This window comes from Erythrolamprus reginae, chromosome 6 (genome assembly GCF_031021105.1).
Source record: "Erythrolamprus reginae isolate rEryReg1 chromosome 6, rEryReg1.hap1, whole genome shotgun sequence".
In the NCBI taxonomy this organism is placed as follows: Eukaryota; Metazoa; Chordata; class Lepidosauria; order Squamata; family Dipsadidae; genus Erythrolamprus; species Erythrolamprus reginae.
In genome coordinates this window covers 67,892,468-68,016,624 of record NC_091955.1, presented here as the reverse complement: position 1 = coordinate 68,016,624, position 124,157 = coordinate 67,892,468, and the positions used below count along the sequence as shown (strand labels likewise).

Genomic DNA, 124,157 nt, shown 5'->3' with positions numbered 1-124,157 from the left:
CAGTACACTGATTACGGTACGGTACCTGTCAGTATGGCACCCACACACACAAACAACGGCACTTATATGGTACAACAGTATACTCCCGCTATTGCAGCTTCCGGCCACCAGAGGAACTACAGTCTACGCATTGTAGTGGAGACTGTAATGGTGGTGAGACAGCAGCAGACTGGGTCTGCTGTACTGGACGGTACATAAGCGATGGAAGGGGCCAGCAGGGGACGCCACATTATTACGGTACCACTATGAACAGCTTTGAATGGCACCGTATGTTTTTCCACCGTACCGTATATAAACTTGACTGCGCCTTATTTTCGGGGGGGTGCCTTATATTAGCAAATTCTGCAAAACCTCTTACATGACTTACTTTCGGGGTACGTCTTATTTTCGGGGAAACAGGGTAGTTAACCAGACTAGGAAATCAATTCCATAGGAAGATTAAAACAATTTTATTGACTATTATAACAGAATCTTGTAAATCTGATTGTGCTGTCTTCTTGTATAAGAATCAGGCCTGAGCTGCATCTGAATGTTATTGCAGCCCATTTACCTAACAGTACCTGCATATTTCCATCAAGGTCATCTTGAGCTTCTTCCTTATGCTCTACAGCACCCCTTTGAAATATTCTCTGAAGCAGTTTTAATCAGTGGAACAGTCACTTTGATTCACTAGGCAACAGTGCCTTCATTCACAAGCCAAAGAAAGCCGATCAGCTCTGCCTCAAGTGTTCACTGAGGTGGCCCAGTGTACTCCTGCAAACATCCATGTCACAATCTTCAAGTGATTTTGCTAGCTGAAGTAATGCAACAAATGATTTCCCTAAAGAAAGATGTATTAATAGTCAAGACCTAGATTTTTTTTTTTCTTAGACTTTGGGGGGAGAAATTTTTGAGCTTATCTTTTGAGAGCAAAAATAAAACAACGAGTCGAAGATTTCAATTTTATATATAGCTTGTTAGAATTCCAAGATTATCTTAAACTAGTTTTTTTGGAAAGGTAACCCTACTCTGTCTGATGGTAGAATCGGCCCTGTTAATCAGACAATAATCTTGGAAATAGTAACAATTCTAAATTCCCATGTTAATGCAAGATTCATTGGGCACATTTAATACAAGTTAATGAAAACTTCCTGAACCGGTTTTATTGCTGGTGATTTCACTGACATATTCAAGTGGAAATCCTTCAAGAGAAGGATTTAGGGGTAGTGGTTTCAAAATGGCGTGAACAGTGCAGTCAGGCGGTATGGAAAGTAAGTAGGATGCTTGGCTGCATAGCTAGAGGGTATAACAAGCAGGAAGAGGAAGATTATGATCCCACTATATAGAGTGCTGGTGAGACCACATTTGGAATTCTGTGTTCAGATCTGGAGACCTCACCTACAAAAAGATATTGACAAAATTGAACGGGTCCAAAGACGGGTTGCAAGAATGGAGGAAGGTCTTAAACATAAGATGTATCAGGAAAGACTCAATGAACTCAATCTGTATAGTCTGGAGGACAGAAGGAAAAGGGGGGACATGATCAAAACGTTTAAATATATTAAAGGGTTTAAATAAGGTCCAGGAGGGAAGTGTTTTTAATAGGAAAGTGAACACAAGAACAAGGGGACACAATCTGAAGTTAGTTGGGGGGAAAGATCAAAAGCAACGTGAGGAAAATATTATGTTACTGAAATAGTAGATCCTTGGAACAAACTTCCAGCAGACATGGTTGGTAAATCCACAGTAAATGAATTTAAACATACCTGGGATAAACATATATGCATCCTAAGATAAAATACAGAAAATAGTATAAGGGGCAGACTAGATGGATCATGAGGGTCTTTTTTCTGCAGTCAGTCTTCTATGTTTCTATGTTTCCTTGGGAACAATACCAAAGTGGTTTGTCATTACCATCTTTCAGGATTTTTTTTTAAAAAAAATTGAATTCCCAGAATATCCTATAGCCTCAGGATTTTCTGGTCCTCTTTCATCTATCTCTTCTTAGATATTCAGGGATTAGCTTGTATCAGCTACATGTCATATCAGTGCAAAAATCAAAATACAATTATATATTAATTTGCATGTTTCCATATTTTTCCATATTCTCCAATTTAATTATCTAATAAAACTATGCACAAAAGTGTATATAATCCACATGTACAGTGGGGGGGAAAATATTTAGTCAGCCACCAATTGTGCAAGTTAAAAAGACGAGAAAGGCCTGTAAGTGACATCATTGGTAGACCTCAACAATGAGAGACAAAATGAGAAAACAAATCCAGAAAATCACATTTGTCTTATTTGGAAAGAATTTATTTGCAAATTAAGGCATCTCTCATCTTTTTAAGTGGGAGAACTTGCACAATTGGTGGCTGACTAAATACTCCCCCCCTCACACACACACACACTGTAAATGTATTATGGAGAAGGACTTGCAAAAAATTTGCCTAAAAAGAACATACGTAGAAAATGTTTACGTATGTTTGTAAAGTATATTTAAATTATCAATTGATAGGATAAAATACTTAAAAATATGAAATGACACAAAACCAATAATTTTAGCCATAGTTTTCCTTTTATTTATATTCATTTGTTAACTCCCGATTTTTGGCTTGAGAAAAAAAGAAATGATCGTGAACATGCCAGATATACTGTGACCTAGAGGTGGGAGCTCTTGCATCACAATTTGGAGGTTGTGAGTTCGATCCTAGGTAGAGGCATATGTAGAGTCTCCTGCTTGGGCAGGGGGTTGGACTAGCTGATCTGCAAGGTCCCTTCCAACTCTTTTAATCTGTTAACCAAATGTCCACTTATGTGGGGTAAATGACAAATACAAGAAAATGTTGGTGGGTTGTAGAGCCTAGCCTCTGTCCTGCAGAGGCCATTCTTTTGCATGAATGAACATGCCAGTACCACTCTATCACGTATCATTCTCCTCTACCCACACCATCCTCGTTTGTTCCTGGAAGATGTGAGCCCGTACCACCTTTACCAGGTCCTCTGCACTGCTCCAGGATTGAGGATCTAAGCATACCCACGAACAGGGCAAAGTATGGAGGACCCATTCATCTCTTTGACATTTCTTCAGCACTTCAGATTCTCGCTGCCCTGGTTTCCCTAATAGGCTCCTAGAAAGAACACAGGAGAGAAATGCAGCATTAATCACGTAACTTTTTAGACACTGTTGACATTTTTGTTGATGGAGGCTTAGTAAAGCATATTTTAAGTCTAATGTTCTAATCCCAAGAATTGATGGTGCGATGGAATGTCTAATAGATCCAGGAAAGTTAAGGATAAAACAGTGCTATGAAAGAGATTCTTTAGGCCAGGAGAAGGGGGAGAAAGGAAAAGGACATTCAGAGCAATTCCACCTTAATTACACTAGGTAACCGTTTGAATGGGAGAATTGCTTTGACAGGCTTTCAGGATTATGTTGCATTACTCTAATAGCAATACAAAAAATCTTTCCAGAAATCCTAGTAATTCTTCTTTCCTAAGTTTGCAATCCTTATACCGCTTGACAGATGGGCCGCTATTCAAATTCTTTGGCTGCTGTTAGCACCAATTTATATTAATACAATATTACAAATTATAATGTTGTTGTTCAACAGTAATAACTGAGAGCAAGCTTTCTGCTTTGACAAGTCAAGGCCTGAAAAAGCCAGAGGATATATATTTTACTAGTATTAGCGAAACCTGGGTCATTCATGATATATTTGCGGAGATGCTTGGTTAAATAAAATATATGCCCCCCCAAGCAAAAGTATTTAAATTTTGGAAAATTGCTAGTAAATGTTGCCAATTATTAAGCAAGATGGAGCAGTAGACTAATTTAAAATAAAAAAATATGTTTTATTTCTTATATAGAGATTAGAAAATGATTAACAATGAATTAAAGGGGAGGGATAAAATGGCAGGAGCGAGCACCCAGTGGACTGTATTAAAAAAGGCCATCTTAAAAGCCACAAGACTTTATGTAAAGCAAGTAACTAAAGGTAAAAGGAAGAAGAAACCGCTATGGTTTAGCAATGATGTAAGGGCTATAGTCAATGAAAAAAAGGCTACCTATAGGAGGTATAAAGAGTCTGGAAGTATAGCTGATAGAGAGGTGTATAAAATGAGACAGAAGGAGGCGAAACAGATAATATATGCTGCTAAAGCCTCAAAAGAGGAAGAAATAGCAAAATCTGTAAAGAAGGGGGGATAAAACCTTCTTCAGATATATTAGTGATAGGAAGAAGAAAAACTGCAGCATCACAAAGCTTAGTACCGGGAATAATACATGCATTGATGGGAATAAGGAGATCGCTGACCATTTCAATAGCTACTTCTGTTCAGTTTTCTCAAAAGACACCTTACAAAATAATACTATAGAGGGATATAGCATTGCTTCCAGCTGTACGGATTCAGCTCCAGTGATCTTAGAAGCCGATGTCTTAGAAGAACTTGAAAGATTAAAGATAAATAAGGCAATGGGTCCAGATGGCATCCACCCCATAGTTCTTAAAGAACTCCGATCTGTCATTGCTACCCCCCTGACTGATTTGTTTAACCAATCCCTGTTAACAGGAGATGTTCCTGAGGATTGGGAGAATGGCCAGTGTTGTGCCTATCCACAAGAAGGGCAGTAGGAGAAGAAGCTGGTAACTACAGGCCAGCTTAGCTTGACATCAGTTGTAGTTAAAATGATGGGGAGACTCTACTCAAAAAGAGGATAAATCAGCATCTAAAAAACAATAACTCATTGGACCCAAATCAGCATGGCTTTACTGAAGGCAAATCGTGTCAGACTAATCTCATTGAGTTCTTTGACTATGTCACAAAGGTGTTGGATCAAGGTGGGTGCCGTGGATATTGCCTATCTGGACTTCAGCAAAGCCTTTGATACGGTTCCACATAAAGAGCTGATAGATAAATTAGTGAAGATTGGACTTAATACCTGGATAGTTCAGTGGATTTCAAGCTGGCTGAAGCATAGACATCAGAGAGTTATTGTTAATGGCGAGTATTCTGAGCAGAGACAGGTTACAAGCGGTGTGCCCACAAGGGTCTGTTCTGGGTCCTATTCTTTTTAATATGTTTGTGAGTGACATAGGGGAAGGTTTGGTAGGGAAGGTTTGCCTATTTGCCGATGACTCTAAAGTGTGCAATAGGGTTGATATTCCTGGAGGGGCCTGTAATATGGTAAATGATTTAGCGTTACTAGATAAATGGTCAAAGCAATGGAAACTGCAGTTTAATGTTTCCAAATGTAAAATAATGCACTTGGGGAAAAGGAATCCTAAATCTGAGTATTGCATTGGCAGTTCTGTGTTAGCAAAAACTTCAGAAGAGAAGGATTTAGGGGGTAGTGATTTCTGACAGTCTCAAAATGGGGTGAGCAGTGTGGTCGGGCGGTAGGAAAGGCAAGTAGGATGCTTGGCTGCATAGCTAGAGGTATAACAAGCAGGAAGAGGGAGATTGTGATCCCCTTATATAGAGCGCTGGTGAGACCACATTTGGAGTACTGTGTTCAGTTCTGGAGACCTCACCTACAAAAAGATATTGACAAAATTGAACGGGTCCAAAGACCGGGCTACAAGAATGGTGGAAGGTCCTTAAGTATAAAACGTATCAGGAAAGACTTAATGAACTCAATCTGTATAGTCTGGAAGACAGAAGGAAAAGGGGGGACATGATCGAAACATTTAAATATGTTAAAGGGTTAAATAGGGTTCAGGAGGGAAGTGTTTTTAACAGGAAAGTGAACACAAGAACAAGGGGACACAATCTGAAGTTAGTTGGGGGAAAGATCAAAGGGCAACATGAGAAAATATAGTATTTTACTGAAAGAGTAGTAGATCCTTGGAACAAACTTCCAGCAGACGTAGTTGGTAAATCCACAGTAACCGAATTTAAACATGCCTGGGATAAACATATATCCATTGTAAGATAAAATACAGGAAATAGTAAAAGGGCAGACTAGATGGACCATGAGGTCTTTTTCTGCCGTCAGTCTTCTATGTTTCTATGTAACATAGAGATTAAAACCTTTCCAAATACAGAAAGAATGACAGGGAGAACTGGCAACAGGTGAGGGATATTCATAAAAAGTAAATATCAATTCATTCAGATTTTTAGCTAAGCCAACTGTTTCTTCGGGCTCTTCCATGAAACTCTAAATAAACTATAGCAAATGCATATTGTTGAAGTAGCAATTTCTGGACAAAACAGGCAAGGAGTCATATATCATCCAAGGAAATTTAGCTGCTCTCATTCATTGGCTAGATTCATTCCTCATGCTAACTTATCAATTGCTTAACCACAATTTCTTCATTAAGCTACATTTCTGGATTTACACTTATATTAAACCCAAACCTCAAGCCAAGTGTTTTTGTACATACAGTGCAATATTTTGTGCTGAACCCAGAAATCCGAACGCCTCTTTCCTTGCCAGAAATATTTGGTTCATAGCCATTAGGATCCACCTTCCTGCCATCACAACACATATTGAAAATTCAACCTGTTGGCAGTAAGGCTGCCTGAACATCTGAAAGTCTGTTGCTTGGTGAATTAGTCCAGACACTGTTTCTACATTTTTGTACATTTCATGCATATTATACTATTTTCACTCATGCATAAAATGCCATAATACCATTTGCTATTTAAAGGACCTTTCCACATTAGACCATGAAATTGAAGGTTTGCTATGCTACAGACTATAAATGCTAGGCTATGAAAGGTAGTCAAATATTGCTAGTACAGTGATACCTTGTCTTACAAACTTAATTGGTTCCGGGACGAGGTTCTTAAGGTGAAAAGTTTGTAAGACGAAACGATGTTTCCCATAGGAATCAATGGAAAAGCGATTAATGCATGCAAGCCCAAAATTCACCCCTTTTTGCCAGCCGAAGTGCCCGTTTTTGCGCTGCTGGGATTCCCCTGATCGCAGCATCACAAAAACACAGAGGTCCGGAGGTGGAGTTTTGAGGACTTTGGTGTTTTTGCGATGCTGCGATTTCACTGATACTCCCTTCACTGGGAAACCCCACCTATGGACTTCCGTTGCCAGCAAAGCACCCATTTTTGCACTGCTGGGATTCCCCTGCAGCATCACAAAAACACGGAAGTCCGGAGGTGGGGTTTCCCATGGAGGTGAGCCTCAGAGGAATCCCAGCAGTGAAAAAACAGATGCTTCGCTGGCAACGAAAGTCTGGAGGCGGGGCATCCCAGCGGCGGCGGTGGGTTTGTAAGGTGAAAATAGTTTGTAAGAAGAGGCAAAAAAATCTTAAACCCCGGGTTTGTATCTTGAAAAGTTTGTATGACGAGGCGTTTGTAAGACAAGGTATCACTGTATTTTTTTTCCCTTCTATTTAATTATGTCCAATTCCTGGAGACTGCCCTGTAGTTTTCTTGCAAGGATTTTCAGAATTGTTTTGCCATTGCTTCCTTCCTAGGGCTTAGGTAGGTAACTAGAGACAGATCTAGAACTCACCTTTTGCTGATTTCTAGCCTGATGCCCTAACCTGTCCATCACTGAATATCCCGATAACTGTTTCTTTTCTGATCGCTTCCAAATGTACTGGCTGCAGACCATGAACTATCGCTTTGAATGCGTAGAGTTGAAAATTGGCATGGTTATCAGTATGCTATACTGTGTTTTTCATTCATCATATTTATTGAGAACTTCTTCAACTGCAACGAATACAACCACTATCCAAATAAGCGCTATAAATTAGTCAAGATGGGATTTGGAAGGGGTGGAGAGAATATTGATCTAAAACTAATAGATCTTTAGTGATGTACAACATATTGATTGATATGGGTATTATATTTATTTATTTAGGTGGCAGAATGAATTGGCACGCAGATTTCTTTCCTAGCATCCCTCTAATATTCATCCTTTGTTCCAAGATCTTCTTAATGGATCTTAGGGTATTAGTAAAAATAAAGTAGATCTATCAAGGTTAAATTCTGCCCATCCATCTTTTGACTCTTGTTTGATAGCAGTTTCTTTTCCAATCCTTATCTTTGCCTTATATTTGGAAAGGTGGTAGCTCTTTCCACCCACATTCCAATTCTGAGAAGAGCTTTTATTCATACCTGATTCCTTTGATCTTTTTCTCAGTGACTTTAACATGGATAATGATGGGGTATATTTCATTTTTAATTAGGTCCTTTACCAGCTGGACCTCCAGTTCCAGCAGACAGTGTCGGTTCTGTGAAGAAATCCAACAGATTTAGTTATTCAGATAGAAAAGAAATAACACATTTAGAATTAGTTATATTAAATCAAATCCCATAGTATGAACATTTGTTGCTTTTCCAATAGTAATTCTATTAAAAGATGGCATTTACAACCAACTTACAAGGCAGAAAAAAGAACTGAAGGGCAGAGCCAGATGGTGTAATAGACAGAGTATTGTCTATTATATGTCTACATTGGATTTGGACTCTTTCAGGGGCAAAGTACTGTATCTTCTGAGTTATCTGAAGACTAAATATTCCCACAGACAGATAGATAGATAGATAGATAGATAGATAGATAGATAGATAGATAGATAGATAGATAGATAGATAGATAGATAGATTCATTCATTCATTCATTCATTCATTCATTCATTGGATTTGTATGCCGCCCCTCTCCGTGAACTCGGGGCGGCTAACAACAGTGGTAAAAACAACATGTGACAATCCAATACTAAAAACAGCTAAAAACCCTTGTTATAAAACCAATCATACATACAAACATACCATGCATATATTGTAGAAACCTAGGGGGAAAGAATATCTCAGTTCCCCCATGCCTGATGGCAGAGATGGGTTTTAAGGAGCTTACGAAAGGCAAGGAGGATGGGAATCAATTTCCGGTCACAATTCTAAGTGTTGGTTATGACCTCTAAAGCCCTTCATGGCACCGGACCATATTATCTCTGGGACCGCCTTCTGGTGCAAGAGGGCCGGGCCGCCACAGAGAAGGCTCTTCCCCTGGGTCCCGTCAAACGGCATTGTTTAGTTGACGGGACCCGGAGAAGGCCCACTCTCTGGAACCTAACTGGTCGCTGGGATTCGTGTGGCAGAAGGCGGTCCCAGAGATAATATGGTCCGGTGCCATGAAGGGCTTTATAGGTCATAACCAACACTTTGAATTGTGACCGGAAACTTATCGGCAACCAATGCAGACTGCGGAGTGTTGGAGTAACATGGGCATATTTGGGAAAGCCCATGATTGCTCTCGCAGCTGCATTCTGCACGATCTGAAGTTTCCGAACACTTTTCAAAGGTAGCCCCATGTAGAGAGCATTATATATGTCCCATGAGCTCGGCAAAGGTCAGAAAATGAAAGAAAAAAATTAACAAGGTGAAACCATGATCCGAGCAGTGCTCGTTTTCTCACAAAAAATCAGTAACCAGGCACAACTTGCTGGGAATTCAATGAACTTCTGCAAAGAGGTTGCCCACATTCTTATGCTTTTTATGTAATTCCATGTCTCAGCTTCTCAATAGGAGGATTTTAAGCAGGATAAATGTTCTCAATTGTCATCCAGAAGGCTGGGGTAGTTTCATCCTAATAAATTTGGGCTTGCTCTCAGGACCATAAGATCCCTGCCACAAATAGTTACCCATCCTTTTATTCATTAACTTTCCTTCCGTTTTATTGACTGAACGCTATAAGGTTTTCGAAGACTGGACCGCATTTTTCTCCTATTCACACAGGGTGGGGGGGGGAAATCCTCTTGATTTTCTCTATTCTGATAAGCTTATACAGTACTAATCTTCCTGAACTGGCATCGCTCTGATGGCTGTTGGATTACGTGCACTGTCGTCAGATCCTAAAAGCATACTCCGAGAAGGCTGCTTTATACCTTCCGTTGTATATTTTGCTGAGGTTGCATTTTTAATCTAGAAGAGAAGAGCCTATGGGCCATCAGTCTCTTCATGGCATTAAATTTGCAACATAGATGTTATGCCTGCAGCTCTACAGATACTTTTTTTTTAATAGCACTTAGCACAAGCAGTATTATAGAGAAAGGGGCCCTTTTATTTAATTTATACAGTCTCAAAATGGGTGAACAGTGCAGTCAGGCGGTAGGGAAAGCAAGTAGGATGCTTGGCTGCATAGCTAGAGGTATAACAAGCAGGAAGAGGGAGATTATGATCCCGCTATATAGAGCGCTGGTGAGACCACATTTGGAATACTGTGTTCAGTTCTGGAGACCTCACCTACAAAAAGATATTGACAAAATTGAAGGGGTCCAAAGACGGGCTACAAGAATGGTGGAAGGTCTGAAGCATAAAACGTATCAGGAAAGACTTAATGAACTCAATCTGCATAGTCTGGAGGACAGAAGGAAAAGGGGGGACATGATCGAAACATTTAAATATGTTAAAGGGTTAAATAACGTCCAGGAGGGAAGTGTTTTTAATAGGAAAATGAACACAAGAACAAGGGGACACAATCTGAAGTTAGTTGGGGGAAAGATCAAAAGCAACATGAGAAAATATTATTTTACTGAAAGAGTAGTAGATCCTTGGAACAAACTTCCAGCAGACATGGTAGATAAATCCACAGTAACTGAATTTAAACATGCCTGGGATAAACATATATCCATCATAAGATAAAATACAGAAAATAGTATAAGGACAGACTAGATGGACCATGAGGTCTTTTTCTGCCGTCAGACATCTATGTTTCTATGTTTCTATGTATACAGTTCCCACACTAAAGCAAGCCCATACAACACATCACGCCTGAGATCCCATTGCTACACAGGTTCTAATGCACAAAGGCATGGGTGCAGGGCCAAGTCATTCTCTCTTAACCCAACCTAGCGGCGGGTCAATTCCCACAGAGTCGGTCTTCTCCAGGTCCTGTCAGCTAAGCAATGCCAGCTGGCGGGGTCTAGCGGAAGAGCCTTCTCTGTGGCAGCCCCAGCCCTCTGCAATCAACTTCCTCCAGAGATTTGTTCCACCCCCACCCTCCTGGCCTTTCGCAAAGTCCTAAAAACAGACCTTTTTCAGCTATTCAGCATTAACAACTCGCTCTGGCCGATATGATATGAATGTAGGACTGTGGTTAGAATGAATGTGAATGCCTGTTTTTTATAACTCTGGGGTTTTAGTACTAGTTTTACGTTTGAGTTTCATTTTTATGTATCTTGTATTTTATTCCTATTTTTTAAGCCACCCTGAGTCTATGAAGAAGGGCAGCGTAGAAATACAAACATAGAAACATAGAAGACTGACGGCAGAAAAAGACCTCATGGTCCATCTAGTCTGCCCTAATGCTGTTTCCTGTATTTTATCTTAGGATGGATATATGTTTATCCCAGGCATGTTTAAATTCAGTTACTGTGGCTTTACCAACAACTTTGTTCCAAGCATCTGCTACTCTTTCAGTAAAATAATATTTTCTCATGTTGCTTTCGATCTTTCCCCCAACTAACTTCAGATTGTGCCCCCTTGTTCTTGTGTTCACTTTCCTATTAAAAACACTTCCCTCCTGAAACTTATTTAACCCTTTAACATATTTGAATTTTTCAATTGTGTCCCCACCCTTTCCCTTCTGTCCTCCAGACTATACAGATTGAGTTCATTAAGTCTTTCCTGATAAGTTTTATGCTTAAGACCTTCCACCGTTTTTTGTAGCATTGGCATATTCAGGTTTCTTCCCGTGTAAGTTTCAGAGATCCCTGGTGACGTTTCGAAGAGGTCCCACTCGTCATCTTCAGTCTGGTGCTTTTGGCCTTGTGCGCCAGCCTGAAGATGACGAGTGAGACCTCGTCGAAACATCGCCAGGAATCTCTGAAACTTACACGCGAAGAAACCCGAATATGCCAAGACCTTCGCCCACCTCACAGATTTGTTGTTGTGGATGGGAGGAGTATACACTACTTTGAGTTCCTGAATAAAAGGATGGATATAAATCTAACAAATAAATGCAATCAATTCACCCCCACCTCTCAGTAGTTGGGACAGCTGGGCTCCCTTCTCTTACCTTTTATTTAAAAAAAAGTCTTTTTATTGTTTTCATAATTACATATATCACATGTTGTTTGTTCGGTTTACAGATCTTGTTCAACTTTTTAACCTGTTACAATCGTTTTTGCTTAGGTTAAGTCTTATAAATAATACTATCTTAATACTATGCAATAAAAGACAGAATGAAAGCATTCGAGTGGTATTTGTTATTTTTTACAATTTGTACTGCTATTTTGTATCATACTATACAAATATTTTCTTTTGAATCCATTCGTGTCAATTACACCACATACGTTTAGATTCGTTAATTCTATTTCCCTTAAGTAGGTTTGTCATCTCGTCCATTTCTGCACATGTATATATCTTGTCTATTATTAGGTTTACTTTGGGAGTCTGTTCATGCTTCCATGATTGCACTATCGCAATTCTTGTAGCTGTGTTTATATGCGTCAATAAGAAAAGTGTTTGGAGTATGATCTTTTCCAAATTCCAAGGAGCATGCCCTTCGGCGAATAATCTATTTCTTCCTTAGTAATTTCCTTGAGCCATTTGTGAGTTGTTTCCCAATTTTTTTGAACTTTAGAGCAGGACCACCACATGTGAAAAAAGGCGCCTTTTTCTTTTTTACATTTCCAGCATATGTTTTGTAGTGTTGGGTTAATCTTGGCTAGTCTCGCCGGGGGTAAATACCATCTGCAGAAATTCTTGTAGTAATTTTCTTTGTATGCTGATGATAGAGTAATTTTAGTTATTGCATTCCTTCTCTTACCTTTTTAATACCTTCTTGAATCATGTGGATTATCCCACAGTCCTTCTGAGCCTGAGATAGCCTCTCAGCATTAACAACATTCTTGGAAGAAGCACAGAATCCTCTTTGGTTTGCAAGGTTATCTTTGAAGAGAGGCGACAACAAAAGATGGATAGTAAAACATATGGAGGGGGGGTAATAGCACTAAGAAGCATGGGCTGAATGCCACAAAAAGCTTCCAAGTTGTAAGTTAAGACAGTCACCCTCAATCCTCCTATGCATCTTTAATCAGAATAAACCCCACTGAATTTAATGGTATTTACTTCCCATTAAGTATTCAGAAGATTAAAACCTAATCCTGCAGTCTGGAGGGGAGTCTGCTGAATACTGGGTCTAAGTAAGGATTGGAGATGGTGGGGGGAATGGGAATAGCCCAAAATATTTTTTATTGTCTTGAAACAAAAGCCAAAATGGCATCATCCCACACAAGGTCAACTGGATATATCATAAAATATACAGCGCAGATGATGGGATAACATCCCATCATTCAACATACAAAGCATGCCTGTAAGAAAATGTGGGGATTCAGAAGAAATAGTGAAGGGGATGGCACCATTACTGTTACCTTTACTGTGGCTGCAAAGAAATAAATGGCAGATTAGTTTATTCACTGCTGTATTTTTTCTTCCAAAGGAGTGACTCCCTCTATTCTCCCACATTGTTATCAGGGAAGGAAAAACGTTTGTGTTGAGAGAGAGACAGAGAGACAACGAAAAAGATATCATCAATAGAAGAAAGTTCTTAGAAAGACCAGAATTAATAGAAGACAAGGTTGTCTAGACCAGTGTTTCCCAACCTTGGCAACTTGAAGGTATCTGGACTTCAACTCCCAGAATTCCCCAGCCAGCATTCGCTGGCTGGGGAATTCTGGGAGTTGAAGTCCAAATATCTTCAAGTTGCCAAGGTTGGGAAACACTGGCCTAGATAAAGAATTTCTACTACATTGTAATTTCTAATGTTTTTTGTATGAAGATCTATGAAAGAGAAAGCCATTTTTCTCCAAGACCTATGCAAGGATTCTGCTCTCGGGAGGAGTTTCCTGTATGTCCCATTGTGCACACAGTCTGAATATTATCTCAATGTTCCCCAGGCCATGGATGGATTTCAACCTGCCGTGCATATGATTGCAGCATTAGCAGATGATCTTAGGAAAACAACACCTTTTTGCTGCAATCTCACAGGGCATTCAAATGGGCTGATGTGGTTGCTTATTGAAGAGCCACCTGCATTGAACTCAGAAGTTCACATCCCGGAATGACTCTGAGTTAGAAATCCTGATCTAGGAGACTCCACATGTTAGCTTACCTGCTGGGATGAAGCAGAAGTCCTGGCTTGAAGAAGGGAGGCCCAGAAGGTTCCTCAGGAGCAGAGGGGCTAAGCATCCAGGGGAAATCATGACGGGGCGATGGGTCTGAACCACTACAGGGCGAACCAGACTGTATGGTTTTTCAACTCCAGCTGTAGGTAGAAAGCAATGAAGGATGGTTCTTCGTGATTGTTAAACAATCATGAAGAATCAGAATTTTATGATACAGTGGTACCTCGTCTTACGAATGCCTCTTCTAACGAACTTTTCAAGATACGAACCCGGTGTTTAAGATTCTTTTGCCTCTTCTTCCAAACTATTTTCACCTTACGAACCCAAGCCGCTGCTGCTGGAATGAAAGGGTTTCTTTTTTTCCCCTTTTTTGAAGAAAGAAAAGGGAGGGGCTGCTTGGAGGGGGAAAGACTTTGCATTAACAAAAGTAGAACAGCGTGCTTGCAGGCACTGAAAGGGTGTCTTTTGAAGAAAGAAAAGGGAGGGGCGGCTTGGAGGGGGAAAGACTTTGCATTAACAAAAGTAGAACAGCGTGCTTGCAGGCACTGAAAGGGTGTCTTTTGAAGAAAGAAAAGGGAGGGGCTGCTTGGAGGGGGAAAGACTTTGCATTAACAAAAGTAGAACAGCGTGCTTGCAGGCACTGAAAGGGTGTCTTTTGAAGAAAGAAAAGGGAGGGGCAGCTTGGAGGGGGAAAGACTTTGCATTAACAAAAGTAGAACAGCGTACTTGCAGGCACTGAAAGGGTGTCTTTTGAAGAAAGAAAAGGGAGGGGCGGCTTGGAGGAGGAAAGACTTTGCAGAGAACAGCCACAGGCACTGAAAGAGTGTCTTTTGAAGAAAGAAAAGAGAGGGGCGCCCCCCCTTGCCTTCCCTCCTTCCCACTCACCCTTTAGCCTAGCCTTGCTTCTTCCACCCGCCCCCTTTAGCTACTCCTCCCTGCCCTCTGTTCGCCTCCCTTCTAAAGTTTGGGATTTTCCTGAAGGATTTGCACTCATTATTTGCTTTTACATTGATTCCTATGGGAAACATTGTTTTGTCTTACGAACTTTTCACCTTACGAACCTCCTCCTGGAACTAATTATGTTCGTATCATGAGGTACCACTGTATATGGAAAAAATTGTATACATGGTTAAATAAAAGGGGAAAGATAAGATTTAAATGATTTGGAATTATATTGAAGTACAGTGATCCCCCGTTTATTGCGTCCCCAACCATTGCGAACAGGGTACTTCGCTATTTTTCAACCCGGAAGTCAAAAATACCATCTACGCATGCGTGCCGGGCACGCATGCGTAGATGGCAGCGGCTTCCCTGGGTCTTCCCCCTCTTGCTGGCGTCAGCGAGGAGTTTCCCCACCGCCCACGCAAACTCCTCGCTGCCGCCCGCCCTTCGCCCGCCCACGCCGTTCATTCTCGCCGCTTTTGAGCTAAATCCGGGAGCGAATTCGCTCCCGGATTTAGCTCAAAACCGCCGATAGCAAGCGGCAAGGAATAGCTTGTGTCGGCGCTTTCGAGCTGTCAGCTCGAAAGCGCCGAGACAAGCCGTTCCTTGCCGCTTGGTATCGCCGGTTTTGAGCTCAAAACCGCCGGTTTTCAGCTCAAAACCGCCGATAGCAAGCGGCAAGGAACGCCTTGTCTCGGCGCTTTCGAGCTGTCAGCTCGAAAGCGCCGAGACAAGCCGTTCCTTGCCGCTTGGTATCGCCGGTTTTGAGCTCAAAACCGCCGGTTTTCAGCTCAAAACCGCCGATAGCAAGCGGCAAGGAACGCCTTGTCTCGGCGCTTTCGAGCTGTCAGCTCGAAAGCGCCGAGACAAGCCGTTCCTTGCCGCTTGGTATCGCCGGTTTTGAGCTCAAAACCGCCGGTTTTCAGCTCAAAACCGCCGATAGCAAGCGGCAAGGAACGCCTTGTCTCGGCGCTTTCGAGCTGTCAGCTCGAAAGCGCCGAGACAAGCCGTTCCTTGCCGCTTGGTATCGCCGGTTTTGAGCTCAAAACCGCCGGTTTTCAGCTCAAAACCGCCGATAGCAAGCGGCAAGGAACGGCTTGTCTCGGCGCTTTCGAGCTGACAGCTCGAAAGCGCCGAGACAAGGCGTTCCTTGCCGCTTGCTATCGGCGGTTTTGAGCTGAGTCCGGAAGCGAATTCGCTTCCGGACTCAGCTCAAAACCGGCGATACCAAGCGCCCCCCGGACCCCCAACCCAGGCTTGGGGGGCTGCTAGGAAGCCCTCCATGCCGGCGGCAAACAGCCGCCCCGCCCCCAATCTTCGGCTCCTCGCTAGCGCTGTGGGAGTAAAAACACCGTCTGCACATGCGCAGACGGTGTTTTTACTTCCGCATCGCTACTTCGCGAAAACCCGCTCGTTGCGGGGGCTCCTGGAACGGAACCCTCGCAACGAGCGGGGGATCACTGTATTAGAATTAGTTATATCTTATCATTTTTATAGGTGTAAAGTATATAAAAACAAAAGTTCTTCTTTTCATTCTATATCAATTTTAAATGTTATCAGTGAAATTTCTTTTTTCTGTATTAGATAGACTTCAAAAATAAGTGGGGTAATGACAACCCCAAATATATGTTAAATGTAAGAATGTCGTGTTTGTCTTTTTATGAAAAAATTAATAAAGTTTAATTTTTTTAAAAAAGAAAGCAATGAAGGGAGGGAGAGACTTCGCTGGTTTTCTATATCATCTATGCCACCAGGCATGGGGAAATTAATATACCCTCAGCTATTATAATTTATGTATGGTTTGTTTGAGTTGCATGACTATTTTTATAGGGGTTTTTTAAAATTGTTTTTTAACTATTGGATTTGTATATTGTGTATTGTCCTGTTGTGAACCGCTCCAAGTTCTCAGAGAGGGGTGGCATGCAAATCTAATAAATTATTATTATTATTATTATTATTATTATTATTATTATTATTATTATTATTATTATTATTATTATTATATGCAAGCTTACTTGCAGGACCGCCACCTGCCACATGAGTCCCAGCAACCAGTTAGATCCCACAGAATCGGTCTTCTCCAGGTTCCGTCAACTAGACAATGTCACTCAGCCAGGCCTAGGGGAAGAGCCTTCTCTGTGAGGTCTCCAGCCCTCTGGAATCAGCTCCCAGCATAGATCCGTACCCACCTTTCACAAGAGTCTAAAGATTCATTTATGCCTCCAGATTTGGGGCCATTAGACTCTAGCCCCCTGGCTGACGAAATGTATGTTTGTTGTGTGAGCGGGAATGATTGATTCTTAATGATATTGGGGTTTTAGATTAATTAGTTAAATTAATTGGATTGGATGTTTACACTCTTTTTATATATGTTGTAAGCCGCCCTGAGTCTTCAGATAGGGGTGGCATATAAATTCAATAAATCCAATAAATAAATAAATTACATACATACATACATACATACATACATACATTCATACATACATACATACATACATACATACATACATACATACATACATAAGCAAGCAAGCTTAGCCAGAGAACTGTGAGTGAAACCAGATAAGGATGATTCCTATGTTTCTAATGCAGGTAGTTCTTGCCTTACAACTATTTGTTTAGTGACTTTTCAAAGTTGCAAAGGCACTGAAAAAAGTGAGTTATGACCAGTTTTCACATTTACGGCCATTACAGCATTCCCATGGTCATGTGTTCAAAATTCAGATGCAATACAATATAAATACAAATCTAATGTTAAATTAAATTTTTTTTTAAAAAAAATACATTGTTATAAAAAACCTATCTACTACACAATCATACACACTCAGGCCGACTGAACATAAACATAATAGAGGTCAGTGAAAAAGGAGGGGGGGAGATTAATCCCCCCATGCCTGGTGGCAAAGGTGAGTCTTCAACATTTTACAGAAGGCGAGGAGGGTAGGGGCAGTTCAAATCTCCAGGGGGAGTTGATTCCAGAGGGCCGGGGCTGTCACAGAGAAGGCTCTTCTCCTGGGTCCCACCAGACGGCATTGTTTTGTCGACGGGACGTGGAGAAAGCCAATTATGTGGGACCTAATTGGCCACTGGGATTTGTATGGCAGAAGGCGGTCTCGTAGGTACTCTGGTCCAATGCCATGTAGGCACCAGAGTGTAGAAGCTCATTTTTGGCTTCCAGAGAACCTCTGGGAGGGGTGTGAGAGGGCGTTTTTACCCTCCCCTGTCTCCAGCGAAGCCTTTGTAGCCTAGGAAGGGCAAAACACGAGCATAATGGGCCACCAGAAGTTGGGAAACAGGCCTTTTTCAGCCTCCGAAGGGCCTCTGGGGGGCAGGGAACACTATTTTGCCCTCCCCAGGCATTGAATTATAGTTGTGGGACTCACGTATGCACGATAGCTTGCGCCCATGGTCTTTTGGCACCCGAGGAAAAAAAGGTTCGTCATCACTGGTCTAAATGTTACAAATTAAACCAGCCATGTTTCCAGATATTTTTTTAAAAATAAGCAACACCCTGTTCAACATACATGAAGGAATTTGTGGTACCATGAAGCAAAAATCTGCACTCTGGTAACCTCTTGATACACAGTGGTACCTCGACATACGAGTTTAATTCGTTCTAGACCCGAGCTCGTAAGTCGATCAACTCGCATCTCGAACAAATGCCTTTAGACTTTGTTTTTCGCGCTGAGATAACTGGAAGCAAGGAGATTCTTGCACCACCTAGTGAAAGCTCGGCTCATATCCCGAATTTGAGCTCGGGTGTCGAACAGAAATTTTGCTCGCGTTGCGGCTCATAACTTGGAATACTCGCATGTGGAGCAGCTCGTATCTAGAGGTACCACTGTACTGAAATACATGTCTATTGTGCCCAGGCAGCAGGTCAAGAGTAACAAGATTGTCAGAACAGTATATTTCAGGAGTCTCCAGCCTTGGCAACTTTAAGCCTGGTGGACTTCAACTCCCAGAATTCCCTAGCCAATTGCCATTGGCTGGGGAATTCTGGGAGTCGAAGTCCATCAGGCTTAAATTTTCCAAGGTTGGAGATCCCTGGTATATTTGGAAGGCACCAGATTGGAGGAGCCTCTGAATATTTGCATGCATATAAAGACAATGTAATTTTTCCCCTCTGAGGAGTAGTGTATTGCAGGCAAGATCCTAAACCCTCAATTACATATAGTAATCTATGTTTCCATTATCATCTCCCCATGCATGCACGCTCACAGACAAAGGTACTATGCACACTGGATTTACAACATATTCTTATTTTGGATCTTCATCAGAGGCTCTTCTCCCCAGTCATTTGTGGTACAGTGGTCCCTCGATTTGCGCGTTCTCGATTAGCGCGAAACGCTGCAACGCGGTTTTTCAAAAAATATTAATTAAAAAAATAAAATATTAAAAAATAAAAAATAAGTCCACGCTAGTTCTCTCTCTCTTTCTCTCCCTGTTGCCGGCGTGGTATATGAGAGAGAAAGAGAGAGGCAGAGGTCGGGCGCATTACCGGGAGGTGGAGGCAGCGTGGGGACGCTGGGTGCCGGGGACACCGAGGAGGGGGTGGACGTGGCCTCTCAGCTGCAGAGGCGGAGGCAACGGCGGAGTCCGGCGCTGGGGCCATGCGGGGCCGCTCATCCAGGGGGGCGTGGACTGGCAAGTCGCCCTCCTTTCTCTTTCTTTCTCTCTCTTATACCACACCGGTAACAGGGAGAGAAAGAGAGAGAGCGCCCAACACCTGATCCGCTCCGCAGCGCGGCAGCAGCGAGGAGCCGAAGATGGGGTTTCCCCTTTGCCTTTACCCCATCTTCGGCTCCTCGCTGCTTCCGCGCTGCGGAGCAGATCAGCTGTTGGGCGGCTGAAGGAACCTTCCCTTGGTCTTCCCCGCCGCCCACACGCAAACTCCACCATCTGCGCATGTGCGGCCATGAAAAAAATGGCGCACATGCGCAGATGGTGGTTTTTACTTCCGCATCCAGTATAACGCGGAAATCGGTTAGCGCGGGAGGTCTTGGAACGTAACCCCCGCGCTAACCGAGAGATCACTGTATTATTAGGAGAAATAATTCTTTATCAACTGAGCTATAATGGCTCTGAAAACATTTTCCCAGGAAGATTCACCTGCCGCCACATCCAATGTCTTTCTGGTACCTGCTGATTTTGCTTTCTATTACCTCTTTAACTTATTTTAAGGTGTTTGATTCAGTGCATTATTTGTATGCCGATTTTAGAAGACTCCCTCGTTTTACATTTATTTCTCTATGTTAATTATTTACCAGGCTTTTAATATTTTATTGTAAACTGTCCTGGTGGCATGATTCAAAGGCAGGCTAAGAATCTTAATAAAGCATCGATTTCTAACTTCTTGTGAATATGCAAAGGTTTAATGTCCCAAAATACAGACTTCACCTCCTGGTAGGAAGAACTGTCCTCAGAAGCTTTTAATCTAAAATAGAAGTACAGTGTTCCCTCGATTTTCGCGGGGGATGCGTTCCGAGACTGCCCGCAAAAATCAAATTTCCGCGAAGTAGAGATGCAGAAGTAAATACACTATTTTTGGCTATGAACAGTATCACAAGCCATCCCTTAACACTTTAAACCCCTAAACTGCAATTTCTCATTCCTTTAGCAACCGTTTAGATTATTACTCACCATGTTTATTTATTAAACTTTATTAAAAAAAATATTTATTAAAGGCGGACGAAAGTTTGGCGATGACGTATGACATCATCGGGCGGGAAAAACTGTGGTATAGGGGAAAAAAACGCCAAGTATTTTTTAATTAATATTTTTGAAAAACCGTGGTATAGCCGTTTCGCGAAGTTCGAACCCGTGAAAATCGAGGGACCACTGTACCAGTGTTCCCTCTAATTTTTTGGGGGGGTGGGCGGAAAAGTATAGTGTCTGAGCGGCAGTCCCTTTGGGACTGGGCGGCACTCTTTCTCTCTCACTCTTTCCCTCTCGGCTTCTGGGCAGGTTTGAAAAACTGAGTTGATGATGATTTTTAAGTGAGCCATTGCTCACTGCTCAGCTTAGAGGGAACTATGCACTGTACAGCTTAAAGCTTCTTTTAGTTATCTGTGGGACAGAGACACAAGAGAAATCACACTTCACCTGGGCAAGAATCCAGCCAAAGGTTTTCATCCTGTTTCTTGAATTTCATTAGACGAAGCTGTTTCAAGGTCCGTTTCTTCAGCTAAAAGGACCAAAAGAAAGAGAGAGGAAAGGGAAAAGAGGAAACACAAGGAAAGCATATTATTCAGGTACCCGCAAAAATTACATCCACATATTTATTATTGGAAGCTAAGCAGGCTGCAGCTTGCTGAGAAAGGTAGGGCATATTACTTAGTTTTAGAGGAATCTAAAGAAAAAAATGTAAATCTCTAAGGAAGATGGGCAGTTAAGAAATACAAAACAAACAAAACGGGGGGGGGGGGAATAATTTTTTCAGCTCCAGAAAGAAAATATACCGCAGAAATAGCTACCACTAATGTACTACCACACAGACTTCTTACCACCTGATAATAAAGTATTTTTACTTTACCAATATGGTATGAAATCAGATTATTCATCCGATTCTTGTTATTAATATTTTTATTGAATTATAAGATAAAATAAGATACAAAATATGAAAGCAAATAGGAAAACAGACTAACAGGAATAATAGATTATTAATCCAATTCTAACTATTGGCCCCTGCACTCAAATGATTATGAAAATGAATTTATTTCTATGGGATAGACAAAGTAACAATTCTGACTTAAATTCAACTGGGACTTCATATGTCATGATGTAATAGATATAATGAAGGACTTAAAATAAAGAAAAATGGGTTCAAATCACCCACAGTTAAATAGTTTCTTTGATGACCTTGTGCCATTCAATCTTTACCTCATTTTAGCCCATCTCACAGAATAGAATAAATTTGGATAATCACATTTATGCTAGGTGGAGATCCTTAGAAGAAAGAACAGATTCAATAATTACAGCTAACAACAATAAGGCTCTGTACTCTAATACCATGGTGTAATGATAAGAAAAAGTCCTTCTGAACTTGTATAAAATACTCTTCTCTCATTGTTCAGTATTTAAGCTACATTTATCTGGGTTAGTGGAAAGAAGAGCAATATTTGCAGTCACCTTTCACTGTTGGTGGTACAGAATATAGATGAGTAAAATTAACCTTCTCCACCTTGATGGCCTCCAGATATGTTGGGTGGCAATTCCAATCAACGATGAACCATTAGTTATTTCTAGGTAACCCATCCATTGCCCCCAGTCTCCCACTTCCAGCTCACCTTATTCCTGCAGCTTTTCTGCCACATTGCTACCTGTATCTTCAAGAGCTGGTAAGCCCTGAAAGAATGACATCAGTTGAAAATCAGACCCTTGGCAGCCTAAAATAAAACAGAACAAATGCCAAGTACTCTCTAGAGGTATCCCAAGACATACCAATGCCAAAAAGCTGTCATTTCTATAATCATTTGGTGACTAAAAGCCATAACTGTAGCTCTCTGTTTTATATAACACTGGAACAGGAGGTTTGTTACTAACTCCAACTCCCATTTCTCATAATGATGTGCTAGTTCCTATTATACCGCCTGGGGAAATGCCTCTTAATAAAGACTGAGCTATCTTGTGTCTTCCATGTAATAGTATTCCACAACAGGGTACCTTAAATTTTCATTTTCAAAACATAAGCATTAACCTACATAGGAGACAGGAAAATTGTTTTCTCGGCCCTCCCCTCCCCTCTTAAAATGCTGCCATGCACGTCCCAGAGTTGGAAATCTGGTCTTTTGCCAGCCTTTCTCCTTTGTCCTTTAGATCACAATGGAAACCACTGAGAATAAAGACTGCTTCCATTTGCATAGATCTGCCCTTCAGGTGAAAAGCTGCATTTTATGTTTTCCATAATGCACTGTGACACTACACTAAGATAAAGAGTCAAAATCCCAAATGGTATTGGAGTAAGGCAGTTAGCAACAAAAGGCCCCTGACAGCAATTCCATCCTGTGTTTTACACTATAGAAGGATGAAATCTGATGGCAAATCACCATTTTTATCTCTGCCTTGACAGAAGAGGAAGCATGACAGGGCTACTCTGATTTCTTCTCACCACTTGACTACCGTGGTAGGGAAATCACTACATTAACCCCGAAGTAAATATGAAGTCAGATAGATCAGCTGCCTGTTTCAGGTACGCTCACTCTAATGCAGTGTTTTTCAACCAGTGTGCCAAGACATGATCAGGTGTGCCGCGAAGCTCAGAGAGAGAAAGAAAGCAAGGGAGAGAGAAAGCAAGAGAGAGACAGAAAGCAAGAGAGAGAGAAAGAAAGAAAGAAAGCAAGAGAGAGAAAGCAAGAGAGAGAGAGAAAGAAAGAGAGAAAGAAAGAAAGCAAGAGAGAGAAAGAGTGACCGAGAGAGAAAGAGAACAAGAGAGAGAGAGAGAGAAAGCAAGAGAGAGAGGGAAAGAGAGGGAGGGAAGGAGAGAGAGAGAAAGACATAGAGGGAGGGAGGGAGAGAGAAAGAGAGCAAAAAAGAGAGGAAGGAAGAGAAAGAAAGGGATGGAGAGAGAGGAGGAAAGAAGAAGGAAGGGCGAGAGAGAAATAAAGCAAAATGGAGGAAGAGAGAGAGATTTTTTTTGTCCAAACTTTTTTAGCCCCCCCCCCCCCCCCGCTCAATATGCCCCAGGGTTTCGTAAATGTAAAAAATGTGCCGCGGCTCAAAAAAGGTTGAAAATCACTGCTCTAATGAACCGTGTTTTCCTCTTACAGTGGTAGGCAGAATGAAGTAGTTACACAATTTAATTTAACCTGGACTCCACCCAAATGCATGAATGGACAAACTTCCTTTCTGTTTGTTTAAAAATTATAAATCTGCCTATTTTGTGGTATACAACTCTGAGAAACAAACAAAAATGATAAAAGGGGGGGGGGGGTCAAGAAAAGCCAGGATCCCAAGCAAAATTCTTTTAATTCATCTCTTCAATTCTCAGGCTACAACTTTAAGGTCTCAGTACTTTGAGGAGTGGGGGGAAGAGATCCAGATACCCACACAGAAGGCTGAGAGGATGAGGGCTTCCAGATCTCAAGGGGAAGAATGTTCCACAGGACAGGGGACCGCCACAAAAGAGACATACTCCCAGGTTCCACTAGATGGCAACATTTAAGGGAAGGTCCTGGAGCAATGCCTACTCTAGCCAATCTAGTGGAATGGGTGATTTATTTATTTTATTTTATTTATTTATTTTATTTGTCATACAAATATAGTATTGTATTGTAGTATGTTTAACATAATATAAGTATAAAGTAGAGATAGAAAAGATAAAAACACATTAGGACAGGAACGGTGGCACAAACCCATGCAAGACTTTAAAGACGATAACCAGCAGCTTGAAATTGCACCCAAAGCGAAATAAGAGAAAACCAGTACAGCTTGCCCAACAATGTTATAAGGTGTGTAAAACCAAAGGCACACAGTACAGTGCGAGTTGTTGTTTTGGACCAACTGTAACTCCAGGAGAGTCTTCAAGGCCAGCCTCATATAGTGTATTACAGATGGGAAGTAACCAAGGCATGAATAACCATAAATTCTTAGAGCTCCCATTGGGCATTCACATTACTGAGAATTCAGAGAATGAAGTTTACACATCGAGACAATAGCCAGGAGGATCTATATTTTGCTGGTGAAGCACATACGATTCTTCAGCCAGCCCCAGGAAACTTCAGATTATAGACCAAATCAATTCACTGTTAAATTAATTATGCATAAAATAATGTGTAATTAAAACAATAATTCTAAAGAAAGGAAATATTTATTTTTTTCAAAAGGTTTTGTGTGTGTGTGTGCTAAACTTTGCTAAACTCAACTCTAAAACCTGTTGTCAATGCACAGGGTTTTTTTTAAAAAAAAACTTTTTAATAGTAGTAATTGATTATGAAATCAATGGTTTCTTTAACAAAATGTTTCCCCAATCTGATAATATAATTAGTTACTCTATAATTTTATGTCCATGATTTCCATCAGCAGGTTGTGTACAACACAATATGTAATACAACATACTGGGTGGTATTAGATTGCGGTGGCAAATTTATTTATTTTTTAAAATATATTAATTTATATTTATTTCCATTATCATTATCCAACTGTCATTTCTTTCTCCTGAGAGATATTGGAGGAAAGTTCAGAGATTTTGACCATGAATATTCCTATGGATATTTCTGACTCATTTGAACATGGACCTGGCAAATAAAAATCTCTTCACTGAGCACCCTACTTAATCCAGATCGCCAGTTCCATCTCTGTCCACATGCATTTATTCACATATATCAAGCCAGTTATCTCTAGAATTCTGATAGCAAGAGCACAATACCGAATAAAACTCAGATAACCCAGGAAACCCCTAGTGCATCTAAAATTATTCTAAAATAGGAACCTATTACCATCTATGGTGGACCTGTATTTATGCAATAAAATATTGGACAGATACTAAAAAAAATAATAGACCAAGTCATATTGATACCGATCACACCTAAACCAGAACTATTCCTATTAGACAAACAATTAAAAATGAAGACAAATATCTTATTACACAAATACTAACTGCAGCCAGAATAACATACACCCAACAATGGAAACAAGATAACATACCTACAACTACAAATATCATTGCTAAAATTCTGAAATGCGCTGAACTCTCTAAAATGACGATGGCGCTGCGAAACAAAAAAGAATCAGATTTCTATAAGGCCTGGGAGAAATGGTACCAATGGATATCTAGAATACGAAGCAATCCAAAAGGTGTCTGAGTTCAAATCTACTGATACATCCATACAATCCCTAGAAAAAACTAACTCTATCCCAACTCTAATTCTCACATACTTTACTATTCTTTTTTCCTATTCTCACCGCTTAATAAGAATATCAAGTCATTAAATTCAATGTCTGCTGTCGAAGCAGAAAACCCCTTTCCTACCCCACCCATCCTTAGATCTGTTAAGTTATATATAATAAATAATAATAAATATGGTCACTGGAATGTAAACTAAGAACGAAATATGAATAGAACTATTGTAATAATATTAGTTAATATATAGTAACGATATGTAAACTAAGGAATATAACGGACCTCTGTAATTCTCTGTAAATTTTACCTTTAAACTCATTATACTTGTACTCTCCTTTAATTTATTTATTTATTTATTACTTAGATTTGTATGCCGCCCCTCTCCGAAGACTCCCCCCTTTTGATTTTGTACTCCCCCTTCCCTTTTATAAAACTAATAAATTATATTTAAAAAAACAGATTCTAATAATACTATCTAAATAGTACAAATTACTTTAAAATGCTTTTAAAAATAACATTTTGCAGAACTGATGATATATCCAGCAGCCTAGAGTTTAACAACATTTAGTAGGCAAAATGTACCTTAAGAGCATAATTCATTCATTCATTCTCCAAATTTTTGAATTTCACAAATCAAAAATCTGGACAGGACCTTTTGTAAATTAAGCAGGGCTATCAGAATCCTGCTTTCCTACAAACCTTGTCTTTACAACAGCAGAATATCACAGTGGTGCTTTGCTTTGTGGATTACCACAATTTTTCAATTACAATAAGCACAAAAATGGTGATCTATAAAGAATATAAAGCTGGCTTACGAATCTATTAAAATATTACCTGCTCTGATTTCACATCATGCACCCATTTAATTCTTTCTCTACATAACTGAAGATATTAGAGCTAGAATTTGCACTCATAGCTCATCTTCTATGATGGAGCTACAATCTCTGGTGAAGAAAATGGAGTGGTCTATTTCCCCCGCCCCCCCTTTTGAAACACAAAATAATAATTGAAATACATGAATGTGGGGCACATGTCCCAAGATGATTTACCTGTTGTAGTTGGGTATTGTGCCCTTGTCCAAGTCTCGAAGTGTGAAGGGATCCACACGAGCACAGTACCATTCCAACTGCCCCTTATACAAGGTGTCGGTAACATGAAGGATCTCTCGACACTTCACACATAGAGAATAAGGGTTTGAAAGCTCCAGGAGGCTCAGGTTAGTACGCACATAAAATGAGTCGCCAATGATTTTTTTTCTGGAATCAAATGCTTCTTTGAGAGGCTGGTAACCTAACAAAGAGAAGAGAATACAAGAAAGGAAAGAGTTTTTAAGGGTTTATGTAAACCATCATCCTGCCAGGAAATTAGATGCTCTTTAGAGATGAAAAATAAATAATTTTATTTATTTTTATTTATTTATTTTGTCCAATGCACAATGAGGGTTTTAGTGGGTATATATCTATATACACATAGTAAAATACATGGTGAAGGTTATAGAGGAGATACTCATAGTAAAATATATCTAAGAAATAATAGAAAAAAGGTATAGTAATAGAAAATATCAATGGAAGAATAGAAGAAGAGATATAGGAATAGAAGAAAGGTATAGGAGATATAGGAGAGCATGGGGGAATTGACATCCTCTTCCCCCTAGGCCTTTACAATTCTATGCATGGTATGTATGTATGTTTGGTTTTTATATTAATGGATTTTTAATCATTTTTAATATCAGATTACTATTGTACACTGTTTTATTGTTGCTGTTAGCTGCCCCAAGTCTCCGGAGAGGGGCGGCATACAAATCCAATCAATCAACCAACCAACCAACCAATAAATAAATAAATAAAACAGGGGACGGAAGGCACTCTAGTGCACGTGTTCATTTTTATATATTTTAATATAGTCAACACAGATGCAGAATATATTCAAATTTGGTGTCCAAATGAATTAAGGATAAACAAACACACCACGACACCATCTGCTTAGCTACTTACCTCTGAGGTCGTGTGAGAATAGAAGAGCAGATGGGTCCTTCCATTGCAACAAGCTTAAGTGAGCAACCTCCAGTGTGCAGTTCTCCAAAGAGAACCCCTCTCCATTCATCTGTGGCTCCCTAAGCTAAGAGAGAGGGTGGGGAAGGAGGGAGGAGATCCATTAGCTTCAGAATAACACTTCTGGGCTTAAAATAAATGATTTGCCTTCTTTATAATTGTAAGCTGTTCAAGAAATGAAGAGAATGGAATAGAATTCTTTATTGGCCAAGTGTGATTGGACACACAAGGAATTTGCCTTGGTGCATATGCTCTTAGAGTACATAAAAGAAAAAGATACATTTGTCAAGAATCATGAGGTGCAACACTTAATGATTGTCACAGGGGTCAAATAAGCAATGAAGAAACAATCAATATTAATAAAAATCTTAGGATGCAAGCAACAAGTTACAGTCATAGAAATGATGAGAAAAACCTAGTAGGAATAGAAGTGCAGACTTAGTAAAAAATTTGACTGTGTTGAGGGAATTATTTGTTTAGTAGAGTGATGGTGTTTGGGGAAAAACTGTTCTTTGTGTCTAGTTGCCTTGGTGTGCAGTGCTCTGTAGTGACGTTTTGAGGGTAGGAGTTGAAACAATTTGTGTCCAGGATGCGAGGGGTCAGTAAATATTTTCACCGTCCTCTTTTTGACTCGTGCAGTATACAGGTCCTCAATGGGAGGCAGGTTGGCAGCAATTGTTTTTTGTTTTTTTGCAGTTCTGATTATCCTCTGAAGTCTGTGTCGGTCTTGTTGGGTTGCAGAACCAAACCAGACAGTTATAGAGGTGCAGATGACATGGCAGTCTCTTTTTTTTTGTATTGATGAATACAAGCTAGATAGATGGTTTCCTTAATATATCTTTGAAACAAGCTGTTGCTGGGTTCTTAGATCTTCCTTTAAAGAAGAAATGGAAGTCTTGTAAGCTCTTAAAACAAACAACTCCTCCAAAGTTTTCTCAGGCTAAAAGCTACAAGCTTTTGTTTACTGTTGGATGCACGCTCCGTGCTTGGTTATTTCTGCCCAATGTCATTATATGAGAAAATTATATGCAGGAGAAACTTGTGTATGCAGCATGCATTAACAGCAGTTTTATTTATGGCCAAAAGGCCTAAAATGTTCTAAAAAACGTTTTTAAAACATTTTGGCTGTAAATAAAATTGATGAACAGCAGTGACTAAGTCAGACACGTGGAATAATCTAACATTATAAACAATTCCACTTTTATTATTCTCTTATTGTGATGGAATATTTAACAGACCTTGGAAATAGAGGAGGAGGAAGAAGAAATACCATTATAGGAGAAAGATTAAAGATTTTTTTTAAAAAAATAGCAGATCTAGGGGAAGGGAAAATGTAAGAAACAGACCCAGAGTAACCCCATCTTAATTATAATGGGTATTAATTGAGCTGAAGAATTGCTTTGGCAGGCTTTCAAGATTCTGCTACATTATCCTACTAGAAGTAAAGTTTGTTCCAGAAATTCAAGTAATTATCTTTTTCTGAATTTGTCTCTCTCAAAGGGCTTGCACCATCAGGGCATTCTTTCAGAACAACAATCCAAAACCTTGCTCAACAGAAGGTACTCAAATGTGATAGAATTGATTTGCTATATTTCTAAACGAATGAAATAATATGCATTACCATCCTGAGGGAGAGAGGAGACAATTTAGTTCAAAATCAAAAATAACTAACTGCGCTAGCAATTCCTCAAGCTAGTATAACATACGCTGAAAATCAATCAGTTACTGAGAGATATAACATTTAATCAGCTACTCAATGAGAAGGCCAATCAGTAGGAAACATAAGCAACTCCATCATGTTTGGTATAGTCCAATGACCAGAATCAAAAGATAGAACTTGGAAAGGGACTTAACAGAAGTTTCTTTTCCAGTATTCTATTTTCACTTTGGGGATAGAAATATATAACATTCCCTGCCAGTCAGCTCTCAATAGAAAAGATGTTGGTGGTCAACAAAATGGGGGTTACATCAGTAATATAAGCAATGAATTCCACACTTGTAATATTGTAAGATAATGTATAAAATGTATTAATATAAAAGTAATGTATATAAAAATTTTAAAAAGCTATTGTGATTTGTAGAAAGAAAAAAATGTAATAAGGACATAAGAAAGAACGAAAGAAAGAAAGAAAAAGAGAGAGAGAGAGAAAGAGAGAAAGAGAAAGGAAGAAAGGAAGAAAGGAAGAAAGGAAGAAAGGAAGAAAGGAAGAAAGGAAGAAAGGAAGAAAGAAAGAAAGAAAGGAAGAAAGGAAGAAAGCTATGAAAGATATAAGTCTGAAGTTACCGTATATACTCGAGTATAAGCCGAGTTTTTCAGCCCCAAAAATGGGCTGAAAAACCCGACCTCGGCTTATACTCGGGTCACCACAAGAGGGCGCCGGGTGACCACAAGAGGGCGCACCGCGGGAGCCCGGCAGCTGCCCTACCCTTCCCACAGCCGCGGAGCCCCCTTTTACTTCCTGCTTGGAGCTCGTGTCGGCGCCTTGCAGCTACCTTTCCTTCTCCGTTCCAGCAAAGTTGCCAGCCAACTGCTCCGACGAGAGAGGAACAGACGATGCGAAGGTGGGGGGGGGGATTCCTGCTTCATGAGTCCCCCCCCCCCACCTTCGCATCGTCTGTTCCTCTCTCGCGCCGTCGGAGCAGTTGGCTGGCAACTTTGCTGGAACGGAGAAGGGAAGGTACCTTCCCTTCCCACAGCCGCGTCACTCGGAGCCCCCTTTTACTTCCTGCTTGGAGCTCCTGCAGCTACGGTACTTCTCCGTTCCAGCAAAGTTGCCAGCCAACTGCTCCGACGAGAGAGGAACAGACGATGCGAAGGTGGGGGGGGGACTCATGAAGCAGGAATCCCCCCCCACCTTCGCATCGTCTGTTCCTCTCTCGCGCCGTCGGAGCAGTTGGCTGGCAACTTTGCTGGAACGGAGAAGGGAAGGTACCTTCCCTTCCCACAGCCGCGTCACTCGGAGCCCCCTTTTACTTCCTGCTTGGAGCTCCTGCAGCTACGGTACTTCTCCGTTCCAGCAAAGTTGCCAGCCAACTGCTCCGACGAGAGAGGAACAGACGATGCGAAGGTGGGGGGGGGGACTCATGAAGCAGGAATCCCCCCCCCCCCACCTTCGCATCGTCTGTTCCTCTCTCGCGCCGTCGGAGCAGTTGGCTGGCAACTTTGCTGGAACGGAGAAGGGAAGGTACCTTCCCTTCCCACAGCCGCGTCACTCGGAGCCCCCTTTTACTTCCTGCTTGGAGCTCCTGCAGCTACGGTACTTCTCCGTTCCAGCAAAGTTGCCAGCCAACTGCTCCGACGAGAGAGGAACAGACGATGCGAAGGTGGGGGGGGGACTCATGAAGCAGGAATCCCCCCCCCACCTTCGCATCGTCTGTTCCTCTCTCGCACCTGGTGGCAAGCTTCCGCCGCTTCCAAGCCGCATTCGCCTTCCTCCGCCGCGGCAGAAGGCGAGAGATGCCTCTTCGTGCGCTCGATCTCCGGGGGTTGGGGGCGAGCTCGGCTGGGGGGGGGTTGGTTTCTACGTGGGGGTCCGGCTCCCGCCGCTGACGCGCCCCTCTGACGCGCCAGACCTCTTGTCTGCCCGGCCCGAGGCACGAAATCGCTGCTTATGCCAGGCGGCATTGCTTGTGTTCCAGGCGAGCCGCCTGGCATAAGCAGCGATTTCGTGCCTCGGGCCGGGCAGACAAGAGGTCTGGCGCTCCCACGGGGAAAAGACGGCGGCTTAAGCCCTTCCCTGTGCTCCGGAAGCCGCTGACGCGCCCCTCTGACGGCATTGAAAAGGCGCGATGCCGGAGAAGCGAGCGATCCATCCGGGAGTCCAGGACAGTTTTGCGCGAAAACGGCAGCAGGGAAAAATCAGCCGGGCTAACGGCCACGGCTCAAAAAAGGTTGGGAAACACTGAGATAGAGAGAAAGTGAGAAAGAGAGAGTGAGAGAAAGAGGGGGAGAGAAAGAGAAAGAGGGATAGAAAGAGAGAGAGAGTGAGAGATGCTCAGTGAGCCTTTCTTTGAAGTTGCCTTTCTTTCTTTCTTTCTCTTTTTCTTTCTCTCTTTTACCTTCCCTTCCTCTATTTCTTCTTCTCTTTCTCCTTCCCACCTTCTTCCCTCCCTCCCTTCACTCATTCCTCTCTTACTCTCCCCTTTCATAGGTTTCCTTGCTTCCTTCCTCTGTTCCTGTCCCTTCCCCCTTTCTTGCTTTCTTGCTTGCTCTTTTTCTTTCTCTCTTTTACCTTCCCTTCCTCTATTTCTTCTTTTCTTTCTCCTTCCCACCTTCTTCCCTCCCTCCCTTCACTCATTCCTCTCTTACTCTCCCCTTTCATAGGTTTCCTTGCTTCCTTCCTCTGTTCCTGTCCCTTCCCCCTTTCTTTCTTTCTTTCTTTCTTTCTCTCTTTTACCTTCCCCTCCTCTATTTCTTCTTTTCTTTCTCCTTCCCACCTTCTTCCCTCCCTCCCTTCACTCATTCCTCTCTTACTCTCCCCTTTCATAGGTTTCCTTGCTTCCTTCCTCTGTTCCTGTCCCTTCCACCTTTCTTTCTTTCTTTCTTTCTTTCTTTCTTTCTTTCTTGCTTGCTCTTTTTCTTTCTCTCTTTTACCTTCCCTTCCTCTATATCTTCTTTTCTTTCTCCTTCCCACCTTCTTCCCTCCCTCCCTTCACTCATTCCTCTCTTACTCTCCCCTTTCATAGGTTTCCTTGCTTCCTTCCTCTGTTCCTGTCCCTTCCCCCTTTCTTGCTTTCTTGCTTTCTTGCTTGCTCTTTTTCTTTCTCTCTTTTACCTTCCCTTCCTCTATTTCTTCTTTTCTTTCTCCTTCCCACCTTCTTCCCTCCCTCCCTTCACTCATTCCTCTCTTACTCTCCCCTTTCATAGGTTTCCTTGCTTCCTTCCTCTGTTCCTGTCCCTTCCCCCTTTCTTTCTTTCTTTCTTTCTTTCTTGCTCTTTTTCTTTCTCTCTTTTACCTTCCCTTCCTCTATTTCTTCTTTTCTTTCTCCTTCCCACCCTCTTCCCTCCCTCCCTTCACTCATTCCTCTCTTACTCTCCCCTTTCATAAGTTTCCTTGCTTCCTTCCTCTGTTCCTGTCCCTTCCCTCTTTCCTTCCTTCCTTCCCACCCTCCGTCCATTCATTCACCCATTCATCTCTTGATCGCTTAAAGCTAGTTTACTGGTTTTCTTTAAAATAAATATTCTAAAACATGTCTCAATTAATGTAATTTTATTGGTTTCTATTTTTATAAGTTACCAGTAGCCACTGCATTTTCTAACCTCGGCTTATACTCGGGTCAATAAGTTTTCACAGTTTTTGTGGCAAAAATTGGTGCCTCGGCTTATACTCGGGTCGGCTTATACTCGAGTATATACGGTATATATTCTGGTGGAAAAGGAAGCATGAACCCCACATGAAAAAATATTAGATAGATTAATCTTCCAAGAGAATGAATGGAAAGTAGATGTAAGTCAAAAGCATATAGAAGATGCTTGAAGCAGAGAATTGTTACTGAGGACCACAAAACTAGGTAAAGATACATTAGTGGGGAGTTTAAAATGGACACCTGGTGGAATGATAAACTGAAAGAGTTTGTGGACAAGAAGGAAAAAAATCCATATAAGAAAATGATTGCTGCAGCTAAAATGAGAATAATAGTATTTATGTCAAATAATGTAATAAATGAAAAGGAATCATTATGAATAAAAAACAGAGAAATTTTGGTGGAGATTTTTTAAAAAATTCTGGAATTGGGCAGAAAATCAAGACAAGGAGACTCACTGGTGAATGAAGTTAAAAATAAAAGTGATAAAATGATCTGAGATTAACTGAAAATGTTAACAGAAAGGGAATTTACTTTTGTTTGTTTGTTTGTCAAACAATTCTTTGGATCTAATATAATTTGTGTGTTAGTGGGCACAGTGATATGCTTATGCACAGGTTAGAAAGAGTATTTTAAAGTTGTCTATGGGGATGGCAGATGAAATGTGGAACTGAAATAAACGCTTCAAATATTAATGTCCTCCCTTTCTTTTCCAACTCTTCCTTCATAGAAATCAGCCATAATTTTGCAAAACTGAGTTCTATTCGTACTTCTAGGAGCCGACATCCCTCTCGGAGTCCTGACTTCTCAGCCTCTGAGCCAGGTTTCACCCACTGGATATAAATCCCAGTTCTGTTTCCTCCAAGGATGGAAATATCTCCAGTCAGCCCCCTACTCTGGGGTCCTGGAACACCAAGGGAACCTCTGTTGGGCAAATGCACCATAACCGATCTAAAAGGGAAAGTAAACAATGAGGGGGATTTAGATTCTGATCTCTGCATAAATGGAGAGATATACATGACTTCTGTTTTACAAGAACAATAGAGGCCCATACAGTAAAATGTTCTGGTTTACATCATGCATCAATCATGTAACCATGAAAGGCTGGATTTTCTACAACTACAGCAGAGTTTTCATCTGAAGAGCTGTGCAATAACTAAATTCACAGCACTGCTAGGTCCTAGGGAGGCAAGATATTTTTATTGTGCAGCCTACGGACACATGAATCCCACACTTAATTTTTTGTCTTGACACAATAGTACCCCCCCCCCATAGATCTACCTAATCTCAGCTACAGCAACACCTTGGCAACAGCCTCCATTTCTTGCGCAATACTGTTGGCAGATTTTAAGCTGGAAATTTTCCAGCTTTTATCAACCTGATATCAGGGTGTAATGGACCACTATTCCCATCACCCCCAGCTACCAGGCCTACTGGACAATATGAGAGTTGCAGTGCTCATGTTAGACTGCATTTGGAAGATGCCAGATTAATAAAAAGTTATATTTTACCTGTCAACAAGGCTTGCTTTGTTTTGTTGCAATTCTCTGGATCTAATTTGCGTGTAAATGGGGTGGGGTGCATTGTCTTTCTTTTTTAATGTGAACTGCCATGGAGAAGTATAGTGCAGAGCAGTAAGAAAATAACTGAAAATATGAAAGATGATTGCAAATCTGGATTCCATTTGCTAAAAAGAAATGACTATATGCTAATATTAGGATGAGCCATTCTCATGATGTAGCAGGCTTTTTTATACTTTGTTTTATGTTTGGTATGAATGTGCTGTTTGGTTTTTTTAAATAATGATAGGGTTTTATATGTTTTTTAATATTAGATTTGTTCCACTACTATATTGTTTTTATTACTGTTGTGAGCTGCCCCGAGTCTTCGGAGAGGGGCGGCATACAAATCTAATTAATAATAATAATAATAATAATAATAATAATAATAATAATAACAACTTTCCTAGTTGGTGCCTGCTGGTCTGAACTGGCAAAGAAGGAAAAGGTGGAAGCATAATAAATAGTGCTTATAGCAGTGATGGCGAACCAGTGGCACGGGTGACACACAGAGCCATATCTGCTGTTGCCCTATCTCAGCTACAACGTGCAGTGTGTGCCGGCTAGCTGATTTTTTGGCTTGCACAGAGGCTCTGGGAGGGCGTTTTTGGCTTCCAGAGAGCCTCCGAGAGGATGACAGAGGCATTTTTACCCTTCCCCAGCTCCAGGGAAGTCTTTGGAAGCTGGGGAAGGTGAAACACAAACCTACGGGGCCCATCAGAAGTTGGGAAACTGGCTGTTTCCAGCCTCTAGAGGGCCTCCGGAGGGTGGGGAAGGCTGTTTTGATCCTCCCCAGGCATTGAATTATGGCTGTGGGCACTTGTGCATGTGTGATAGTGCGCACCCACACTCTTTCATTACCCGAGGGAAAAAAGGTTTGCCATCACTGGCCTATAGGTTGCAGCATCAGGGGGCTGACATTTGAGCTTTGATGGTAGAGGACAATCTTATTATCTACGACACTTGTGTCAATAAAGCAGTCTCTAGAAACCAAGGAGGAAGCCAATCAGACCTTCTGGCAAAGTTTTGTTGATCAGAATCATCTGACAGGCATGCTTCTGATTTTGCTCTGGTGTGTGCGCTGGTGGAAGACAAAGGGGACCTGGCAGAAGAAACTGTAGTGGTGATGCTTCCTGATGGGGAGAAAGATGGAGAGCAAGTTTGAATTATTTATTCTTATCTTGCAGGTAGAGAGCTGGGGAGGTTCAAGGGAGGAGGAAACAGTGATATAAATATGGGGGGGGACTCCCAAATGAAAGGGCTTTTTCCTTTGTAAGGATACTGTGCCATTGGATGGGTGGAACTTAGTAAAGGGCCCACACACCTACAAGCTTGGGTCACGAGCCAAGTCAGGGGAGTAAATATGGCCTCTTTACAGAACTCCCATAACACACTAAAATCAGGACTGTGAATGTCCATTCATGGAATCAACAGAGAAGCTTGAATATATTTTAGACATTGAATGATTGGGCTTGGCATACAGTGGTACCTCTACTTACAAACTTAATTCATTCTGTGACCAGGTTCTTAAGTAGAAGAGTTTGTGAGAAGAAGCAATTTTTCCCACAGGAATTAATGCAAAAGCAAATAACGTGTGCAATTGGGGAAACCACAGAGAGGGTGGAGGCCCTGTTTCCTCCCAGGAGATTCCTAGAGAGGCTCCATGGAGGCTTCTCCCTGCCATTTGCTGCCCTGTTTCGTCACAGGAGATTCCTAGAGCTCCCCCATTGAGGCTTCTCCCTGCCTTTTCCGGCCCTGTTTCTTCCCAGTAGGTTCCTAGAGAGGGCACCCAGAGGCTTCTCCCTGCCTTTTCCGGCCCTGTTTCTTCCCAGGAGATTCCTAGAGAGGCCACCCAGAGGCTTCTCTCTGCCTTTTCCGGCCCTGTTTCTTCCCAGGAGATTCCTAGCGAGGCCACACAGAGGTTTCTCTCTGCCTTTTCCAGCCCTGTTTCATCCCAGGAGATTCCTTGAGAGGCCCCACGGAGGCTTCTCCCTGCCTTTTCCGGCCCTGTTTCTTCCCAGGAGGTTCCTAGAGAGGGCACACAGAGGCTTCTCTCTGCCTTTTCCGGCCCTGTTTCTTCCCAGGAGATTCCTAGCGAGGCCACACAGAGGCTTCTCCCTGCCTTTTCCGGCCCTGTTTCATCCCAGGAGATTCCTAGAGAGGCCACACAGAGGCTTCTCTCTGCCTTTTGCGGTCACAGTTTTGGAGGGTGGGTTTTGTAAGTGGAGAAGAGGTAAAAAAAAATCTTGAACACCCGGTTCTTATCTAGAAAAGTTCGTAAGTAGAGGCGTTCCTAGGTAGAGGTACCACTGTACTTAACATCTACCGGTAAATGCAAAAATTCAGACAGGATCGGGCTAAATGCCAATGTCCCTGTTAGATGCCTTGGTAGTGAATGCCACAAAACTATCTGATCTCAGGATATACAGTGAGACAAGGCTCTAGAGATTCACAACCTGTCACCAAGAACCAATAACAGCCAGAAGCTGAAACATTCATCTTTCCCAGTTTCTCCCCTTCTGAATCTGAATCACATTCATTGTCTAACCACTCCCCCTCCCCAATAAATTAAGTACACCAAACAGGAATAACTTGAGAGTCAAACGTGCATGCAGGACACCAGTGAGCCCCTGGATAATTAACCTAGAGCTTGCAACTGAAGCATGGGGCAAGTGCGTCCCCTGGTGGATGGATATCCATGTGAGTGATTTTGTAAGAGGCAAGTCTCTTCTCTGCCTGCCCCAAGAATCCCTCTTGTAGCTTTCAAGATGAAAATGTTTGATTGGAAATAACGACTAGCAATACCTGTTAAGTCTTCTATGCTCCCAAAGGACCCATAAGACCAACTGAAGACAGGGAAAAAAAATACAGAACACAATAAGGAAAAGCATTACAAAAATCAAAATCAAATCTCTTATATTAATATTCTTTCATTTCTTCAAATCATTCAGAGGACATATAAAATAGTGGGAAGTTCCTTTCCAGTGTTCATTAATTCTCCACCATGTTATCATATTATCTATATTGATATTTTTTTTTGTAATCTGAACAGGGTTAACTTCATTACCACTTTGTCTGTCTCATTAATCCGAGAGTTTAAGATCTTATTTGGAACACCAAAACAGAACAGTTTAAATCTCTGGGGAGCAGGTTAGAATTTAAGGTGCGCATGTCTCTTGTCTGACCTATTGCTGTACTCTGCCATAATAATAATAATAATAATAATAATAATAATAATAATAATAATAACAACAACAACAACAACGATGATAATAATAATAATAATAATAATAATAATAATAATAATAATATTTATTAGACTTGTATGCCGTCCCTCTCACAACAAAATAGAAAGCACAAATCTAATATTAAAAACAATTATAAAAACTCATTATCAAACAGTCATACCATCCAATTAAACCATACATAAAATGAAACAGCTGAAGGTCAGTTATGTCCCCCAAGCATGGCAGCATAGGTGGGTTTTCAATAATTTGCGAAAGGCAAGGAGGGTGGGGGCAGTCATGATCTCCAGGGGGAGTTGATTCCAGAGGGCCGGGGCCGCCACAGAGAAGGCTCTTCTCCTGGGGCTCGCCAGACAACATTCTTTTGTTCATGACTTCATTCCCATCATTCCATTTCCAGAAGATGTTTTATTTCTCATACAGAAAACTGATTGGTGGAGAGAACCTCGAGAAAGAGGATACATTGGATGGTTCAAATTCTCCACTGTAAGATTATCTCATCAGTTTCTACCAAACATTTGACAATCTGAATTAAACTAAGTCAGAGAGAATTAAACCAGAATTCACGGTAACACTGCAACACATGTCTGAGGTAATATATTCCTCTGCCAGTCATATATTAATGCATTGTTTCTCAACCTAGACTAATTAAAGATGTGCGGACTTTGACTCATATAATTTCCCCAGCCAGTTCTGGGGATTGAAGTCCACACACACCTTAAAGTTGCAAATGTTGAGGGGAAAAATGCATTAATGGTGAAGTATGTTCCATAGCAGGAAATATTCTTCTGAACCGAAAGTCCAAGGTTTAGGAAGGTAACCGAGAGAAACTTCTTTACAGCCTATTCTAATTGCTACCTCTTGAAAGGCATTGGTCCATCTTCACGCTGCCGTCGAAGTATAGAACCTGCACATGGCGGGAAGGGAAAGATGGAGAGCCGGTTTATTTCTTTCTCTCTGTCGGGAGTCACTTCCTAAGAAAAGCAGAAAACATATGTTGAATTTAGACAAGTTCTTATCTCTGCATCCCACATTTCCTTATCTCCATTATTATTTAGTTAGGCTTGATATCATTCCTTGTGATTAATTTTAATCATAATTAAACCACAAAAGGCATACACATATACAGTGGAACCCCGACATAAGAGCTGCTCTACTTAAGAGCAACTCGAGATAAGAGCTGGGAGGGGAGAGATATTTTTGTTCTACTTACAAGCCCAAATTCGAGATACAAGCGCCAAGGAGCTGTCTCCTGAAGCCAAACGCTAACTTCCGCGTTCGGCTTCAGGAGACAGCTGCGAAGCGGCGCGTGTGTTTTAAAAGGTTGCAGCCGGCCTGGGGGGCTCGGGGGGGTGCTTGCAGCTTTCTTTCTTGCTCTTTTTCTTTCTCTCTTTTACCTTCCCTTCCTCTATTTCTTCTTTTCTTTCTCCTTCCCACCTTCTTCCCTCCCTCCCTCCCTTCACTCATTCCTCTCTTACTCTCCCCTTTCATAAGTTTCCTTGCTTCCTTCCTCTGTTCCTGTCCCTTCCCCCTTTCTTTCTTTCTTTCTTTCTTTCTTTCTTTCTTTCTTTCTTGCTCTTTTTCTTTCTCTCTTTTACCTTCCCTTCCTCTATTTCTTCTTTTCTTTCTCCTTCCCACCTTCTTCCCTCCCTCCCTCCCTTCACTCATTCCTCTCTTACTCTCCCCTTTCATAAGTTTCCTTGCTTCCTTCCTCTGTTCCTGTCCCTTCCCTCTTTCCTTCCTTCCTTCCCACCCTCCGTCCATTCATTCACCCATTCCTCTCTTGATCGCTTAAAGCCGGTCCCTGGTGCAAAAAGGGTTGGGGACCTCTGTCCTACAGGATTGGGTGGCAGAGAAGTTGAACATATGTAAATTTAAAAGTTTAAGAAAGTTTACAAGTTAAGTGAAAGAAACTTCATTATTCATTTATATGTACATGTACATTTCTTCATTAAAAACATGTCTTTCTGCATAATTTAGACTAACTTTGTGAGTTTTTTGAGGGCTGGAACCAATTAAAATTATTTACATTAATTCCTATGGGGAAAAGTCGTTCGAGATAAGAGCTGCTCGACTTAAGAGCCCAGGTCCGGAACAAATTAAACTCGTATCTCGAGGTACCTGAAGACAAAGCCTTTTTCTGAGGAGGCTGCATCCTGTCACCGAAGTTATCATCTAACTGAGGCACTGAGGTACCATTGACAGACGTGAGGTGATATATTTTTATTTAATTATTTCTAACCCATCTTTATATTTTTACAAATATCTCAAAGTGGAGAAAATGTCCAGCATACCTTCTTCCTCTTACTTTCCCCACAACAACTCTATGAGGTGAGTTGGGCTGAGAGGAAGTGATTGACCCAATGTCACCCAGGTAGCTTTCATGACTAAGAAAGAACTAGAATTCAGTCTTGTGCCTCAGTGCCATGTGCCTTCAGTTTCTAGCCTTGTGCCTCAAACACTATCTTGATTCACTAACTTGATAACCTCTCAAGGAGGTTAGGAGTAACATTTTCCAGAATTCTGAATGGTCATAATGGGTGGAAATCCAATGGACTATAAACCCAACAATTTGACAGTCGGAATCAATGATAGCAAACCTTTTTTCTCTTGGGTGCCGAAAGAGCATGTTCGCTTGCTATCATGCATGCGTGAGTGCCCACACCCATAACTCAATACTGGGGAGGACGAAAACAGCTTCCCCCACCCCCAGAGGCTTCTGGAGGCCGGAAATGGCCTGTTTCCCAACTTCTGGTGGTGCCCTCTAGGCTCGTGTTTCACTCTCCCAATGCTCCAAAGGTTTCCCTGCAGCCGGGGGAGGGTAAAAACTCCTTCCCCAATCCCCCAGAGGCTCTCTGGAAGCCAAAAATGCCCTCCAGGAGCCTCTGTGTGAGCCAAAAATCAGATGGCTGGCACACACATGCACATTGGAGCTGAGATTGGCAAAGGCTTGTGTGCCAGCAGATATGGCTCCGTGCCATCACTGCTCTAAATAATGTCAAATTGGTGAAGGTTAGCCTAAATACCAGAACTTTAATCCGAAGCTAAAATTTATGACAGAATACAAAGGGAAGATTCAAGTTCTATTTAGACCTGTATATCATTTTGTTGTCACTAGCAACTTCATAGAAGATTAAAAACATCCCAACCAAAAGCCATACCGAGAAGAAGGAGACAACTGCAGGAAGTATCATCACCTAACCCCCAAAACATTATTATTTATTTATTTATTGGATTTGTATGCCGCCCCTCTCTGGAGACTATCCACTGTTGACCTCTCCCGATTCCTAAGAGGTCAGTAAAGGGCGTGCATATGCCTACCAGTGTGTCTTCCATTCTCTGTCTTAATATTTATCACTCTTACTAGTATCGTGTATATAAACATTGTTATATCTTTGTATATCACCAATACGTACTTGACAAAACAAACAAACAAGCAAACAAATAAGCAAATGAAAGCCAACTATGAAGAGATTATAGGCTATAGCTGACAGATTTTTCTTTAAAAAGCAAACAGGTATGGAAAACCAAGGATGGTTTTGAGGCTGACTCCAATCTTCTACAAATGAATTGAATTATAGTGATCCCTCGAGTTTCGCGATCTCGATCTTCGCGAAACGCTATATCGCGATTTTTAAAAAAATATTAATTTAAAAAAAAACCACTTCCGCGTTTGGCTTCAGGACTCAGCTGGGAAGCGGCGCGGCTGTTTTAAAGGGTTGCAGCCGGCCTGGGGGGCTTCCCAGCACCCCCCCGAACCCCCAACCTGGGTCTTCCCGGCCGCCCACGCAAAGGGGAAACCCCGGCTCCTCACTAATGCCCGCCGCTCGCCCGCCCGCCAGCAAGAGGGGGAAGACCCAGGGAAGGTTCCTTCGGCCGCCCAGCAGCTGATCTGCTCGATGGCGCAGCAGCAGCAAGGAGCCGAATCGGGGTTTCCCCTTTGCGTGGGCGGCGGGGAACGCAAACTCCACCATCTACGCATGCGCGGTCATAGAAAAAAAGGGCGCACATGCGCAGATGGTGTTTTTATTTCCGCAACCCTACATCGCGAAAAATCGATTATCGCGAGGGGTCTTGGAACGGAACCCTCGCGATAATAGAGGGATCACTGTATAAAGTCTGCATGTATCCCAGCACATATGGAAGTCTGCATGTATCCCAGCACAGATAGAGAAGGGCACCACAAATACAGTATATTGACATGCCACAGATTTCGTTAAAAAGTTGGATTGTCATTTGTAATTTTATATTTCCTGGTTTAAAAACCATGAAACCCTACTCATCTAAACCTGCCTACTCAAAAATTAGATGCTAATGTCTCCTAAAGAAGTTCCCACAGATATGCTGGGATTGAAATCCCCAATTTAAAACCCTCTAGATGTTTTGGGATTCTAACTTTCAAGATTCTCAATACAACCTGATGATAGTTAGTTGTAGGAACTTGACTTTGCCCTTACTAAGTATACTGTCAGTTTCAGACATCAGGTTTTGCCATCTAACCAGAAAACAGCAAGGATTTCCAAAAACATATACAATTATCTTATACCAAAAGCATCAATTGTCTTTCTTCATTAATAGTGGATAGCTCGAGATAGCTCCACATTTTGCTGAACTTCGACTTTCAGCATCTCTTACTATCAGACAGCTTTTGAAAATTATATCTCAGTAAGTCAGGACTGACTACTCTCTGTCATCTAATTCTTTGTATTTAACCAAGGTCTTTCAGCATTTAAGAATGTGCCTTTTTAGTTCATGGCTCCTGCAATCTTTTCTTACCACATCTGGCTCTACAGAGTCTCTTGGAAACACAATGTCCAGGATGTCTGGTGAATCTACAATCCCATCCTCCGGGGGCAAAGGCTTCTCTATTATGCTCCAACTGCTGCTGTAGAGTGAATGAGAAGAGGAACATATCTTGGGGGCCAGGAGGAGAGAAAAATAGAGAATGAATGCAAGATACTTCAATACAGTAACTCATCCCTTAAGATTCATTCCTACACAGACACACACTGGGCCTTAATTTCCAGACAATAATTCTTTGTAAATGTACTTCATTTACTGCATTTACAGTGTTCCCTCACTTTTCGTGGGGGATTCATTCCAAGACTGCCCACGAAAGTCGAATTTCCGCAAAGTAGAGATACGGAAGTAAATACACTATTTTTGGCTATGAACAGTATCACAAGCCTTCCCTTAACACTTTAAACCCCTAAATTACAATTTCCCATTCCCTTAGCAACCATTTAGATTATTACTCACCATGTTTATTTATTAAAGTTTATTAAAAAATATTTATTAAAGGCGGACAAAAGTTTGGCAATGACATATGATATCATTGGGTGGGAAAAACAGTTGTATAGAGGAAAGACACACAAAGCATTTTTTAATTAATATTTTTGAAAAACCATGATATAGACTTTTCGCGAAGTTTGAACCCGCGAAAATTGAGGGAACACTGTATTCTATGGAGGTTAAAAAGATCATTCCTTTTCTGATTTTTAGAGTCATCCAGACTGAATTATTTTAGAGGGAAATTTCACCTTTGCAGTACACCAGAATTTGTTTGATTTTTTTTAATATCAGGCTAGAATCTTTTGAATGCCATGGGATTTGTTTTTGTTTCATTTTGATAAAATATCAAAAGCTTGAAGAAGAATTTGGAACAGTTTAAATCCTACAGACTTTAATATAATTTAAAATTGGAATATTTATTTATTTACTCAATTTTTATGCCGCCCTTCTCCTTAGACCCAGGGAGGCTTACAACATGTTAGCAATAGCACTTTTAACAGAGCCAGCATATTGCCTCCACAATCCGGATCCTCGTTTTACCCACCTCAGAAGGATGGAAGGCTGAGTCAACCTTGAGCTGGTGATAAGATTTGAACCGCTGACCTGCAGATCTAACAGTCAGCTTTAGTGGCCTGCAGTACTGCACTCTACCTGCTGTGCCACCCCAGCTATATCTAGCTGTCCTTTTTGCTGTCTCAATGGACAGAGGGTAGGGCTACTTTTTACATGTGCTTCTTGTGTTCTGATTTGTCACTTGCAATTATCTAGAAGATGAGGGCATGAAGGATAGTTTATATCGCCATTCACATGTGCCTTTTTCCTCTCTAGCAAGCTTAACTGAATTCCTGTAGAAGGAATGGCAGAACCTGGGTGGCAGAGTGAAAGGGGGAATCAGCCTAAAATATTTATGTAGCCATAAGAGAATTAAGTCCAATCTCTCCCCACCTTGAGTGCTGTTGACTCTCATCTAATTCTAAACATTGTAGTTGAGAAGATTCCTGTCCATAGGCTTTTAGCAATAAATATGTTAAGTGAACTATGTAGTCCCGTCTTTCGTGCCTGACAATTCCCTTAAATTCTAATCTCCCTTGTTGTGCTTGGCTCTGGCCCAGCTCCTGCCCCAGGGAATGGGGAGGTGGATGCAGGGGAAAATTCAACATGTCACAGGCCTGTGTTATTGCTGACAGAATCAGTTCAGAGTTTAGTTTCCTCGGACAAAGAAGAAGGTGGGAGTGACTCGGCAGAGGAGGGCTTGGCACACAGCCAAGGCAGTCACTCTTCCTTATCTTCCGTTGATTCAGATGATGACATTTTGGACCCACGCAAGTGCAGAATTATGCGTAGAAGAGACCAAATAAGAACATATTACAGGAAATAAGGGAGACCACCTGTGTTTGGGTGGGGCTCCAGTAATTAGGGCTGCTGCTATAAATAGCAGCATGTGGGTTTGGCCGTTGTGGAAGAATATCTGAACGGAGTTCGTCAGGAATCTTGTGTTGCTGGACTTTGTTGCTTTTTCACACCTTTGAAACCAAAGCAGAGCACCATGTGCTTGTGTCTCCCTTCATTGGAAGAAGAAGGGGTGTGAAGTTTCTTCACAGCTGCTAGCTAAGTACTTAATGACTGCTTAAGGGAAATTGTACAGACTACCCAGTTGTTTTGGGAAGAGTGCTCTTTGCAATACAAAAAGAGTGCTTTGTTTATTTTGAATTTTGAGATAAAGTACATTGTTTTGAATTTTCAAACATGTGTATGTCTGAAATTTGTACCCTTGAATTTTCGGGAGGCTCCTACCAGAAAGCCCGGCAGAACACCTTCCCAACAAGACATTGGCCTTCTTGTCTTTCTTTCAATGGGTCCTTAGTGCTCCCTAAGCTTTTTCTCTTGCAGACATTTCACTGGGTGACAATGAATGACTAGGCAACATCAACAGTGCCACTCTCAGAGAACAGCTAAGACCTCTCATTTCAATCCTGAGTTACAAATATTCTCCTCCGTTGCCTTTCTCTTTTCCTCCAAACATACCTTCTTGGCAAGTGCCCTATTACACAAGCACCGTTGCAACTGTCCCTCTAGGGCGATGATCTTGCCTTCAGTCTGTGTGAGTTTGCTCAGCAAGTCATCCCTCTCTTCCTCCAAGGTCCGAACACGTTTACGATATTGGTCTTTCTCAATGAGGCTCTGGGAATACTGGAGCTGAATGTCATCTCGGCTCTGAATGGCCTAAAGGAAACAGTGAACTGATGGGTGAGATTATAGGCAGAATTGCGCATAACATTATGCTCTTCTTTTCTCTAAATCACGTTTTAAATAAGTTATATCCAATTTTGCACATTGCTGCATAATTTCTGCTGTTTGAGCATCCATAATCAAAAAGATAAAATGCCACGGTTTATTAAAGTTCTTTTCAGCTCCTTTCTGGTATTCACCCGGCCGTTCTAAACAAAGAACTTCCTGATTGAAAGTAAAATTACAGAAAGATAGCTCTTTGAAATATAGAGAAATGAGAATACATTGACATATAATTCAATCACTATACGATTACTTGCAGAGCAATAGCAATGGAACAGAGCACATTCAATAAAAATAACCCAAATAACCGAGAAGTGGTGTAAATAAACCATCCTGACAGACTTCTAGAGATTTCCATTTGATCTACCTAGATCTGAGATCACAAGTATCTATGAAGAATCACACTGAGAAAGAGGATGAATTGGAAATAAGCACCATTCTTCCATCTTATTATCCCCAGATGGTTTCTGTATTTTTCTATTACAGTGTTCCCTTGATTTTCACGGGGGATGTGTTCTGAGACCACCTGTGAAAGTCAAATTTCCGCAAAGTAGAGATGCGGAAGTAAATACACCATTGTTGGCTATGGACAGTATCACAAGCCTTCCCTTAAGACTTTAAACCCCTAAATTACCATTTCCCATTCCTTTAACAACCATTTACTCACCATTATTACTGGTACTCACCATTGAACAAGACACTTAGTGATCCTGATATTTATAAACATAATGATTTATTAACAATTACAGTGGAACCCCGACATACGAGCTGCTCTACTTACGAGCAACTCGAGATAAGAGCTGGGAGGGGAGAGATATTTTTGTTCTACTTACAAGCCCAAATTCGGGATACAAGCGCCAAGGAGCTGTCTCCTGAAGCCGAACGCTAACTTCCGCGTTCGGCTTCAGGAGACAGCTGCGAAGCGGCGCGCGTGTTTTAAAAGGTTGCAGCCGGCCTGGGGGGCTCGGGGGTGCTTGCAGCCAGCCTGGGGGGCTTGCCAGCACCCCCCCCGAGCCCCCCAGGCCGGCTGCAACCTTTTAAAACACACGCGCGGCTTCGCAGCTGTCTCCTGAAGCTGAACGCGGAAGTTAGCTCTTTTTCTTTCTCTCTTTTACCTTCCCTTCCTCTATTTCTTCTTTTCTTTCTCCTTCCCACCTTCTTCCCTCCCTCCCTCCCTTCACTCATTCCTCTCTTACTCTTCCCTTTCATAAGTTTCCTTGCTTCCTTCCTCTGTTCCTGTCCCTTCCCTCTTTCCTTCCTTCCTTCCCACCCTCCGTCCATTCATTTATCCCATTCCTCTCTTGATCGCTTAAAGCCGGTCCCTGGTGCAAAAAGGGTTGGGGACCTCTGTCCTACAGGATTGGGTGGCAGAGAAGTTGAACATATGTAAATTTAAAAGTTTAAGAAAGTTTACAAGTTAAGTGAAAGAAACTTCATTATTCATTTATATGTACATGTACATTTCTTCATTAAAAACTTGTCTTTCTGCATAATTTAGACTAACTTTGTGAGTTTTTTGAGGGCTGGAACCAATTAAAATTATTTACATTAATTCCTATGGGGAAAAGTCATTCGAGATAAGAGCTGCTCGACTTAAGAGCCCAGGTCAGGAACGAATTAAACTCATATCTCGAGGTACCACTGTATTATTATTTGTTATTTATTTGCAAAAATTATTAGTTTGGCAATGATGTATGATGTCATCAGGCGGGAAAAACTGTGGTATAGGAAAAAACCTGCGAAGTATTTTTTTTAATTAATATTTTTTGAAAAACCGTGGTATAGGCTATTCGCGAAGTTCGAACCCGCGAAAATCGAGGGAACACTGTACTTTGAGTAGCATGAAATGGGGTAGCAAGAAAGTTGTTAACACATGGCTTAATCTTAACTGTATATGATAATTATAAACCAAGGAAATATTTCAGAGGAGAAGCAATTTACCTGATCTCTTTCCTTCTCAATCTCCTCCAGTTGACCCAGCACGGTGTTCATTCTCTGCTTATACAGATCACAGTTTGTCTGCAGAGTATGGAATTTCAATTGTAAATCCTCCATTTCTTGCAGATACTGAGAAAGAAATTCCAGAGATGAATTATTTCCCAAGTAAATGGTCAGGTCTTAAACAAAGGCAGTTGGGGATTTGCAATCTCTTTTTAAATTCCAGGGTTCAGAAAGAAGAAAGTGTATATCATCTGTTTTGCGTCACTTACACCTCATTTTCAATTATCATGCATATAGCTTAGGACAAAAGGACTAAATTTAGAATTTCTGGACTAGAAAGCATGTACCTGAAGTTTAAAAGACATTGGAAACTGGGATAGGGGAGACTTTTCCTGCCGAGGTCCAAATTGCCTTAACCTCTATGAAGGTGTTCATTCTAACATTAGTGAGATCCAGAAATGAATAGTACAGTGATACCTTGTCTTACAAACTTAATTGGTTCCGGGACGAGGTTCTTAAGGTGAAAAGTTTGTAAGACGAAACAATGTTTCCCATAGGAATAAATGGAAAAGCGATTAATGGGTGCAAGCCCAAAATTCACCCCTTTTGCCAGCCGAAGCGCCCGTTTTTGTGCTGCTGGGATTCCCCTGAGGCTTCCCTCCATAGGAAACCCCACCTCCGGACTTCTGTGTTTTTGCAATGCTGCAGGGGAATCACAGCAGGGGAATCCCAGTATCGCAAAAATGAGCGCTTTGCTGACAACGGAAGTCCGGAGGTGAGGTTTCCCAGCGAAGGGAGCATCAGTGAAATCACAGCATCGCAAAAACACCGAAGTCCTCGAAACCCCACCTCCAGACCTCTGTGTTTTTGAGATGCTGTGATTTCACTGGAAGTCTGGAGGTGGGGCATCCCAGCGGTGGTGGTGGGTTTGTAAGGTGAAAATAGTTTGTAAGAAGAGGCAAAAAAAATCTTAAACTCCGGGTTGGTATCCCGAAAAGTTTGTATGACGAGGAGTTTGTAAGACGAGGTATCACTGTATTAGAATCTTATTTTCCTTTTTATATACCCATTTGCAGGGGTGGAAGTGAGATAGCATTATCATCTTCCATTGTCTGTTCCAATTTGCAAACAAATACTCCCATAGATTTTTTTTCAAAAGGGTAGAACAAAGTAAGGACTATCAGTGACTAGAGTCCAAAAATATCTTGACTGCCTTTAGCCCATGGCACAGACATTCCCTGCTCACTAATGTCTGGAACAAGGATTTCATGGCAGTTCCAATGTATCGCCAAGCTTAAATGTCTGCGGTTAGTGTTACAGCATCTTACCTTATCTCTCAGCTGTTCAGCACACTGCAACTCGTTTTGTAAGGAGTTGAGCTTCTGGCACAGTTCCTGTCGGTCTGCTTGTGCTTCTTTCCAATCATGTTCCAGAATGTCTAGAAGAACCCTCTCAGAGCCCGGAGCCTGGTCTTCCCTGGCTTTCTAAGCAGTAAAAAAGCAAAGTCACCCATCTGCTAGGACAGTGATGGTGAACCTATGGCACAGGTGCCACAGGTGGCACATGGAACCATATCCGCTGGCACATGAGCCGTTACCCTAGCTCAGCTCCAATGTGCATGTGCATGCCGGACAGCTGATTTCGGTGCACCTGGAGACTTTGGGAGGGCATTTTTGGCTTCCAGAGAGTCTCTGGGGGGATTGGGGAGGGCATTTTCGCCTCTGGAGCCTGGTGAGAGCAAAAAATGGGCCGACTGGACCCACTAGAATTTGGGAAGTGGGCTGTTTTTGCCATCCCCAGGTATTGAATTATAGGTATGGGCACTCGTTCATGAGCTATAGCACGCACACATGCACTTTCGGCACCCGAGGAAAAAAAAGGTTCGACATCACTGTGCTAGGACATAATGATTTCAGGATAATTAATGCCTTCTGGGGGGGGGGAAGAGAAATCAGCAGATTTGTCTAGGGAATATTTTAAAATATTTCCATCAGGAGCTCCAGAGTAGAGAGTTCTCTATCTATTCCACTCTTTGTTTATTTGACAACCTCCAGATGTGTTCAAGGCCCTTCATGCTCAGTTAACCCTAGAAGCCCCCCCCCCTTTTAAAGAAAGGCTAATCAATTAAATATCTATATATCTTCAAAAGTGAAAGGTACATTTGTGAAACAAACTTTCATACCAGTGCTGTGCCATTTTTAATTCCATGGCTACTTTTTAAATAATTCTGAATCTTCTAGTCTAGCAGGAATCCTGAAAACTGCCAATTAGCAAGCCTGGCCCTTTAGTTTCTAAGCAAAGAATGACTGTTGAATCTCTTTAAGACTATAAGATTGATGCAGTTTAACAGCCTTTTCATTTCCAGCAAGAGCAGCCTGGGGTATTCTTCTGCCTGAGATACAGCAATGAGTGGTTGCAAAATCAAGATGCATTGATTCTAAGGTCAATCAAGTTACTGCCTTCTAAAACAGAAAACCACACAAGCAGATCTCTCTCTTCCTTGTCAGTAGAGAAATATATTTCACAATTATATACTGGCTTCCTTTTGAAGCCCAAGATGCTTGTCTCAGGATCTGTAACTGTAATGACAGCCTTGATGGTGCTTCCATAGGCTGACTCTGCCTGCATCAAACCAGTAAGCCACAGTAGCTGTCGAAGCCAATAATACACAGGCAGAGCTCTAGTTTTGATTATATTTAGATGAATGATAGGAGGGGATCTAAGCAGTGAAAAATACTTACGCTAAAGAGACAAGCTGTGCCAGATTGAAACCGTATAGCCAAAGCATCATAGCTAAGTAATGTTTTATGGATGATTATGAACATGGGCAGATGGGCTCACGTCTTCCAAGATAAGAACCTTACAATTTCATGCTTTCTGGGATGAGTTCTTAAACTACTCTAGATTAAAAACTACAGAGCATAATGGAAATGGCAATATTTTGCCGAGTATGTAATAAATTTATATAACTGATTGTATCCATATGCTGCTTCCTCACAAATACTTCTCTTTAAAACTATATGGTTACTTGAACTAGAGGGCCATGAATTAAGATTTGGATGGCACGGCTATTTATGGTATGATAAAAGTAAAGTTAATGTGGATTTTAATAATCATTTTGTTAGACATGCCATACTAAGAGTTTGGAATAAATCTAAAATGAGGCTCTCTACAAAGCTACCCCTTTGGGTGTCACCAAAGGAAGCCTTCTTTAAAAAAGAAATTTGTTGACTTAAGGTAAAATTTTATCTTTTAACTCTGGTGACCCAATACTAAAGATGAAGGAAGAACTTTATTCAGAAGGTTCTGTTGACCATTAGTTTACCTATCAACAACTGAAAGAAAGGTTTAAACTGGATAAAAATGTTACGGATTTGACTTTTTAAAAAATGAATTGCAAATTTCATTACATGGTAACAACGAACATATTATTGATAAGATCTATAAAATGATATTTAAATCAAATTTGGAAAATGAGCATGTAACACATTGTATGATTCAGTGAGCAAGGAACTTTGGATATAATGTGATGCTTGAACAATAGGAATGTGTGTGGACGAAGGGTTTAAAATATATACTAAATTATAATCTAAAATAAAATTTCTATAAAATGATGTATCATTGGTGTTTAACATCAGATAGGTTATCTAAGATAAGTTATCTAAGATATCTAAGAAAGGTATGTCAAATGAATGTTGGAATTGTAAAATAAATAAGGGATTTTTTACAATCTGTGATGGACATGTGATAAAGCAAAAAAACTTGGGAGCATGATTCATATTTCACTACAGAAAATTTTGAAAATGGAGATAAAATTGAAACCAGGACTTTTTATCTTGGGTTTAATAGAAAAAGAATTGGGAGGAAAATGGAACTTTGTTATTATATATGTTGACCTCAGCAAGACTACTGTACGTACAAAAATAGAAGGACCATGGATGAATATTGTAGAAGTTGATGGAGTTGGCGGAAATGGCAAAACTGACTACTTTGATTAAAGAAAAGAATATAAGTATTTTTGTTTACACATGGAAACTGCTTCTGAACTTCATGTTTGACTGGAAAGGAATGAAAATTTTACTTTGGGCTTTACTGATTAGACTGATAGATCTTTATAGAAATGGCTTGTTTGTATTATGAAAAAGCGAAAATCGTGATTTGATGGTAATGCCTTATTTTACTGTAAAAGAGAATTCAAAAGTCCTTTTTAAAATTTCTTATCTTTCCTCACTTCTCGTTTCCTTCCCCCTCGCCCTCCCTGCTTTTCTATTTACTTTTTCTTTTGTAGTTTAGAATACTTTATAATTCAATAAAAAATGTTGACTGGAAAAACTATATGATTAAAAAATTAAAAGGATTTGTGGAAAAGGAAGAATTTTAAATCAAAATATACTGTATTGAACTAACATTCACCAAAACTAAAACAAATTAGAGTAAGTTGTGCATCATGAGATAACTTATGTAAATAACGAAATAATTGGAATCCATAATACACGATAGTTTTAAACCATAAATTCAAAGAAAACTTCAAAACTATGTATTTATATTCATATATTCCAGAATAAAAATAGGGGTTATTTGGTAACCCAGATATAACAGGCTGTTTACATCTCTCAAACAGCTGAGAATCACAGCTGTTCATACCACCCACTGATATTTTAGCAGCATCTAAGCCAGTGCTAGAGGCCCTCTTTTTAAAATATATTTTATTTTTAGCACTCTAACTCAGGTTCGGATCCAGCACGACTGTAAGAATGAACACAACTCTCATGCAATACGTCGTGTGTTTGGCTGGGTGGCAAGTCTTACACTTATTATAAAAGACTACTTTGTACTGAAGACACTCAAGGAAAAACACTTGTCAATGTTGTGATGAGGTAATTTAGAAGGGAACAAAGACTGTGATTCACAAAAATACAAGGCATTGCTGGAAAGAAAGAAATAGCCTTGCTGGCATTTGCCCTTGTTTATGGTCTACACATAAAATCACACATAATAATAATAATAATAATAATAATAATAATAATAATAATAATTTATTAGATTTGTATGCCGCCCCTCTCCGAAGACTCTAGTTTAGTGTAACTAGTTTAGTGTTTGCCAGTCAGATGCCCTCTAATTATATTGGACTACCATCTGTATATTTACATTCCAACTGGAACAACAGTAATAGAAGTATAGTACAGTGGTACCTCTACTTAATAACTTAATTCGTGCTGTGATCAGGTTCTTAAGTAGAAACATTCTTAAGTAGAAGCAATTTTTCCCATAGGAATCAATGTAAAAGCAAATAATGTGTGCAAACCCATTAGGAAGGAAATAAAAGCTCAGAATTTGGGTGGGTGCAGGAGGAGGACTGTCGCTGCTGAAGGAAGAAGGGGAGGGGAGGGAATCAAAAAAATCCAAAACTGTAAGGCTTAAAAAAAAAAAGAGGGACTCTGAGGTGGCGAGGAGGAGCATGCGCCTCCAATACACCCGGCGCGAGTCTGCCTCCCATATACTGGCTGCTGCTGCTACCTGCTGCCTCTTCCTTCCCATGCTGAAGGGCTCCCCTCTCTCCTCTTACTCGCTCGCTTTGTAGCTGCCTTTCCTTCGCTGTAGTGACTCCCTGGCTGCCCAGAGCGAAGGGAGCGTTTCTTTTCTCTGGGCGCTGGCAGAGGTTTATTCCCTGTCTAAGTGCCCAGAGAAAGGAAAATGCTTTGTTCGCTCTGGACTGCCAAAGCCTCCTTAACCACCACCAAAAGGCTCCTCTGGCAGCCCAGATGGCCGGGATTAAAGTCAGAATGGCAGGAAACTGGCCGGGCCTTCGTGCCACTCTCAAAATTCCTGGGAATTTTTTCTGAGCTCGGGTTCTTAAGTAGAAAATGGTTCTTAAGTCGAGGCAAAAAAATTTGAACATCCGGTTCTTATCTAGAAAAGTTCTTAAGTAGAGGCATTCTTAAGTAGAGGTACCACTGTACTAGTAGAAAAATCATCATCATCAATATCATTTTTGCCATTGTCTATCCATTGTAGGGTGAATGTCTCTTCCACATGCTTCCAACTAATACAGTCCTGAGCTTTCTTTTGCCAATTGTGCCCACAATACTTACTGATGTCATAGATCCATCTTATTTTATATCTCTGTTATGGATGCTTTTTATCAATTGAGATCCATTCTATGACTGCCTTGGTCTACCTGCCATCATTTGGTCTTGCTGTGTGACCAGTCCATTTCCATTTCAATTATAATAGTAAAGTCTTTATCACTTGGTTTTAAGGAGAAAAAATAGCAGTCCTGGTACCAGCAGACTGGATTCATACATCCCACCAAAATGATTGTTTTATTTGTATGAATGCTATGGCTTGCAAAGCAATGTTTATGGACTTACATGTGATATCTGAATCAATTGTTTACTTGTTGTTTACTAAACAAACCACAGCTAAAACAAATAAAGTTAGTGAAGTAGCTACCAAATCCTAAGCCCAGGATGAAATTCTAAAACATAAATTTTAATTATATGCAGATTAAATGGGTTTTCCTTTAAAGTCCTCAGCAGCCTTCCCTGACATCTGAGTTCCAAACATATAAATCAATGCACAAATTACCTCAAGCCTATTTAAGTTTGTTACTTGAAGAATTGTGTGAAATCCAAAACTTCTCAAAGGCACCAAGTAGGAAATCTGAACAATACAATGAAGAACTTTGGAAGGTCCATAGCTGGAATCTCAGGACAGACCATCAAATAATGAGAGCATTTATGCCACATGATACTCTGAATTACAACGTTTGGGTTACTCTGCAACCAAATAATTTTTTATAGATCAAGGTTGCTCTTTCAGATGCTGTCCTAGTTTAAATACAAAAATTACTCCATACAGGAGAAGGTTCTGAGGAGAGAATGCTTCTATGGATTACTCTCAAATCCACATTTTTCAGAATGTACCTGCATCACATTCTGTAACTCCTGAAGCGAAGCAATTAACCTCTGGTTCTCACTTTGCAAATCAGAAATGTCAGTAAATCCATGATCCTCCATCTCTTGCTGAGGAGCCAGTAATGTTTGTCTCTTCAATAAGGAGCGCTCTTCTTCCATACCAGTGACCTTGCACTTCAATTGATCTATCTGAAATTTGGAAGAGATAAAAGACTATTACAGCACTCCTTTAATTACAGCAAAAGAGAAACATGTAGTTTACATTTACCGGTACTATATGGAGCTTCATTTTGATCAGGAGATTAATCAAAATTAAGTCCTACATAAAACTTTTTAATGGTTCAGATTCAGAATCAATATTGTAGTAAAAAGAAAGGAGTAAATTGGAGTATAGGTCTCATACAATATGCCCTATTTCTGAATGTAATGGTAGATTTATGGATTGGGAAGCCAATCATTTAATGGACACCTGCTCAAAAACATTTAAAATAACAGATTAAAAAATCCAGAAAATTAGACATGACTTCTCCAATTTTATTTCCTCCAGCTAGACTTCAACTCTCATCATGTCTGGCCAACACATCCAACCATGTTCACTGGCACAGGATGTTGGACATTGTTATACAACCTGATTGGTGACAACAAATTTGAGGAAGGCAGAATAGTGGATTTAGAAAATTTCTAATCTAAACACATATATAGATTTAAAGTTAAAGTTTCCAGCATAAAGAGGAAACAGACATGCCTATTAATCATGGTGAAATTCAAGTAACCAAGGGTTTGTCTAATACATTCTGTCAAGTATCTGCAGTGAAAACATTATTTAAAATGGGAACCTGACATCTATTTTATACCTCTACCTGCTTTTCAATAGCCTCAAATGTAATCTAACCTGGGATTCATCTGAAGAGTCTACTGAACTCTAGAGCAAATTCTAGTGATTGGCACTTCAAATGAATCCCAGGGTTGCATTTAATTTGAAGCAATTCTAAGACTGCTGAAAGCAGCTAAAGGAAAGACACAAGGGTAATCTAGTTAAACCCACATTTTAGACCAGCATGGACAATGTTTGGTAGTAGCTGTTCTGCCGGCTTCTAGTACAAGCCTCCGATGAAAAGGAAATTGGTTCAAAACTGACACGCACACTCAGTAGAAGTCCAGTAAATGTTTTTTATCTCAACAAAAGAGAAGCAAAACTTCCTTTTAGAATTCAAAGAGATTTCTTTTATAAACAAGGCAGTAATGGATTACAGTCCGATAACAAGGCAAGCAATAAATCAGCAATAAACCAGTACTATGCAGTTCGGCACAAATACTGTTTGTTCCAGACGTGGCAAAAACTTACAAGGATTTCTTTTCTCAAACTCCGTGACTCCCAACAACTACGATCAGATAATCTCCACGCTGCTCAGCCCACACCCTGCCAATTTAACAGCTGCTATAATTACTGGAGCCCCACCCAACCACAGGTGGATTCTCTATCGCCTGTAATATTTCTTCAATTGGTCTCTTCTCTGCATAACTCTGCGCATGCGTGGGTCTAGCAATTCCTCATCTGAATCTACTGAAGATAATGGAGATTGGCTTCCTGGGCTGTCTGCCAAGCAGCCCTCTTCCAAGTCACCCCCACCTTCTTCTTCTTCCGAGGAAACTTCACTACCTGACTCTGTCGGCAATAAAACAGGCCTATGACATGTTGATGTTTCCCCTGCATCCACCTCCACATTCCTTGGGGCAGGAGCTGGGCCAGAGCCAACCACAACAGTAGCAAAGTGGAAGAAAAGCCATACAAAAAGTAAAATTGTTGGGTTGCATCACACACATAAGCAGGGTTGAGATTTTTCCTTTTTTCTGCTTAAGTGAAAATTATGCTTTTTTAACACTGTTATCTTAAGATTTATGCTGTCAGGTTTCCATGTCTTTCCCATTAAAAAATGGCCAAAAGAAATCATGCCTCCAATTTTGGGAATCATGCCAGAAAATTCAACAGTGTTTTCAAAATGATTTTAGGAGTTACAATTAAAAAAAATGTTTTAACCAATCAAGCATTTAACAACCAAGTATTATTATAGAGTGCTGAAATAATCAAAATCCCTAGCAAATCTTGAAATACCCAGAATAATGTATATGCAGTATTTCACAGCAGATAAATACATATAAATGCATTCTCAAAATTCATCCTATATTTCAGGGAAATAGAGTTAATATGAAAAGGATGCCCCACCCCAATTATAACTTGTTTAATTTGCTCAAATAGTTCTGCCATGGTCTATAAAATAATCCCTTCCACGAGCAACTTTCAAGCTTAGATCTAACTAAAAAAGGCCAAGTCTGCCACTATCTATCATTTTTACAGCATCATCAATATGCATGCGGCTTTGAACAGTAAAATAGTAGGTAGTGCCTTATTCTTCAGGGACATAATATAATTGAGAAAAGGGGGAAATAATAAATATCTGACACCATATTATTAAATGCAATTATAATTTACACATATCCCTAGATGAATTATAATCTGGAGGGTCAACATAAGGCCAAGTAAAAGAGGCAAACAAAAAGCCCAGAATTTTATGATGCGAAAGGAAAAACTAAATGGCTGTCTAGAATTGCTGCTATACCTGGAGTTCATAGGTTACTTGTAGGGGCCTTGCCTTGCATGCAATATGATATATCCACTTAAAAAGATCAAGACCCAAAAGATACGCAAAACCCCTGCATCAGACCCCTGACCACCACTGCCAATCAGAATAGGCTATAATGGACTACAAAAGAACATAAGAAGAGCCACGCTGAATCAGTCCAAAGCCCATCGAGTCCAGCATTCTGTGTCACACAGTAACCCACCAATTGTACATGGGGATCTTGAGCAGAAAGAGAAGGCAACACCCTCCCTTTCCCTTGACACCCCCCCCCCCCAACAAATGGTACCCAAGGGAATCCTGCCTGCCTCAACCAACACTTGGCAGCACTTGGACATCCGTTTCAATAACCACTAACTAAACAGATCAATAGCCTGACCTAGAATAAGGCAATTTCTTTTTACTTTTATTGATGTCTGGAAAAGAAGATCTATTCTATTCTATTCTATTCTATTCTAATATTGTAAGTATTTTGATCTTATTCTTTCTCACCTTTCCCCATCTGTTGTCTTTGTGTGACTTGTTTTTTAAACAGACTATTGCTAACAGAATGTGGACAGTGATTTTGGGAGGCAGTTTAGCTAAAGAGTGGCAAAAATGTTTCAGAGACATAAATGGTAACTTGAGAATCCCATCACCAAGGGACAAAGATTATGCTTGGAAATTAGTTTTTTTGTCTAAGGTGATTAGGTATTTTGCAATTGCATGAATACCTGCTGATCATACAACAGATCTAGCAGAAGTGCACACTTACACCAAACATAAAAACTGTTAGTATAGAGTAAATTTTAAACTATATTTATAAATCATGTTTTTGCTATCAACATCTCTAACATTCATAACATAAGTGCCAAACATATTTGTTCAGCCACTGATTCTGCTAAGTTCTAAAACTATCATCTACAGTATCTTCCCTAAATAAATAATAAAAAAGACACCAGCAATGTCAAACTATGGGATTTCCTAGCTAAGAGGGGTCACAGACATAAAGGAAAGTTATGCTGAACAGAACCTTACGAGAGAAAAAACCTAGGGCAGAAAGGAAAGGACGGCAGTAAACTCAGTAGAGAACAGAATAAGAAAGGGACAGGTGAAGGTGAAAATGCCTCCACATGACCAATGTAATGAAAACCTAAGGGACAAGAGAAGTAATTTTATACCAGACACAGCATAAAGTGCCAAGACATTGGAAGCAAGATGGACTGATTTTCTGGTACTTTTTTCATAATTCCTTTTTACTAGGATTACATTTACCCAAATACAGTGGTACCTCTACCTAAGAACACCTCTACTTATTAACTTTTCTAGGAACCGGGTGTTCAAGATTTTTTTTGCCTCTTCTCAAGAACCATTTTCCACTTACAAACCCGAGCCTCCAAAACTGTAACCGGAAAAGGCAGGGAGAAGCCTCCGTGGGGCCTCTCTAGGAATCTCCTGAGAGGAAACAGGGCCAGAAAAGGCAGGGAGAAGCCTCTGTGGGGCCTCTCTAGGAATTTCCTGGGAGGAAACAGGGCCGGAAAAGGTGGGGAGAAGCCTCTGTGGGGCCTCTCTAGGAATCTCCTGAGAGGAAACAGGGCCGGAAAAGGTGGGGAGAAGCCTCTGTGGGACTTCTCTAGGAATCTCCTGGGAGGAAATAGGGCCGGAAAAGGTGGGGAGAAGCCTCTGTGCGACCTCTCTAGGAATCTCCTGGGAGGAAATAGGGCCGGAAAAGGTGGGGAGAAGCTTCTGTGGGGCCTCTCTAGGAATCTCCTGAGAGGAAACAGGGCCGGAAAAGGTGGGGAGAAGCCTCTGTGGGACCTCTCTAGGAATCTCCTGGGAGGAAATAGGGGCCGGAAAAGGTGGGGAGAAGCCTCTGTGTGACCTCTCTAGGAATCTCCTGGGAGGAAACAGGGCCTCCACCCTCCCCAATTGCACACATTGTTTTCTTTTATATTGTTTCCTATGGGGAAAATTGCTTCTTCTTACAAACCTTTCTACTTAAGAACCTGGTCACGGAACAAATTAAGTTTGTAGGTTGAGGTACCACTGTACTCTTTTAGTAACAAAATAAACTTCAATCAAGAGAAGAGAGCTTGCTTTATTTCGAACACAATTCCACTGTATTGAATTGCTCACCATACCCCAAGTTGCAGATCCCTACTCCTTAAGACAGCAGTGTTCTTCTCTTCACACAGTTGTGCATAGCGCATGGCCAGCAAATAATTTTCATCCTTCAGCCTCAGCAGCTCCAGGCTGTTGGTGTCCCACTCTGCCTGGAACTTCTGCCAATGTTCTTGCACTTTCTGTAACCCCTGGAGCTGGTGCTTCAGCTGGCTACATTCCTTTTCCAAGCCTTGGTTTTTTATCTGAAGCTGTTGTTCTTTGGCCAGGTGCTCCTTTCGTTGGGCCCTCACCTTCTTCACCTCCATCATCAGGAACTGAGTCAGGCCTTCAGGACCTTCCTCATCTGGAAAAGGAACAGATCAGTGATGGCAAATATTTTTTTTTCCCCTTGGGTGCCGAAAGTGTATGTTGCACATGCATGAGTGCCCACACCTATAATTCAATGCTGCCCCACCACCCATGTATGTGTGCATGATCCACTCACACTCCTCCAATTCCTGACTTTGGGTGGGCTCAGTAGGTCCATTTTTTGCCCTCCCCAAGCTCCTGAGGCTTCTCTAGAGCCTGGGGAGGGTAAAAATGTCCTCTCCTGCTCCCCAGAGGCTGAAAATGTCCTCCCACAGCCTCCATATCAGCCAAAAATCAGCTGGCTAATGGGCCCATGCGTGCTGGAGCTGAGCTAAGGCAACGGCTCATGTGCCAGCAGATGTGGCTCCACATGCCACCTGTGGCACACATGCCATAGGTTCACCATCACTGGAATAGATTACCAAATTAGTGCCACGAGTAGACAAAATGCTAGGAGTCATCAGCCAGAACACTTCATATGTAATTCCCACAATAAGCCAACTTGTCAAACATCTACTTAATTTGCAAGCACTTAATATGTTTCTAAACATGCATGCATGCTTAAAATTTGGCAGCAATTATCACTGCAAGCACACAGCAACACACTTAGCTTCATAAAGTGCAAACTACCACTTGTTCATGGTAAAACTGTTCTATAGAAAATCTTAAGTATTGGACACTTCTGGCTAACAAAATTCCTTTACTCAAATCTATATTAATGTTTTCCTGAGAATTGCACTAGATTCTCTGTGAGGCTTTATTTATTGTTACAAACCTCTTTCTAATATGGAGATGTTTCTCTAATGCATACCTATTATGTACATATTTTGCATTCAGAAAACACAAACTGTATAATCACATGGCAATTTATAAAAATGCAAGCAGAGTGGATTATTTTAAGAATAAGTGAGCACAAACTGTATATTTTGGTTTTATTTTGGCAAGAGAGCTGTTCAAATAAAAATAACATTTGTTCACAGATAACAGTGTTAAGACAATATAGGAGTTTATTTACATACAGCAGCAAAAGATAGATCAGGGGAAGCGGCAGAAAAAAGGCAAGAGTTAATCAATATACAGAAACATAATCTTGGTATCATGAAGCATTCTACAGTACTACCCTAAATAGATGATATCATCCATAAACAAAAGACAACACAGACAAATTTAAGCTTCCTGCTATTTTCCTGGTAGGGTAGTTCTAAAAAATATCCATGTGGCTATTTATATTTCTTCAAATCTCAAAAGCAGATTGTTTTGATGACCAATAAAAGGCCAGTTTTACAGCATCTCATCTTCTAAATCAGGGGTCCCCAACCACCGGGCCGCGGACCAGTACCGGGCCGCGGGGCATGTTGCACCGGTCCGTGGAGTCAGCAGCTGCCAGTCCTCCTGCCGCCGCCCCCTCCCTCCAGTGCTTCATCTCCCGCTGGGAAAGAGGCCTCGGGAGGCAGGTTCTGCCGGCCACAGGGCGATGGACGGGACAGAGGGGCGGGAAGGACCGGGAGGCTCAAGCCTCTTTTGGCTTCTGCCGTGGCACGCCTTTGCGTTTTTGGCTGGGGGGGGAGGCAGGAGGGCCGGCCTGACCCCCTCCCTCCAGCGCTTCACCTGCCGCCGGGCAAGAGGGTTTGGGAGGCAGGTTCTGCCGGCCACAGGGCGATGGCGGGAAAGAGGGGCGGGAAGGACCAGCACCCCCATGCTTAATCCCGCCCCCAACCACACCCCTTTCCGCCACCACCGGGCCATAGAAAAATTGCCTTGCTGAAACTGGTCCCTGGTGGAAAAAACGTTGGGGACCACTGTTCTAAATGATAACCACTTTATGTAAAGAAGGCATTCAAAACAGAACAAAAAATGACAACTGTAGAAATTTCAGTACAATACAGGCCAAGCAATCTCACATAAAATTCTCCACCAGCAGAAAGCTTATTAAAGCATCCATTTATGCATACATACAAACTATATCTCAAGAGCTTTGCAGGCTCTCCTTCTTTCAAAGTAGAACCAACCTTTTCTAAATCTGACTAAATATCGTGTTGCTTACAATCTCTTACCCAAAATTATAGAGCAACGCTGAACAGGTTGTTTTCCTGTTAGTCGGGTGAAATGTTCAGGATAATAGAACTCCAAGGACTCTAAGAATGCCTCATAGCCTCGCTTCCCTCGCCTTCGAAGCATGTCCATTAGGAGTCCTGCAGAGATTTTTTTTAAAAAAAATCACACGGATAGGATATAAATGAGTAGCAAACAGAATCCTAGATTTGGTGATTGCATATCACATAAATAGTGATGGGCGAACCGAACCCGCACTATTCAGGTCCGTATGGTTTTTTTTTTACATGAAAGGACCGCCCTTTGCTTGCAGCGCTGCTGCAGTGTCCTTTTTCGTAAAAATAACAATGTTTATTTTTACGTGAAGACCTCCCTTTGAAGGAGCTGGGGAATCCCTCCCACGAAGGGATTCCGGGGGCGGAGCTTTGATGTCACCGGCAGGTTGTTAAGGATGCCAAGGTGATCACTTCCTGGATTCCATGGAATCTAGGAAGTGATCACCTTGGCGTCCTTAGCAACCTGCCGGTGATGTCAAAGCTCCGCCCCCGGAATCTCTTCATGGGAGGGATTCCCCGTTTGGGTTCGGCCAAATTTTGCATAAAGTTCGTCCAAACTTGCCGAACCCGAACACTGTTGGGTTCACCCATCACTACATGTGAAGCCATCACGTGCTTAACTCTGGCTCATTAAATAAACCATAATTGAATAAATAACAATTAGCTGGATTTACAATCACACTAAATCATAAATTAGGATTTAATAGAGCCGGGGTGGCGCAGCAGGTAGAGTGCTGTACTGCAGGCCACTGAAGCTGACTGTGGATCTGTAGGTTAGCGGTTCAAATCTCATCACCGGCTCAAGAATGACTCAGCCTTCCCTCCTTCTGAGGTGGGTAAAATGAGGATCTGGATTGTGGGGGCAATATGCTGGCTCTGTTAAAAAGTGCTATTACTAACATGTTGTATGCCAATCAATCAATCAATCAATCAATACAGGAGCCTATTCTGTTCTAGAAATATAAAGCCCAAATTGTAAAATAGTCCACTTGGTCTAACCTTTATAAAAACAGGAATGGCCTTTTAAATTCACTGGATGTTGAGAGCCAAGTCAAAACACCACGATTTAGGGAAATTCCTTAGGTCTTATGTAAGGCAAAGCATAAAATAAACCGTAATCTATTCTCTAAAAAATACAGATACAGTGGTACCTCTATTTACGAACTTAATTCATTCTGTGACCAGGTTCTTAAGTAGAAAAGTTTGTAAGAAGAAGCAATTTTTCCCATAGGAATCAATGTAAAAGCAAATAATGCGTGCGATTGGGTAAACCACAGGGAGGGTGGAGGCACTGTTTCCTCTCAGGAGATTCCTAGAGAGGCCCCATGAAGGCTTCTCCTCGCCTTTTCCAGCCCTGTTTCCTCCCAGGAGATTCCTAGAGAGGCCCCCCGGAGGCTTCTCCTCACTTTTTCTGGCCCTGTTTCCTCCCAGGAGATTCCTAGAGAGGCCCCACGGAAGCTTCTCCTCACCTTTTCTGGCCCTGTTTCCTCCCAGGAGATTCCTAGAGAGGCCCCACAGTGGCTTCTCATTCCTTTTTCCAGTTACAGTTTCAGAGGCTTGGGTTTGTACGTGGAAAATGGTTCTTGAGGAGAGACAAAAAAATATTGAACACCCAGTTCTTATCTAGAAAAGTTTGTAGATAGAGGTACCATTGCAGTTTTCAAGTTATGACCCAAATGGAGTCTGCCCATCAATGGTTTATTATTGATGTAATTTTGCTGAAAACTAGCAGTAAATGTGGTTATTCATTTAATGACACAGCTACTTGACAACCAACTGTAGATTTGTTGTCAGGCATGGGGGAACTGAGATATAATTTATGTATGGTATGTTTGTATGTATGTCTGCTTAATAATGGGTTTTTTTAAATATTTTAAATTGTAAATTATTAGATTTGTCATGAACTGTTTTATTGTGTTGTGAGCCGCCCCGAGTCTACGGAGAGGGGCGGCATACAAATCTAATAAATAAATAAACAAACAAACAAACAAACAAACAAATACAGTGATCCCCCGATCATTGCGAGGGTTCCGTTCCAGGACCCCCCGCAACGAGCGGGTTTTCGCGAAGTAGCGCTGCGGAAGTAAAAACACCATCTGCGCATGCGCAGATGGTGTTTTTACTTCCGCGGTGCTAGCGAGGAGCCGAAGATTGGGGTTCCTGGGAAGGGGACTCATTGGAAAGCGGCGCGGCTGTTTTAAAACGTCGCCGCCGGCATGGGCGGCTTCCTAGCAGTCCCCGGACCCCCAACCCGGGTTTGGGGGGCTGCTAGGAAGCCGCCCATGCCGGCGGCGACATTTTAAAACAGCCGCGCCGCTTTCCAATGAGTCCCGAAGACAAACGCGGAAGTTTGACGTTTGTCTTTGGGACTCATTGGAAAGCGGCGCGGCTGTTTTAAAAACGTCGCCGCCGGCATGGGCGGCTTGCCAGCACACACACCCCCCGAACCCGGGGGGGCCGGGCGAGCAGCGAGCGAACGGCGGGTGGCCGGGCGAAGGACGAGCGAGCGGCAAAGGGTGGGCGAGCGGGTGCTGGGGAGGGCTTCTCGCCCTCCCGCCAGCAAGAGGGGGAGCGAACGGCGTGGGCGGGCGAAGGGCGGGCGAGCGGCAGCGAGGAGTTTGCGTGGGCGGTGGGGAAACTCCTCGCTGATGCCCGCCGCTCGCCCTCCCGCCAGCAAGAGGGGGAAGACCCAGGGAAGCCGCCCAGCAGCTGATCTGCCCGGCGCTATCTACGCATGCGTGCCCATAGAAAAAAAGGGCACACATGCGCAGATGGTGTTTTGACTTCCGGGTTGAAAAATCGCAAATTAGCCTGTTCGCAATGGTCGGGAACGCAATAACCGGGGGATCACTGTAAATAAATAAATAAACTGTAGATTTAAGTCAATTGTCTTGCTATGGTCAACTGACTAATTGATAAAGGTATACAATATTATACCATTAGCGTGCTCCATCGCCATTAACAAGCAAAGGAAATTAAAAACTATCAATAACAGATATTAAACAGAAATTAAAAACATAGAAGGTGGCTTTTGTTTTTCTTTTGGCTGGGCTTCAGTTAGACTTCAGTTCCGTAAAGCCTTAAGGTAAAGAAGCTGCTGGGTTACATGGAACTTTGGTCTGCTGTATCATGGCTTTTTTAAGGTACCACAGAGTCACGATGGAATCCCTTGAGCAGGCCCTTCCTTTCATGCAAGAACCAACTAGCTCTCTGTATTGTACTTTAAAACGGAAAAAAAGAGACTTTACACTGATTTCTCCTCCATGCAAATTCCAAATATCCTTCACCTGTTCGATTGCTCCTACATGGGAACCGATAGGCACTCAGCACTTCCTCTTCATCCTGCTCATCTATCACACGACATTGGCGCAAGTAGGGCGTCAGCTTTTCTGGATTCAAAGAGCGAGTTAGTTGGTGTCGCACACTCTCAATCTTCTCCCACAAAGCTTCCTCTTCTTCCTCTTCTTCAGAAAGACTTTGGACTTGGTTGATGCTATCTTCAGGCCCTATGAACACATATTGAGTAGTACTGAAATTAAGGACATTTATTTCCTCAGGTGCTTTTAAAGTTTGGGGATTGGATTTTTCACATCATTTTAATGTATACTGAAAGTTAAAGTGGGGGTTTCAAACTTCTGCACAGAAATGGAACCGGCCTAGGGGTGTTCTTTATTGGGAGGCTGAGCACCACAAATTATATTTATTTTAACATTCTGTGCAGCTTACAATATTCAATAAACACATTAAAAATCATAATTATTAACAATCAAAGCGTCAAAACTATAGAAAACTAAGCAAAAGTTTAAAAAGAGTAGATGAAGGAATGTTAATAATATTAACATTAATATTAACTGTAGGTTAGCGGTTCAAATCTCATCACTGGCTCAATGTTGACTCAGCCTTCCATCCTTCCAAGGTGGGTAAAATGAGGACCCAGATTGTGCAGGCAATATGCTGGCTCTGTTAAAAAAAAGTGCTATTGCTAACATGTTGTAAGCTGCCCTGAGTCTAAGGAGAAGGGCGGCATTAAAAAATCAAATAAATAAATAGCAGAACCACCACACTAGTCCAATTATCCCTGGAGTTCCCAGGCCTGCTGACACAATCAAATCTTCAGAAAGGTCAGAAAAGAGACCAACCCAGCGAAGGGCTGCAAAAAATTTTGCTACCACACTGTGGGTGTGGCTTATTGTGTGGGTATGGCTTGATGACCATGTGACTGGGTAGGAGTGGCTTGCCGGCCATGTGATCAGGTGAGAGTGGATTGAAAATCATGTGACCGGTGGTGGCTTAAAGATCATGTGACTGGGTGGGAGTGGCTTACCAACCAAGATAAGTTTTCAAAAAGATGCATGGACTCTTTTTCAGTTGATTAAGTCACATTATTTGAATCGCCACGAAAAGGACAAATGATAGACAGCATTATTTGTTGAGGAGCACAGTAACATTTTAAGGTTTTGTACTGAACCCACAGGTTTAGGCAACTAGCTCAATTTTCTATAAAAGTTCAGTTCTAGATAATGATTAAAATGATTAAAGCGTTTATGGGTAAAAACATGCTATTTAATTATTTCCTATTTTAAAAGTAATTAAGGACCATATTAAGGTGCTAGAGAAGGAAGGACAATAAGAAAAACTATTAAGTATTCAATAAATAGTGCATAAACTTACTATCCCCATTGTGTCCCCCACCCCGTGGGTGCAGCAGCCCAACCTAACCTCAGAGGGCAGAATGTGAGGGCTGCTGCATAAGGCCCATTAAATGTAACTCCCTAGACCAGTGATTTTCAACCTTTTTTGAGACGCGGCACATTTTTTATATTTACAAAATCCTGGGGCACACCACCAACCAAAATGACACAAAATGACACTCTAAGACACTCTCCTCTCTTTTTCCATCCCTGTCTGCTCCCCCCCTTGTGTGTGTGTGTGTGTGTATACACTCTTGAACCATTTCCAAAACCAAGTGAGGGCTGGGGTTTTTTTCTCTATTATTCTTTGGGTGCTTTTTATCATATGCTTTAAATCAAGAGTCACTTCTCTCTCTCTCTCTTTTGTTTCTCTCTCTTTCCTGTCATTCTCTGCCTCAATCATTTTCTCATTTCTCTTTTTTCCTCCCCTTTTTGCTCATTTCTCTCTCTCTCTCTCTCCCTTCCTCTCCTTTTCTCTCTCTCTCTTGCTTTCTTTCTCTCGCACTCTTTCTTTCTTTCTTTCTCTCTCTCTCTCTCTGCTCTCAGCAAAAAGTTGCAAAACTGGAACCTGAGCTTCTTTCTTCACGGCACACCTGACCATGTCTTGCAGCACACTAGTGTGCCGTGGCACACTGGTTGAAAAACACTGCCCTAGACTATAGAACCTGTAACATGCCCTCTCTGCTGGATCTGGTGAGATGGGCATATGAATCAGAATCAGAATAACTGAGTTGGAAGGGACCTTGGAGGTCTTCTAGTCTAACCCTCTGCTTAGCCAGGAAACCCTGTACCAATTCAGACAAATGGCTTTCCAATATCTTCTTAAAAATTTTCAGTGTTGGAGCACTCACATGAAGTGTGGGCAAGGTGGGCCCTCAGATAACCCCATACCAAGACCTACATTCTGCATGAACACAGAATTAAATTTGAGAGCGGTGTCTTGGGGAGTTTTGTTTGTTTTTTAAAATTATAAAATTCTTATTTTAAGGTACACGGAATAATAGGGGCCATGCACAAACTCAAGAAAAGATGTAGCTGTTTTAATGTGTTCCAAGCATGTGCTATCTGTCTACCTACAAAATCTTTAAATCACAATTCGCCTTTCAAATGCAAATCCCTGCACAGAATTATGCATTATACATAATAATTTTCCTATGCTTTCCATCTCAAAATGACAAGAACTACTAATGTCAGAAATAGCTCCAAGGGTTGTAAAAAGGAAAGTCAGGGACCACATCTAGCATGGTCGGCAAGTTATGAACTCCTGCTTAAAAGAGGAAACAATTACCTGCAAATAAATACTATCAACAAGGATGACAAGGACATACAGCAAAAGGAATTCCAAATTATAATGCATTTCAGATGGCTGTGCAAGCTGGAGATTAGGAGAGTTTAATTGAAGGCATCTATTAAAATTACCAGATATATGAAGTCTTGGAAGTCCCTGACCAAACATCTAAATTTTGTCACTATATTTTTCTATTTTTAATCTACTTCAAAACCTATATTCATTATGAAACATTGAGTTCTTATTCCTGTCTTAAACATGGAATAATCTAAAAGCAGTTTAACAGATTAACAGATTTGGAAGGGACCTGGCAGGTCATCTAGTCCAATCGCCTGCCTAAGTGGGAGATCCTACACCCGCCTCTACCTAGGATCAAACTCCTGACTGTGAGGCAAGAGCTCGACCTGTAGGCCACAGCAGCTGGCCAGTTCTCTGGTTCAAGTGATTCATGCAATTTTCAGCCCTCAGTCAAATATGTGAAAATCTCTGTATCACCCAACTCTCCAAATCTAGTCTTACTCTCTTTCTTGTATCAAGCCATGATTTGCTGACTACAAACTACAATGTTAGCATTCATACAATTTGCTACACCAAATTTAGCACATCGAACAACAACAGAAGAAGCAAAAGGGCTAAAGTGGCATGCAGAAAGATAATACAGTAGTCCCTCGCTATACCGCGCTTCACCTACTGCGGCTTCACTTCGTCGCGGGTTTTCAAGAAATATTAATGAGAAAAATCATTTGCGGATCTTCACTGGTTCGCGGGTTTCTGAGGAAGTCGATCGGCAGATTTAAACAGCCCGCGGAACTCGATCGGCAGGTTTTCCAAAAAAAATATATCTAAAATTGTAAATACTGTATTTAAATACTGTATCTAAAATAAATACTGTGTGGGAAGGGTTTATAAACACTTAAAACAATGAAACCTTACCAAACAATTACAATATAAATACTTAAATAAGTACTATCAGTCGATAAATTCCCCATCGCGGATTTCACCTATCGCGGCCGGGTCTGGAACGTAACACCAGCGATAGGTGAGGTCTTACTGTAGTCATATGCTCTCACAATACTGCAATGCCACAGTGTGTTTTCAGATCTGACTCTGATTAACTGTAGCCTTGATTGTCTTTGATAGTAACCCTATACAAAATCCTCCCAACCAGGAATGAAATGCTCCCGGTTCGGAGCAGTTCCCGTATACAGGTAGCAGCTGCCGCTGTGTTTTGCCAAGCCAGTAGCGAGAGCTCGCTAGCCACACTTCTGAACCAGTCTACTGCTCGCAGCTCACTCGCCCTGACCTACCAGTCTCTGCACTGCAGCTTGCCTACCTGAAGCACTGTGCCCCTGATCTGGCTGCCAGGTAAGCCTGCGAAGTTGCAGCCTACCTAACTGCCCCTGCCCTCCCACCGTCCCAGCCTGCCTTGTGCATCTGTTCCTCAGCCAAGCAAGCAGAAAAAGAGACTCCCAAACCATCTGGGGTCCTTGCCCCTGCCCAAAATCAGCAGGCTTGCTTGCTTCTTGCCAGCCTGGAACTTTCTACCGTGTTTCCCCGAAAGTAAGACAGTGTCTTACTTTCTTTTTACCCCCAAAAGCCCCACTACGTCTTACTTTCGGGGTATGTCTTACATTGGAAAAAAATTGAAAGGGTCGCGTTCCTGAAGTCATCTCCCCAGAATCCAGAAGGGCAGCCGCGGGACAGGAGCCTCGTGAGCCCTTTTCCAAGTTCAACCTCAGGGCTCCAAGCGGCGTGCACGCGTGGAGCCACAGACGCGTGTCGGGGAAGCGTGTGTCTGGAGGGGAGGAGCCGCTCTGCGCAGTTGGGCAGCCCCACCTGCCTGCCGGAAAGGAGGCGGGCGAAGAAGGGTGCAGCTCCGGCCGCTCGCCTCGGAGCTGGTCGGCCTCGCTGGCCGCTTGCAGCCGAGCCTCGGCAGGACTCGGTTGCTGGGACGAGCGCCTTCGCTGCAAGCCGCCACCCGTTCGGCTCGCTTCAGACCAGCGCCGTCCTTCGCTTTGCCAAGCCGGGGAAGAGGCAGTGGCGCCACGGCGAGGCGAAGGCAAGGGGCGCGCGGGGAGCTTGGAAGCGACGTCATCGGGCTCCCCCCTGGCAATACCCCCGTGTTTCCCCGAAAGTAAGACATATGTCTTACTTTCGGGGTACGGCTTATATTAGCCAACCCCCCTGAAACCCCCGATACGTCTTACAATCGGGGGTGTCTTACTATCGGGGAAACAGGGTAGCTAGACTCAGTGCTGCATTTTTTAAAGAAAACCTGGGTTCATGGTGTGAACCTTGCAGCAGGTCATGGATGAACAACAGAGGAAGGGGGAGCAAAGTTAGGGAGCTATTGGCGGTCTCCCTTCTTCCGCCTCTTCCTGCCCCTCCCTCCAGCCTGTTTCTTCCAGACACCATTCCACTAACCGGCTTGCAAAGCAGCAAGTTGCTCTAAAGAGGCAGGGGGGAAGCAGGGGGAAGAGTGCTTCCCACTCCTCCCTTTCCACACAAGGGTTAGCCCCGAGAGGGAGAGACTTACTCTGTGAGCCACTCAGATGCTCTGTTCAAGCCAGAAGCTACTTTTCTGTGTGTGTGTGTGTGTGTGTGTGTGTGTGTATGAGAGAGAGAGAGAGAGAGAAAGAGGAGGAGAGAGAGAGAAAAGAAAAAGAGAGAAAAAAGGGAAAGGAAAGAAGGAGGGTAGGGTACGGTGGGATAGGGATCACAACTGAGCCCAAAATTTTGGTTGCTTAAGCAAGAGCATTGTAAAGTGAGTTTCACATTTTACAAGTTGTCACGCCTACCTGGTCACCTGATCACCAAGTCATGACCACCTGAAGCCACACCCACCTGACCTCAAGCCACACCCATAAAATAAACCACAGCACCATAGGGAAAATTTTCACCACTGCTCCCAATCCCAAGATAAAGCAGAATTCTACAAATTGAAACCCAGACCTATTTTAAAGTGAGAAACACTGACCTAATACAGTGGTTACCTCTACTTACAAACTTAATTCGTTCCGTGACCAGGTTTCTTCAGTAGAAAAGTTTGTAAGAAGAAGCAATTTTTCCCGTAGGAATCAATGTAAAAGCAAATAATGTGTGCGATTGGGGAAACCACAGGGAGGGTGGAGGCCTTATTTCCTCACAGGAGATTCCTAGAGAGGCCCCCCAGAGGCTTCTCCCTGCATTTTCCGGCCCTGTTTCCTCCCAGGAGATTCCTAGAGAGGCCCCATGGAGGCTTCTCCCTGCCTTTTCTGGTTACTGTTTCAGAGGCTCGGGTTTGTAAGTGGAAAATGGTTCTTGAGAAGAGGCAAAAAAATCTAATTTAGAAAAGTTTGTAAGTAGAGGCGTTTGTAGGTAGAGGTACCAATGAACATATTTATTAGAGACCATCGTTTATCCTAATCAAACAGAATGGGATTTTCCGGCCCTGTTTCCTCCCAGGAGATTCCTAGAGAGGCCCCATGGAGGCTTCTCCCTGCCTTTTCTGGTTACTGTTTCAGCGGCTCGGGTTTGTAAGTGGAAAATGGTTCTTGAGAAGAGGCAAAAAATTCTTATCTAGAAAAGTTCGTAAGTAGAGGCGTTTGTAGGTAGAGGTACCAATGAACATACTTATTAGAGACCATCGTTTATCCTAATCAAACAGAATGGGAGGGCATTTTAGAGCTCCAGATAGAAGGAAAATCCAGCTATTCAATAATGTGAAGGAGGCTTCAACAAGCAAACAACAGTATATAAATTATTCAAACAGATGTAAACAACGTGGCGCCCTTCAAATAATGCTAAACTACAATCCCAAAAGTCCTAACCATCACAGTCAATACGGAGAACCATATTGGGATCCATAGGTTCCCTCCGCCCTTCCTCCCAATATAAACCAACGTCCCTAATATTAAACAAACTACAATTATTATCTCCATTAAAAAAAGGCTTTACTTCAGGGAACAAAATTACTAGGAATGCATGCAGTCACTCCCTCAAAAAGGAGCGAAACTTCTAAGAACTTCCAAAGCAGCAAGATAAGCTGCTTGGTTGCCTGAGCAAGACTTCCTGCTGTTCTTCTATTCTCTCTTCAAGGAGTTTCCACAGCCTTCTCTAAAGCACTGAACAGTCAAGTAGAAGATTAGCATATCCAAAGTCTTCAAAGATATGGATCCAAATAGTTGCTTTTCTACCAAAAGCATTTTAGCAATTTCAGTGATAGCCAGCAGGAACGGGATACATTAAACAACTGTGGAAACAAAGGTCACTATTTGATTCTGAAGACTAACTGCCTTCCCTTAACAAAAGGATTTGGAATTTGACAAGTTACTGAAAACTCAAGGCAAATTACTAGGAAGCCCGTACGTTATGGAAGTTAGTTTAACAACTTTCTGAATAACCCATAACTGGTAGGTTCACACCACAGATGCAAAACCCAATTAACCACTTTTTGCCATAGCACAATGTGAGAATACATACTGTAATTCTCAGAATAAAGTTCATTGATACCACTAATCTCCTGGGAGAGGGGCAGCATATAAATCCAATGAATGAATGAATGAATGAATGAATGAATGAATGAATGAATGAATGAATGAATCTTCACAAAATTTCAAGTCTAAAAATTCCAATTAGAACAAGAAAGTATTGCAAAAAATTCAAGTTACCAATAGTGATGGGTGAACCTAACCCGCACAATTCAGGTTCGTACCGAATTTTGTGGTGTTCAATATGCCGAATACGAACCTGAAATTTTTTTCAATCTTCGGGCAAAGTTCGGGGTCGTGTTCGGCGTTTGGAGCTTTGATGTCACCGGCAGGTTGCTAAGGACGCCAAGGTGATCACTTCCTGGATTCCATGGAATCCAGGAAGTGATCACCTTGGCGTCCTTAGCAACCTGCCGGTGACGTCAAAGCTCCGCCCCCGGAATCTCTTCGTGGGAGGTGTTCCCCGTTCGGGTTCAAGTTCGGTTCGGGTTCGGATGAATTTTGGTAAAGTTCGTCCGAACTTGCCGAACCCGAACACCGTTGGGTTCATCCATCACTAGTTACCAACAAATACCACAGATCTTAAGCTACATTATAAAATGAAAAAAGCAATATTAAATGCTTTTACAGGAGTCTTGGTTCTACAGCACCTTTCCAAATTGACTACCACTCATGGTGAGGGGTTTATAGGAACTCTTTAGTTTAAAACATCTGGAGGATTTCAGGTTAGGGAAAAATTGGTTCATAGAAAGTTTAATTCTATAGCAGTACATTTTGTTTCCATTTTCATGGCAGTCTGGGTCAGCCAAACTATCTTGCTATAGAAATATTTTTTGATAAAAAGAAGCAACAGAGTGAAGATAAAATAATGTGGTCTGATCTGTTCGTGTCACACAAGCAATAAGACAAGACAGTGAAAAAGATAAATTCAAAGTATACAAACCAGCTTGCTCTGGGTCCAAAGAAACTGAGATGTTCCATTTGTGGGGAGAACCCATAGCTTGGAATTCTTGGTTTATCCCAATTGATTTAATTTCAATTCTGAGTAGTGGAAATGGAGCAATCAGAAAATGGAAGTAGGCTAGAAAAATCAATTATATGATACAGCATAAGAAAGCATCACATATTCATAGATTAAAATTAAATGTTTATCCCTTAGTCTGTCTCTCATAACAATGGATCCTAATAAGGCACTACATGGTAAATAAAGGGCCAAGGGCAGAAACACAGAAATTGCTAGGTCCCTATCAAATTATCTCTTTCCTGTATCTATCCCTTATACTCAGAATGGTTTATGGGTTTAATTATGGTTTGATTTTGGCTTACTATAATGACTGAACTTTCCCCTCCTGCTTTATTGTAAGCTAGATCATTGTGGCTTGTTTCAACAAATTATATAAATGTAGCTTAGCCACAGATATGGTCATTGTGGCTTGTTTCAACAAATTATATAAATGTAGCTTAGCCACAGATATGGTCTGGATTTACACATCTTATTAACACAGGTTTGTTTAATCAGATACAAAGTCATAATCCATAATGACTGGGACTTTACAATATACTAAGCTCAAACCACATTGTGAATTAGGCATTTCCATACAAGATCTTTGTGCTAGTTTATATTAGGGTCACAATTTATCCAATTTCATGATGTATGCTTCATCCTGGCCCCAAATCTACAGGTGGTTCAACTGATGTTTTGATGAAATGGCAGAATTTATAAGAAGTCTGCCCTGTCATCAACAAAAAAGCATCTTTTCCTATCTATTTTCTTTTAACCTACCACTTCCCCTTCTGGCCCCACAATAATGTAGTGTTCACATTTCAAGCTATGCAGTACTGAAGTTGCAGATCATCTTCAAATCAATTAGAATGGATGGAAAATGAAAATAGCACAATGACATATTTGTGTAGAGGTATTCATGGCATGATCTAGTTACACCAAAACACAATTGGGTTCTTGGAACTTTAACAACTGCTGGCTGATATTTACCCAATATTCAGACTGGACAAAGCCATTTATACCAAACTATTGCTTTAGAGCAGTGAAAATGTGTCCTATTCCTTTATGAGATAAATATGAGCAAGTTCAGGTGTTTAATTCTCCCAAGTCTAACTAAGATTAAGAGAAAGGTTCCAGAATTCTAAGGAAATGTTTTGAATCATCAATCCCAGACATGCAAACATATTGTTGATTCATAGCGCACATACATTCATCATATACGCATAGTTTCCTTGAGGCTATGTAGTTTCTGCATTACTAGACTGCATAAATCATGTTTCCATCCATATATAGAACTATATACTGTATCTATTCCTTGATGGGGGAAGAAAGTAAGAGATTCAAAATCACATTCATATAAAATTAAAACATTTAAAATAGCCATTAAGATTAGTTAATAGCCACTGCATTACCTTATTCGCTGTGCCAGCGATCCGAATAGTACTAAACCAAGTCTTCTTTTGAAAACCTTTTAAGTTTACACATTCTTCTCAGTGCCAGAATAAACATCTCTTGTCCATCATCCCTCTCAGGGAATTTGGAATATCCCCAATAAGTCTGAAAAAAATCACAATATCTTGTCTCAATATTACAATACTTGCCTTTTAACTGGTTTGCTAAATGCTGATGCTCCTTTTCATCTCCATATAGTTAAATATCCTTCTTCCCTTCCTTACCACACCTTTCTCTCTCTCTCCTGAACCTTGAATACTTACAAACACGTGGCTTGTACTTTGTTACGTATTATGAATCAATTATAAGAGAAAGGTTATGGATAATAAAGCTTTTACTCCACCTTAAATGCCCTTAGTTCTTCACATATAAACAATGGTCTAATTACAACACTGTGGGGACAATTTAAGAAATCCGAAATCACAGTTGGGTTTAAAGCTAAACCACCTAGGGGTAATCCCCAGAACCACGACCTAATGCCACAACTCAGATCTGCAGGTGTGAGAGAATTAAAATGAGACAACTCCTAGGAACAGGGCTACTCCTTCACAGCAATAACTGCAGACAAAACTCTCCATCTTCATGGGAGGGAGTGAAGGAGGGAGTGGGGGAGGGAATATCACTTTTACCCACTGTTTGTTGAATAAATTCCAATGGCTGGATTCTGCAAACATCATGACTTGGAGACAAAGGTAGAGCAAGCTTTCCCAAGCTATCATGGGCCTCATGCCCTAAGCCACTTGAGAAATATCACATAACTTGTGCTTATTCAAAGTTATCTTTGATAACAAAGTTATCAAAGTTATCAAATTAAACTAAATTAAATCTAGCACCATTTAGATCCACGGCTTCTTTTTGCAAAGAAATGGGGGGAAAGCGAGAGAAAGATAATAAAATAAAAGACAAATACCTGAGCTTTACATCCTTGGCCTTAGTTGTTGCAGTAAAGAGTTGGGTGCCTTATAAATCCAATAAATCTGATTGCCACCCTGAGTCCTCAGAGAAGAGTGGCATATAAATCCAATAAATTAAATTAAATTAAATTAAATTAAATTATTTTAAATTAAATTAAATTAAATTAAATTAATTAAATTCCATTTCGATCCATGGCTTCTTCTGGCAAAGAATTGGGGGGGGGGAGAAAGATAATAAAATAGAAGACAAATGTACCATCACCTGAGCTTTACATCCTTGGCCTTAGTTGCTGCAGGATTTGCTGACATCTGCTAAGCAGAAACAAAAGACGCCGGCAGCATCGGAAAAACGCGGGTTATTTTTTCCCCCCTATTCTTTCCCCCCCCCCTCATCACTCGGACCACGCGCTCCCTTCAAACTTCTCAGCCAATGGGCTAATAATAATTGCAGAGGGACAAAAACTCCCGAGCTGAACGGGGGGTGTCTTTCTTCGCCTTGCCTTCTCCTCCTCACTTACTCACTTCGCCTCCTACTCCTCCCCGCTTCAAGCCCGAGACGCGCACCTGACGGACGCACTCGACAGCCGCTTCCTCCCGGCCCAAAGAGGTGGGCGGAAAGGCGGGCAAAGAGGCAGGCGGGCAACTGAATGAAGCCTTCGAGGTGGCTTGAGCCCAAACAAGTCCCGGCAGCCCCTCGGCCTGCTCAGGAATGCGCGCGGCTGGATTCCATTCCCAGAGGGGGGAGAAGCTCATCCCCGGCGGGCGGGGACGGCAAATAAAAGGCGAAAAGAACTCGTGAGGCGGCCAGTAGCCTAGGCACCCTTAACCTAACTCTGTTGTGTATGTAGCAAGGGGCGGGCGGGGTGGCTAGGCTGGATTTCTTTTTCTTAATTGCACCTCCAGCGCTTTTCACGGGTTCCTTGCACATACACATTTACCCTCAACAGGTTAGCAGCCGTCGGTGGTTATTTGGGATCGCTGGCAAAGCCAAAAAGAGCCGAGAGGGTTTGTAGCCGGACTGGCAGCCGCGCTCGGCCACAAGGCGGTAGCACCTGGAGGGAATTCCCCCGTCGCTTGTGATTTAAGAGCTTTGTTTGGTAGCAAAAGCATTAGCGTTTAGGCCAGTGGTTCCCAACGTGGAGCCCACGCCCCACAGGGGAGCAACTGGATTTTTAATAGGGGCAATTGGAACCTTGTTTAAATCAAGTTAATTGTTGTACCACACGATTCTGGACAAATGTATTTTTTCTTTTATGTACACTGAGAGCATGGCTGCATAGCTAGAGGTATAACAAGTAGGAAGAGGGAGATTGTGATCCTGCTATATAGAGCGCTCGTGAGACCACATTTGGAATACTGAGTTCAGTTCTGGAGACCTCACCTACAAAAAGAAATTGACAAAATTGAACGGGTCCAAAGACGGGCTACAAAAACGGTGGATGGTCTTAAGCATAAAACGTATCAGGAAAGACTTAATGAACCCAATCTGTGTAGTCTGGAGGACAGAAGGAAAAGGGGGAACGTGATTGAAACATTTAAATATGTTAAAGGGTTAAATAAAGGTTCAGGAGGGAAGTGTTTTTAATAGGAAAGTGAGCACAAGAACAAGGGGCCACAATCTGAGGTTAGTTGGGGGAAAGATCAGAAGCAAGGTGAGAAAATATTATTTTACTGAAAGAGTAGTAGATCCTTGGAACAAACTTCCAGCAGACGTGGTTGGTAAATCCACAGTAGCTGAATTTAAACATGCCTGGGATAAACATATATCCATCCTAAGATAAAATACAGGAAATAGGATAAGGGCAGACTAGATGGATCGTGAGGTCTTTTTCTGCCGTCAATCTTCTATGTTTCTATATGCCCCAAAGACAAATTCCTTGTGTGTCCAATCACACTTGGCCAATAAAGAATTCTATTCTGTTCTATTCTATTCTATTCTAATGGCCTTTTAGGCTTCCTCCACATGAGTAGTTCACTTTTTGAATTAGTAAGACGTATATGTTGGGGGGGGGGCATGAGGATTTTAGAGATGCTTAGGTGTGGCATGGGCAAAAAAAGGTTGGTTTAAACTTATGTACCACTTCACAATGCTTTACAGCCAGTAGTAGGCTGCTGGGGGGGGGGGACACAGTGGGGGGTAGTAAGTTTTTGTACTATTTATTGAATACTTAATAGGGTTTTTTTTTATTGTCCTTCCTTCTCTAGTACCTTAGTATGATCCTTAATTACTTTTAAAATAGAAAATAATTAAATAGTATGTTTTTACCCATAAACCCTTTAATCATTTTAATCATTATCTAGAACTGAACTTTTATAGCAATGAAAGAAAATTGGGCTACTTGCCTAATCTGTTATCGTATTGAACCTTGTGGGTTCAGTACAAAACCTTAAAATGTTACTGTGCTCCTCAACAAATAATGCTGTCTATCATTTGGCCTTTTTGTGGCTATTCAAATAATGTGACTTAATCAACTGAAAAAGAGTCCATGCACCTATTTGAAAATTGATCTTGGTCGGTAAGCCACTCCCATTCAGTCACATGACCCTTAAGTCATCCCGGTCACATGATTGTCAAGCCACTCCTACCCAATCACATGATTATCAAGCCACGCTCACAGTATGGCAGTAAGAATTTTGGCAGCCCATCACTGTTTACAGCCCTCTAAGCAGTTTACAGAGAGTAAGCCTATTGCCCCCAACAATCTGGGTTGTCAATTTTACCAACCTTGGAAGGATCATGGAAGGCTGAATAGAATACAGCTCATCTGTTTGGAACCCATACCTCATTTCTGACATTAACACCCTCGGAAATGTCCAAAGATACTTCACCAGAAGAGCCCTTCACTCCTCAACCCGTAACAAAATACCCTATTATAGAGGATATAGTAGAGAAGAAATATGAGATATAGGAGAGACTATAGGACGGGACGGAAGGCACTCTAGTGCACTTATGTACACCCCTTACTGACCTCTTAGGAATCTGGAGAGGTCAACAGTGGATAGTCTAAGGGTAAAATATTGGGGGTTAGGAGATGATACTACAGAGTCTGGTAATGAGTTCCATGCTTCGACAACCTGATTACTAAAGTCATATTTTTTACAGTCAAGTTTGGAGCGGTTATTAAGCTTGAATCTGTTGTGTGCTCTTGTGTTGTTGTGGTTGAAGCTGAAGTAGTGTTTGACAGGCAGGATTTTATCAGCAAAAAACATGTTAAAATCCTCGGCACTACTGTGCAAGGGCTCCCCAACTCCCCCCTGGTTAAGAAGGGAGCAGGTCACCCTAAACAGAGCGGCCGGGCGGGATTCCGCTGATGCAATCAAGGCGGCATGATACGCGCATCTTGCCGCCTTGAGCGCAACTTTGTAAGTCTTAATGTGAGCTCTTACAAGTGTTCGATCGGATTCGGACTTACTCTTCCTCCATTGCTTCTCTAGACGTCTCTTCTGGCGTTTCAACTCCCGGAGCTCCTCGTTGAACCATGGAGCTCTACAGGGTCTAGCACCACGGAGAGGTCGCAATGGCGCAATTCGGTCCAGAGCCTCTGCTGCAGCCTTGTTCCAGGCCTCAGCCAGAGGACGAGTGTATCTGGAATAACCCCAAGTGCCGTCTGAAAACCTTCTGGATCCATCAGGTGCCTGGGGCAGAACAACCTAATTTGTTCCGCCTCCCTGCGGGGAAGGATTGGAGCCAGGAAGTCAAGTCACAGTAGAAAATGGTCCGACCATGACAAAGGCAATACTTCTAAGCCCCTTAGTCTCAGACCATTACTCAATTGCTCAGAGAGGAATACCATGTCGGGTGCGTGCCCTCCCTCGTGAGTCGGACCCTGTACTACTTGGGTCAGGTCCATGGCTGTCATGGTGGCCATGAACTCCTGTGCCAGTCCAGAGGTTTCGCCGAGTGACGGCAGGTTGAAGTCCCCCAAGACAATAAGTCTGGGGAACTCCACCGCCAACCCGGCTATCTCCTCGAGTAGCACAGGCAGGGCCTGTGACACGCAGCTGGGAGGCAGGTACGTGAGAAACAGGCCCACCTGAACCCCTAAGTCGAACTTCACAAGGAGGGACGCGCAACCCGCAATCTCTGGAGCAATGAGTCTACGCAAGCCAAGGCTCTCCCTGGCTATAATAGCCACTCCTCCCCCCCTTCACTGGGGTCGAGGTTGATGCCATATCTAAAACTCAGCTGGGAAAATTTCAGAGAGAGGAACTCCTCCCTCCGGGCCCAGCCAGGTTTCAGTTACACAAGCCAGGTCGACCTTCTCATCCAGGATTAAATCCCGGATGAGGAGAGCTTTATTTACCACCAACCTGGCATTGAGTAGCAGCAGCTTGAGCCCAGGGCCAGAATTACACTCATCACCAGTACCCAAGGTTGGGTTCACAGAGTCGGAACAAGGGATCATTATTAAGCAGCGGTCCCTCATTCCCCTGTAGCGGCTAGCTCTGTGGCCCACACCATATCTGCCTCTCCCCAGCAAGACTGAGATATTCTGACCCTCCGCCACCCCTCCTGCCTCTCCAGTGTCAGGTAGACTAATTAAATCATTCATACCATTTTCATTTGTTTCATCCATACCAAAATCCCACCCAACCCACCCATAACAATCACTCATATCATACATATTATCACAACCACTCCAATAATACATCTAATTTAAATCCCCCCTCCAATAAATTAGTTAAAATGTTAGTAATTAATTTAAAAAACTCCATATAAATTCCTATTAATAATTAATCAATTAATCTAAACTAAAATACCAAATTGCATTAAGTTACTCTTAAGATCTTAAAAGAATAACATATTAATTATTAAAATTGCTCAAATGCAAAGTTCTAAAGTGCTAAAAATATAGGAAGTAATTAAAAATCAATTGTCCATCAAGTCAGCAATACTGACACCAGTTCTTAAAGGTGAGTTTTGGGGGCGGGAAATGTTCAGGGGAAAGATGTTCAGGGAGAAGTCCTAGCATATTGTTCTTGGTGCCAGCCATTGCCACTAGCTGGCACTCTCAGGTCTTTCTCTGGGTTCTCAGTCACTTTCACTCCTCTGCTCTTACAATGTTTCCAGGTCCCCAGTCCCTCTGCAGTCTTATAAGATTTTAGTAGAAACTCCATGTGGTCTCAGTAGGGTGAAGTTCAGTCACTGTCTCAGTCTCAGTTCCTCTTTCCTCCTTCCTCTTTCTTTCTTCTCCTTCCTCCCACTAGTTCATTCCTCCATAGTCCCTCTGGCGCCGGGCACTCCCACCATACGGCTCCTTGGCGTCTTGGGTCCATGCAGTGGGGACAGGACAAATTCGGGCATCGCCCCTCTCTCCCCCCTCTCTCCTCTCCTCTCGGTACACACTCTCTCCTCCCATCATCTGTCATTCCTCGTACACTCGAGACCCCTCCAGGGGACCATCAACTTCAGGAGACCTCCTCCGAAAAACTTCCTCTGAAGTCTGGGTCGTCCAAGCCAGTTGTTTCTTGGTTGGCTCAGTTGGCTCCCTCTCCCTGGCTGTCACGGTCCTCCGCTCTTCCCTTCTCCGACTCACCCGACTCACTCCTGGCAGCGCAGCTCAGCTGCAAATGGCAGCCGCCATTCCTCCGTGTCTCCGCCAATCCGACTCCAGGCGTGTTTGTGGCCAAACAGCCACCACCACGAACGCCACCGAATCGAGGATCTCCAAAAACAGTGACACTTCGCCTCCCCAAAACTCCAAGACAGGTTTGCTGACTCAAGGGGGGTTTCCTATATTTTTCCGATGTTAAACCGTAGTCCGATGGAGCTATAATTCCACCCTCCTTCTCCTTCCCCCACCGGAACCGGATCCAGGCACCTACAGTGCAATACTAGGACTACATATCGCCATCTGAAAAGCAACAAGTGATGGGGCAGAAGGAAGAAGTTTGGCAATGTTATGATAATATGGCCGAGGTCTTGGTTCCACCTCCTGTGTTTCTTTTATTTTTAAAAAATATTGTTATCTGCCTGAGCTTCTCCATCGTTAAGGATGCTCCTTTTAATATGTTTAATTCTAAAATGTAACATATTTTTCTGGAGCAAAATGTGGGTGGTCCTCGACTTACAACAATTGAGCCCGAAATCTCTGTTGTTAAGGTGAGACATTTGTTAAATGAGTTTTGCCCCATTTTATGACTCTTGCCACAGTTGTTAAATGAATAACTGCCATTGATAAATTAGGAACCCGGTTGTTAAGTGAATCTGGCTTCCCCCATTGCCCAGGGTTGTCTAAAAATTGCAAAAGGGAATCACATGACCTTTGGACATAGCAATGGTCGTAAGTATGAACCAGTTGACAAGCATCTGAATTTTTGATTACATGATCATGGGGATGCCACAAAAGTTGCAACTATGAAAAATGGTCGTAGGTCACTTTTTTCAGTGCTGTTGTAACTTGAGCAGTCACTAAATGAACTGTTGTAAGTCAAGGACTACCTGTAGTGCTTTTGAAAGCCATAGGGCTATTTAAAGAAGGACTAGGGTTCCAGAAGAATTAACTCTTACCATTGTTTTTAAGTAAGCACAGTGTGCAAGGGTAGGCAAAGTTGGCTCTTCTAAGACATGTGAACTTCAACTCCCAGAATTCCTGAGCTAGCGTGATTGGCTCAGGAATTTTGGGAGTTGAAGTCCACAAGTCATAGAAGAGTCAACTTTGCCTATCCCTGCACTAGCGTAACCCAATAACTTCTGTGTAGGTTCATGATGTACGCAAAGACCATGCCCAATTTAGATCAATGCTACCCTGGCATATTCCTCCAATGCCATTGGGTTTTCAAAGGTCAATGACAGGGATAGCTTTCAGTCCAGGACAAATGTTCAAGCATTAATTAGCAGTCCTCCTTAGCAGCTTTGATAACAATGTCTGACATTACTTTTTTCCTTCCTGAAGCCAAACAACAGTAACATCTCAATTTCCTTCTCTGGTCCTTATCTGTTGAAAGGCAGAAATTTTTCCCCACTCCCCAGCATGTCTCCCCGCTTCTCTTAATGCACAAAGTAAACAACAATTTGAAGAGTCTGGGTGTGCCAATGATTGCCTTTTTATTTCTCCACTTCCGTATCTGGGAACCACTTGCAATGCAGAACGCCAATGCTGTATATGTGCCAGTCAGCAACAAAAGTAGGAAAATGCCACCAGTGATTTGAAAGAAAATGCCATTAAACCTACTGGTGTTTTATTTAACTCCATCTAAATTAACCAAAAATTTCCAGGTGGCTCCTATTTAAATTGCTAGAGTGAATTAAGATAATTATTTAAAATATGTGTGTGTATATGTGTGTGTATATATATCTATATCTATATATCTATGTGTGCGTGTGTGTGTATACGTTTATTTTAAACTAAGATCTTAATTCACTCTAGCAATTTAAATAGGAACCACCTGGAAATTTTTGGTTAATTTAGATGGAGTTAAATAAGTGTTGTTTAAGTCTTCCCTTTATTTTTTTGAGCAGTGAATGTATATGTATATGTACACACACACACACACACACACACACACACACACACACACACACACATATATATATATATATATATATATATATATATATATATATATATGTAGATTGTTCTGAGTTCGGGTTTTGCCCTGTGTAATGTTTTGCATGTCTATGCGACGTTTCGGCGAAATCACATTCACCATCATCAGGCTGGAGTTCCAATCTTTGTGTTTTTGCAAAAACACAAAGATTGGAACTCCAGCCTGATGATGGTGAATGTGATTTCGCCGAAACGTCGCATAGACATGCAAAACATTACACAGGGCAAAACCCGAACTCAGAACAATCTACATACATATACCCGTGAAAATTTACGAAAACAAATATATATATATATATATATATAACGGTCTTGGTATATTCGGGTTTCTTCCCGTGTAGGATTTGGAAATTTCTGGCGACGTTTCGACGAGGTCTCACTCATCATCTTCAGGCTGGTGTTTCTGTCCTTGTTCTCAGGCGAACAAGGACAGAAACACCAGCCTGAAGATGACGAGTGAGACCTCGTCGAAATGTCGCCAACAATTTCAAAATCCTACACGGGAAGAAGCCTGGTGGGAGGGCGGCGGCAGCGGGAGGGTGATGGCGGCAGCAGCGGGCAGTAGCTGTGGGGCAGCGCCAGGTTGGTCAGCTGTGAGGTGGAGCTCTGGAACGGAGGCACCGACCGGCGGCGGCTGGACATGTTGCTGTAGCCGTGGGACTGCGGCAGGGTTGTCAGCTGTTGTCAGCTGTGAGGTGGAGCTCCGGAACAGAGGCACCGACGGCAGCTGGACATGCTGGAATTGTGTGGCTGGCACTTGCCTGATGGCTGAGAGAGAGGAAGAGAGGGGGGAGAGAAAGAGATAGCAAGAGAGGGAGAGAGAGAAAGAGAAACGAAGAGGGGGGAGAGAAAGAGATAGCAAGAGAGGGAGAGAGAGAAAGAGAGGGAGAGGGGGAGAGAAAGAGGGAGAGAGAGGGAGAGAGGAGGGATTGCAAGAGAGAGGGAGAGGGAGAGAGAAAAAGTGAGGGAGAGAGAGAAAGAGGGAGGGAGAGAGGGGAGAGAGAAAGAGATAGCAAGAGAGGGAGAGAGAAAGAGAGAGGGGAGAGAGAAAGCAAAAAAGAGAGGGTGAGGGAAAGACAGAGGGAAGGAAGGAGGGAGAGGAGGGCAAAAAAGAGAGGAAGGAAGGGAGAAACAGAGATGGAGAGAGGGGGAAAGAAAGAGGAAGGAAGGGAGAGAGAGAAAGAGGGAGAGAGAGAAATAGAGCGAAAGGGAGGAAGAAAGATATTTTTTGTCCAAACTTTTTTTTAGGCGCCCCCCCCCCCCCCCCGGTTCAATGTTCCCCAGGATTTTGTAAATGTGAATAATGTGCCGCGGCTCAAAAAAGGTTGGGAAACACTGGCCTAGAGGTTAATTCTCTGCCTTACAAGGCAGAAGCTGCTGGATCAAATCCCAGTAACGATGAGGCCAGAACAAGGCCGAAATGGTGCCATCCTAGTCTAAAATTTCAGCAAAAACATGTGATAGATAGATGGATGGATGGATGGATGGATGGATGGATGGATGGATGGATGGATGGATAGATAGAAGGATAGATAGATAGATAGATAGATAGATAGATAGATAGATAGATGATATAGATGGATATATATGATCAAAAAATAAAAGGAACACTTAAACAACAGAATATAACTCCAAGTAAAGCAAACTTCTGTGAAATCAAACTGTCCACTTAGGAAGCAACATTGATTGACAATCAATTTCACAGTTGTGCAAATGAAATAGTCAATGAGAATATTTCATTAATTAAGATCTAGGATGTGTTATTTGAGTGTTCTCTTTATTTATTTTTTGAGCAGTATTTTTTGTTACTTCCCTCATTCCTGAACATTGTGCTATTGTGGTACAAATTTGAGTCCAGCTTGAAAATATTGTCCTCTGATTCTTTTGCATGATTTAGCATTTGCCTGGAAAAATAAAACCTTGAACTGTACTCCTAAAGAATGTCCTTCCGTTGATTATTATCACTATCTTATACATTTGAGAGAAGAGAAATTTGCAAAAGAACAACCTGTGATCTTCTCTATGCAAAGCTGAAGTATTGCAGTCAGATTTTGAACTATATGACTGTGTAGTCCCTGACAGTCTCTACTCTGACTGGCAGAGGCTTTCTGGAATCTTTAGCAAAGAAATGTTATTTAACTGGGATTAATTGTGATTATCCTAGAACTGGCCCATCCTGGAATCAAGCACAAAAACAACCTAGTTTTTCTTAGCACAATCACCCCCAAAGCTGCATAACAGGAAAACAAAATCAGACTAACCAATGGAATAAATATTTTTATTTTTCTGATATTATACATTTTTAATATTTAGCATAGGCTAATGGTTAGCGTTGGCTATAAATCTTTTTCCTATGCAAGACAAATAAAGAATTTAAAGAGCTTCTGAGTCTGCAGCTATTAGAAAATAACACAAGGAAGACAAATGCCTCCCTTGTGTGCATAAGTGTGGGAACAAGAGAAGAAATCTGCATTGGTTTCTAGGGAACACTTACATATCAATATGCAGCAATAGCGGTCCATGCATTCAGTTCCACAAGGCAAAAAAATAAAATTGGTAAATATCATATGGGTCTTTTTAAAAAACAACAACAACACTATTTTATTAAACTGATCTTTTGTTGTATTTAATAGTGCAACAACCTCATCTTCCAAATCTGATCTATAAAATGGGATACATGTTTCCAGCAAATGGGAAAATTGGTCACAGCAGGTGTGGAAGAAATGCTACTCATTATGGGGGTTTAAAAAAAAAAAAGAATTGAGGAACTGCATTCCGGTTAACATTCAAGGCAGCCCTTAAAAAGAAAGGAGAAAATATCAAAGCAACCCAGGCAATTAAAATATTTAAAATATTAAAAGGACAATCGAAACAATAAAAACCACCCAGTAGCATTAACTATTCATAATGTTCAAAAACACAAACACAAAAAAATCCACAAATTAACTATTAAAAATACATAGAGATAGGAAAATATTTAAATTTAAATAAGCCCCTAAATGAAAATCTAGTAAAGCTTGTAAGAGACGAGAAATTGCAGAAAATGGGAGTGTGTACGAAGCTGATAGACAACAAACATAAGGAACAGAGTTCTTTTTGAAAATGGGCCCTTGAATTAGACAAGTGCTGCCTTGGATATATATTCCTTTCTTCTAATAAATGATATTAATCACTAGTTTTGAGTTTGAAATTATGTAACATTCTGTCTTTATTTTACTTTATCTAAACTCATGGTTTATTTACCTTTGCTCCTATTTGAAATTACTTGCCATGCAGCTGATCTGAATAATACTAAAAACTAGTTTTTATATTGCTTCCTAAATTTTTCATCAAATAACTTTAGTAATTTAAATAAAATTGCTGTAAAACTGAGCAGTATTAGCCTTTCATTGGAAGCAAGGTTGAATCTGGATTCTCAGATTATTCAGTAAAACCAACTGGTGATAGGACTGTGGTCAAAAAAGCCCACATCGTAGCCACAATGGTACAATAGAAGCTTCCTTTGTTTTTGGCGAGTGTCACATATGCTACGATAAGTATAACTAGCTACAAAGATTTATTTATCATGCTGCTTCTTACTATCCTTCCTCTCCTACAGAACATTCCTACTGCTATCCCTGATTTCCTTTGTCCTTTCTTTGGACAAAAAAAATTATTAACATTCCTACTACCACCCTTGGTTTCCTTTGTCCTTTCTTTGGGCAAGAGTTCCCATTTCCTAATAAAGCCTATGCTACAGTCATCTACCATATTTATTTTCTAATGTTTCTTCTGGAATCCACTGAAGGCCTTAAAGCATTCTTGAAAATAAAGATGTTGGTGGAGACTGATGCTTTCCAGAATACTCAGTTCCCATTTCTTTCCTTCAAAATTAAAATATTATTAATACAAAGAGATCTCGGAATCTTGGTGGATAATCAACTAAACATGAGCCAACAATATGCAGCAGCAGCCAAAAAAGCCAATACAATCCTAAGCTGCATCAACAGGGGAATACACTCCAAGACCAGGGAAGTCTTAATACCACTCTACTACGCCCTGGTCAGACCACACCTGGAGTACTGTGTTCAGTTCTGGTCACCCACACTTCAAAAAAGACATTGAAACTCTGGAGAAGGTGCAGAAAAGAGCAACCAAAATGATCAGGGGGTCTACAAACCAAGACTTACGAAGAGAGACTGTGGGAACTGTGCATGGATAGCCTAGAGAAAAGGAGGGCCAGAGCGGACATGATAGCAGTCTACAGATATACAAGGGGTTGCCACAGAGAGGAGGGGATCACTTTATTCTCCAGGGTACCGGAGGGCCGGACGAGGAACAACGGCTGGAAGCTGACCAAGGAGAGATTCAACCTGGAAATAAGGAAGAACTTCCTGATGGTCAGAACGATCAACCAGTGGAACAACCTACCAGCGGATGTTGTGAACTCCAATACTCTGGACATTTTAAAGAGGAAACAGGACTGCCATTTGGCTAGGATGCTATAGGGTTCCTGCTTAGGCAGGGGGTTGGACTTGATGACCCGCATGGTCCCTTCCAACTCTAACAATAAATAAAGTGTAGTGTGTCATGGAGTCCATCAAAGTCCAGCAAAGTACCGTAAGCACATTGGTACCTCCCATTACTACATTGGAGAATTTGATACTAAGCCATCATGTGAATTGATTTATTTTGGCTTAGTGCATTATGTGAATCAGGTTTGCTCCAGTTCTAAGCAATTCATGGTGAAAGTGAATTTTGGGCTGCCTGAATTATTTTCCTCTTTTAACTAAAGTGCCTGCAATTTTCCCAGTTAAGAAACAAATCCCATCTCTGCAATCTCTGGCAATGAAAAGCAGTAACATTCTTGCAGGTTGGGGAATTAAATAGCTGCATCTAATCTGTCATCAGCATCTATGGAAGATACCATAATAAAGCATTAAATCAAGGTGAAGGGATGGCTGACAATGTTGTGTATGCTTGGCATGTACAAATTATGGTAAAGATTTTGTTGTACTTGAACAGAGAATGAGAGAGAAATGTGAAAGGAATGAAAAGCATGTAAACTGGTTGGGTGACTTTGGGCCAGTAACTCTCTCTTACCCCAATGCTTTTACATGGTGGTGATTGTAGAGAAAGTTGGAACTTAAAGCAGTATATACACCAGTTTGATTTATACAAAATAAAACCAAGATATAAATGTTAATATTTTTCTTACTATCAGACTGAATCAATCTACTATAGTGGTTGTCAACCTGTGTAATGCCATGACCCCTTTTATACAGTTCCTCATGTTGTGGTGACCCCCAACCATAAGTCTAGCTCCAATTCTCCCAACAGAGCTTTAAGCTGATTGGCAGGAAAATCGGAGGGACACCCCACTGTAAACACCTGATTGGTCAGATTGTAAAAATATGTTCCAAGGCGCCAGAATAGAAGCTTTAGTTCCTAACACCATGGGAAATTTGTCTTTTCCTATAGTCTTAGGCAATCCCTGTGAAATGGTTGTTCGACCCCCCCCAAGGGGTCCCGACCCCCAGGTTGAGAACCACTGATCTACTGCAAGATGAGGGCTCCTTCTAATCATGAAATATAAACTTCATACATTATGGAATGTAATTTATCACTCTGGTCCAGTGCAAGTTAGTAGACATGTCTTTTTAAAAAAATCTTCCAGTCTGCTTCAGAATCATCCCGACAGCTTCTGTGTCTAAGGAAGGAGTAGAACTTAATCACTTTACCATACTGGCATTTATTTATTTATTTGTTTGTTTGTTTGTTTGTTTATTCATCCATTCGTTTGTTTGTTTGTTTGTTTGTTTATTTATCCAATACACAATACATATGGAAGAGAATAGACATGAAGTAATATATATAAAGATAATATGTAAAAATAGAGGAGAAGATATATGAAAGGAAGAAAATATATATGATATGTGAGATAAAGGAAAGACAATTGGACAGGGGACGAAAGGCACACTAGTGCACTTATGTACGCCCCCTTACTGACCTCTTAGAAACCTGGAGAGATCAATCGTGGATAGTCTAAGGGAGAAATGTTGGGGATTAGGGGTTGACACTATTGAGTCCGGTAATGAGTTCCACGCTTCGACAACTCGATTGTTAAAGTCATATTTTTTACAGTCAAGTTTGGAGCGGTTAATATTAAGTTTGAATCTGTTGCGTGCTCTTGTGTTGTTGCGGTTGAAGCTGAAGTAGTCATTGACCGGTAGGACGTTGCAGCATATGATCTTGTGGGCAATATTTAAATCATGTTTTAGGCGCCATAGTTCTAAGCTTTCTAGACCCAGGATTGTTAGTCTAGTTTCGTAGGGTATTCTGTTTCGAGTGGAGGAGTGAAGGGCTCTTCTGGTGAAATATCTTTGGATGTTTTCAAGGGTGTTGATGTCCGAGATGTGGTATGGGTTCCAGACAGATGAGCTGTATTCAAGAATGGGTCTGGCAAAAGTTTTGTAGGCTCTTGTGAGTAGTGTGAGATTGCCGGAGCAGAAGCTACGTAGGATCAGGTTAACAACTCTAGAAGCCTTTTTGGCGATATTGTTGCAGTGGGCTTTAGCACTTAGATCATTTGATATTAGCATTCCAAGGTCTTTTACTGAGTGTGGGTTGGCTGTGAGAATTTGTTTATTCAGTTTATATATGAGGTTTGGATTCTTCACAAACACCATGACTTGGTTAATAGTCATTGTGCTATACGATAAAATACGAACTACATCGTCAATAAAGAAAAGTAAAAATGAACTTAAAATATAACTAGATAAAATAATCCCATAAATAGTATGACTCACCATAAATGTTTTCATAAAACAAGTACCAGAATAACAGAATATTTTATACAACTATATATTGTCTTAGATGTAAAACCTAATTTCTTCTACCTGCCACTTAAGTTTGCACAGATTGATCCTTTATCCAGCCTTCATCCAAATACACAAAGAAGCATTAGAAATGTTAATCTCTGTAAATGGATGCCTATTGTGTATCTTAGATATATCATGATAGGTGGGGAACTCGTCAAATTTGCAGATGACACCAAACTGGCAGGAATAGCCAACTCTCCAGAAGATAGGCTCAAGATAAAGAAGGATCTTGACAGACTTGAACATTGGGCACCATCAAACAAAATGAAATTCAACGGTGAAAAAGTAAGGTTCTACATTTGGGCAAGAAAAACAAAATGCACAGGTATAGTATATGTGGTATCTCGCTAGTAACTGAATGTGCAGATTTTCAAGTGAGAAAGGGAAAGACATTTTCAGCTGGAAATTTTTAAATTCCTCGAGTCTCCGGAGATGGGTGGCATACAAATTAATTGAATGAATGAATGAATGAATGAATGAATGAATGAATGAATGAATGAATGAATGAATGGTCGGGCGGTAGGAAAAGCAAGTAGGATGCTTGGCTGCATAGCTAGAGGTATAACAAGCAGGAAGAGGGAGATTGTGATCCCCTTATATAGAGCACTGGTGAGACCACATTTGGAATACTGTGTTCAGTTCTGGAGATCTCACCTACAAAAGATATTGACAAAATTGAACGGGTCCAAAGTCGGGCTACAAGAATGGTGGGAGGTCTTAAGTATAAAACGTATCAGGAAAGACTTAATGAACTCAATCTGTACAGTCTGGAGGACAGAAGGAAAAGTGGGGACATGATCGAAACATTTAAATATGTTAAAGGGTTAAATAAGGTTCAGGAGGGAAGTGTTTTTAATAGGAAAGTGAACACAAGAACAAGGGGACACAATCTGAAGTTAGTTGGGGGAATGATCAAAGGCAACATGAGAAAATATTATTTTACTGAAAGAGTAGTAGATCCTTGGAACAAACTTCCAGCAGACGTGGTTGGTAAATCCATAGTAACTGAATTTAAACATGCCTGGGATAAACATATATCCATTGTAAGATAAAATACAGGAAATAGTATAAGGGTAGACTAGATGGACCATTAGGTCTTTTTCTGCCGTCAGTCTTCTATGTTTCTATGTTTAAATAAATAAATAAACAAACAAACAAACAAACAAACAAACAAACTGTGAGAGGGATCTTGGAGTCCTAGTGGACAACCTTTTAAATATGAGCCAGTAGTGTGCAGCAGCTGCCAAAAGAGCCAACACAGTTCTAGGCTTCATCAACAGAGGGATAGAATCAAGATCACATGGTGTTAATACCACTGTATAAGGCCTTGGTAAGGCCACACTTGGAATACTGCATTCAGTTTTGGTCACCACGATGTAAAAAGGATATTGAGATTCTAGAAAGAGTGCAGAGAAGAGCAACAAAGATGATTAGAGGACTGGAGGCTAAAACAAGAAGAACGGTTGCACAAACTGGGTATGTCTAATTTAATGAAAAGGACATGTTCCAATATCTCAGGGGTTGCCACAAAGAAGAGGGAGTCAGCCTATTCTCCAAAACACCTGAGGGTAGGACAAGAAGCAATGGGTGAATACTAATCAAGGAGAGAAGCAACTTAGAACTAAGGAGAAAATTCCTGACTGTTAGAACAATTGATCAGTGGAACAGCTTGTAAAGGATACAAGCAACAAAATTACAGTCATGCAGTCATTTATGGGAGAAGATGGGTGATAGGAATCATGAGAAGACCAATAGTACTGCAGACTTAATAAATAGTTTGACAGTGTTGAGGGAATTATATGTTTAGCAGAATGATGGCGTTTGGGGGAAAAGACTGTTCTTGTTTCTAGTTGTTCTGGTGTGCAGTGCTCTGTAGCATCGTTTTGAGGGTAGGAGTTGAAGCAGTTTGTGTCCAGAATGTGAGGTGTCTGTAAATATTTTCACAGCCCTCTTTTTGGCTCGTGCAGTATACAGGTCCTCAACGGAAGGCAGGTAGTTAGCAATTGTTTTTTCTGCAGTTGTTGGTAGCAATTGTTTTTTTCTGAAATTAAGTGTTAAAAAACTTATTCGAAAGTCTGTCTTAAGATATATATTATTATCAACCAAAAAATTTGAAGATTTTTATTTTAAAAAATCACAGCTGAAAAAAATATTCTCCATTGTTCCCTGTAAACCTGCATAGTCAGATAATTCCCTTCTGCGCAAATTGTCCATTATGTTAAATATTCTTGACTGGTAGTGATCACATACATCACCCAGATTTTCTCCTATATTATCTATCCCTAACCTGGTCTTTCAGATCTTCCAGCTGTGCATTAAAGTAAGCCAAGTATGAAGTTTGAGAACCATGGTCAACACAGTATAAATCATCTAATAAAACTGTGAATTGTAATAAGGGAGGTTTTACAGTTTGCAGCTAACAGGTTGGAATATACAGTGTCTTCAACATCAGTAGCACTTTATTTATTGCATTTCTCAACCTACAGGTCTCGCCACAATTTTATGCTGGTTTTCTTTATGGGAAAAGCAGAATAAATATTCTGACGGGCATATTTCTCCAACCAAGTCAGATTCCAAGTCACCAGATAGGGAAGCCTAAAATTGAGACTTAATAGTCAGCATCTATATCAGTTTGTCTCTACTCAGGATTGGAACATTTTTGTCATACAGTGGTATCTCTACCTAAGAACACCTCTACTTACAAACTTTTCTAGATAAGAACCAGATGTTCAAGATTTTTTTGCCTCTTCTCAAGAACCATTTTCCATTTACAAATCCGAGTCTCTGAAACTAACCGGGAAAGGCAGGGAGAAGCCTCTGTGGACCCTCTCTAGGAGTCTCCTGGGAGGAAACCCGGCCAGAAAAGGTGGCGAGAAGCCTCCGTGGAGCCTCTCTAGGAATCTCCTGGAAGGAAACAGGGCCAGAAAAGGCAGGGAGAAGCCTGTGTGGGGCCTCTCTAGGAATCTCCTGGGAGGAAACAGGGCCAGAAAAGGCAGGGAGAAGCCTCCGTGGGGCGTTTCTAGGAATCTCCTGGGAGGAAACAGGACTTCCACCCTCCCTGTGGTTTCCCCAATCACACGCATTATTTGCTTTTACATTAATTCCTAGGGGGAAAATGCTTCTTCTTACAAACTTTTCTACTTAAGAACTTGGTCACGGAACGAATTAAGTTCGTAAGTAGAGGTACCACTGTATGTTCCTTTACTTAAGTTTCATATCTGACAGGACATAACCCCCCCACTGGGAAAAGAGTGTTTTATTATAAAACTATATTTAAAAAATACATTTGACTCTTTACATAAACAAAAAGCTGCCATTACTCCATTTTTATCATCTCAGCTTTAATTTACTTCCTGTGGCTAATATCTGTTTATTTGTTAGTATGGTCATGTCTTGGCTTATTCATTCCTAGACCCTGGATAAGGGCCTTTGTTTGTGGGACTTTCTTGCTGATGCCTTTTATAATTTCTTATGAATCCCATTCTTAGTCTTGAGAGCCTTTGATATCTTCCTTCTCAAGCCTCCAGTAACCACCACAATTCCTGACTGGTCTTGCATAAGAATGAAGGATAAAACAAGATGATTCTCTGTCTCTCTGACTCTGTGTGCGTTTCTGTGTGTTTCTCTCTCTTCTATCTGATGCTGTAAGAATTTACTGCCTTCTCTTCAGCCAGCTTCTTCTTCTTCTCCCTTCTTTAAAATATCCAGCTGCTTCCTTTATTTTGAGAAGAGATAAAGGTAAATCCACATGTTATCATACTCTACACAGAATTTTTAATCAAAGAAAGAAAATGGTTATGCTGCATTTCCTGGAGAAAGCAAATCCTATGGTTATGAAAAATCAAAAATTGGAAAGACTTTATGAGAAACCAGTTGTTGAAGGGGAAGTGGGCAGAAAGATCTATACAGTGATCCCTCTATTATCACGAGGGTTCCGTTCCAAGACCCCTCGTGATAATCGATTTTTCGGGATGTAGTGGTGCGGAAGTAAAAACACCATCTGCGCATGCGCGCCCCTTTTTCCATGGCCGCGCATGCGCAGATGGTGTTTTTACTTCCGCACCTGGGAAGACCCAGCAGCTGAGGAGCCGCCTGCCTGCCCACTTGTCCGCCGCTTTTCCGCTTGTCCGCCCGCCGCTTTTCCGCCCGCCGCTTTTCCGCCGCTTTTCCGCCCGCCGCTTATCCGCCGCTTTTCCGCTTGTCCGGCCGCCGCTTTTCCGCTTGTCCGGCCGCCGCTTTTCCGCCCGCCGCTTGTCCGCCGCTTGTCCGCTTGTCCGCCCGCCACTTTTCCGCCCGCCGCTTGTCCACCGCTTGTCCGCTTGTCCGGCCGCCGCTTTTCCGCCGCTTGTCCACCCGCCGCTTGTCCGCCGCTTTTCCACTTGTCCGCCCGCCGCTTTTCTTGTCCGCCCGCCGCTTGTCCGCCGCTTGTCCGGCCACCGCTTGTCCGCCGCTCTGGGAGTTGAAGACCCAGGGAAGGTTCCTTTGGCCGCCCAGCAGCTGATCTGCTCGGCAGCGCAGTAGCAGCGAGGAGCCAAAGATGGGGTTTCCCCGTTGCCCACGCAAAGGGGAAACCCCCTCTTCGGCTCCTCGCTGCTACTGCACTGCCGAGCAGATCAGCTGCTGGGCGGCCGAAGGAACTTTCCCTGGGTGCCGCCCGCCGCTCGAGAGCAAGAGGGGGAGAGATAAAGAAAGAGAGAGAAGGAAAGAAAGAGATGAGAGAGGGAGGAAGAGAGTGTGAGAGAGGAAGAAGCAAGATAGAGAAAGAGAGAGAGAAAGGAAGGGAGTGACGTCATCGGGTGGAAAAATCGCGATATAGCGTTTCGCAAAGGTCGAGATCGCGAAACTCGAGGGATCACTGTAGTCCCAAATACAGTGATACCTCGTCATACAAACTTTTCGAGATACAAACCCGGGGTTTAAGATTTTTTTGCCTCTTCTTACAAACTATTTTCACCTTACAAACCCACCGACGCCACTGGGATGCCCCGCCTCTGGACTTCCGTTGCCAGCGAAGCACCCGTTTTTGCACTGCTGGGATTCCCCAGAGGCTCCCCTCCATGGGAAACCCCACCTCCAGACTTCCGTGTTTTTGTGATGCTGCAGGGGAATCCCAGCAGGGGAATCCCAGGAGGGCAAAAAAGGGCGCTTCACTGGCAATGGAAGTCTGGAGGTGGGGTTTCCCAGCGAGGGGAGGCTCAGGGGAATCCCAGCAGCACAAAAACGGGCGCTTCAGCTGGCAAAAGGGGTGAATTTTGGGCTTGCACGCATTAATCACTTTTCCATTGATTCCTATGGGAAACATTGTTTCGTCTTACAAACGTTTCACCTTAAGAACCTTGTCCCAGAACCAATTAAGTTTGTAAGACAAGGTATCACTGTATAAGTAATGGGTACCATAGTTAAGTTGCTACATGTTTAATTCCTACCTTTCTCATTGATTGCTAAGAATACTCTGAGCACTGCACAAAAAGATTGTCTTAAACAACTAGTTTTCTTTTTAAATGGTGAGCTTTCAAAGCCATTCATATTTCCTTGTACAAACTGCCTATAATTCAGGTAATGTAGATATTCCCTCAGGTTTAATAGAAAATAGCACAAAGAGGAACTTTTGAGTTGTATTTCATGTATTTCTCTATCATTTCTTTGTCATTCCTAATTAACCGCACTGTTTTTGTAATTAAACTGTTGGGGGGAAAGCTGTAGCAGTCATACTAATAGTTGTTCTCTTTTATAATAACATATATTTTGATGGTTTAAACAAGTCTTCTCTGCAGATTGGGCCCTTGGGTTAATATTATGCAGCTTTGAAAGCTGCACAGTTTTGAGTGCTTGAAACACTGAGAAATGTTCCCTTGTAGAAGTAGGTAACTAGTTCAGCTGCTGGGGTACAGCTGATTAAGGTTACCAGCAGGGATGAAATCCAGCAGGTTCTGATAGGTAGCAGGTAGCAGAAATTTTGAGTAGTTCAGAGAACTGGAAAATACCTGGCCTGCAGAATGGGGTGGGAATATGTTATGCCGGGCTTCACGTTACGAGCCCCAATTAAGTCAGAAAGGTAAATTCAAACACATACGCTGTTGCAAAGTAAACAGAAAATACGTTTATCCAAAATAAAGCTGTGCACACGCACTTTAAACTGATCAAATTAGCTCATACAGAGATACAGTCCTTGAAAGATGTGAGAGACAAAAACAAACAGAGCAGATAAGAGCAGCTGTGAGAGTGTCACAGCCATCTCTTCGAGTGAATCCACAAGATTTACTTAGCTGTGAAATATCCCCAAAAATGTCTGTGAAAATCCAGGAACAAAGCAAGCATGATGTATCCTTCTCCAAACAGATAAACTCCCACATGCTCTTTCTGCAACACTGGTAATTTATCAGCAACCCCATTAGCCTCATTGCCTCAGCCACAGGTGTTCTCCCTTATCTCCAACGATACCTGCGCAGTTGGTCCCTTCTAGCCATGAGCCTGCACATTCTGGTATCTATCCACCGATCCTCCGAGTCCGAGTCCGATGACCCACTAATGGGGTCATTAACTAATGGGCTGGCTGCATCCATTTTTCTATCTGATTTTTCTTCTCCCCCAGCATCTGACCTTGGCAATGTCAGAAATTGATGGCAGTAAATTGATGACTCTCCTAAGCCAACATCCAAATTCCCCATTGCAGGAGCTGGCCCAGAGCCAACCACAACAGAATAGAGATTATTATTATTTGTTTATTTATTGGACTTCTTGACTGCCCTTCTCTGAAGACTCAGGGAGGCTTACAACATATTAAAAAAAACAGTACAAAAAACATTATAAGGTCCAATTATAAAACTAATCTAAAAACCATACAATCACATTCAACCCAAATCCCAGGACTGTATTCAGTATCCTTCCCCTGCCACTCCCACCAATCCCTTCCCATCAAGCCACAACACGCCCACCAAGCCACGTCCACAGAACCGGTAGTAAAAAACAAATTGGATTTCACCCAGTTATGGGCTACCAAAATTTTTACTAACACACTGTGGGCATTTTCTTTCAACATCTTTCAGTGCAAATTGGGTGCTCTGGGGCGGAGCCCCATTTTCGCTACTCCACTGCGTGTGTCCCCCCCTCTGTTCGGGCAGTAGCCCACCCCTGATTTCACCACTGCTTACCCTATTCGGAAAGCTATGATTGGTAAAGTTGGAGATATTTTCCTTGAAGCTTGCTTTCTGAAATGTACAGCTTGAAGCTGGAAATAGGTGTTGTTTATTCTTCAAACTAAAGAGTAGCAGCTGCTGTTACAAAGCGGAGCAAATAATATACGAGTTTTCCCTCACAAAATGTACATGGGGAGGGGGGAAATGACAACCTGTTTGGGGAAAAACATATGCATTTCCAGATCTACAACATTAGGAGCTCCAATTGCCTTTAGGCCAGAATAGCAAGTGCTTCATTTGCCAGGATACTGTCTTCATGTGGCTACAGCACCCACTCAAGACTGAGTTCAATTCTGAGCCTAAGATCTCTTCTGCCGGGCTCTCTGGTAGAAGCCTCCCGAAAATTCATGGGTACAAAATTTATTTATTTGTTTGTCTGTCTGTCTGTCTGTCTGTCTGTCTGTCTGTCTGTCTGTCTGTCTGTCTGTCTCTCTCTCTCTCTCTCTCTTTCTTTCTTTCTTTCTTTCTTTCTTTATCTATCTATCTATTCATCCATCCATCCATCCATTTATTTATCTATTTATCTATTTATCTATTTATCTATTTATCTATTTATCTATTTATCTATTTATCTATTTATCTATTTATCTATTTATCTATTTATCTATTTATCTATTTATCTATCTATCTATCTATCTATCTATCTATCTATCTATTTATCTATTTATTTATTTATTTATTGGATTTGTATGCCGCCCCTCTCCGTAGACTCGGGGCGGCTAACAACAGTGATAAAAAACAGCATGTAATAATCAAATATTAAAACAACTAAAAAAAACACCCCTTATTATAAAACCAAACATACATACAAACATAGCATTCATAAATTGTAAAGGCCTAGGGGGAGATGTCTCAATTCAAGTTCAAAACAATGTCCTTTATTACAAAATTCAAAAGAAACAAAGCACCTTTTTTGTGTTGCAAAGAGCACTCTTCCCCAAAACAACCTTGTAGGCTGTACAAGTCACTTCATCAGTCCTTAAGTACTTAGCTAGTAGCTGTGAAGAAACGTCACAGCCTTCCTTCTTCCCACGAAGTGAAACACACACACACTTTACTTTGCTTTGGTGTCAAAGGCGTGAAAAATCCATAAACAAATTCAGAAACAAGGCACGATCCTGAAGAACTGTGATCAGATAATCTTCCACAAGGGCCAAACTAGCACGCTGCTATTTATAGCAGCAGCTCTAATTACTGGAGCCCCACCCAAACACAGGTGGCCTCTCTTATCTCCTGTAATATTTCCTCAATTGGTCTCTTCGATGCATAAGTCTGCGCCTGCGTGGGTCTAACACTTCGTCATCCGAATCGACCGAAGATAATGGAGATTGGCTTCCTGGGCTGTGTGCTCTTCCAAGTCGCCTCCACCTTCTTCTTCGTCCGAGGAAACTGCACTACCTGACTCTGTCAGCAATAAAACAGGCCTGTGACATGTTGATGTTTCCCCTGCCTCCACCTCCACATTCCCTGGGGCAGGAGCTGGGCCAGAGACAACCACAACAAGATCTAGAACATGACTTATAAGAGAGAGCACATTTTGACATCAACTCCAACTTTTCTTCCACCAGTGCCAGGAATCTTCATTCTTCTGAGTAAAAAGGGCCCCAATTGCCTAGACAGGAGACCTGCATACATAATCGCTCCCTGCACTGCCAAAATGGATGGGGGGAGAGATTGCATTGAGGAAAAAGAAAGAAGCAGCTTTTATCCGTAGAAAGTCAGCACCCACCCACCTTCCTAGGAAATGAAATATTTTGGGGAATATTAAACAGGCAGATGAGAATATTTCCCCTAAAGGAGAAATGGGGGGGGGGATCTTAAGGTAGGCAGACACCAACACCAGTCTCCCTGCCTGAAGCAGAAACTGAGGAGCCGAGCTTTTATAAATGCAGATTTGGGAATCCATTCAGAAGGACTGGGCCAGATAGAAACGCCAGATAAGAAATTAGGTTGACAAGATTAACTCGGACAAACACCTAGGACAGTGATGGCAAAGCTTTTTTTCCTCAGTTGCCGAAAGGGTGCACATGCATGCAATAATAATAATAATAATAATAATAATAATAACAACAACAACAACAAAAAACAACAATTATTATTATTATTATTATTATTATTATTATTATTATTATTATTATTATTATTATTATTATTAATTAGATTTGTATGCCGCCCCTCTCCGAAGACTCGGGACGGCTCACAACAGTAATAAAAAGCAGTATAGTAATAGAACAAATCTAATAATAAAAAGATATATAAAACCCCAACAATTAAAAACCATACAGCACATACATACCAAACATAAAATATAAAAGCCTGGGGGAGATGTCTTAATTCCCCATGCCTGGCAATATAGGCGGGTCTTGAGTAATTTGCGAAAGACAAGGAGGGTGGGGGCTGTTCTAATCTCCGGAGGGAGTTGATTCCAGAGGGCCGGGGCTGCCACAGAGAAGGCTCTTCCCCTGGGGTCTGCCAAATGACCCAGAGAAGGGCACCTCTGTGGAACCTTATCGGCCGCTGGGATTCGTGTGGTAGTAGGCAGTTCCGGAGGTATTCTGGTCCAATGCCATGTAGGGCTTTAAAGGTCATTACCAACACTTTGAATTGTGACCGGAAACTGATCGGCAACCTGTGCAGGCCACGGAGTGTTGTAGAAACGTGGGCAAATCTGGGAAGCCCCACGATAGCTCTCGGGGCCGCATTCTGCACGATCTGAAGTTTCTGAACACTTTTCAAAGGTAGCCCCATGTAGAGAGCTTTGCAGTAATCGAACCTCGAGGTGATAAGGGCATGAGCGACTGTGAGCAATGACTTCCTGTCCAAGTAGGGCCACAACTGATGCACCAGGCGAAGCTGGGCAATAGTACATATATGAGTTCCCACACACATAATGCAATTATTATTATTATTATTATTATTATTATTATTATTATTATTATTAATTAGATTTGTATGCCGCCCCTCTCCGTAGACTCAGGGTGGCTCACAACAACAATAAAACAATATACAACAAATCTAATAATTTAAAAGTCACTAAAAACCCCTTATTAAAAAACAAAAACATACACACAAACATACCATGCATAAACTGTATAGGCCCGGGGGAGATGTCTCAATTCCCCCATGCCTGATGGCAGAGGTGGGTTTCAAGGAGTTTACAAAAGGCAAGGAGGGTGGGGGCAATTCTAATCTCCGGGGGAGCTGGTTCCAGAGGGTCGGGGCCACCACAGAGAAGGCTCTTCCCCTGGGTCCCGCCAAATGACATTGTTTAGTCGACAGGACCCAGAGAATGCCTTTTCTCCTGTGCATGCGCACACAAACCCCTCCCCATGCTGTCCCCCGCACATGTGCACAAGGCTCACTGAAGCCTCCAGAACCTGTGGATGGCGAAAAAGGGATTGCAGCTGATTTTTGTCCTTCCGGAAAGCAGGGGGAGATCATTTTTGCCTTCCCCAGGCTTCAAGAAAGCCTCTAGAGCCTGGGGAGGTTGAAAAAAGGACCCGATAGCCCAACCAAGTTCATTTCCAAACTTCTGGTTGGGCTGCTGAGTTTGTTTTTCACCATCCACAGCTTTTCTGAAGCCTGGAGAAGGTGAAAATGACCTCCCGGTCCCCCAGAAGGCAGAAAATCACATCATGTGCCCTCAGATACGGCTCCTCATGCCATAGTTCATGGGCCTAGAATTTGCATTTCCCTTTCTGCAATGACCCCATAAGAATCTGATAACAGCCATTAGAATATTAAAGCACATATTCTTGTACAGGAACAGGAAGCTCAAATACAAAGCCCAAGGAAGATGTAAACCCCACCCACTCCCAACTCCATGTTGTCAGCTGTCCCAGAACAACATGCTGCTAGTGGTTCTGCTTCATCTATAAACCAACTTTCTTTCCAACCAGCCTCCATTTTATTGCTGGCTTGGAACTGAACCTGGAATTTTGCTTCCTACATATCAATTGATTTATGCCATCAAGTCACTGTACAATCTTTGCGACCACATAATAGACCTTCTCCACATTGAACATCCCCCACTCTAACTGTTAAATTTCCTTGTACATTCATTCATTTATTCATTCATTTATTTATTTATTTATTTATTTATTTATTTATTCATTCATTCATTCATTCATTCATTCATTCATTCATTCATTCAATTTTTATGCCGCCCTTCTCCTTAGACTCAGGGCGGCTTACAACTTGTTAGCAATAGGATTTCTTAACAGAGCCAGCATATTGCCCCCACAATCCGGGTCCTCATTTTAAAGGCTGAGTCAACCTTGAGCCGGTGATGAGATTTGAACCGCTGACCTTCAGATCTACAGTCAGCTTCAGTGGCCTGCAGTACAGCACTCTACCTGCTGCGCCACCCTGGCTCCTATATCATTGCAAGATTGAATTTGTCCACCTTGCTGTTAATCGTTTTCTTCTCTGTCTTTCCATCCTTCTCAGCATTATGAACTTCTCTAAAATTTGATAATACTAATGAATTCTAAAGTGATTTATTCTGTGATCCATTTGTTTTGGGGGGTTTTCTTGGCTAGTCATAGTATTCTCAGAAATCTTTTGCAACACCAAGGTTCATTACTACTATTTCTGTCCCATTTCTTCAAAGATTATTTCATCTCCATCGGCTGTCACAGAGAAAACCACCTTTTGCAGGATTTTAACTTTTGTAAAGATGTCATATCACCTGCATCTTCTTCAAAGCCTTCATTGTTACCCACTGCTATTCTATGGTGTATTTCTTGACTACTGGTTGTTTTATAGTCAATCCTAAAAGACAGACACTATCCATGACTTAAATGTCTTCTCTTTTTTTTCAACATCTTCATTGTCAGTTCTAAGGCTAGAATAAGTACCTGCTGTCATTGCTTGGACCTTTATATTTTATAGTTTTTTTCATTATGCTTCTTTCATCATTAGGCTTGCAGGTCATTTACATTTTCAGCTATCAAGAATCATATCACAGGTGCATTGCAAGTTATTTATGCATTTTCCACACTCAATTTTAAAACCACATTCACCTTTCAGTGCAGCCTTTTTAAATTTGTATTTAGATTTGACTTGAATAAATAAGAAGTATGTAGACTTATCTTACTTCTTGGCTGAACTGGAGCCAATTATTTGGCCATATTCTGTCTTATATAATTTATGCATGAGCACAGTGAGACATTTTTGGATCACTATTTTCCTAAAGGTGTTCTACAGCCTGACATGGCCCACACAATAAACACCTTTCTGCACTCAATAAAGCGCATCAACAAAGCAGCAGCGATAATGTATATTATTCTTTGGCCTTTTCTAAACTCTTTTCCAAACCAAGAAACATCTTGAATTTCTAACCCCTGGTTCCATCTATCAATAAGGTTCACAACTTCAAAACAATTCTTGATCTTCTTGAAAATTGTGAGTATATACACAAGATTGCATGAAACAATATAGGGGTTTGGTCTTTTGCTCTTTCTTGCTTTGGAAATGTATGAGTAGTTTTTGATCTGTTGCACAATCAGATCTTGACTACAACTTTGATGTTATAGCAATTCTTGCTTGCAGCAATAATATAGTCGATTTTATGTCTGTGCACCATGTTGAAGTCTCAGTTGAGAAGATACAGAGGAGAAGGGGCCTAACAAGGAAAATGAGATGGTACCTCCTTAGATTGTTTGGTTGGAATAACTTAGGCAGAGCTAACTAAGTGCCTTGGTGGTGCAGCAGTTAGAGTGCAGTACTGCAAGCTACTTCTGCCAGCAGATCGAATCTCAGTAGGCTCAAAGTAGACTCAGCCTTCCATCCTTCCAAGGTCAGTAAGATGAGGACCAAGATCGTTGCGAGCAACATGCTTACTCTCTGTAAACTGCTTAGAGAGGGCTGTAAAGCATTGTGAAGCGATATATAAGTCTAAATGCTATTGCTATGTGGTGAAGGACCAATTCCAGAAGAGAAGAAAAAGGAATCCTACAGCCTAGGAAATATCCCTGAGATTATAGGTGGAGATGAAGATACAGAGCCTACTTAGTGGTATGACACAACATAGAAGCAGGAGTTCAAAGTCAACATCAGTGGTGGGTTGATACTGGTTCAGACAGTTCTTACAACAGGTAGCGCTGGAGATGGGAGGCTCCGCCCACTGACCCGGGACGCTCTCTCCACCCATCTGGGATGCTCCATCCACCCACCAGCATACACGCGAACTGGTAGCAAAGTTATTTACAACCCACCCCTGGTCAGCAAGGGGGATGAAAAGGAGTTTCTGAGCTTCTGATGAGTCCAATAACTGAGAAAGGAATGGGAAAGGAGGGCTACTGGGAGGAAGGCTGCTCTGTGGCCTATCCTACTGAGAACCAAGAATTTACACGGGAGTCATAGAGACTGACAGGAAGCTAGAGAATTGGGGAGGGGGATGGATTTCAACAGCAAAAAGCTGAGGGAAATATGACAGACTGCAGGGAACAAGTCTTTGTCGGAAAAGGGAGACAACGGGACATTTGATGATCCCAATCCCCTCTGCTGGTAGTTCAGTCTTGGACAGGGTTATGAATGTCAGACCATTCAAGACCTTGGGCTTATGGTGGTTCTACCAAATCCCAACTTTATATTTAATAGGATCCTGATCCTCTGTAACTTAATACTGGAGGAGGTAACAAGCCTGGCATTTGTCACCAAAACATCACTGAACAAGGACGGATTGTTCCCCTGTCCAAGATCTGCCCAATTGGTGACAGGTGGTTTGCAGCTTTGACATCAAGGTTGCAAAGCAGGTTAGGGCAGGAAAGATGTTTTTATTTATATGCCTCAAGTCATTTTCAACTTTTTGTGATGATATGGACATCTCCAGGGATAAAATGCTACTGGTTAACAAATACTTCCAGTTTTCTGAACTGGTAGTAAAAATGCTTTTTAAAAGTTTTTTTTTAAAGTTTTCCACAATCGCAACACAGCTAAATGTCAAGCTGTTGAACCTTTTTTTTACTTTTTAAAAAACATTTTACTACTTATTCTCTAAAGCTAGTAAAAAAAGGGGGTTTTAAGGTGTTTTTTTTTTTAAAAAAGGCCTGACTTGCAGAGATCATCGTAACTTTTTAAAAAAAAGACTTTTGCTGTAATTGTGACTCTGTGATATTCCTGCTTGTTTCAGTGGTCATTTTGTGCAGGGTCTCCTTCCCCTCCCCCTCTGGATAAAAAAACAATAATTTTAACAAAGAAAAAAAATAATTGACAAATGGAAATGGAAAAACCATCCATCAATTAGGAAACAGTAATAAAAATGTAAGGCTACAGGATAAGGGATACCTGGCTTGACAATGATACCTGTAAAAAGTTATTGGAAAAAATCATTACTAATTGAAAAAGAGATGTTTTCAGGGACTGCAAGAAGAATATGACAGCGCTCTTCAAATATCAAAAAAGGTCTCACACTAAAAAAGGCAACTGTGTGTATTCGATAATTTCAGAAGGCAGAACACCAAATTACAAATTTTAGCTATAGGTTTTCTCTGTTGTTAGAGAAATGATCTTGGCATTTCAACGATCACCAGCAAAAAGTTGCCTTTAACTGAGCATATTTACATGCAATCTAGACTGTCATTCTGTTATGGATGCTATAATCTGAATTACCTAATAGAGCAATGGATTGGACTCAAGTAAATAATTCTATGTTCTATGACCCCAAGTCTGCGGAGAGGGGTGGCATACAAATCTAATAAATAAATAAATGAATAAAAATAAATAAATAAATTATTCATTGTGTCATATAAGGATGGATTTCATCAATAAAAAAAGTGATGTCAGCCCTAGTGTTGCTTAATTAGAATATTTGTATCCAATCTTCCTAGGGTTCAAAATCACTGCCGATTGCATGGCCAAGGAGTACTGTACTGCAAGAGTGAGTTTTTGACCCTTTGGGGGTTTCCCTCTTTTTCAAGCGGAAATAGAAGTAGCAATCTAATTCCAAGGATCCTTGGCTACAAATTATGCTGCTCAGAATCATTAGTAAAATTACTAAATCTTGGTATCCATCTTTATTAATTGTTTTTGACAGCTTGTCCACATACTTAAGGGTAAAAATTGAATTACTTTTTCTTCTGGAAGCCTTCCCACACCTTTAATTTCTAGAAAAAATACAACATTTGTCCATTTCACTACTGAATTTAGTCATTGTGATAGTGAGATAGATGGGTACACATAAGGAGCTGAAGAGTTGCATGTAGCCAATGGAATATATGACTTACTCTATGTTTCAGCATCAGGTACGTTTGCGTTCTCCTTTTCCTCTTACTTTTAATTATCTTTAAATAGTTTATAAATTACCATTAAAAAGCTTGCCGCTTTCCTTGAGGAGGAATAGTAGAGAACTCAAAATTCATGTATTTTAGCTATGATTCCAATGGGATTCTTTCCTATTTTCATAGGAAAAAAACTGCAATTAAACTTCACAAAAAGAAACATCTTACACTTCACAAAAAGAAACATCAAACTAGTTTGATCAGTGCCCCATCTAGCTGGGTTCTTAGTTCTCTGGTGAGTCCTTTATAGTTACAACTGGATTCTCATATCATAATATGGTTTGATTAATCCCCAATTGATTAATTTCGTGGACCAAACAAATTCAAACCCAGTTTATAAGCCAAAATGGCTAAATTCACACATTATATTCAGCCATGATGAGGGTAGGGAAAACCTCATTTGCGTCAAAACCATTTGTTCTCAGCCTATGAGAGTGGCTTCAAAGACTCAAAAATGCAGCCTGATACCCTTGCAGCCAAATTGATTTTTTTTCCCAATTTAAATGGTAATTAAATGTAAACTCAACTTAGTTTACCTTAATACTATTTTCCTGATGAAGTTTAAAAATGACAATCTTGGGCTCCAGCAAAAGGTAAAGACCAGAGAAAAACTTGTGGAGAGAGAAGTACTGTACATGATTCTGGCTTGAATTGTTGATGTTGCTCAATTCATTTTTATTCGTTTATTTTCTTATTGTAATCTTTTCATGTCTTTCCCTGGGGAGCTCAACGCACTGCACAAAAGGGGTCTCTTCTGTTTCTTACAAAAGTTTGGTTAAGAGTTTGTGACAGATCTGCAGAACTCTATAATCAAATGAAAGTTAACGTCTATATATGCCACACTCTTTCATACTTACTCCAGGGATGGGTTCCACTTACCTTCACCACCGGTTCGCATTGCAACATTTTATGTTTTGTTTTTTTTATTTATTTATTTATTTATTTATTTATTCATTCATTCATTCATTCATTCATTCATTTATTTATTTAGTCCAATACATAATACACATTGAAGAGAAAGATATGTAATAATATAAGTAAAGAAAAGAATAGAAGAAAAGATGTAAAAGTATAGGTGAACATATTTGAAAGGAAGAAAAGATAAATGAGATAAGGAGAGACAATTGGACAGGAGACGGAAGGCACACTGGTCCACTTATGCACGCCCCTTACTGACCTCTAAGGAACCTGGAGAGGTCAATTGTGGATAGTCTAAGGGAAAAATGTTTGGGGTTAGGAGTTGACACTACTGTGTCAGGTAATGAGTTCCACGCTTCGACAACTTGTGTGTGCATCATGAATTGTTGCTTCCATGCATGTAGCTCGATACAGCCCGAAACACAGCTGAGAAGCTGTGCTTCGGGTGAAGAAATAAAGCTCAGGATTAACTTGGAGGCAGGTGGGAGGGCTTTTTGTCAGATAGAAGAAGAGGAGAAGCCATCCAAAGACAGAAAAATTTGCCGAAAACTCTGAAAAGAAGATGGCGGCACCCACAGACCAATCCTGGCTGAACCAGATCTGTGATGCCATTGTCACATCACCAGCTAATGGTTTGGGCCAGGGGTAGGCAAAGTTGGCTCTTCTATGACATGTGGACTTCAACTCCCAGAATTCCTGAGCTAGCATGATTGGCTCAGGAATTCTGGGAGTTGAAGTCCACAAGTCATAGAAGAGCCAACTTTGCCTACCCCTGGTTTGAGTGATCTGGTCCAAACTGGGAGGAACCCACCCCTGATTTACTCATAATGGACTTTTTAACAGCTGTATCCCAAACATTTATCATTTAGGCCAGGATGGAAATTCAATAAAATATCCTCATCTTTTGGATTCTACTTGTCTTTAGTGATGGTCGAACTGAATCCATACAATTCAGGTCTGTACTGAATTTTGCGGTGTTCGGTGTGCCGAACACGAACCCAAAATTTTTCCAAACTTCAGGCAAAGTTTGGGGTTGTGTTCGATGTTCGGAGCTTTGACGTCACCGGCAGGTTGCTAAGGACGCCAAGGTGATCACTTCCTGGATTCCATGGAATCCAGGAAGTGATCACCTTGGTGTCCTTAGCAACCTGTCGGTGACATCAAAGCTCCGCTCCCAAAATCTCTTAATGGGAGGTATTCCCCATTCGGGTTTGAGTTTGGGTCCGGTTCGGGTTCGGACGAATTTTGCGTAAAATTCGGCCAAACTTGCCGAACCTGAACACTGTTGGGTTCACCCATCACTACTTGTCTTTTCAAAGATGCTAAGTAGATTTTCAGCTAGTGTACTTGCAACCCTTTATCCAGTGACTTCCACAAACATAAGAACAGGTGTTCTGGTTTTACTTCATGCTTCTCCACACTATAGGAAGTGACAATAGAATATTACAGAAATTAAAGAAAAGGCTTTGATGAGCAAGTAATCATTTTTAATGCTTATATGTACAGCTATCAATATCAGCTTTCTGGGAAGTCTACAGTATGTCTATGTTCATTTTTAATTATTTAAAATGCATAGGCTTCAGTATTCCTACACACAATACTTTGTGACCTTCAACTGGCCACACGTAAAGTGAATTTAGGATATGTTCCAATATAATTTTATTTTTATTTATTTAATTGGATTTGTATGCCGCCCCTCTCCGAGGATTCAGGGCGGCTCACAACATATATAAAGAAACAATAGTAAAATCAATCCAATTAATACATAAAAATACATAAAAATTAATACATAAAATATAACGTTCACATTTTGTACTCTTTGTGGAAGGGGTCCAGTTTGGTTTTAGTAATTAAGGCAACAGGCTACAAACTAGGAAGCTGTGAGTTCTAGTCTCACCTTAGGCTCAAAGCTAGGTGAGGACCTTGGACCAGTTACTCTTTCTTAATTGTAGGAGAGGGCCAATGTCAAACCAGGTTTTTAAAAAAAAAAAACTTAGCCAGGAAAACTGCAGGAACCTCTACAGAAAGTTTCCAGAAGCAAACATTGATTCAAAGACACAAAGTTATTACTATATTACTATATCTTCTTTTCTATTCTTTCATAGATATATTTTACTATGAGTATCTCCTCTATAACCTTCATCATATATTTTACTATGTGTATATATATATATATACCCACTAAAACTCTCATTGTGTATTGGAATAAATAAGTAAGTAAGTAAGTAAGTAAGTAAGTAAGTAAGTAAGTAAGTAAGTAAGTAAGTAAGTAAATAAATAAATAAATAAACAAATAAACAAATAAACAAATAAACAAATAAACAAATAAACAAACAAACAAACAAATAATAAAAAATAAAAAATAAAAAGTTGCCTGTAAAATAGGCCATGTAGCAATAGCAATAGCAATAGACGCCCCGAGTCTTCGGAGAGGGGCGGCATACAAATCTAATAAATTATTATTATTATTATTATTATTGTTGTTGTTGTTGTTGTTGTTGTCGTTGTCATTGTTGTCATTGTTGTCATTGTTGTCATTGTTGTCATTGTTGTCATTGTTGTCATTGTTGTCATTGTTGTCATTGTTGTCATTGTTGTCATTGTTGTCATTGTTGTCATTGTTAATTGCACTTAGATTCATATACTGCTTCACAGTGATTTACAACCCTCTCTAAACAGTTTACAGAGTCAGCATATCGCCCCCAACAATCTGCGTCCTTATTTTACCCACCTCGGAAGGATGGAAGGCTGAGTCAACTTTGAGCCTACTGAAATTCAATTTGCTGGCAGTCGGTGATTAGCAGAAGTAGCTTGCAGTACTACACTCCAACTGATGCACAACCAAGGCTCTTAGTTAGCTCTGCCTAAGTTATTCCAACCAAACAAGAAGAGAACCGTGGTCTGTTAAAAGCAAATGTGCAAGAACCAGAGAAACAGTTGACAACCTTAGCATCTCCTTAAGCCTCCAACATGTGTTCCTCTTCTACAGTTTATTTATTTTATTTATTTATTTATTTTGTCCAATACACAATAATACATGATGAAGGTTATAGAGGATATATTAGAGACGAAATACGAGATATAGGAGAGACTATAGGACAGGGGACGGAAGGCACTCTAGTGTGCTTATCTTTCAGACTATGTCACCTTTAAAAGTGGGGAGGAAAAGGGAAGGAGACTTTTCCTGAGCTGCAGAAATCTGCCTTTCATCTACCCCATTAAGCTCTAGTTAATAAAGTCAGGGTTAATGCGTGCAGGGCTGCTGACTCATCCTTAGGAAGGGAATGTATTGTGGGAAGGAGCGGAATGTGGGAACCCAGCCAGTCAGACGGCTCCTGCCTTCTCATTGTGCACAACAGCTCTCCAGGATGCAGCTGTAAGAGAGAAAACTCAACCCACAGCCTCTGAACATTCAATTCCTGTCTCACTTCTTTGCCTCCCATCACAGGAATCAATTCGTGGGCTTCAAATGAATGATCAGAAGCCAGCACAGGCTGCACAGTCTCCAGTGAACTGAAACCAAATGGAGCTTTACAATTGTTGCTGCTAGTAATTCTGCAGCAGCCAACCAGAATCAATCCCTCTCTTCCCCCCCCCTCCTCTCTCTCTCTCTCAATTTCCTCCTCCCACTCCTCCTTTTTTAATCAGAAAATTTCCTGGGTGAGTATTCTAAGGGACATGGCAAGGAAAAATGAGAAAAACAAAGAATTATAACTTCCGGTGGCAAAAGATGCTCTACCACAGAACCCACGGAGTCCTTAGATATGGCCCACAGGGTCCTTAGATATGGCCCACAGGGTCCTTAGATATGGCCCACAGGGTCCTTAGATATGGGCCATCAGGGTCCTTAGATATGGCCCACAGGGTCCTTAGATATGGCCCATAGAGCCACCCTAGCGACAGCGAAAGACTGGCCTATAATGATTCTTTCAGTGAAAACAGGCCTCAGGAGGCCTGTGTGCTGCCCTCCTGAGCTTTATTTTCGCTGGCAGAGGGTTGCAGGAGACCATGGCAGCTGAAAACGGAGCCCGGCATGCCTCCATGGTCACCCCCAACACGAGTGATGTTGAGATGGCCACACCCATCATAGCCATGCCCACCCCGTCCCCTCGAGGTCAATCACAACCCTGATGTGTCCCTCAATGCAATCGAGCTTGACAACCCTGCTTTATCATTATCCCAGCAAGAGAGCAATTGATCAGAATTGTACCTTTTAGTTATTTTTGTCAACATTCTCACTGGAAATCATTGCTACTTTCGCAGCTCGTGAAAACAGACTCACATTTGGTGAGTGTTCAAAACCTGGCAACCTCTCCAGATTCTGCTAGGTGTTCTATCCCTTAACAATAAGTATTCATTCCAATTCGATGTATGATCCCATATCTGGACCGTTCCTAAGTATAACAGACCTTCAGGGGAGCAGTCATTTCCTGTAGATGACACAGAAATATAGATAGTCAGCTTAATGATAGTATCCAGCTCCAAATCTCCTGGTGATATCCCTCAGGAGTTTCATGTAGATCATAAAAAATAGAGACGGAATGGAGCCCTGAGGGAACACCATCTAATGGCTGCCATTTCAAAGAGCAACTATCCCCCAGTGGTGCCTTCTCAAATCTTCCTGAGTGATACAAAAAAAAAAGAACTGCACCAGTAGTGGCTTATACATCACATCGCTACAGGTTCGCTTACGCATGCACACAACACTTCTGAGCATGTGCAGAATGATCCCAGGCAGATGGGTGTAGCCTTCCGCCACCACCACTAAACCAGGCCAAACCGGGAGCAAGCTATAACTTATTGTTATTGTTATTGTTATTGTTATTGTTGTTGTTGTTGTTATTGTTATTGTTATTGTTATTGTTGTTGTTGTTGTTGTTGTTGTTGTTGTTATTGTTATTGTTATTGTTATTGTTATTGTTATTGTTATTGTTATTGTTATTGTTATTGATTAGATTTGTATGCCGCCCCTCTCCGCAGACTCGGGGCGGCTCACAACAGTGATAAAAAACAATACATGGCAACAAATGTAATACTTTAAAATCTAAAATAACAATTTTACATTAAAAAGTCTAAGAAGAAAAAACCCAATATATAAAATACATACACACAGTCATATCATGCACAAAACTACCTATGCAAGGGGGAGATGTCTCAGTTCCCCCAAGCCGGACAACAGAGGTGGGTTTTAAGGAGTTTACGAAAGGCAAGGAAGGTGGGGACATTCCTAATCTCTGGGGGGAGTTGATTCCAGAGGATCGGAGCCACCATAGAGAAGGCTCTTCCCCTGGGTCCCACCAGATGACATTGTTTAGTCAACGGGACCCGGAGAAGACCAAATCTGTGGGACCTAACCGGCCGTTGGGATTCCTAAATCTTACAGGTGATCCTGGTTTAAGTGTATCAAAAGATGCTCAGTGTTCCGAAAGAATAATCAGAATCGCATTTCCTTTTTCACTTTCCAAACAAGGTCATCCATCTGGATAAAGCTGCCATGTATTGTCAGCCTGAGAGTCCTCGACATTCTTGTCCATGTTAAATGTTAAAAATCCCAGTGCTGACACTTTTGTAGCACTTTTTCAACCTGCAGAATACTCCATTCCAAAGTTCCAGATCAGTTTGGATTGCCTCCGTGTGTTTGACAAATCAAGTGGAACATACTACATCAATCTAGATGTTTTGCACAAATGCATGTATGAAATGAATAATCCGAATCAGATCAAATTTAATTGGGTCCAATAGGGAAGGTTGCTTTGAATCCATTCAGATATCCAAACTAAATCAGCCTAGTTTTCTAAATGTATTTGAAGTAGATCGGATTGTGCATGCTAATTTGAACTTTCTCAGTGCCTTGGCTTTGATTCACAGATCTCTGAAAATTCTATCACACAACAGCAGTGCATGGATCAAAATGCAAATGTAGCTTCAAGACCAATTCTGACCTTCTGACCTGAAATTCATGCATGGATCGAGCCAGAGATAAATCCTATAAATATATGTTTCTTCTTTCTGTTTGGAAAGTGATGATTATTTTGTTCACATCTAGATGATCTCCAAGATGGCTTACAACTCTGTCTGTTCTGTTCTGTTTTTTAAAATTTATTTATTTTGTCCAATACACAATGAGACTTTTAGTGGGTATATATAATACACATAGTAAAATACATGATGACGTTTATAGAGGAGATACTCATAGTAAAATATATCTATGAAAGAATAGAAAAGAAGATATAGTAATAGAACATATCAATGAAAGAATAGAAGAAGAGATATAGGAATAGAAGAAAGGTATAGGAGATATAGGAGAGCAATAGGACAGGGGATGGAAGGCACTCTAGTGCACTTGTACTCGCCCCTTACTGACCTCTTAGGAATCTGGATAGGTCAACCGTAGATAATCTAAGGGTAAAGTGTTGGGGGTTTGGGGATGACACTATGGAGTCCGGTAATGTTCTGTTCTGTTCTATTCTATTCCATTCCACCATACATCTTTTATTCACATAATTAGTTATCAGATCTTAATCTTCAGCTGTTCCCAACTAAGGAAGAGTACCAAAACAATGAAAGAAAAAGTCTTCAAATTGTTGCTTTAAAAAAAATATGAAAACCGAAAAGATGAAAACACAGTCAAGGAGTCATTTCCTGAGTACTACGATATTTCAGAACCAGTGCTAATTAGCTTAGCTTGCCTAGAATAGTTGCATTCTTGCCAATTACTGTTGCTATGAATGGGGTTTGTGCTTCAAATTCATATGTTTAACTTAAAATTAAATTGTCACAAGTAGAACTTCCTGCATTTCATTGCCATTTAACCGCTACACTGGTTATCTCTTTTTCTGTATAACTATGTGCATAGAGAATCTATCAGTTGAGAATAATGCTTTATGCAACTGATATTCTGAAATGTCTATGCTAAAAAAAGGCTTTCCATTGTTATATGCAAGTTGGTTCTAAATCCTGGTGCTCAAAATAAACCTAATTTTAGACACTTGAGAACAAGAGATGGTTAATAACCTGGTGCCCTCTAGATATTTTACAGCATCAACCATAGCCAGGATGACCAGAAAGGAATTTGGGAACTACGGTCCAAAACATTTGATGGATATCTACTACAGAAGAATTTAAGAACACAGAGCATTGGTCCATTTCATTCATTATATTAGCATTATTTGGCAGCAGTTTTAAGTAGAAATCTTTTCTAGTCCAGCATTGATCTGAAGAACATATCCAGTGATACCTCTACTTAAGAACTTAATTCGTTCCGTGACCAGGTTCTTAAGTAGAAAAGTTTGTAAGTAGAAGCAATTTTTCCCATAGGAATCAATATAAAAGCAAATAATGCGTGCAAACCCATTAGGAAAGAAATAAAACCTTGGAATTTGGGTGGGAGGAGGAGGAGGAGGACAGTCGCTGCCGAAGGAAGAAGGTAAGGTGAGGGGAATCAAAAAAATCCAAAACTTTAAGGCTTAAAAAAAAGAGAGACTCTGAAGTCTCTCCCGGCGCGAGGCTGCCTCCCATATACTGCACCAGAGAGAGAAACCCAGGCGGGCAAGAGGGGAGAACCTGCCCCTCCTTTGACCGAAGGGCAGCTGCTGCTGCTGCTACCTGCTTCCTTCCCATGCTGAAGGGAGCGAAGGGAGCGTTTCTTTTCTCTGGGCGCTGGCAGAGGTTTATTCCCTCTCCAAGCGCCCAGAGAAAGGAAAATGCTTCATTCGCTCTGGACTGCCAAAGCCTCCTTAAGTGCCACCGAAAGGCTCCTCTGGCAGCCCAGAAAGGCCCGAGATGGCCGGTATTAAAGGGGGGATGGCAGGAAACTGGCTGGGCCTTCGTGCAGCTCTCAAATTTCCTGGGAAATTTTTCCGGGCGCGGGTTCTTAAGTAGAAAATGGTTCTTAAGAAGAGGCAAAAAAATCTTGAACACCCGGTTCTTATCTAGAAAAGTCCTTAAGTAGAGGCGTTCTTAGGTAGAGGCACCACTATATGTTCAAAGCATTTGCTTTGTCACTGAGTTACGAACTCACATATACCAAGCTGTAATTCATGGATCATTTTTTTCCACATGAGCCTAACAAAGGTTTCTCTTTTTTGTTTTAGATGTCCTTTGGATTTTTTTTCTTTAGACCATCTTTGGATCTTTTTGCTTACACAAATAGGATCTCCTTGCCTTCTGAAAGTCAAATCCTGAGAAGCTTTTCAGTTATGATTTCCACCTCAGGAAATTCTTATTTGTATTTATTTGTTTTTGTTTTTGTCAAGTACGTATTGGTAGTATACAAAGATATAACAATGTTTATATATATGATACTACGGTAGTAAGAGAGAAACATTAGGACAGGGGACTGAAGGCACTCGGGTGCACTTATGCATGCCCCTTAATCTTTCTCAACCCTATTGACTTCTTGGAGCAAGGAAGCCTTTAAGCTCAAATCATTGAATATTTCTGTTATCTGCTTTTTATCCTGTTGTTTTTGGTTGTTCTTTATTTTTAATATTCATTAATTCATTATCACTACTATCATTCTGCACTTTTTATATTTTATTTTTGCTTATGAGCATTGCAGTGGCAACTCTTCAAAGTAGAATTTGAAGAAATGCATAAAGTACTGTATGTCCATTCCTCGGAAGCACAAACATTTTCTCACTTGAAATGTACTTATTTTTCTTCTAAAATTACTGAGGGGTGGAATTTAATCATTTGACAATATTAAGAAGCTTCTGTAAACAGGAGGTTTATAGTAAGATGAAAAATAGTCAGACATAGCATTCACTTAGCCAATTGGAGAAATCATGGAACACTAATTGTAAAATTGCAAAATCTGCTGCATACAAAGAAAACTATTATAAGATATTTTGCAGATGGTACTTAGCTCCCTCCGGATTAGCTAAAATATACCCAAATTTAAATGCAGCAAAGAGAGTGGCACCTTCTTTCATCTGTGGTGGTCTTGCCCCAAAGATGGATTTTGGAACACAATACATAGGTGGCTCTCAGAAACTACAAAGGAGGAAATTGAATTTACCCCTGAAGGTATTCTATTAGGTATATAGAAGAAAAAATATTTCAAAAAACCTCGATATTTAACGATGCATATAACAACAGCTGCTAGAATATCCTATGCTCAACTATGAAAAAATCAAAGGACCCTATCAGTAAACAATATAATAGATAAAATTTACAAATACAGATGAATTGAGGATAGAAACAAGGTAGTGTGATACAATGTTTTATTTATTTTTATTTTTATTTATTTTGTCCAATACACAATGCGGGTTTTAGTGGGTATATATCTATATACACATAGTAAAATACGTGATGAAGGTTATAGAGGAGATACTCATAGTAAAATATATCTAAGAAATAATAGAAAAGAAGGTATAGTAATAGAACATATCAATGAAAGAATAGAAGAAGAGATATAGGAATAGAAGAAAGGAATAGGAGATATAGGAGAGCAATAGGACAGGGGACGGAAGGCACTCTAGTGCAGTTGTACTCGCCCCTTACTGACCTCTTAGAAACCTGGAGAGGTCAATCGTGGATAGTCTAAGGGAGAAATGTTGGGGGTTAGGGGTTGACACTATTGAGTCCGGTAATGAGTTCGACACTTCGACTACTCGATTGTTAAAGTCATATTTTTTACAGTCAAGTTTGGAGCGGTTAATATTAAGTTTAAATCTGTTGCATGCTCTTGTGTTGTTGTGGTTGAAGCTGAAGTAGTCGCCGACATGCAGGACGTTGCACCATATGATCTTGTGGGCAATACTTAGATCTTGTTTAAGGCGTCTTAGTTCTAAACTTTCTAGGCCCAGGATTGAAAGTCTAGTCTCATAGGGTATTCTATTTCGAGTGGAGGAGTGAAGGGCTCTTCTGGTGAAGTATCTTTGGGCATTTTCAAGGGTGTTAATGTCTGAGATGTGTTAGTGCATACAAAACAGATAAATATACAAACATGAAATAGATAATGCTTAAGAGAATACAAAAACTGATGGATTAATAGAGAAAACAAGTCATATATTGACCTCTTTACTTACCTATTATGCTTATTTATTGGTACCTCTGTACATTCGTAAGTATATTTACATACTATCTACCCATCTTACTTACTTTTCCTATCTTATTTTCTGGAATAAAATACATTGTATATAGATATGTAAATAAGAAATACAATGAAATGAGCTATGATCTGTAAAAGTCTATTGTGATGTATATTTATTTTTAATCTGTAAAAATTAATAAATACACTTTAAAAGAAAAGAAAAATAGCACACATGATCCATTTGCTATTACTGTATTTTTAGTGCCAGGGATTGGTAGAGATACAGTATTTAAGGTTTTTTTCTGGCCTCATTGTCAAAAACACCTTAGATTTTATGCAGCTAGACTTGGATGGATATCAGGACACGAAAGAAGCATCTGCTTTTCTGCCTCAGGCGCAAAATGGATCTTTTTCCTTACAAAAGGACTGCTAAAATCACTTCTTGCTGGAAGCCAGAACAAAAATGGTAGGAATTGTGAGAATTTTCTCTTTCTCTCATCCCAAAATCTCTGTAATTATCCTATTGGGGCACACGTAAGAAAGAAAGAGCAAAAAACAAATGCTCTATTTGAATCCAGTGCACTCACTAGCTGGGTGTTTTTTGGCTTCCAGAGAGCTTCCAGGTGGATAGGGGAGCACGTTCTTACCTTCCCCCAGCTCCAGGGAAGCCTTTGAAGCCTGGGGAGGGCAAAACATGAGCCTACTGAACCTACCAGAAGTTGGGAAACAGGCCGTTTCCATCCTCCAGAGGGCCTGCAGGGGAGTGGGGAAGCTGTTTTCGGCCTCCCCAGGCATTGAATTATGGATGTGGGCACTCACACACGTGCGATAAAGATTTTATATGTTTGTGTTCCCATACTTCTTTTTCTTCTGATAGTTTCCATAAGAGAGATGGGAAACGTATGGTGCTGCATTTGTGGATCATAGAAACGTAGAAGACTGAGGGCAGAAAAAGACCTCATGGTCCATCTAGTCTGCCCTTATACTATTTTCTGTATTTTATCTTAGGATGGATATATGTTTATCCCAGGCATGTTTAAATTCAGTTACTGTGGATTTATCAACCACGTCTGCTGGAAGTTTGTTCCAAGGATCTACTACTCTTTCAGTAAAATAATATTTTCTCATGTTGCTTTTGATCTTTCCCCCAACTAGCTTCAGATTGTGTCCCCTTGTTCTTGTGTTCACTTTCCTATTAAAAACACTTCCCTCCTGGACCTTATTTAACCCTTTAACATATTTAAATGTTTCGATCATGTTCCCCCTTTTCCTTCTGTCCTCCAGACTATACAGATTGAGTTCATTAAGTCTTTCCTGATACGTTTTATGCTTAAGACCTTCCACCATTCTTGTAGCCCGTCTTTGGACCCATTCAGTTTTGTCAATATCTTTTTGTAGGTGAGGTCTCCAGAACTGTACACAGTATTCCAAATGTGGTCTCACCAGCACTCTATATAACAGGATCATAATCTCCCTCTTCCTGCTTGTTATACCTCTAGCTATGCAGCCAAGCATCCTACTTGCTTTCCCTAATGCCTGACCGCATTGTTCACCCATTTTGAGACTGTCAGAAATCACTACCCCTAAATCCTTTTCTTCTGAAGTTTTTGCTAACACAGAACTGCCAATACAATACTCAGATTGAGGATTCCTTTTCCCCAAATGCATTATTTTACATTTGGAAACATTAAACTGCAGTTTCCATTGTTTTGACCATTTATCTAGTAAAGCTAAATCATTTACCATATTACAGATGCCTCCAGGAATATCAACCCTATTGCACACTTTAGAGTCATGGGCAAATAGGCAAACCTTCCCTACCAAACCTTCCCCTAAGTCACTCACAAACATATTAAAAAGAATAGGACCCAGAACAGACCCTTGGAGCACACCGCTTGTAACCTGTCTCTGCTCAGTATACTCGCCATTAACAATAACTCTCTGATGTCTACGCTTCAGCCAGCTGCAAATCCATTGAACTATCCAGGGATTAAGTCCAATCTTCACTAATTTATCTACCAGCTCTTTATGTGGAACCGTATAAAAGGCTTTGCTGAAGTCCAGATAGGCAATATCCACGGCACCACCTTGATCCAACACCTTTGTGACATAGTCAAAGAAATCAGATAAAACTAAAACTATCATGGAGGTATTTAAAGCAGTCAGTGACTCCTAGTGCTTAGACACTGAGTATAGTTCTTCAATAATATATATAAAAATTCTGAAGTTCATCTCAAGATGAATGTGATCTAGACTAGTCCAGTAATATAGCTTTAGAAAAGGCCTATAAGATTTTAGTCTTGAAAAACAAATAAACCTAGATTTGCCAAATTATGAGAAGCAATTATTTTATTTTGTGCTAATTCTGTTTCATTATGAATATTTATTTTATTTTGTTTACAATGCATCTCACCTTTATTATTTTTATAAATAACTCAAGGTGGCAATCATGTTAAGTGCCCCTTTCTCCATCTATTTTTCCCAACAGGTTGGTCTGAGAGCGAGTGACTGGCCCAAAGTCACCTAGCTGGCATTTATGTCTAAAACAGAACTAGAACTCAATTTCTTCACCACTAGAGTGATGCCATAACCACTACTAGACCAAACTGGTTCTAGTGCAGGAGTCTCCAACATTGGCCATTTTAAGCCCAGAGGACTTCAACTCCCAGTTTGGGTATCAAGGTTCCAGGTAGCATCCAAACTAAATCAGAGTCCAAGTCAAAGTGCTCCTCAAAATTCCAATTTATTGCCAGAGCCACCCTGGCACCTACACTGGGAAACCTGAGTTTCCCACCCAGTTGAAAGTTCACATCCCTTGTCCCCCACCCACAAAGTTGTCACATTGCCCACTCATATTGTGCCAATGTGGCAAGTCTTCCTTCCACTTCCACCCAGGTGATAGGCATGGGATGACCTTGAACCACTCAAAAGAATGCTTTATGGCTGCATCTGTTCCCTCATGAAAATCACTCCTCCCAGGTTCCCATAAACATCAGGCCTTCTAGAGGTAGTGTGCCAAGCTGTTAATTTATCACCAACTTCTGCACCGGCTTGACACTGGGGAATTCTGGGAGTTGAAGTCCTCCAGACTTAAAATTGTCAAAGTTCTATTGTTCTGGAAACCATACTGGAAGAAAGGTGTAACCTAGGGGTGAAATCCAGCAGGATGAGATCTGTGGGTCAAGTCTGAGAGGAACAGAGGCAGACTCAGAGGTAAACAGGAACAGCAAACCTTTATTTCAGCACCACAGAACAGAACAGAGAACAAGCAGCTTGATAGCTCCTTTTATACTGGAGCTGTCAAACTCTGAGCCAATGACAGAGCTCCATTTTCTGCTCACCAGCTGCTTGTGTTCAGAACCAATCAGGTTCAACTAGCAGCCGGTGCGATCATAACTGTGAGGATGTAACAAGCAGATTCTGACAAGTTCTGCAGAACCAAGAGTGGAAATTTTTAGTAGTTCAGAGAATCGTTAGTGGAAATTTTTAGTAATTCAGAGAACTGGCGGATACCACCTCTGGCTGGCCCCAGAGTAGGGTGGGAATAGAGATTTTGCAATATCCTTCTCCCAGTAGGAGGGAGGGAATGGAGATTTTGCAAATATCCTTCCCTTGCCGTGCCCACCAAACCATGCCCACCAAGCAACACCCACAGAACCGACACAGTAAAAAAATTGGATTTCACCACTGGTGTAACCTAGAAGACTTATATCCAGAAGAATATCGTAAAAATGGCCAGCAATATGGAAAGCATGTCCAAAGAAGAAAGACTGTAGAAACTAAATATGCTAGGTGGATGATGGACTCAATTTCTCTTTAAATATTGACAATACTGTCAGAGAGAGAAATGCATTCTTTCTTCTGTTGTTCCCTACAGAGCAGGACAAGATCAAATGGGGGGTAAATTACAGGCAAATATATTTTCTTTGACCATCAGGAGAAATGTTTTGATAACCGGCTTCTAGCAATGAAATCAATTGCCTATGAGCATTGGATTGCCATAGATCTTCAAACAATAGCTAGAGACATATCTCTGGAGATGTTCTAAGTCTGGTTTTGCTGCACTGAGCCAAAAGGTTGAAGATTTTGAGCCATAAGATCCTGTTTTTTAAAAAAAATTGCCTTCACAGCAGCATCTATTGCATCTCTACATAAATCAATGATTACCACTTTTCCAATCAGGAGATACATTTATAGCATGCTGTGTTTCCCCATAAGGGGCAGATCACTGAGGGTAAGTCATTCTAACTCATTCACAGTATTGGAAACAGAATTTAAAATCTGGAGGCAGATGTTTGTGCATAATGCTCTCCTTCCCGCTTAGCAAGAGTAATGGTGGGGCTTTGCTGCCCTCCCCATTTAGATCATCACAAATTTATGGTAGGGTTGGTGATACTTCAAGAGAGCATTAGGTATTTTGTATTTTAGGCACTGTGGAAAACGGTAAATAATGGATGGCTTATAAAAGCTTAGCACTCATAGTTGGTAAGAACCTCATCTCTCCCCACACCCAGCCCCAAATAAGAGGGTTTCTATTATGTCAGTGGAGCATTTTGCTTTGGTTTCCTAGTGTAAATCACAGACCTGCTTATACACCTCTCGGTACAATAAAGAAGTATCTCTCCAATATTAACTTTTATTTATTTATTTATTCATTCATTTTTCCAATACACAATACATATGGAAGAGAATGGACATGAAGTAATATATATAAAGATAATATGTAAAAATAGAGGAGAAGATATATGAAAGGAAAAAAAATATATGATATATGAGATAAAGGAAAGACAATTGGACAGGGGATGAAAGGCACACTGGTGGACTTATGTACGCCCCTTACTGACCTCTTAGGAACCTGGAGAGGTCAATCGTGGATAGTCTAAGGGAGAAATGTTGGGGGTTAGGGGTTGACACTATTGAGTCAATTGTTAAAGTCATATAGTTTACAGTCAAGTTTGGAGCGGTTAATATTAAGTTTGAATCTGTTGCGTGCTCTTGTGTTGTTGTGGTTGAAGCTGAAGTAGTCATTGACCGGTAGGACGTTGCAGCATATGATCTTGTGGGCAATACTTAAATCGTGTTTTAGGCGCCGTAGTTCTAAGCTTTCTAGACCCAGGATTGTTAGTCTATTTTTGTAGGGTATTCTGTTTCGAGTGGAGGAGTGAAGGGCTCTTCTGGTGAAATATCTTTGGACATTTTCAAGGGTGTTGATGTCCGAGATGTGGTGTGGGTTCCAGACAGATGAGCTGTATTCAAGGATGGGTCTGGCAAAAGTTTTGTAGGCTCTTGTGAGTAGTGTGAGATTGCCTGAACAGAAGCTACGTAGGATCAGATTAACAACTCTAGAAGCCTTTTTGGCGATATTGTTGCAGTGGGCTTTAGCACTTAGGTCATTTGATATTAGTATTCCAAGGTCTTTTACTGAGTGTGGGTTGGCTGTGAGAATTTGTTTATTCAGTTTGTATATGAGGTTTGGATTCTTTTTGCCGATGTGGAGGGTAGAACTTGGAGGGGTAAAATGCCAAGCTATAAAACTTTAAAGCAGTCTGTTTTATTTAATTACTTCAGTTGTCCTTCTAAACAACAGATTTCCCAACAAACACAATTTTGTATCTAATTGTATTTTTGAAATATATCATAATTGCCTCTGTACAAGAAGCTGAATTTGATGACCTCTGGGTCTGCTACAGGCCTAAAGCTTTACACTTCAGTAGTAGCCCCTAGGGATAAAAGAATTGCAATGTGCCTCAAATTAAAATATGGCCAATATCTCTCCATGTTTATTAGAGCCACAGGCCATGGATAGGGGCAGGGAAAAGCAGGACTTCAGTGCCTACACAAAATCAAATCTCAGATACGGTCCTTTAAGTGGAATTCATTTTTCATGTCTGAATTGTTTCTCAGCAGAAAGCGGGACCCATCGCTCAAGCCAGTGATGAATAAGCCCAAATCAGAATTAAACCATAAATCTCCATCCTCAGATAGCCCTGCTCTGCTTCCAAATTGCCTGTTATTAAAATACCATCTTCTTATTAAGACACTGTTATGCTTGCAAAAAATAATAATAATAATATAGCACCACCGTCACAATATTCAAATATGCAACTCAGCTTGCAAATACTGGATAGTTTTTAAATAAGTTTTTTGCCTTTAATTCTATATTATACAGTGGTACCTCGAGATACGAGTTTAATTCGTTCCGGACCTGGGCTCTTAAGTCGAGCAGCTCTTATCTCGAACGACTTTTCCCCATAGGAATTAATGTAAATAATTTTAATTGGTTCCAGCCCTCAAAAAACTCACAAAGTTAGTCTAAATTATGCAGAAAGACATGTTTTTAATGAAGAAATGTACATGTACATATAAATGAATAATGAAGTTTCTTTCACTTAACTTGTAAACTTTCTTAAACTTTTAAATTTACATATGTTCAACTTCTCTGCCACCCAATCCTGTAGGACAGAGGTCCCCAACCCTTTTTGCACCAGGGACTGGCTTTAAGCGATCAAGAGAGGAATGGGTGAATGAATGGACGGAGGGTGGGAAGGAAGGAAAGAGGGAAGGGACAGGAACAGAGGAAGGAAGCAAGGAAACTTATGAAAGGGGAGAGTAAGAGAGGAATGAGTGAAGGGAGGGAGGGAGGGAAGAAGGTGGGAAGGAGAAAGAAAAGAAGAAATAGAGGAAGGGAAGGTAAAAGAGAAAGAAAAAGAGCAAGAAAGAAAGAAAGAAAGAAAGAAAGAAAGGGGGAAGGGACAGGAACAGAGGAAGGAAGCAAGGAAACTTATGAAAGGGGAGAGTAAGAGAGGAATGAGTGAAGGGAGGGAGGGAGGGAAGAAGGTGGGAAGGAGAAAGAAAAGAAGAAATAGAAGGGAAGGTAAAAGAGAGAAAGAAAAAGAGCAAGAAAGAAAGCTGCAAGCACCCCCCCCCCCTGAGCCCCCCAGGCCGGCTGCAACCTTTTAAAACACGCGCGCCGCTTCGCAGCTGTCTCCTGAAGCCGAACGCGGAAGTTAGCGTTTGGCTTCAGGAGACAGCTCCTTGGCGCTTGTATCTCGAATTTGGGCTTGTAAGTAGAACAAAAATATCTCTCCCCTCCCAGCTCTTATCTCGAGTTGCTCTTAAGTAGAGCAGCTCTTATGTCGGGGTTCCACTGTATAGTCAATTCATATTAAAAATGAAAGCAGGCGAAGTGTAACAACAAGTAAAGATTTTACGGATTTATATAGACTCTTTCATTGCCCATTTTGTTCCATAGATCCTACATTTATCTGCGGTATTTATCTAGGCACCATGTTATCTGCATGCCTTACAATTTACCAAGTAGCAATAAAAATAAACTTACCTGCCCATGAATGTTACAGTCTACAAATATATGCATTTAGCAGTCCTTTATTTCAACTATTAGTTGCCTTAGCCTGAAACCAGAACACTGTCCAGATGGAGGGGGTGTCCACCCCAAAGCACCCAATTTGCACTGAAAGATGTTGAAAGAAAATGCAGGGCGGTCTGCATAAGCCACGCCCGCAGCGTGGTAGTAAAATTTTTGTAGCCCTTCACTGTGCATTGCTGACTCTTTCATAGGTGATATGCAGTGATGGGCTCCTACGGGTATGGTCAGGTACACAGTACCAGTAGCAAAATTTTGGTCAGGTGTATAGTACCGGTAGCAAAACTTTGATTTTTCTTCTTTTTTTCCCTTCTGGGCTCTGGGTTCCTATCTTTTTCCTATCGCAGTCATGAGGTTGAATGTATATAATTTTAGAAGTGATATTTGTTCGGTCGGGCTCTCTGGTAGACTCCTCCCAAAAATTCACAGGTACAAATTTTAGACACACACACGTTTGAAAATTC

The 124,157-nt window shown here is 41.3% G+C and overlaps 1 protein-coding gene across 2 annotated transcripts; it reads right to left on the bottom strand.

The window, feature by feature from the left end:
- Positions 1-2,538: 2,538 nt before the first annotated feature.
- On the bottom strand, positions 2,539-76,172 carry CARD10 (caspase recruitment domain family member 10). 2 transcript variants are annotated; one of them, XM_070756167.1, is made up of 23 exons: positions 75,730-76,172; positions 74,514-74,658; positions 73,042-73,179; positions 64,938-65,156; positions 61,597-61,734; positions 59,212-59,537; positions 54,462-54,641; positions 48,864-49,019; positions 47,536-47,661; positions 45,328-45,525; positions 42,787-42,924; positions 38,869-38,984; positions 37,571-37,611; positions 35,778-35,898; positions 33,977-34,157; positions 27,846-27,969; positions 26,901-27,141; positions 22,301-22,358; positions 21,117-21,198; positions 14,057-14,209; positions 12,713-12,834; positions 8,065-8,180; positions 2,539-3,110 (listed from the first exon to the last, which is right to left on the bottom strand). In XM_070756167.1, exons 3-23 carry the CDS (start codon positions 73,094-73,096, stop codon positions 2,903-2,905), a joined length of 3,099 nt encoding a protein of 1,032 aa, XP_070612268.1. In that variant the 5' UTR covers positions 73,097-73,179; positions 74,514-74,658; positions 75,730-76,172; the 3' UTR covers positions 2,539-2,902. The 2 variants fall into 2 exon arrangements, with proteins under 2 accessions (XP_070612268.1, XP_070612269.1); XM_070756168.1 differs by having other exon boundaries at positions 73,042-73,139; positions 75,730-76,074.
- Positions 76,173-124,157: the final 47,985 nt, after the last annotated feature.

What these genes read in the sequence shown, in the direction of transcription:
- CARD10 (XM_070756167.1), bottom strand. Translation starts at nt 73,096, where the DNA reads ATGGGTTCTCCCCACAAATGGAACATCTCAGTTTCTTTGGACCCAGAG. An exon ending in ATTCTCACACGACCTCAGAG is followed by an intron (nt 27,142 to 27,845) that starts GTAAGTAGCTAA and finishes TCTCTTTGTTAG; the next exon opens with GTTACCAGCCTCTCAAAGAA. An exon ending in TTGGCTGGATTCTTGCCCAG is followed by an intron (nt 14,210 to 21,116) that starts GTGAAGTGTGAT and finishes TTCTACCTACAG; the next exon opens with CTGGAGTTGAAAAACCATAC.